General features: G+C 37.5%; 1 protein-coding gene across 3 annotated transcripts; it reads right to left on the bottom strand.

Annotated features, from left to right (window-relative positions):
* Positions 1-61,541: 61,541 nt before the first annotated feature.
* On the bottom strand, positions 61,542-134,751 carry NAMPT (nicotinamide phosphoribosyltransferase). 3 transcript variants are annotated; one of them, XM_037836406.1, is made up of 12 exons: positions 134,393-134,751; positions 133,673-133,776; positions 115,695-115,851; positions 113,648-113,751; positions 111,603-111,731; positions 95,791-95,949; positions 95,074-95,210; positions 82,828-83,053; positions 76,301-76,420; positions 71,801-71,941; positions 66,524-66,658; positions 61,542-64,402 (listed from the first exon to the last, which is right to left on the bottom strand). In XM_037836406.1, exons 2-12 carry the CDS (start codon positions 133,727-133,729, stop codon positions 64,292-64,294), a joined length of 1,476 nt encoding a protein of 491 aa, XP_037692334.1. In that variant the 5' UTR covers positions 133,730-133,776; positions 134,393-134,751; the 3' UTR covers positions 61,542-64,291. The 3 variants fall into 3 exon arrangements, with proteins under 3 accessions (XP_037692334.1, XP_037692333.1, XP_037692336.1); XM_037836405.1 differs by lacking the exon at positions 134,393-134,751 and having other exon boundaries at positions 133,673-134,006; XM_037836408.1 differs by lacking the exons at positions 133,673-133,776; positions 134,393-134,751 and adding an exon at positions 112,838-112,880 and having other exon boundaries at positions 115,695-115,834.
* Between the last annotated feature and the right edge of the window lie 9,428 nt (positions 134,752-144,179).

Genomic DNA, 144,179 nt, shown 5'->3' with positions numbered 1-144,179 from the left:
AGACAAGGACTTGTGTATAGGGAGTTTATTTGGAAAGTGATCTCAGGAGGCAGGAGAGAGTGAGTGGGGAAAGTAAGACAGGGAAGAAGAGAAAGTCAATATAAAGTTGAGTTGTAGAGGTTGCTGCTATGGACACTGTGGCCTCGATTCCTCTGGGACCTCTTGAGAAGGGTACAGAATGCCTCCTAGAATTATGTGCCTGAAGAATGGGAGGCTGAGGCATTTATCCATTGGTTCCCATCTCCCATTGAGTGAGGGTTGCCCCCTTGGAGGTTATCTCCTCTGCACCTCAGATCTGTACTTGCTTTCAGGCTGAGGGGCCCCCATGGTGTTGACAAAGGCTCTGAGACAGAAAGTGGAAAACTTGGTTGCTGCTTGAGGTGAGATGCAAGGTGAATCTGAGCTTGCACGTAACTGCCCACTGCAGCTGTGGCTGAAATCAGAGGTGGACTGAGGGATGTGAGGCATTTGCTACATCAGGCCTGCAGGATCTGGGGATTTGGTTGATGTGTGAGTTCAGGTCCTCCATGTCACAGATGCCAAGACAGGAATGCAAGCAAGAGAAATTGATTGGGAAATGTGTCTTGAGAAAAAATGGGGAGGAAGCTGGAGGCTGGGAGAATTGTCAGACTGATATGCAAGTCTGACTCCTGAGAAGGAGAGAGGGAAGGAAGAAATGTTGGATGCAGAGTATTAGACTGCAGTGCAGTTCTAACAAAGGTTCAGCCAGGCTGAAGGGAAGATGGTTTAGTTTCCTAGACTGCTCCAGCAAATGCCAGGAAATGTTTCAGGTTAAAAATTGGAATTTATTCACTTGCAGAGTCTGGGAAAATGTCTAAATCAAAGCATCATCAAGGTGATGCTTTCTTTCCAAAGACTGGATGTCCGGATCCTTGGCTTCTCTGTCACATGGCGGCATCTGCTGGTCTCTCCCTTCTCTTCTGGGGTTTGCTGATTTCAGCTTCTTGCTTATGTGGATTTTTCTCTCTGTGTTTGAGTTTCAGTCTCTTTGAAGGACTCCAGTAATAGGATTAAGACCCATCGTGAATGAAGTGAGTCACACCTAGACTGAAGTAGCCTCATCAAAAGGTCCCACTTATGGTGGGCTTACATCCACAGGAATGGATTAGATTTAAGAATGTGTTTTTCTAGGATACTGTCCTGGTTTGCTAAAGCTTCTGTTATGCAAAATACCAGAAATGGACTGGCTTTTATAAAGGGGATTTATTAGGTTACAAATTTATAGTTCTAGTGTCATGAAAGTGTCCAAACTAAGGCATCAACAAGAGAATACCTTCATCGAAGAAAGGCTGATGGCATCTGGAACACCTCTGTCAGCTGGGAAGGCATGTGGCTGGTGTCTGCTGGTCCTCTGCTCTTGGGTTCTGGTTTCAAAATGGCTTTCTCCAAAATGTCTCTGGGCTTCTGTCTCTTAACTTCTCTCTTTCAGTTCCTGTGCATCCTTGCTTGTTCTCCTGGTGCATTTCTCCCTAAGTATCTGGGGGTCCTCTCTTAGCTTCTCCAGGGTAAACTCTGGGCTTCATCTCTCAGCTTAGCACCTCCAAACATCTTTCTGTCTGCATCTCCAAGCATCTGGGTGGGTGTTGTCCCCCGAGCTCTCTTAAGGAGAGATTCAGTAAATGAATCAAGACACACCTTAAATGGATGGGGTCACAAGCTAATCAAAAGGTTTTACCTACAGTTGAGTGGGTCGCATCTCCATGGAAACAACCTAATCAAAAGATCCCACCCATAATAAGTCTACACCCACAAGGTTGGATTAATAGTACATGGCTTTTGTGGGGGACATAATAGATTCAAACCAGCACAGGTACGTATAACTTCAAGCCACCACAGAAGGCCTTGAGCCAAAATCTCCCATTCAAGGAGTCCTGAGTTTTACAGGAATGGGTTGTCTGAGGTCCATATTGCACTCAGCCATTGGCTGGAAGCTGCTGTGGGAAGTATGGTCACAGCGCAAATACAGTGGTGGATTTAGAACATTCACCTGGGCCATCAGTCAATTATGTCCCCTTGCAATTGCAGATCTGAAGGGCTCATTTTCATGACTGCCAGTTACTTTAGTGTGTGGACAGCCTAGATCATTGCAGCAAGTCTTGATTTTGGGGAGAACCAGATGGCCATTCACCCTGAGACATCTCCTTCCTCCCTCTGTCCACCACATTGTCTGATGTTCCACCATAACAGTGTAATCCCTCTGTTTGATTGTTGGCCTCTCTTCCAGGGCAACTCTGCAAGAAGTAACGCATTGAGTCACTGACACCTTAGTACTAACAAATTACCCAAATTCTTTTATTCCCTGATAGGAGAGGTCTGGGTCAAGATGAGGGCATGTGGATTTGGCTGAGTAGCATTAAAGGAAAGGGTACAGATACCATGGCCCACTTTCCAATTGTGCTTATTGTTCACTTCTACTAGAATTGAAACAAAATCAACATTCACGCTCTTTTTAGTGAAATAGCAAGAAAAGTGTGCTTTAAACAAGTGCCACTATTCTCAGTCCAATGGCAATTTTCCCCTACTTCTTGAATACTTTGAATGAGGGTTTATCTTTCTGGGTGGTTTGATAAATTAAGTAAATTTGTCCAGGTGGCTGGAATATTGAGTTGGGAAAAAGGAAAAGACTCCAAGATTTTTCAGAGGGTGATCCATGAGCCAACTAAATCAGAATTGCCAAAGCTTACAAATGTAAATTTCTGGCTCTCCCTTCCTCTCTAGGACTCTTCCTTGTAGACCAATTAAATCAGAACCTGTGGGGAGGGGGCCCAGTAATATATAATTTTATAAGCATTCTGGTGATTTTTGTGAACACTAAAATTTGAGACTCATGGGTTTAAGGTTAATTATGGTAGGACAAAGGACATAAAGACCATAGTTAAGGGAATTTAGTTCTCCCAACACAAGTTCTTCCAGTATCTTCTCTCCTGAATTTCAAACAACCAGCTGCCTCCAACTTCCAGCTGTGTCCTTGATATACTTTCTTGAGTGTGTAAAGAGCATCTCAAACTCAACATGTCCACAGTCAAATGCCTAATCACTCACCTGACCCTCACAGAACGCCTTCTCCACCAGTCTTCCCTGCCAGAGTTAGTGGCAACTCCATTCTTTCCATTTTCTCAGACCACGGGAATTCTGACTTTTCTCTTTCTCTCTCTCTTCATACCACCCTGTTAGCTCAGCTTTAAAATACAGCCAGAATCATTTTACCATTTCTTTCCACCTCCAGTGCTAACATCCTGTTCTGGTTGCCATCACTACTCATGTGACTTTCAACAATACCCTCCCAACAGGTTTACTACTTCTGCCTTTGCAACCTATTCCCTCTCCTCAGACTTCTCTAGCATTCAAAGTGACCCTCTGCTTAAAACCATCCAATGGCTCCCACCTCTTTTCAAATAGAAACCAAAGTCTTTCAGTGGCCTATGAGGACCTATGTGGTCAGGGCTCCAGCAGGCCCCTGACCTCATTTTCTGCCACTCTCTCCTTCATTTCCTCTGCTCCAGCCACACTGGCTTCCCTGCTGATCCTGGAACACATCAAGCACAATCCTGCCCCAGCACTTTTGCAACTGGACTGCTCTTCCCTCAGATCTCTGAATAGCTTGTTTCTCACCTCCTTCAGAGCCTTTGCTTAAATGTTGCCTTCTCAGTGAAGCCTGCCCTGACTACTCTGTTAAAATTGCAACCCCTCATACTCCGGACCGCCCATGCCTGGTTTGACTTTTTTTCATACCACTTATCATATTACAGTATACTATGTAATTTACTTATTCATTATGTTTATTGCTTATCTTTCCCCAAAAGAAGATAAGCTCTACACAGGGAAGGGTTTTTATGTTTGTTCACTGCTGTATCCCTAACATCTAGAACAGGGCCTGGCACATAAGAGACACTCAGTAAATATTTGTTATAGTGACCAGATTGCAAAGTACCTGTCTTTAAAGAATGATTTTACCATATCCATACTGAAATAAACCTACTAGTTTAGGCTATCCACAGAACCGTGCAAATGGTTTCAAAATAGTCAACAATAAAGTGTGTATTATGTGCTAGGAACCGTATTAAGCATTTTTTACAAGCATTATCTCTATATGATGCTGGTATAACTTATTTTACAAATGGGGAAGTTGAAGTCCAGAAAGTTTAAGGGACTTGCCCAAGCAGTTGAGTGACATAACCAGAATTTCAGCTAAAGCTATGTGAGTCTGAAGCTTTTGTGTTCAGACAGTATATGGATGCCTCAGAGCACGGCCCCTCCTAATGATTCTTAACTTCTGTTGTTTGCCTCTTTAAAAATCAAAGTTTACTAGCTTAAAGCTGTGGCTCATTGCTATTTGTTTTTAAAGTTCTATTTTGAGTGTACTAATATTACTTCATTGTTGATTTAGCTGAGGGTTTTTGTTGGCACTTGTAGGAGCATGTGCTCTTGTCCCTGCCCATTTCTGAGATTTTAGAATCTGTTGATCTGTTTGTTGGCTTTGCAAATTCTAAAGGCTGGTTGAAGAAACCCAGTAACTTGAAAGCCTCCCTCTCTCCTTCCGTTGGACTTTTAGAACTCTTTCCAGAGCTGCCTGAAGACATTAAACACAGGCTGCCTTATAATGTCCTATTTAATTCAAGTTGACAGACATTCCCTGAGCGTCTCCTGTGCTCCAGGCACTGCACTGGCTCTGAGGACATGGATGGTTCACATGTGGTCCTTGCCTCCGCGAGCTCTCGTAGGACCAGGGAGAATGACAGAAAATGGGAAGTAGCCATAAGGAAGGCAGACAACCTCTCCTCCCCACAAGAGCAAAGCCCTGAGGGGCTGCAGCAGGAGGTGGGATGAGTTTGCCCCACGTGAGGGGAAAAGGGATAGATTCCCAGAGAAAGAGAAGTCTGAGGTAGGGCTTGATGAAGTGCAGGGCTTGGAGGGTGGAGAAGCCTGGGGCCTTCTAGCTGGTAAGAGAGCAACGGGCAAGGATGGGAAGAACCACGTGGTGTATTTGGAAGACACTACAAGAACTTGGTGGTGGCAGGGAGTGCTGAGAGAAAAGGGTGGAAATGAAATTATTGGGTTCAAATTAGGAAGGGCCGAGGATGAAGTGGTGTGGAATCTATAATTTACTGAGTGGGGATCTGGAGGGTTTCGAGGGAAGGGAATGCATGCTTTGTTTTAGACTTTGTTCTGCAGTAGTGTGGAGGGTGGGTAGGTATCTGGCCCACTGTGCAGTCTAATCTTCCCTTGTAAAGGGAAACTTCTGGATGGTGTGGCCCATTTCTTACCTTCGTGTGCCTTGCTGTGCTTTAGTTAGATGAGACGCTCAGCAAATACATACTGAACTGACGTATATTCTCCTCTGTTTGGCAAATGCCCTTGTCACTGACAAGAAACTTTCCACCAGGGATTAAAGTTTCAGTGCAGAGTTAGTCAGCCTTGGTGAGAACCTGGTGTTCATGACATCCTTGCCAAATTCCAAGGAGAAAAACAAACAAAAGGTCATTTTCCAGGAAAACTGAGGCCGTGTTTCCAGTGCTCAGAATCACCATTCCTCTGCCAATTAAAGATGTTGCTCACTCCCTCCGCCCTGGAGATTTCCCTTGGGAGAGTCTGCTGGGTTGAGGCCAGCAGTGCTGCCTCTGATGGGGAACCTTGGAGAACCTGCATCTTGCCCACAACCGGTTATGAATCCTCCCCCCATTCCTGTAGAGACATTTACAAGGAGGGGTTGAGGCTGCCTTGGAGGAAAATCTCTTCCCAAACAGCCCCTATCCATGATCAAAGTGGATTTTAACTCTGTAACCAAAGTGGGACTGGGCATTTTGTGGTTCTAATGGTTGAGGTTTCTGTAAAGATCATTTCTCTATCAAGGGCATTTGGGTTATTTTTCTTTTCTGGTTATTTGTCTCTAATTTGGCAGCATATTACAGTGGATAAGAGTGTGGACTCTGCAGTCATATTGACCAGTTTCAAGTTCTGACTCCAACATTTATTAGCAAATTCTTTAAAACCTTGGGCAATATATTCAACTTTGCTAAATTTTAATATTTACCTGCAAAGTTATGACAGTCATCTCTATATTTATGAGGACCAGTTCAAACATCCTTTGTAAACATCTAGCACAGCACTTGGCACATAGGAGACACTGAGTGAATGTTAATTACTAATATTATTGTGAAACGTGTGTCTTTATATACTTATGCTTTTATTTCTGCCTTCTGGATGCCCTGAAATAGGATTCCTGGGTCCAACAGTGTCTGCATTATCAATTTTAATACATGGTGTCAGATTGTTATCTAAAAAGTTTATGGCAGTTTACAGTCCTACTATTAGTGAATGAGAGCAGCCATCTGCCCTAAACCTTACCAAAAAATAAAATCAGAAATCATTTTAATTTCAGCTATTACGATAGGTAGGAAGTGGTTTCTCATAATGTAAATTTGCCTTTCCCTGACCTCCAATGAGACTAAGTATCTATACATAGTTATTGTTCATTCACAAGTTCTCTTCTATGTATTGCCTTTTCATAGACTTTGTTTATGGGTTTTTATGAATATTGTTATCATTAATAGATATTGTTAACTTATAAGAGCTCTGTGAATTAAAGATATTAGTTATGTTAAAAATATTTTCTCTCACTTTGTTGTCTTCTGGTTTTCTTTTGTGATATTTGCTACTCACGTTTACATTTTTCATATAGACCAATGTAACAATTTTTTCCTTTGTGTCTTCTGGGTGTTCTGTTATTTATCAAACACTTTTGAGTGTCAAGTATGTGCGAGGAACTGTGCTGGAGACTAAGGTGAACCCGTCGTGCTTGTGCTCATTCTATCACAGCAGTGGCTCTCTTTTTTGTTGGCATCAGAATCTCTTGTGGAGCCTTTTACACCAGATTTTCTTAGGTCCTACCACAGAATTCCCAGAGATGGAGCTTAGACATATTTGTTTGAAAAAGAAGAGTCTCATTCTGAAATATGAGACCCTCTTAAAAGTAAGTTCTTTAATTGGCAAAATGTTGATAGTTGTTGGCACTGGATGATGGGCATAGGGAGATTCATTATACTATTCTCCCTACCTTTGAGTATGTTTGAAAATTTCCCTAAGTAGCTAAAAAAGAAAAAGTTCTGATAGCCTAAAAGGCTAACTAAGGTTGCTGCCCTAATCAGAGTTGGTTAAGAGGCAGAGACTGTTGCATGTTAAGTCGACCTGAGGTCAGCTAGGAAGGACATGGCCTCATCCTGTGTTGAGCAATAAGGCAGGTTCCCCAAAGGCAGCCAGCTGCAACTGGGCGAGACCCCTGGACCCTGAACAACAGGGCCAGTTCTCTCTCTAGTTGGTCCTGGGTTTTCTCTCAGTTCCACAGGATCCCATGGAGAGGAAGGAGCAGAGGTTTCTACTCCTTGAGGGAGGCAAGTCAAAAAAAGGAACGCAATCTTCAAGCCTCTGTCTGGGAAGACAGCACAGGTGGCAGTAGTGGTAGGATCTTTGCTGATTAGTAACTTAGAAGTGTTTCCATTTCCCACCATATGGGAGTATCTCCCCCTTTGTTAAAAATCCTTTGTCGATCATTTTCTTACACTTATCCTAAATCTTCCAATTTCCAATTTCATCTCTCTCTCTCTCTCTTTTTTTTTTTTTTTTGTAGCCCCAGTGTTGCACATTTCTTCTCATCATTCTAACTTCTTTACCTTGCATGTGATTTGCTTCTCACAAAACACTGTAGTCAACCTGGGATTACTAATCCTGGTTTTCCCAATCCCTTTCAAAATACTATTCAAAATGCAACTCAGAGGAAGTCCAGGGCAAACTGGCCCTCCATTTGTCAACATGAAAATATTATAAATGATTACCAGACCCTTAAGGAAAACTATCAGCCCCAAAGAAGAATCTAATGGTGAACAAACAGAACAACCTACCACTAAACAGATATACAACGGAGGAAGAGAACTTTTGAGAAGTTCTCATTAGAATCCTCAGAGAGATTCAAGAGGATTTTATAACCATAAATCAAAAGCAAATTGCCATTGAAAGGATTAATCAAAAAACAAGAGTTCTTGAAAATGGAATCCTGAAAATAAGATTAACAAAATTAATAAAAAATTCCACAGAAAGTTAAAAAAAAAAATAGATACAGCATAGGACTGAATTAATAATCTGGAAGATAAAGTTGGGGGAAAAAAAGCCTTCCAGAATTTAGATACATGACATAAAAAGATACGGAAAAGATGAGAATACATCTGGGTAGTCCAACCTCCAGCTCTTTCAATAGGAGCGTCAGAAGCACAGAACAAAGAACATGGAGAGAGGACATATTTTTTTTTCCAAAATAGAGAAATGACTTGAATCTTTAGATTGAAGAGTTCATACAGATACATGCTGGTGAAATTTCTGTATTGCAAACATAAAAGAAGATCGTTAAAGTTTTCAGAAAGAAAATATAAGGTAGCCTTTAAAGAGACCCAAATCAAACTGAATGTTTAAAGAAATGGAGTGGTGAGCTCAAGATTTGGAGGGAATGGTTTGAATGCAGAAATATAAGCCAGCTGGCCTAAAAATAAAGATGTCTTTGGACACATGCAAGGACTCACATTACCTTCTATATACTTTTTCTAGAGGAATTACTCAAAGATATTTTAGAGCTAAGCAGAAAAAGAATCTAAGAGAGAGAACAAAACAAAACAAACATGGGATCCAAGGGATTTCAAGGACAAGAAATCTCAGGTGACAGTCGCTCCACAGACCTAGACAGCAGTGAGTCCAAGTTAGAGCAGGAAGTCAGAGAGCTCCATGGAAACAGTATTCAGGAAGAAAGTGGGCAACGTCACACAAATGATGTGATTAGGATCCAGGAGTGTCCTTACAGCCTGCTACCAGTGAGATGGTGGCTTATGTCTCTTTTTGTCAACAGGAAAAAGAATGGCTACTAGATATTTTGGGAAATGAAATTAATCATTCAAAAGAACATCATGGTCCAAATATGAAACAAGTTAGTTTTGAGCAATTGATGATGTGGAAGACAGAATGACTGATTTTCTGAATTTAATAAAATCTATAAGGGGTACTCTGTGTTGAGTGTGTTTTTTATTCTTGAAAGTGGTTTGCCATTTTCATAGCATAATTTTTCTTTATAGATAAGTTTTCCTAATGATTTCTTTTGAAGAATCACCCAGAAAGTAAATTTAGGTATAAAACTTTGTTCTCATTCTTGTTTTCTCCCTCCAAAAGAAAAAAAGAAAAAAAAAACATTTTTATTGTTTTTTAACTTAACAATGGTGACTTCCAATTTTGATTAAATAGTGATCTAAGGCTCAGTGTCTGGAAACTTAAACTTATGGTCATTAAGAAACATAAACTTTAAAAAAAAATTCATTAACACAAACTCAAAGCCTCATGTTTTCATAATCAATTTGAAGTTTCTTAGTAACTAATACTCTTGTTTTAAAGAAATATTTTTAAAATTCAGCCATTCCTTCAGTGTCACACATTTTTTTGGTCAGATATGAGTGGAATTAAATGGAATATTTTTTATAGCAAATATTATGCCAGTTATCACTGGATGGTGGAATTGGGGTGATTTAAATATACATTATATATATGACTTTGCAAATTTTTAAACTTTTTGGTAAAAAATCTTTTGATGTATTGCTTTTATAATCAGAAATAAAACACTAAAAAGAAAAGTTATTTCTCCTGAAACTGCCTCACCAAGAAGTCTTTCTTGATCCCACACCATCCATTAATCATTCCCCTCACTTGCAAACAATTTTTTCTTTATTAGACAAGTTGTGGGTTTCCAGAACAATCATTATGCACCACCCACCACCAACAGCTTGCATTGGTGTGGAACATTTGTTACGACTGATGATAGCACATTTTTGTACTATTAAGTCCATAGTTTAACTTAGGGTTCAGTGCTTCTTAGTTTAGTTCCATGGATTTTTAAAAAATTTTTATTCTTTTACCATGTATGCAGTCTAACATTTCCCTCTTTTAATCACATTCAGATATATTTATTTCAGTCGTATTAAATGTGTTCACAGTGTTGTGCTACCATCACCACCATCCATTACGAAAACATTTCCATTATTCCAGATAGGAACCCTGTACATTTTCAGCCTTAACTTCCCATTCCCTATCCCTACCCGGTCCCCTGGTAACCTTTATTCTAGATTCTGACTCTATGAGTTTGCTTATCCTAATTGCTTCAAATCAGTGAGATCACACAATATTTGTCCTTTTGTGCCTGGCTTACTTAACTCAACGTAATGTCTTCAAGGTTCATCCATGTTGTCTCATTATCAGGACTTCATTCCTTTTTAAGGGTGAATAATATTCCATTGCGTGTATATACCACATTTTATTTATCCATTCATTGGTTGATGGTCACTTGGGTTGCTCCATCTTTTGGCAGTCGTGAAGAATGCCACTATGAACATTGGTGTGCAAATATCTGTTTGAGTCCTGGCTTTCAGTTCTTTTGGGTAGATACCTAGTAGTGGTGTTGCCAGGTCATATGGTAGTTCTATTCTTAGCTGTCTGAGGAACTGCCAAACTGCCTTCCATAGTGGCTGCACCGTTTTACATTGTCACTAGCAATGAATTTCTCCTCTTCAACCCTTATTTTCCATTAAAAAAAAAATAGCAGTCATTCTAATGGGTGTGAAATGGTATTTCATTGTGGTTTTGATTTGCATTTGCCTGATGGCTAGTGATGTTGAGCATCTTTTTATGTGCTTTCTGGTCATTTATACATCTTCTTTGGAGAGATGTCTATTCATGTTTTGTCCATTTTTTAATCGTGATGTTTGTCTTTTTGTTGTTACGTTGAAGGATTTCTTTATAGATATTGAATGTTAATCCCTTATTGAATATGAGGTTTCCAAATATTTTCTCCCATTGCATAGGTTGTCTTTTTACTTTCATGATAAAGTCCTTTGAGGAACAAAAGTTTTCAGTTTTGATGAGGTTCCATTTGTCTATTTCTTTTTGTTGCTTTTGCTAACACAAGTTCCTGGAGATGCTGCCTTATTTATTTATTTATTTTTTTAGTAGTTTAATAGTTCTAGCTCTTATATTTAGGGTTTGATCCATTTTAGTTGATTTTTGTACATAGTGTGAGGTAGGGGTTCTCCTTCTGTTTTTGCAAATGGAGATCCAGTTTTCCTGGCACCATTTGTTAAAGAGATTATTCTTTTCTAACTGAGTGGTCTTTGACCCCTTGTCAAAAATCAGTTGGCCAAAAATGTGAGGGTTGAATTTTGAACTCACAGTTCAGTTCCATTGGTCTATATGTTTGTCCTTGTACCATGTTGTTTGATTACTGTGACTTTGTAATAAGTTTTAAGATCCGGAAGTATGAGTCCTCCAACAACATACTTCTTTTTCCTGATGGCTTCAGCTATTTGGAAACCCTTACCTTTCCATATAAATTTGAAGTTCAGTTTTTCCATTTCTGCAAAGAAGGTTGTTAGAATTTTGATTGGGATTGCATTGAATCTATAAATTGTTTTGGGTAATATTGACATCTTTATGATATCAGTCTTCCAATCCTTGAATATGGAATGCCCTACCATTTGTTTAGGTCTTCTTTAATTTCTTTTAGCAATGTTTTTAGTTTTCTGAGTGCAAGTCCGTTACATCTTTGGCTAGATTTATTCCTAGATATTTGATTTTTTTTAGTTGCTATTATGAGTGGAAATCTTTTCTTGATTTCTTCTTCTGATTGTTCATTGCTTGTGTATAGAAACACAACTGATTTGAGGGAGTTGATCTTGTATCCTGCCACTTTGCTGAATTCTTTTATTAGCTCTAAAACCTTGTTATAGAATTTTTTCAGGATTTTCTGTGTATAGGATCATATCATCTGCCAAAAGGAAAATTTTACTTCTTCCTTTCCAATTTGGATGTTTTTTATTTCTTTTTCTTGCCTAATTTCTCTGGCTAGAGACTCCAGTACAATGCTGAATAACAGTGGTGACAATGAGCATCCTTGTCTTGTTCCTGATCTTAGAGGGAAAGCATTTAGACTTTCATCACTAAGTATGATGTTAGGTGTGGGCTTTTCATATATGCCCTTTAACATGTTAAGGAAGTTTCCTTCTATTCCTTGTGTTTTAAGTGTTTTTATCAAGAAGGGGTACTTAATTTTGTTAGATACATTTTCTTCATCAATTAAGATTATCATGTTTTTTTTTCCCCTTCACTGTGTTAATGTCGTGTGTCACATTAATTGATTTTTTATGTTGAACCAACCTTGCACACCAGGGATAAATCCCAATTGATCATGGTGTATAATTCTTTTAATATGCTATTGGATTCAGTTTGCTAGTATTTTTGTTGAGGATTTTTGCATCTATATTCATAAAAGACATTGCTCTGTAGATTCTTTTTCTTATGGTATCTTTATTTGGCTTTTGTGTGAGGGTGATGTTGGCTTGGTAGAATGAATTAGGGAGAGTTCCTGCTTTAATTTTTTGGAAGAGTTTGAGCAGAACTGGAGTTAAGTCTTCTTGGAATGTTGGTAAAATTTCCTTGTGAAGCCATCTGGACCTGGTCTTTTCTTTGTCAGGATGTTTTTAATTATTGAGTCAATCTCTTTACTAGTAACTGGGTTGTTGAGATCTTCTATTTCTTCTTGAATCAATTTAGGTAGTTTGTGTGTTTCTGAGAATTTGTCCATTTCATCTAGGTTAACTAATTTTTTGGTATGCAGTTGTTCGTAGTGTCCTCGTATAGTCCTTTTTATTTCATTGGGGTTGGTAGTAATATTCCCCTTTTCATTTCTGATTTTAATTATTTGTATCTTTTCCCTTTTTTTTTCTTTTTCAATCTAGCTAAATGTTTGTGAATTTTGTTGATCTTTTCAAAGAACCAACTTTAGGTTTTGTTGATTCTATTTTTTTTTTTTTTTTGGTTTTTTATTTCATTTATCTCTGCTCTAATCTTTATTTCCTTCCTTCTGCTCTTCTTTTTCTAGTTCTTCCAGTTTTTAGGTTAGGTCTCTGATTTGAGTCTTTCTTCTTTCTTCGTGCAAGCATTTAGAACTATAAATTTCCCCCTTAGCACTGCCTTTGCTGCATCCCATACATTTGGGTAAGTTGCATTTTCATTTTCATTTACCTCAAGATATATCCTAATTTAGCTTCTGATTTTCTCTTTAACCCATTGGTTGTTTAAGAGTATGTTGTTTAATTTCCACATAATTTGTGAGTTTTCCATTTCTCCTTCTGTTTTGATTTCTAGCTTCATTCTGCTGTGTCGGAGAATATATATTGTATGATTTCACTATTTTTTAATTTATTGAGACTTGTTTTGTGACCCAACATATGGGCTATCCTGGAGAATGATCCACATGCACTTGTGTGGTGAAGTGTTATATATATGTGTCTTAGGTCTAGTTGGTTTAGAGTATAATTCAACTCTTGTATTTCCTTATTGATTTCTGCATAGAGGTTTTATGCATTATTGAGAGTGGTGTATTAAAGTCTCACACTATTAATCTAGAACCATCAATTTCTCCCTTCAAATCTGCCAGTGTTTGCTTCATATATTTTGGGGCTCTGCTGTTGGGTGCATATATAACTGCACATCTTCCTGCTGAATTTTCCTCCCCCCCCATCAGTATATAATGACCATCTTTGTCCTTTGTAACTGTTTGACTTATAGTCTATTTTTTCCCCAATATTAATACAGCCAACCCACCTCTCTTTTAGTGACTACTTGTGTGGCTTATTTTTTTCATCCTTTCACCCTCAACCTACTTGTATCTTTGACTTTAAGGTGAGTCTCTGGCAGACAGCATATAGTTAGGTCATGCTTTTTTATCCATTCTGCCAATAGCTGCCTTTTGACTGGAGAGTTTAATCCATTTACATTTGAAGTTACTACTGATAATACATGACTATCTTCTGCCATTTTGCTATTTAGCCTTTGTAAGTCTTATATCTTTTTATCCCTTACTTCCATCAATGTCTACCTTTTAATTTATTTCCTTTTTTGTGTGTTGTATCATATTGGAGTGCCTTCTTTCTTCTATCTGGATATATTTTTCATATATTTTCCTTGTGGTTACCATGGGGTTAAAATTTAACATCCTAAATATATAACAATCATATATGGTATGATACCAACCTAACTTCATTAGCATGCACATATACTTTTCCTATGTTCCTCTGTCCCCTCACCTTTTTTGTACTTGTTACCACTTGTATCTTTGTACATTGTATGTCTAAAAACATAGATTTATCATTAATTTTATGCATTTGCATTTTAGCACCTGTAGGAATTAAGAAGTGGAGTTACAGAACAAACAATACACTACATTAATACAGGCATTTATAGTTATCCAAATGGTTACTGTTCTGGTTTGCTAGAGCTGTCATTATGCAAAATACCAGAAATGGATTGGCTTTTATAAAGGGAATTTATTTGGCTACAGATTTACAGTTCTACGGCCATAAAAGTGTTCAAACTTAGGCATCAACAAGATGATAACTTCACTGAAGAATGGCCAATGGCATCTGGAGAACACCTCTGTCAGCTGGGAAGGCACATGGCTGGAGTCTGCTGGTCCTTTGCTCTCAGGTTGTGTTTCAAAATGGCTTTCTCCAAATGTCTCCGGGCTCCTGTCTTTGCTTCTCTCTCTCAGCTCCTGTGTGTCCTTGCTTCTTTCTCCCAGGGTGTTTCTTTCTGAGCACCTGGGGGTCCTCTCTTACGTTCTCTGGGGCAAACTCTGGGGTTCAACTCTTAGTTTAGCATCTCCAAACATCCTTCTGTCTGCATCTCGAAGCGTTTCTCAGCAGCAGCAAGCATTTGGGTCAGCTCCTAGCTTCTCTCTTAAATACTCCAGTGAACAAATCAAGATCCACCCTGAATGAGTGGGGCCACACCTCCAAGGAAATAATCTAAAGTATCACCCATAGTTGGGTGAATCACATCTCCATGGAAACAACCTAATCAAAATATCCAACAAGATTGGATAAAAACATGACTTTTGTGGGGGACATGATATATCCAAACTGTTTATTTCTTTATATTGCTTTGAACCACTGCCTAGTGTCCTTTCCTTTGAGTCTGAAGTGCTCCTTTAGCAATGCTTATAGGGTAGGTGTAGTGGTGATGAACTCCCTCAATTTTTGTTTATCTGAGAATGTCTTAATCTCTCCCTCATTTTTGAAAGAAAATCCCACCAGATATAAAATTCTTGGTTGGCAGTTGTGTTCTTGCATCATTTTAAGTGTTCCAACCCACTGCCTTCTTTCCTCCTTGGTTTCTGATGAGTAATAGGCACTCAATCTAATTGGACCCCTTGTATGTAATATGTTGCTTTTCTCTTGCAGCTTTCAGAACTCTCTCCTTGTCCTCTGCATTTAGTGGTGTGATCAGTATATGATGGGGTGTATTTTTCTTCATGTTTTTCCTATTTGGTATTTTCTGATCTTGTTGGATGTGCATATTAACATCTTTTACTAAGTTTGGGAAGTTCTCTGTCTCTTTAAATATTTCTTCTGCCCCTTTCTCTCTTTCTTCTCCTTCTGGGACCACCATGATGTGTATGTTGGTGTGCTTGATGGTGTCCCAGGAGTGTATTAGGCTTTTTTCATTTTTAATAATTCTTTTTTTTTCTGCTCCTCAGCCTGGCTCATTTCAAGTGTCTTATCTGCAAGTTCACTGATTCTTTCTTCTGCTAGCTTCAATCTGGTCTTGAAACCCTCCTGGGCATTTTTCATTTCAATTGTTGTCTTCAACAGATCTCTTTGGTTCCATTAAAAAATTTCCTTTTCTTTGCTAAGACTCTCATATTGCTTATTCATTGTTTTTCTGATATCCTTCAGTTATTTCTCTGTATTTTCCTTCATTTCCTTGAGTATTTTTAAGATCATTTTTTAAAAAGGCTTTGTTCAGTATGTCTACATTCTTATCCTCTTCATTGGTGTTTTCTGTATTTTTATCCTCTTCCTTTGGATTGGCCATCATTTCCTGTTTCTTTGTTTGTCTTGTACTCATTGCACACTGTATATATTTTAGTATTTTAAAATATTAATTCTGGGATTTATTCCCTGGGATGTCTATTCTTGATCTTGTAACCAGCTGGTGATTAGACAGATTTCCGTGAGCTTCAGTTCTCCTATCAGGAAGGTCTACCCAAAGTGAATGCAGTGTGTGGGATTTTATCTGTCTTTCTGGGCCTCTATCTTGTCCTGGGCTTTTGTTTTTCGGTTGTTTTGGAGTTCTCCAGCTTACAGGAGTTTGGTTGTCCCCTCTGATTCCCAGAAGACAGATCTCCCTCTCCAGGATATTTGAACCTGGTTGGCCTTTGACCCAGACTGTTCACCTCTGTAGTTTCTTACACTCCTTTGTTGTCTCAAGCTGCTTTTTCCTGGAGGGCAAATTCTGGGAGGAGGGGACTTTCCCAAGTAAGTCTTTCCCAGACAAAACAGGTCCCAGGCACCCACAAAGCGGGTGCTGACCAGTTCCGAAGTGCCCTGGGGTGAGGATCAGGAAGGGTGAGTAGATCTCTGAGGGCTCCTCAAAGCTGAGCTTGCCCAGCCTGTCCAGCAAATGCAGCCCTTCTACTAACTGTACCCGCAGTCCTGAGGAAGTACTGTGTCATTAAGTCTTCACCAGCTTTGTCCAGGCAGGTTGAAACAATGGCTGCTGATGCTGTCTGTGGTGGATTGAAACAATGGCTGCCATCAGAGCTGAGCTCCCAGCGATCTGAATTCACTTATCAAAAGCCATGATCAGTGATTGTCCATGTCCACCCCTGGACTTGGGAAAGAGCATTGTTATGTCCCTTTCTGTCAGCAGCGAGCTAGTCAGGGGCTGGGTCTAGCTGTCAGAGTTGGGGATGGGTGCCAGTAGCTGCCATGGGGAAAGAGCAACTTATTGTTCTTTACTATGACTTATCAGCCCCTTCCTCCCGCTCTTCCTTGGATGCTGTAAGTGTTCTTTGGACTTCCAGAGTTTCAAAATAGTTGTTTCAGACAGTTCCTGCCTGTTTAATAGTTGTTTTGGTGGAAGGACTGAGTCCTGGAGTTCCCTGCTCTGCCATCTTCCCACAAGCCTCCCAAATTTATTTTTTAAAGAAAGATGCTGGTAATCCTCGTGGCTTTGCTTGTTGAGTGCTTCTGTCTACTAGCTTTGTAGTTGCTCAAGGGCCATTCCTCAGTCTACGCTGTCTGCGTCCTGGAGGGCCTCCTCAGCTGATGCCCCACCCCCTTTCTCCCCACACTTTCACAGATACCCTGCATGGAATGGGGAGGAAGGTAAAACCGGAGGTTTGGGCTTGGGTATCACAATCATGCGCATCCACATTGGGGAGCTTAAAGTTCTCTACGCTAATCATTAAAGACACTTTCAAAGTTGCCTAAAGTGTAAATTCATGCCCTAAGTGCCTCCTTATTGACAAATCAGCACAATAAACAAAGGTAACCAAAGGGTAGGAATAGACTGAATTCAGAGCCTCTTCCCAGAAAGTATTTTGGGGACAATATATTTTTTTTTTTTTTGTTAGAAGTGGGTCAGATAGTTCATTTGTAGATATTTGGGGCATTATCTCCAGAAACTGGAAGGATAACGAACATAGGAAAATGTTGGTCTTATCATGAAGAAGGCTTTCAGTGAAAGGGAGGAGAATTGCTCACAATTTCTTGTTTTCTCTCCTGAAAACCACAAACCCTTCTCCCTGATGTGCTTTCCTGCAGCAAAAGTCTAGAAGGGAAAGTAAGAGGACAGGGAACAAACAGAGAAAAGGGAGAGAGGACCTCAGTGCTTGAGAGGCAGAGGAGAACCTGAGAGACAAGAACTACTTTAAACTGGGCAATGAGTCATGTGGAGATGAATTAGGTCTATACTTCAGTTTCTTTCCTTTGTCCCCAAATCTTGGCATCATCTTGAATTTTGTCTCTAGGCTCTGCTTATAGCATCTTTATTCCAAATAGGCAAGGCCATTTTTAACATCTTGCTATTCCCTAGCATGCTTACCATCGGAGGGCAGACATATTAGTATGTACCTATGTCCCAAATTAAATATTATTTGGTAAATATTTTTGACAGGATATTGACATTGTGTTGAACCATATGAAATTTGTCAGTTTTTAAAAGGTAAAACATGGTTGCATGTTTTCAGTTTCATATAGGGTTCAATCTAATAATCTTGCTTTTGAAATTTTTTGCCTGTAAGTACTGCATTTAATTTGCAATTAGCTGTGGTTTCTCAGCAACCATTATGTGTAGGCTGGGATTTGCAGAAATGAGAAATTCTAACCTACAGATTGTTACTAGAGGTAATGGCATTTTAGATGTTTATGAATACTGAATTTAACAGTGAATGGAGTGGACACAATGTGGCAGTCTGCAAACATCCAGTTGAACATTTATTAACTAAAACCTCTGAATTGTTTATATTTCGGAGCCATTTCAGGTTGGGTTCCCATGAAGCAGTCTCTGAGACAGGGATTAGCATGTGGGAGGTTTATTAGGGAGCTATCTGGGTTAGTACCTGTGGGGGGAAGGGAAGGAAGCCAAATTGGGCAGAGAAGGAGAAATGAGGTGGAGCAGGCCTCAGCAACCCCATAGAGAACTTGGAGCCAGAAGAGCCCTTCAGAGTTGTCCAGTGTGGGGGTAAATATCTGGGCCTTTATATCCCCCACACTGACCAGTCATTGGGTACAGACTGCCCTGGGAAGGGGCTGTAATGTTAGTCAAGTTGACTGACTACAGGTGAGGGCAGTTCTCACAGCTCGGGGCTGTTAGGCAACAATATGCCCAGCAGCTGCAGGAAAGAAATCCCTCAGTCCTGGAATGGGATCTCGGTGGTAAAGCACCATGATGGTAGCCTTTTCTTTTTCTTTTTCTTTTTCTTTTTTTTCTTTTCTTTTCTTTTTTTTTTTTTTTAAGGTCTCAAGTTGCGTCCTCACACTGGGCCTAGAGAACCCAAGGGATCAAATGGCCCTGCTACAGAAGGGCTTGCTACAGAAGGTGACAGACTTGAAGCAGCAACCAGGAAGGGAAAGAATATATGTAAGAGGGGACAGGAAGGTATTGGGTGAGGCTTCTCAGCAGATCTCAAGATAGAGAGTGCTCCGGACAGGGGTCAGGAATCCTGTGTGGTTCCGGTCTCCACCACCTACCTGAAGGGCAAGTTACTTCTCTGAGTGGGGCCTTGATCCCTGAAATGACTCCTGGAAACGTGGGGCTCAACCTGATACCTCCTGTCTCTCCTCCCAGCCCTAGCACTTGGTGGCATTCTGAGTGTCACCTCAGCAGCCCCAAAGTGGAGCAAATCAGAGCCACTAACTCACCGCTGGATTGACTAAGAAACCTGAAGTCTTCAGATTTCAGTTAGGCCATGTGTGGGTTTTCTCCTGTGTCCTTTCTTGGACTCCTGGGTGTTGACAGGGGCAGAGAGCAAAGAAGAGATCGAAGCCAAGCCATTTATAAAGAATCATGTTTCTCTCCTTCTCTTTCTGGACTCTGAACAGGACTATGTACAATTAGGACACTACATTTCATTACTAGGCTAGTCAGCAGGTCACAGAAAGAAAGAAAGAAATGAAAAGGGGGGAAGCCCAAGAATAAGAAATACCTTGACTTAAAAAACTGACCATTAGGGGATGGAGGTTTAGATAAAAATGTAGTAATTAAAGAGCAGCAAGCTATGGAGTAAAAGTCATGCAATTACATTAATGAAACCAATCATAGCCCAAAGAAAAACAGCTCTAAAGACCAAATGCAACCACTAAGTCATTGTGCATACCATGGTGTAAGTACAGAGTAGTGGAAAGAGCAAATGTGGGTATCACCTGGTTCAAACCCCAACTCTGCCACTTACTAGGTGTGCAACCTTGGAGAAGGTGTCTAACCTCTCTGAGTCTGTTTCTTTATTTTTAAAATGAAAATAATGACTCCAGGTTCACAGATCTATTCAGAGAATTAAATAAGCTATTACAGGGAAGGCCCAGTAGTTGTAACTAAGAAATCCCAAATAAAATACCTTAAGCAAGATGGAATCTTATTTCCCTCTATAAAATCATCCAAAGGCAAGCTGTCCAAAGCTGGCATGGCAGATCTGCTCTTCTCAGCAGAGGTTTCCATCTCTGAGTCCAAAGTGTTGCTTCAAATCCTAAAAGAGTCAAGGGAGACATGTACATTTCTTTTAAGGGCATGATTTGGAAATGGCATACCTCATTTCCACCCATACTTCGTTGGTCAAATCCATGCTGTAAAGGATGTTAGGAGATTTAAACTCCATCTGGGTGACTATATTCTCAGCTAACACTCAGGAGTTCTATTATTGAAGCAGCAGGGAATGGATATTTTTGGACCCCTACCCATCTCAACCATACAATGTGCATCGTATCTTTTCTAGTCTATAGGCACAGGCTTTCAAAAAACTGACAATCCCCCAAATGGAACCACAATGTCTTGCTTATTAATTCATTTGATAAATATTTATAGACCACTTGTTATGTGCTAGGCACTGTTTGGAATATTGCAAATACAACAGACTGCAAAACAGATGAGGTTCTGGATCTCACAAAGCTAAATTAGATAGAGGGAAAAAGTAAAAAACTAAAACTGATAAAACAGATGCCAAAAAGTCAAAGGTGAAAATTAAGGTCATGAGGGAATAGATGACTAGGTGGCTCCTGAGACTGGGTGGTGAGGAAAGCCCTCCCTGAGTAAATGGCGTAGAAGTTGAGACCTGAATAAGAAGGCAGCTATTTGAAGAGCAGGAGAACAGAATGCCTGGAAGAGGGAACTGCAGGTGCAAAAGTCCTGAGGGGATAAAGATTGTGGAGGGTTTGTGGTACAGTGGCTGGATTCAGTGGGAGAGGAACAGAGGATACAAGATGTGATCAGAAAGGCAGCCAGTAGCAGGATCATGAGGGACACTGGAGGGCAGTTTGTTCTGTGGCATTTCCAGCACTGAGAACATTGTACACCAATAGACACACAAGAAGTGTTTGATGAATGAATAAATTAAAAGATAAAAACCCAAGGTTATTGACAGCCAGATCTGCTTTAGGCAAAGATTAGGATCACCCTCTTCCCACCTCTACAACCTATCAGCTCCTGTTTCCTCACCTCTTGTTCCTTGCGAGACTGGCCTGAGTGTCCTCCATAGCCTGTCCTCTTATTAAAAATGGTTGTAGAGCAGGAATTTGGGAAGGAGACAGATATCTGAAAAAGATGACCACATCTCCTCTTTGGCTTTCTCCGCTCTTTGTTAAATAGCTCCAATTCTTTTATTTTTTCTCCATGTGGTTTTCCAGATCTGGAACCAGCCTGATACCCTCTACTAGAGTCCAGTTGGAGAGGCAATGTAGTCATGGGTGGCAGGATAGGGTGGTAGTTAAGACTGTAACCCTTAGAACAAGAAGGCCTGGGTTTGAATTCCCATTTGGAGAATTGCTATCTGGGTCATCATGAGTAAGGTAATTAACTTTTCTCTTCATCCATCTGTATATCTGTTAAATGAAGGATAGGAATGCTCTGTGACCAAAATTCCAAAAGGTCTGAAACTAAAGTTTTTAGTAACTCACTTGAAAGCAAAACCTGACCTGAGCTTATCTAAACCCATTTGGTAGGGAAACTTGACCTGAATTGACATAAGGATGTTTCTAATCTTTATTTATCCCACTTAAAAAATTTTTTTTTGTACGTTTTGCTGCAGAAATAGTACTGTGTTTGAGTAGGGGGACAGCCCCAGATCCTGCTGGAGGAGTTACATAATTTATAATGTATGCACCACACTCTTTAAAATTTGAAAAATTCTGAATTCCAGAAACATTGGGTTCTGAGAATTTCAGATGAGGGACTGTGGATCATTACTGTCCTTAAAACGTGGCATCTAGAATTAATGCAAGACCAGTTGTGATCGATGTGTCCATCTTAGAATATAATAGGAGGTGGAGGAGTATCTGGATGCCACCAAACTGTCATTTCACCCTTGTGGGTTAGGTGGTGAAATGTGTCTTGAAAGATATGGTTAGGATCTAAATTTGCAAGGCTTTCTGGGAGGTGTTTTTCAGGGAATTCCCATGGGGCCCTGGCATTGGCCATTCTCCAACCAATGGTTCCATCTCAGATAAATAAGGAGATTATTGGCTGCAAGCAAAAGGAACCTACAGGAGCTAGCTCAAGCCAAAGGATTCTCAAGGAACCCAAGGTCAAGAGGCAGCTGGGCCTTAGGGTGTTCTGGAACCAGGAATGAAAGCACCATTGAAATATAAGGATTCCCTCATTCTTCTCTCTTCTCTGCAAGCTCGATTCATCCCTCTATTGCTACAGAAGAGCAGCTTTCTCTGCTTCCTAATCCACTTGACAGAAAATGGCCACTGCCAACAGCTTCTGAGTCACAGTGATGTTAATTTTATATGTCAAATTTTATATGAAAACAGGCCATATGCTTACCTTCACTGCCATGTCTATTTGTACCAAACTGAAAATGGTGATTAAAAAATAAATGAGAAGGTGAGAATCTGATCAACTCAGGAGGAATCTAATTATTGTTTGGGTAGGAGATAGATAGGGTGGGAGAAGGCACAAGAAGGAAGATAGATGCAGTTCTTAGTCAGATTCTCTAGGGAGTAAAATGATTCCCCCCCCCTCAATTGCCATGCCAGTAGGAATCTAATTAACTTAAAGTATCACTCTTAAGAGGCATGCAGCTAGCATGCAGTTATCTAAAGGACGACTTAGCAGTTTTTGCATAAATCAGGCCTTTGTAGAAAAAGCGGTGGGCTGGAAATCAGGACCCCTAAGCTTTAGTCATGGGTCTGCCACTGTGACAACTTGGGCAAGTCACTCACTCTTCCTGAACTTTGATTTTCTTGTCTGTAAAATAAGAGTTGTACTCAACAATCTCTAAGATTACTTTCAGCTATAAATTGTTATGACTCTCCTTTTCCCTCTTTTTTTAATGCAATTTTATTGAGATATATTCACACACCATATAATCCATCCGAAGAATACAATCTCAGTGGCTCACAGTATCATCATAGAGTTGTGCCTTCATCACCACAATAAATTTTAGAAGATTTTCAATACTCCAAAAAAAAAGAACACATAAAACATCCCCTATCCTCCCCTATCATCCATCCATCCATCCATCTATCTATCTATCTATCTAATCTTGATTTTATTATTCATCTGCCCATACACTGGATAAAGGGAGTGTCAGTCACAAGGTTTTCACAGTCACCCCACAAAAGCTATATACTTATACAATCATCATCAAGAATCAAGGTTACTGAATTACAGTTCAACAGTTTCAGGTATTTCATTCTATCGGATCTAGTACACTTGGAACTAAAAAGGAATATATTTATAATGCATAAGAATAACCTCCAAAATGACTTTTCAACTCTATTTGAAATCTCTTGGCCACTGAAACTTTATTTTATTCCATTTCTTTTCCCCCTTTTGGTCAAGAAGGCTTTCTCAATCCCATGATGCTAGGGCCAGGCTTATCCCTGGGAGTCATGTCCCAAGTTGCCAGGAAGACTTAAACCCCTGGGAATCATATCCTATGTAGTGGGGAGGGTGGTGAGTTTATTTGTAGAGTTGGCTTAGAGAGAGATGCCGCATCTGAGCCACAAAAGAGGTTCTCTGAGGGTGACTCTTAGGCAGAATTTTAAGTAGTCTTGGCTTTTCCTTTGCAGGAACAAGTTTCATAAAGGCAACCCCAAGATTGAGGGCTTAGCATATTAAATTGGCAGTCCCTAATGCTTGAGAGAATATCCAAAGTTTCCCAGGTGGCAAATAAGCATTTCTTCCTTTGGTCTCACACAGAAGTTGAAGTTTTAAAATTCAGTCAATATCATCCTTTACCCTGTATTCTGATTTACATTAGTCCTAACCAAGTCGGTTTCATTCATATTTCTAGTTGAAGTCTGATCTCTTTTTCAGCTTCTTTAGCAGTTGCTGTATGGAGTAATGCTGCCTTTCAGAGCTGCAGAACTCTATCTCTGGTTCTCAGGTGTCACTCAGATACCCAAAGTTCCAGGGAACTACCAGGCTATACTCAAAGAACCCAGCACCTCAGAATTTAGAAATAACCATTAAAACTCAGGAATAGATGTGACTGCTGCAAGAGCTTACAATCTAGGATCCTTTACGATAAGCCTTATTGAACATTCTGTATTTCTAAATCATTTATTGCCCACTGTCTTCCACATTCTATCCCCTGATGACTTATGCTCTCAAATTCAGTTCTTAGCATTTGCTAATTATAGTTAGTTTATATTAGTGAGATATACAATAGTTGTCCTTTTGTTTTTGGCTTATTTCACTCAGCATAATGTCCTCAAGGTTCATTCACCTAGTTGCACACCTCACAACGTTATTCCTTCTTGCAGCTGCTCAATATTCTGATATATGTATACACCACACTTTGCCCTTCTGTTCATCAGTCGATGTACACTTAGGTCACCTCTATCCATTGCAAACTGTGAATAATGCTGCCACAAACACCTATGTGAAAACATCTATTTGTGTCTCTGCTTTCAGTTCTTCCAAGTATATACCAAGTAACGGGGTTGCAGGAACATACAACAACCCAATACCAAGCCTCCCATGGAAACACCACACTTCCCTCCAGAGGGACTACACCTTTCTACCTCCCTACCAACAGTGAATGTGTATATATCTCTCTCCACATCTTCTCTGGCACTTGTATATCTGTTTATTTTTTAAACAGTTTTATTCACACCCCATACAGTCCATCCTAAGTGAACGATCAATGGCGTCTGGTAAAATCACATAATTTGCATTCCTCACCATAGTCTATATGAGCACATTTTCATTTTTTTTCTGCAAAGAAAGAAGAGGAAAAAGAATTTTAAAAAATCAAGATTAGAATTTAAAAAAGGAGAAACAACAACAAGAATCCCATATCCCTCCCTTATGTCCCCCTCTTATAGACATTTAGCTTTGTATATTGCCTTTGTTACAATTAATGGAAGAATATTACACTGTTACTGTTAACTATAGACCCTAGTTTGCATTGATTTTTTCCATATATCATCCCATTTTCAGCATCTTACAATGGTGACATTCATTTGTTCTCCCTCATGTAAAAACTTTCTTATATTTGTACATTTCATCACCATCATTGTTTACTCTAGGCTTTGCTAAGATATATAGTCCCAGTTTTTAGCATCTATTTTTCTTTCTGGTGTCATACTTGCCCCTAGCCTTCCTCTTTCAACCATATACCCATGCAGCTTTGTTCATTATACTTACAATATTGTGCTTTCACCACATAGTATTGTGCTACCCATTTCTGGACCTTTACAATCAAACTTGTTGAACATTATGTACTCCTTCAGCATCAAATGCCCAATATCTACACTCTTTCTATCTCCTGTGTTCTGAACTTTAACTCTCAGACTTTGCTCATTATAATTAGTTCATATTACTGAGACCATAGAGTATTTCCTTTTGTTTCTGGCTAATTTCACTCAACATAATGTCTTGATTTACATCCCATAAGTTTTGATATGTTGTGTTCTTATTTTCACTTGCCTCAAGATATTTACTGATTTCTCTTGTAATTTATTCCTTGAACCCACTGGTTGTTTAAGAGTGTGTTCTTTTGTCTCCATATATTTGTGAATTCTCTAGCCTTCCAACTATTATTGATTTCCACTTCATTCCATTATGATCCAAGAAAGTGTTTTGTATAATTTTGATCTTTTCAAATTTATTGAGAGCTGCTTTGTGACCCAACGTGTGTTCTGTCTTGGAGAATGATACATGAGCTCCTGAGAAAAATGTATATCCTTCTGTTGTGGACTGCAGTATTCTGTAACTGTCTGTTAAATCTAGTCCATTTATCACATTATTCAAAATCTCTGTTTCCTTTTTCATCCTTGTATTAGAGTTCTCTAGGGAAACAGAATCAATGAGAGGTGTCTATGACTATAAAATTTATAAAAGTGACTCACGCAACTGTGGGTATGCACAAGTCCAAATTCTGTAGAGCAGTCAGCAAACTGTCAACTCCAAGGAAGATGTCCAATGAACTCCTCAAGAAACAAACCGGCAACTTCGACGAACTCCTCAGGAAATGCTTCGCTGGGCAGCTGAAGAAGAAGTGAAGGTCATCTATCTGCCTCGCTTACAAGTCTTCAACTGATTAATTGGATTAAATCCAGCCAATTGCATTCTCTCATTGTGGAAGACATGCCGTTTGGTGAGTCATCAGCCACAGCTGCAGTCAATTGACTGATGTTTTAATAAACCAGCCTATTGGTTTATTAACCAGCCACAAACATCCTCACAGCAATTGTTAGGCCAGTGTTTGCTTGACCAGACAGCTGAGTACTGTCACCTGGCCAAGTTGACACATGAACCTAACCATCACAATCCTCTTCCTAGATGTTCTATCCATCGTTGAGAGTGGTGTATTGAAGTCTCCAGCTATTACTGTAGAGGTGTCTCCTTCTCACTTCAGTGTTGTCAGTCTTTGCCTCATATATTTTGGGGCACTCTGGCTCGGTGCATAAATATTTATGATTGTTATGTCTTCTTGATGAATTGTCCTTTTTAAAATACACAGTGTAGTTCTTTTTCTCTTTTAATTGTTTTACATTTGAAGTCTAATTTGTCTGATATTAGTATAGCTAGCCCACTCTTTTCTGGTCATTGTTTGCATGAAATATCTTTTTCCTACCTTTCACTTTCAACTTGTTCTTGGGTCTAAAGTGAGCATCTTGTAGACAGCATATATTTGGATCCTATTTTTTATCCATTCTGCCAGTCTATGCCTTTTGATTGGTGAGTTTAATCCATTAACATTTAATGTTATTATTGTAAATGCAGTACTTTCTTCGGCCATTTTGTCTTCTGGATTTTATATGTCCTATCTTATTTTTTTTCCTTTCTTTTTTACCCTTTTGGTTACTCTTACTGATAATTTTCATTTCTATACTCTTCTCCAAACCTCTTTCTCCTGTCTTTTCATATCTGCCTGTAGTGTCTTTAGTATTTCTTGTAGAGCAGGTCTCTTGTTCACAAACTCTCTGTATCTGTTTGTCTGAAAATATTTCAAATTCTCCCTCATTTTTGAAGGACAGTTTTGCTGGATGTAGAATTTTTAGTTGATAGTTTTTCTCTTTCAGTATTTTAAATATATCATATCACTGCTTTCTCACCTCCATGGTTTCTGCTGAGAAATCCACACTTAGTCTTATTGAGCTTCCCTTGTTTGTGATGGATCACTTTTCTCTTGCTGCTTTCAGAATTCTCTCTTTGTTTTTGAGATTTGACAGTCTGATTAGTAAGTGTCTTGGAGTAGGTCTTTTTGGATCTATTCTGTTTGGAGTATGATGCACTTCTTGGACCTGTAATTTTATGTCTTTTTTAAGAATTGGGAAATTTTCAGTGATATTTCCTCCATTATTCTTTCTGCCCCTTTTTCTTTCTCTTCTCCTTCTGGGACACCCATGACATGTATATTCATGTGCTTCATGTTGTTATTCAGTTCCCTGAGACTCTGCTCATATTTTTCCATTCTTTTCCCTATCTTTTCTTTTCTGTGTAAGATTTTGTATGTCCTGTCTTCTAGTTCACTAATACTTTCTTCTGCCTCTCTTTGAATCTGCTTTAGTATATCTCCATTGTGTTTTCCTTCTCTTCTATTATGCCTTTCATTCCTATAAGTCCTGTCATTTGTTTCTTCAAGCTTTCAAGATCTTCTGTATGGACACCCTGTGTCATCTTTACATCCTTCATCTCATTTGCCACATTTTCCTTCAACTCACTGATTTGATTTAGAAGATTTGTTTGAACATCTGTAAGTTAGTTGTTTCAACTCATGTGTCTCAGGTGAAGTGTTAGTTTGTTGCTTTGACTGGGCCATATCGTCATGCTTCCTAGTATGAATCATGATTTTTTGCTGTCCAGACATCTGATTTTCTTGATTAGTTTATTCTGGAGGTCATTTTCTCTCTTTTGCATAGAGGTTGTTTGTTGGTTACTTTGATCTTTATCTGTTCTTTGTCTTTCTTATCTGTCAGATGTCAGATTGGCTCTGGCCCCCTAGCTTCCCCCCAAATCAGGTGCCCACCGCAGCCTGCCTCAGGGATGGGGGTAGACACTGGGTACCACAGCAAGGTCTCTGTGTGTGGGTACAAGAAGTCTGCTGGCTCTCAGTGGTGCATTGTTTTTTGCCAGCCAGGAAGCCCTGGGTTTATTTTAGGACACTGCTTTAATCATTGGATTGTCCATATTTCTCAGCCAAACAGGGCCTGTTTCCTGCACAGGAGACATAGTCCGGGTCCAGTTGGCCTGGGATAGTGTCTGGAGAGGCTCTGAGAAGCCCTGCAGTTTCCTTGTATTTTGTGGTCTGCCCAACAGATGATGCTGTTCAATGACTTAAGCATCCTCAGAAGGTGTTTTCCTTCTGGAGCGCAGGTTGTCTGACTAGATGGGGCTGAATTTATCTCCTGGAACCCAGGTAGCTTCTGACAAGGTGGGGCTGATAGGTGGGATTCCTGTTCCCTCACTTTACCAGCCAAAATCTAACTCAATGTGGGACTGTGTCCCCCATTTTATTTATGGTGGAGGACTCTCCCAGCTGCCACCCCCAGGAACTGATCAGGCTGTCTGCTGCTGTTTCCCTAAGGGTGGGGGCAGGCTTTCAGATCCAGGGCTGGAAACTAAGTCTCTATCCATGTTCTCTCAGACTCTTCATCCCTCATTGTCCTGGGCCTTGAAATGTTCTCCCCTGTGCCCCAGGTCTCTAGATGGTGGGAATCTGTCTCACTGTTGTGAGAGATTTTATTGTCTGTGTCCTCACTGGGAGGTGGGAAGGATCCTGGCTGTTGTTTCTGTGCTCTTGCTGCACTGTGTGAGACCAAGTGAGGGGAGGGGTGAGGACTGGCTGGTCTAGGACAGGGTTTTCCTACCTAATATTTTTCTGTCTTCAATTCAGCATTTGTAGGGTCCTTCTCCAGTCTATACATTCTTCCTTCAGAGTTCTGAACAAGTCAGAATTGTCCGTTTTCCTGCTGAATCTCTGCAGAGAAGTTTTCAGTAACTGTTTACATCACCATGTTGATTACATCCTCTCCTTTTTTGAGCTTCACAGTTTAAGGGCACTGCAGACCATTTTCAAAAAGTATGTGTCCAGAAAATGTGAAACTTAGAATAGCCAGTCGTGCTGTTTGGTTAAATATTTCTTCAGAGCGAAGTGGAATAAATGGACTAATGTAGATTTTGAATTGTTTTAAATTTGGTAATACCTTTCTGTTATTGTTGTAGAAAACTCATGGTTGACTTTATCAGGTACTTTTGAATTTATCAGGTTTGAGATGCAGTTTGCAGTTTTCCTCCATATGATCTCTCTGATGGAACATAACTTGCTCCTTTTTCTTTCCTTCCCTACTTGTTTGTCCCCCACTCTTTTGTGTCTCCAAGTCCAATTGATTTAATTCTTAATCCATTTCCCTCTACTCTCCCTACCTGATCTTTAAAAATAAAGACAAATTTTACATAATGCAGACATCATCCTCAGTGAATCATCACTTCTACTTTCAAATCCTTTTTAATTCCTTTCCATTTATCCAGAGTATTAGGAATCATGGGGCTGGAATCATGGGGCTGGAATGGGGACCTGTGATGTTTTCTAAGCCTGCAAGTGGCTTGGGTTTCCTATACTATAACCTGCCATATTATCAGGTTATTGCTGCATGACCATTTCTCCACTTATGAGGTAAATGATGGGATAACTATAGGTATTAGATATATCTTTCTCATGTTAGGTTAAATTTCATTTCTCCATCCTTCCTCCAGTGAGCTCTCTGGAACATGACAAAGCAAACCTAGTCCATGTTCCAGGGGCAGCTCTTGAAAACAATGCTAGCTACTCAGGTCCAGGTCCAGAATCCTATTAACATTTGAGAGGCAGATTTCTCTGGTTCCACCGGCTATTAAATCAGTCAAATTCAGGGTCTGTAACCAACTGGTTGTGAGAACTTGGGTAGGGTGTATAACCTCTTTGAGCATCAGATTACACATCCTTAATTTGAGTTATAGCTAAAAGACTTGAATTTCAAGCACCTACTGTTTTACTGTCTTAACTTTTCTGAATCTCAGTGCTAATCCACAGAATGAAGTACTTGCCCTCCCTCCTTCCCAGGATTGCTATGAGATCAAATGTGACAATGTTTGTCAAAGTGATTTGTCATATAATCCTCCTCCTCCTCCTCCTCCTACTACTACTACTGCTACTACTACTACTACTAAGGGTCTTGACAGGATGTTCTCTTTCTAGACTGAGTCAAGATGGCAAGAAAAATAGAAAAACCTTTGCTAAAATTCACCTGAGCTTCCAGGAAGGGACAGGATGTATCAGAAAAGCCAGGAAGGGTCATTCAGAGAATTATTTTCCTAATATGTAACCCAAGTTTTGATTTTGGTTAGCTTCCAGAGCTGTCTGGAAAATGTCCAACTTCAGTTCTTAGACCAAACTAGGAGGAAGTGCATGTACTGTTTTGAAACAAATTAAGCAAAACGGAGGATGATAGCCACCATTTTGATCCCCTTCCTTATCCAAATCAATAACTAGCTCTCCTTTGATTACAGAGACTTTAAGAAAAAACAGACAGAAAAGGGTTCTTTTGTAAAGAATCACAAGAAAATAAAATGGCAGAGCTGGTTCTTTCCTGGCCTGCTCTCTTTCTCATGCATATCTTCTCCAGCAGTAAGTAGAACAACAGAACTCTGTGTGGAATAAATTACAGGTGAAACCATCAATAAAACTGGCATGGGCCTTTCCCTTAGAATTATGTACCTACAGCCCAGAGACTCCCATTTGAAAGTACTCAAAGTCTGTTGGATCCATTCCACAGAACCACAGAGGATTCCATTCCATTCTTGGAGTTCACAAGGTTTTTTGTATCAATGCTCTAGTATCAGAAAGAGCATTTGGTGGTCCTTTCAGTCATTCTAATGAAGAGCTGAAGGAGGTTGCTTTCAGGAGTCTGAGGACCTGGCATCTGTGGGGTTTATAGATGAATGATTTTGGTCTCCAGAGAATCACATCAGTAGCTAATTAAGGCCAATCCTAAATTATTTATCTGTGTTAGAGTTTTGTTCATTCACTTATTCAAGGTAAAGGGATGGTTGCTCTGATATTATCATAAAATATCTTAACGAATCCCAAATGTTTGCTTCTGTGACTTTCTGATATCCTGGTCTTTGTTAAATTTTGTTTTGGATCTGACCTTGATATAAAAGAGCTAAGAAATTTATACATGTCCTTGCTACCACTATGTGTAACCAAGTGAAAAAAATTGTAGCATCGATGAAACCATGTAACAGCTGTATGAACTTGTATTTAGAGATAACAGAGCTAAGGATTTTGCAACTATCACTTTAAAAATCCCACAGAAAAATACAAAATACACAAAAAAATTTTAATGGTTAAGGTGCACACATTAGAGTAGTACTCAATTTTTTCTCTTTATCAGGGTTAATCCAGTAGTCCTAGATATGGCCTTTCATAACTTGTGTTTGAAAAAGCTCCCTGCTGACTCTGACAGGACTCCACTCCATTACAACAGTAATTTATATTTTCTAATTCAAATTCTGCTAGCACTGGCCCATCAGAATATGATGTTAGTTGCTCTCACTAACCCAATTATTCCCTCCATTTTACTGGAAACCATAAACTGAATTTATTTAGTGCATGCCTTTTTAAAATTTAAACTAATTTATACATTCTTAGCTAAGGTTTTATCTTGCTCACAGGCAAAGTAATTTCTCTTATACTCCTTATTAAGCTTTTATTTCTTTTCTTAGTCTTTAATCTTCTTATAGCTAAAATAATGCTCTTAGAGGAAATGATTTTTTTTTTAATCTTCATTTTATTGAGATATATTCACAAACCACACAGTCACACAAAACAAATCGTACTTTCGATTGTTTACAGTACCATTACATAGTGGTACATTCATCACCCAAATCAATCCCTGACACCTTCATTAGCACACACACAAAAATAACAAGAATAATAATTAGAGTGAAAAAGAGCAATTGAAGTAAAAAAGAACACTGGGTACCTTTGTCTGTTTGTTTCCTTCCCCTATTTTTCTACTCATCCATCCATAAACTAGACAAAGTGGAGTGTGGTCCTTATGGCTTTCCCAATCCCATTGTCACCCCTCATAAGCCACATTTTTATACAACTGTCTTCGAGATTCATGGGTTCTGGGTTGTAGTTTGATAGTTTCAGGTATCCACCACCAGCTACCCCAATTCTTTAGAACCTAAAAAGGGTTGTCTAAAGTGTGCATAAGAGTGCCCACCAGAGTGACCTCTCGGCTCCTTTTGGATTCTCTCTGCCACTGAAGCTTATTTCATTTCCTTTCACATCCCCCTTTTGGTCAAGAAGATGTTCTCCGTCCCATGATGCCAGGTCTACATTCCTCCCCGGGAGTCATATTCCACGTTGCCAGGGAGATTCACTCCCCTGGGTGTCTGTTCCCACGTAGGGGGGAGGGCAGTGATTTCACCTTTCAAGTTGGCTTAGCCAGAGAGAGAGGGCCACATCTGAGCAACAAAGAGGCATTCGGGAGGAGGCTCTTAGGCACAATTACAGGGAGGCCTAGCCTCTCCTTTGCAGCAACCGTCTTCCCAAGGGTAAAACCTGTGGTAGAGGGCTCAACCCATCAAACCACCAGTCCCCTATGTCTGTGGTCATGTTAGCAACCATGGAGGTGGGGTAGGCGAATACCCCTGCATTTTAGAGGAAATGATTTTGAGAAAAATCCTTTAAGTGGCTGTGTAAATATATTTTCGCTGTATACAACTATGTCAGTTTGGAGTTCTGGGGTTGCAAGTATCTGACCCACCTCAAACCAACTTAAGAAAAAGAGTAAATTTATTGGCTCATTTAACTGCAGAGACCAAGAATGCAGCTGCTTCAGAATGCATCAAGAATGCTTGATCACTGCAACTTCTTTCAGAACCCCAGCCTCCTCTTTCCCCATTGCAAAAAGGCTTCCTGCATGTTGATAAGAGAAGTGACCAGCATCCTGGAATTCACAACCCCTCAGCTAACCATTACCAGTAGAAGGAACTTCTCTCTCCTAATATCTGTGTATCAGCTCCAGAAAAGATTCCACGTAATGTCCCCTGTTTGGGTCATATCTCACTCTTCTGTTGGTGTTCAGTGATTGAAAGCACCATCTACACAGCATGGAACAGGGAGGAGCTATCCAGAGGAAAGGTGGAACTGCCTCTAGAATAGAAGTGAACAAACTTGTTCTGTAAGGGGCCAGAGAGTAAATACTTTAGGCTTTTTTGGGCCACATATGACCTCTGTCACTGCTGCTGTTTTTTCTCCTCCTCCTCCTTCAATCAGAAGAAGAACTCAGAAACAAGATGATTGGAAAAAGAGAATGTTTGAAAGTAGAGGTGACAGAAACTAACTCAGAACAGAATTAGAAATTTTAGAAATTCACTTCAGTAATGAAGATGAAACTAGAAGCAGAATACAAGAGCAAATAAATACAAATAAACTTTAAAAGGAAAAACTAGGGAATAAGGTTTCCATAGGGAGCTTTCAAAAGTTCCAGCATATTCCTGGGAATTTAGAAGGCCATGTGCATGTACAAGGCTGTGAGCATCCCCAGGAAAAATCGGAGAAGGCCCTAATAGTTCGCCTTTGATTCTAATGCTCTGTGCAATCAGGAAAAGGTAGGCTAAATTAGAGTTGTACATAGCCTGATTAAGTATTGCAGAAGTGCCTCAACACAGAGCAAATTGTAAAGGACAGAAAATATATTTCTTTCCTTTCCTGCCCCCTTTCTTTCTTTTTCTCCAGGTGTTTAAGGAAATCTCTATGAAACCACTAGTTCACCACAAGCTAAAGGAACAGAGACTTCAGAAACTACACGTTTAGAAAAGTCACTAAAAAGCAGCAATAAGAACTGGGGAGCGGGAAGAATTTTATTTCCACAGTTACAACATTATAATATTCAAATTGTCCAGTTTTCAACAAAAAATTTTGAGACATGAAGAAAGAAAGTATGGTCCAGTCACAGGAAAAAAAAAAAAGAAAAGAAATTAACAGAAAATGTTCTTGAGGAACACAGACATTGAACATACTAGACAAAGTCTTTAAATTAAATGTCTCAAACATGTTCAAAGAGCTAAAGGAAACCATGGGCAAAGAGCTAAAGCAATCCAGGAAAAAAAAAGTCTCAACAAATGGAGACTATCATTAAAGTGATGGAAATTGTAAAAGGGAACCAAATAGAAATTCTGGAGTTGAAAAGTACCATAAATGAAATGAAAAACTTATTAAAGGGTTTCAACAGAAGAAGTGAACAGGCAGAAGAAAGAAATCAGTGAACCTGAAGATAGGTCTATTGAATTTATCCAGCCTAAGGACAGGCATTTTTTTAAAAAGTGAAGAAAAATAACAGAGCCTAAGAACTCTGTGAGATACTAGGAAGTGTATGAATAGAAACATAATAGGAGCCCCAAAAGGAGAGGAGAGAAAAAAAGGGCAGAAAGAATTTGAAGAAATAATGGCCCCAAACTTCCCAAATTTGATGAAAGACATGAAGCTATACTTCTAAGGAATTCAGTGAACTCTAAGTAGGTTAGATGCAAAGAGTTTCACATTGAAAAACATAATAAATTGTCAAAAGACAAAGACAAAGAGACTCTTGAAAGCAGCAAGAAAGTATGGTGGTCACTTACAAAACAATCCTCAATAAGATTAAAAGCCAGTTACTCATTAGAAACCATGGAGGTCAGAAGGCAGTGGGAAGACATGGGAAAATGCTCAAAGAAAAAACCCGTCAACCAAGAGTTCTATATCCAGCAAGACTTTGAAAAATGGAGAAATGAGGACATTCCAGAAAAATAACAGTTGAGATTTTTTTCTAAAAGAAATGCTAAAGGGAGTCCTTCAGTCTGAAATGAAAGGACACTAGACAGCAACTGGAAGCCAAATGAAGAAATGAATGCACTGGTAAAGGTAAACATGTAAACAGATTTTTATATTTGTACATTTATTTACCATCATTGACCACTCTAGGTTTCACCATGTTATAGAGTCCCAGTCTTTATCATCTATCTTTCATTCTGGTATCATACATGCCCCTAGCTTTCCTCTTTCAACTGTACTAACAGACATCTTTGTTCAGTGTACTTACAATATTGTGCTACCATCACACAGTATTGTGCTATCCATTTCTGGATCTAAACAATAAATCCAGTTGAACATTCTGTACTTCTTCAGCATCAAATGCCCAATCTCAACTTTTCAATCTCCTGATAAACTGTGTTCTCAGCTTTAACTCTCAGAGTTTGCTCATTAATGTTAGCTCATATTAGTGAGACCATACAGTATTTTTCCTTTTGTTTCTGGCTAACTTCACTCACCATAACATCCTCAAGGTTCATCAGTGTTGTTACATGTTCCATGACTTTGTTCTATCTTACAGCTGTGTAATATTCCATCAAATGTATATACCACAGTTTACCAACTTGGCTGTTAATGAATATTTGGGCTGTTTCCATCTCTTGGCAATCATGAATAAGGCCACTACAAACATTGGTTTACAAATGTCTATTTGTGTCTTAGCTTTCAGTTCCTCTGAGTATTTACCTAGTAATGGAATTGCTGGATCATATGGCAGTTCTCTACTTAGCTTCCTAAGGAACCACCACACTGCCTTCCAGCATGGCTGCACCATTCTACATTCTGACCAACAGTGACCAAGGGTGCCTCTTTCTCCACCTCCTCTCCAGCACTTGCAATTTTCTTCTTTTTTTTAATAATGGCCATTATAGTAGGTGTGAGATGATACCTCATTGTGGTTTTGATTCGCATTTCCCTAATAGCCATTGAAGTTGAGTATCTTTTCATATGTTTTTGAGCCCTTTGTATTTCCTCTTTAGAAAAGTGTCTGTCCATGTCATTTTCCCATTTTCTAATTGGGTTGTTTGTCTTTCTGTTGTTGAGTTCTAGGATCTCTTTATAGATTCTGGATATGAAACTCTTATCTGATATGTCATTTCCAAATATTGTCTCCATTGTGTAGGCTGCCTTTTTACTTTTCTGGAAAAGTCCTTTGATGTACAAAAGTGTTTAATTTTGAGGAGATCCCATTTATCAATTTCTTCTTTGATTGCTCATGCTTTACGTGTAAGTTCTAGGAAACTTCCTCCTATCACAAGATCTTTAAGATATTTCCCTACATTTTCTTCTAAAAGTCTTATGGTCTTAGCCTTAATGTTTAGGTCTTTGATCCACTTCCAGTTAATTTTTGTATAAGGCGTGAGATAGGAGTCCTCTTTCATTCTTTTCAGTATGGATATCCAGTTCTCCAAACAACATTTATTGAAGAGGCTGCTCATTCCCAGTTGCATTTTCTTGACTGCCTTATCAAAGATCAATTGCCCATAGATGACAGGGTCTATTTCTGAACACTCTATTCAATTCCATTGGACAATATATCTATCTTTATATAAGTGCCATGCTGTTTTGACCACTGTAGCTTTTTAGTATGCTTTAAAGACAGGTAGTGTGAGACCTTCCTCTTCATTCCTCTTTCTCAAGATATTTTTGGCTATTGGGGCACCTTGGTCTTCCAGATAAATTTGGTTACTGGTTTTTCTATTTCTGCAACCTAAGTTGTGGTATTTTAATTGGTATTGTATTGAATCTATAAATTATTTAGGTAGAATTGACATCTTCACTATATTTAGTTTTCCATCCATGAACACAGTATGTTTTTCCATTTTTTAGGTCCTGTTTAATTTCTTTTAGCAGTTTCTTGTTTTCTCTGTATAGGTCTTTTGTGGCGTTGGTTAAGTTTATACCTAAATACTTGATTATTTTGGTTGCTATTGTAAATGGGATTTTTTTCTTGATTTCCTCTCCTGTTGCTCATTACTTGTGTACAGTAACACTACTGATTTTTTCATGTTGATCTTGTATTCTGTCACTTTTCTCTATTCATTTATTAGCTCTAGTAGCTTTGCTGTAGATTTTTTCTGGGTTTTCTACATATAGGATCATTTCAGCTGCAAAAGTGAACGTTTTATATCTTCATCTCCAATTTGGATGCCTTTTATTTCTTTTTCTTGCCTAATTGCTCTAGCTAGAACTTCCAAACAATGTTGAATAACAATGGTGACAAGAGGCATCCCTGTCTTGTTTCTGATCTTGGAGGGAAAGCTTTCAGTCTTTCCCCAATGAGTATTATGTTAGCTGTGGGTTTTTAATATATTGCTTTTATCATCCAGAGAAAGTTCCCTTCTATTCCTATCCTCTTGAGTGTTTTCATCAAGAAAGGATGTTGAATTTTGTCAAATGCCTTTTCTGCATCAATCAAGATGATCTGTGGTTCTTCTGCTTTGATTCATTGATGTGGTGTATTACATTATTGATTTTCTTTTGTTGAACCAGCCTTGCATACCTGTAATAAATCCCACTTGGTCATGGTACACAATTCTTTTAATGTGCTGCTGGATTCAATTTGCAAGTATTTTGTTGAGGATTTTTGCATCTGTATTCATTAAAGAGGTTGGTTTAAAATTTTCTTAGATGTAGCATCTTTGTTTTGTTTTGGTATTAGGGTGATGGCTTCATAGAATGAGTTGGATAGCTTTCCCTCCTCTTCAAGTTTTTTGAAGAGTTTTAGCAGCAGTGGTACTAATTCTTTCTTGAGGGCTTGGTAGAATTCACATGTGAAGCCATCAGGTCCTGGGCTTTTCTTTTTTTGGGAGTTTTTTGATGACTGACTCAATCTCTTTACTTGTGATTGGTTTGTTGAGGTCATCTATTTCTTCTCGAGTCAATGTTGGTTGTTTATGCTTTTCTAGGAAGTTCATTTCATCTTAGCTATCTAGTTTATTAGCGTATAGTTCTCATAGTATCCTCTTATTATCTCCTTTATTTCTGTGGGATCAGTATTTATGTCCCCTTTCCCATTTCTGGTTGTATTTATTTGAATCCTCTTCCCCTCCTTTTTTCTTGTTAACCTAGCTAAGGGTCCATGGATTTTACTGATTTTCTCAAAGAACCAACTTCTGGTTTTGTTGATTCTCTCTATTGTTTTCCAGTTCTCAATGTCATTATTTCTGCTCTAATCTTTGTTATTTCTCTCCTTCTGTTTGCTTTGGGATTAGTTTGCTGTTCTTTCTATAGTTCCTCCTATAGAAAGTCACCAGTTAATTCCTCAATTTTTGCTCTTCTTTTTTAATATAGGTGTTAAGAGCAACAAATTTCCCTCTCGGCACCACCTTTGCTGCATTCCATAAATTTTGATATGTTGTGCTCTCATTTGCATTTATGTCAAGATATTTACTAATTTATCTTGTAATTTCTTCCTTTACCCATTGGTTAGTTGTGTTTTTAGCCTCCATATATTTGTGAATTTTCCAACCTTCTCCTTTTTATTGATTTCCAACTTTATTCCATTATGATCCAAGAAGGTGTTTTGTATAATATCAATATTTTTAAATTTGTTGAGACTTGCTTTGTGACCCAACATTGGTCTATCCTAGAGAATGATCCATGAGCACTTGAGAAAAATGTGTATCCTGCTATTGTGGGGTGTAGTGTTCTATAAATATCTGTCACGTCTAGTTCATTTATCATACAATTCAACATCTGTTTCCTTATCGGTCCTCTTTCTAGATATTCTCCATTGATGAGAGTAGTGTATTGAAGTCTCTGCCTATTATTATGGAGGTATCTACTTCTCCCTTCAGTATTGGCCTCATGTATTTTGGGGTACTCTGGCTCAGTGCATAAATATTTGGTAGTTATATCTTGATGAATTGTCTTTTTATTAATAGTGTCCTTCTTTGTCTCTTTTAATTATTTTACATTTGAAGTGTAATTTGTCTGGTATTAACATAGCTACCCCCACTCTTTTCTGGTTGTTGTTTGCATGAAGTATCTTTTTCCTACCTTTCACTTTCAACCTATTTTGTCCTTGTGTCTAAAGTGAGTGTCTTGTAGACAGCATATAGATGGGTCCTGTTTTTTTAATCCATTCTGCCAGTCTGCATCTTTTCATTGTGGGTTTAATCCATTAACATTTAGCGTTATTATGTAGGGACAATACTTTCTTCTACCATTTTGTCTTTTGTCTTTTGTCCTTTTACCCTTCTTGATAGTCTTCATTTCTACACTCTTCTCCAAACCTCTCCCTCTTGTCTTTTCCTATCTTCCTGTAGCACTCCCTTTAATATTTCTTGTAGCATAGTTCTCTTATTCACAGGCTCTCTTAGTGTCTCTGAAAATATTTTAATCTCTTCCTCATTTTTGAAAGACAGTTTTGCCAGATAGAGAATTCCTGGTGGGTGGTGGGCAGTTTTTCTCTTTCAGTATCTTAAATATATCATACCACTGCCTTCTTGCCTCCATAGTTTCCACAGAGACACCTGTACATAGTTTTATTGAGCTTCCCTTGTATGTGATGGATCACTTTTCTCTAGCTGTTTCAGAATTCTCTCTTTGATATTGGACAATCTGATTAGTCTAAAGTGTCTTTGAGTAGGTATATTCAGATCTGTTCTGTTTGGGGTATGCTGTGCTTCATGAATCTGTAATTTTATGTTTTTCATAAGAGTTGGGAAATTTTCAGTGACTATTTCTTCTATTCTTTCTACCCCCTTTCCCTTCTGGGTCACCCATAAAACATATATTCCTGCATTTCATGTTGTCATTGAGTTCCCTAAGACCCTGCTCATATTTTTCCATTCTTTTCCTTATCTGTTCTTTTGTGTGTATGATTTCAAATGTCCTGTCTTCTAGTTCACTGATCCTTTCTTCTGCCTCTTCAGATATACTGTTGCATGTCTCCATTGTTTTTCTTTTTTTCTACTGTGGCTTTCATTCCCTTAAATTCTGCCATTTGTTTTTTCAAGCTTACGAATTCTTTATGGTCATCCAGTGTCTTCTTTATATCCTTTATCTCTTTTGCCACATTTTCCTTCAGCTCATTGATTTGATTAGTAGATTTGTTTGAACATCTTTAGTTAGTTGTTTCAATTCCTGTATTTCAGTTGAAGTAGTTTATTCCTTTGGCTGGTCCACATTTTTGTGTTTCTCAGTATGGCTCATTATTTTTAGCTGTCTGGGCATCTGTTTTTCTTGATTATTTATTTTGGAACTTGGTTTCACTCTTGTGACAGGTTTTCTTGTTGATTGGCCTTGTTCTCTATCTGTTCTTTGGTGTTCAGTTCAACTTATTCTAGACATCTAACATAGCTTCTGTTTAGTTGATAAGAATTTTTTAGCTCCTGATTATCTGGTTCTAGCCCTGCATCTATGTAACCTTTTTGTGAGAGGGTCTCCCCAGATATTATCGACCCCAATCAGATTTTCCCAGTCCAGACAGGTTCAGGCCTCAGGAGGAGGGCTTATTCTGTATTAAGTTTCCCTGAGAATGAGACCCCATGGGTATATTTTTAGTTTGCTCTACAGTATCTTTCATTTCTGTAAGATCTGCTATTTTTCTATTCTTTCAAATTCTTCATTATGTTCTTCTAGTTTTCTTGATATCCTTTATCTCTTTAGACAACTCATTGAAGTTCTTTAGGAGATTTGTATGAACGTCTTTGATTAGTTGTTCCAAATTCTATGTCTCCTCCAGCTTTTTAACTTGGTCATTTGGCTTGGCCATGTCTTCTTGCTTCTTCATGTGTCTTGTGGTTATTTCTTGGTTTCTTGGCATTTGATTATCTTGACAAGGTTATTCTGAAAATTGATTTCCCTTGCTCATCTAAGATTTTGTAGTTGCCTGTGTTAGTATTGAATGTCTCCTATGGCATTTGACTATGTTATACCCAGCCAAACCAGTGCTGGGGCCTCACAGAGGAGGTGCAGCTCTTTTCAGAAGTCCATTATGGGCTTGTCAGAAAATCTGATTGCCACATGGTGCTCTTGGGCCACCTCCCCCTACAGCCCTGCCTCTCTTCAACTGTGGTAGCCTGCTGTGCAGGGACCTCACCAGGCAAGAATCCAGTCAAGGCTTCAGTTCTGTGTGCATTGGAAGCTGCTGACTCTGGGAGTAGGGGGTGGGCTAATCAAAGTGAACAAACCAAAGAAAAGATCTCCTTTTACTGTCTTGCAGATTGGCTCTGCTCTTGTTGGTGGTCTCCTTTAGAGCTTACTTCTATCAAGCAGACTATCTGAGGTAAATGGAAAGTTCAGGTTCCTCTCTGTCTTATCTGAGCCTGTGGAGAGCTGGAGCTGGGGAGCCTGCTTCTTCTCCTGGGCCTGTGTTCACTAGAGGCCCCATGAATTCCCCATTTAAAGTCCACAGTTTAAATGAATTCCCCCTTTACTCTCTTTGGAACACACTCCTACCTCTCCTGGGTGCTGTTTTAAGTGACTTAATGTAGGTAGCCCTTTACCCCAGGCTGTTTCACCTTAATTGTTCACACTGTTCTAGCTGTCTGCAAGCAACTTCTCTGTCCTCAGTACAAACTCCAGGAGTGAAAGCCTGAGACATGTTCCCTAGCTCAGTTCCTGTCTTCCCCTTGATAGCCTGGCAGTGACATACATTCAAATCAGTATGCACACAGGAGCCACTCTGCTCATTCTAGAAAAGGGCCAGGGACTCACAATGAGAATGAAAGCTGGCTCAACCCTGTGTTGTGTAGGGAGTTTAGGGTGGGGGCCAGCTCCAGGAGTTTCTTCTCTGCTTTTGAAGCTGTTTTCTTAATTCAGCACTTGCCCAGTTAATGAAACCATTTAACTGTTTTCCATAGTTTGGGAGGTTACTGTCTTAAAGATTCTTTTGCTGACTCTGCCCTAGGGGGATTGGAACATTGGTTACCCTCAGAGCAGGTCCCCAGCAATCTGAAATAGCTGATCAAAGGTAGAGATGGGGTAACACCACACATCCCCAGAGTTTGAAGGATTAGTTCTTTATGTCCAGTCCCTCCTGTGCTGGTTCCATGGCTGGAGGAAAGGGGCTGGTAGCTGCTGCAGAGAGGGTGAAATTCACCAGTTTTTATCAACTTCTTTCTCCCATTCCTTCCTGGATACTACACAGTGTTTCTCTAGAATCTGGACTTTCAAAGTGATTGATTCAGATAGTTCCTGTGAGTTCAAGTTATTTTGGAGGAAGGACTGATTCCTAGAGTTTCCTATTCTGCCATCTTCCTACAATTCCTAATTCAGGGCAAGGGGTCCTAACCAGCCAAAACATCCTGAAAAGAACAAAGTTGGAGGACACATACTCTCCAATTTCAAAACTCATTACAAAGCTACAGTACCCAAAATAGCATGGTACTGGCACAAGGACAGACATATATACCCATGTCAGATCATATGGTATTTCTACACTTAACTTTCTGAGGAACTGCCAAATTGTCTTCCAGAGTGGCTGTACCACTTTACAGTCCCACCAGCAATGAATGAGTGTTCCTATTTTTCCAAACTTGTAATTTTCTGTTTTATTACTAGTAGCCATTCTAGTGGACATGAAATGGTATCTCATCGTAGTTTTGATTTGCATTTCCCTGACGGCTAAAGATGTTAAACATCTTTTCATATGTATTTTGACCATTTGTATATCTTCTTTGGAGAAATGTCTATTCAAGTCTTTTGTCAATTTTTTTAAAAATTGGGTGTCTTTCTGTTAAATTGAAGGATTTCTTTATATATTCTTGATATTAAACCCTAATCAGATATGTGGTTTCCAAATATTATCTCCCATTATATAGGTTGTCATTTTACTTTGATGATAAAATCCTTTGAGGTGCAAAAATTTTTAATTTTGATGGGGTCCCACTTGTCTCTTTGTTGCTTGTGCTTTGGGGGTAAAGTCAAAGAAACTGTTGCCTAACACAAAGTCCTGAAGATTCTTCCCTGTTTTCTTCTAGGAGTTTTACAGTTCTGCCTCTTATGTTTAGGTCTTTCTCCATTTTAGTTGACTTTTTTATATGGTGTAAGGTAGTGATCCTCCTTCTTCCTTTTGGAAATGGAGATCCAGTTTTCCCAGCTGCATATGTATATTCTTTCCCAATGGGGTGGTCTTTGCTCCTTTGTCAAAAATCAGTTGGCCATAAATGTGGGAGTTGACTTATGCATCCTCAATTTGATTCCATTGGTCTAAATGTCTTCCCTTGTGCCAGTACCATAGTGTTTTGATGACAGTGGCTTTATAATAAGTTTTAAAATTGAGAAGTGTGAGTCCTCCAAATTCATTCTTTATCAAAATGGCTTTGGCTATTTGGGGCCCCTTACCCTTCCATATAAGTTTGATGATTGGCTTTTCCATTTCTACAAAGGTTGTTGGAATTTTGATTGGGATTGCATTGAACATGTAAGGTGCTGTGGGTAGAATTCACATCTTAACATATTTAGTCTTGCAATCCATGAACACAGTGTTTTTCCATTTATTTAGGTCTTCTTTGCTTTTTATGTTTTAAATAAAATAACATTTTGTGTTTTTTTTTTTTTTTTGCATACATGTCCTTTACATCTTTGATTAGCTTGATTCCTAGATATCTGATTCTTTTAGTTGCAATTGTAAATGGATTTTTTTGTCTTGATTTCTTCTTCCAGTTCATTACCAGTGTATAGAAATCCTACTGATTTTTGGATATTGGTATTGTTTCTTCCCTACTTTGATGAACTCATTTATTAGCTCTTTGACCATTGTTTTGGATTTTGTAGGGTTTTCTGTATCTAGGATCATGTCATCTGCAAAAAAAAAAAAAAAGTTTTGCTTCTTCCTTTCCATTTGGATGTCTTTTATTTTTCTTGCCTAATTTCCCTGGCAACAACTTCCATTACAATACTGAATAGCATTGGTGACAGTGGGCATCCTTGTCTTGCTCTTGATCTTAGAGGGAAGCTTTCAGTCTTTCACAGTGGAATATTATGTTAACTGTGGGGTTTCCATATAAGCTGTTTATCATGTTGAAACAAATGCTGGAATTTGTAAAATTCCTTCTCTTTATCAATTGAGATGATCATGTGGTTTTTCTTCATTCTGTCAATGAAGAATTAATTGATTTTCTTATGTTGCTACATTAATTGATTTTCTTATGTTGAACAACTCTTGCATACCAAAGATAAATCCCACTTGATCACAGTGTATAAATCTTTTTATGTGCTGATGGATTAGGTTTACTAGTATTTTGTTGAGGATTTTTACATCTATACTCATAATAGGTATTGGTCTGTAATCTTCCTTTTTATTGTAGCTTTATGTGGTTTTGGTATGATGGTGGTGATGTTGGTTTCATAGAATGAATTAGGAAGTGTCCCCTCCACTTTAATTTTCTGGAAGAGTTTGAGCAGAATTGGTGTTAAGTTTTCTTGGAATGTTTGGGAAAATTCTCTTGCAAAGCTATCTGGTCCTGCCTTTTTTTTTTCTTTCATTACTGATTCAATCTCTTTACTAGTAATTGATTTGTTGAGATATTCTGTTTCTTCTTGAGTCAGTGTAGGTAGTTTGTGTGGTTCTACAGTTTTTCCATTTCGTCTAGTTTATCTAATTTATTGATGTAGAGTTGTTCGTAGTATCTTCTTATAGTCCTTTTTGTTTCCATGAGATTAGTAGCAATGCCCCCTTTTCATTTCTGATTTTTAAAATTTGTGTTCTTTGTCAGTCTAGCTAAAGGTTTGTAAATTTTATTGATCTTCTCAAAGAACCAACTTTTATTTTTGTTGATTCACTCTCATTTTTTTATTCTCTATTTCATTTATCTCTGCTCTCATCTTTATTTCCTTTCTTCTCCTTGCATTGGGTTCAGTTTGATATTCTTTTCCTAGTTCTCCAGGTTTGAGGTTAAGTTTCTGACTTGTTCTCTTTCTTCTTTTTAACGTAAGCATTTAGTTATAAATTTCCCTCTCAGCACTGCCTTTGTAGCATCCCATAAGTTTTGGTAGGTTGTATTTTCATTTTCATTTTCCTCAACATATGTCCTAATTTGCTTCATGATTTCCTTTTTAACCCATTGGTTGCTTAAGAGTACATTAATTTCCACATATTTGTTAATTTTCCATTTCTCTCTGTTATTTATTTCCATTGTGGTCAGAGAAATACATTGTATGATTCTAGTATTTTAGGACTTGAAACCTGCCCAGCAAATGCAGCCCTGAGGAAAAATAGCATCTTTAAGTCTCATCAGCCACTTCTGTCCAGGGCTGGTTGCAACAATTACTGCTCTAAGAGCCCACCCCCAGTGATCCAAAGTTGCTAATCAAATACCTCGATCAGTGAGCAGCAGTGCCCACCATTGATCTTGGGGAAGATTTTTACATCCTTTGTCTTCAGTGAGCCGGCCAGGAGCAGTATTCCATGGCAGCCTGCTGTGAGAGTTGGGGTGCAGCTCCAGTAACTGCCACATGGAGAGAGCAATTTACTGGTCTTTACCAAAATTTACCAGCCTCTTCATCCTACTCTTCCCTGGATGTTGTATTGTCTTCTACTGTACTTGAGAGTTCTGAAATAGTTGTTTTAGATAGTTCCTGCCTGTTTAATAGTTCTGCTGTGAGGACTGTATCCTGGTACTTCCTACTCCACCTTCTTCCCACAGTCTTCTCCCTGCACCTGATTTTTGTGTGCTGATCTCATACCCTGCCATTTTGCTGAATTTGTTTACTAGTACTGGTAGCTTTGTTGTGGATTTTTTGCATTTTTTCTATATGGGATCATATTATCTGCAAATAGGGGAAGTTTTACTTCTTACTATCCAATTTGTATGCCTTTTACTTCCTTTTCTTGCCTAATTGCTGTGGCTTCAACTTCCAGTGCCATGTTGAATCACACTGGTGAAGGTGGGCATCCTTGTCTTGTTTCTAGACTTAAGGGGGAAGCTTTCAATTGTTCACCAGTGAATATGTTAGCTGTGGGTTTTTCATATATGCTCTTTATCATGTTGGGGAAGTTTCCTTCTATTCCTAGTTTTCTGAGTGTTTTTGTCAAGAAGTGGTGCTGAATTTTGTCAAATTCCTTCTCTTTATCAATTGAGATGATCATGTGGCTTTTCCATTCATTCTATTAATGTGGTATATGACATTAATTGATTTTCTTATGTTGAACTACCCTTGTATTCGTGGAATAAATCACATTTGATCATAGTGTATAGTTTTTGTGTTTTTTTTAATGTGCTGTTGAAATTGGTTTGCTACTATTTTGTTGACTTTTGCATCTATATTCATAAGAGATATTGGTTTTGAATTTTTATTTCTTGTTATTTCATTACCTGTCTTTATAATTAGGGTGATGCTGGCCTCATAGAATGAATTAGGGATTGTTCATCCTCTTCAGGTTTTTGGTAGAATTTGACCAAGATCAGTGTTAATTCTTTGAATGTTTGGTGAAATTCACCAGTGAAGTCATCTGGTCCTGGACTTGTCTTTGTTGAGATTTTTTTTTTTTTTTTGATCAGTGATTCAATCTCTTTACTTGCTAGTGCTCTGTTGATGTCTTCTTGAGTGAGTTTTTATAATTTGTGTTTCTAGGAATTTGTCCATTTCATCTATGTTATCTAATTTACAGGCATATAATTCAAAATATCCTCTTAGAGTCCTATTTCTGTGGGGTCAGTAGTAATGACCCCCTTTCACTTTTTTATTTGCATCCTTTCTTTCATTTCTTTGTCAGTCTAGCTCAAGGGGTCTCGATTTTTATTGAACTTTCCAAAGAACTTTTAGTTTTGTTGATTCTTTTTTCTATTTTCTAGTTCATTTGTCTTTCCGTCAATCTTTGTAATTTCCTTCCCTCCCTCCCCTTTGGGTTTAATTTTATCTGCTTTTCCTGATTCCCCCAGATATGATACTATGTCACTAACTTGAGGTTTTTCTTCTTTTTAAATGTAAGCATTCAGAGACATAATTTCCCTCTCAGCACTGCCTTTGCTGCATTCCATGTTTTGGTATGACATGTTTTTGTTTCATGTGCCTAATTTCCCTTGTGATTTCTTCTTTGATCCACTGGTTGCTTAAAAGTGCACTCTTTAATTTCTACATTTCTGTGAATTTTCCAATCTCCATTTATTGATTCCCAACTTCATTTAATTGTCTGCCCCCCTTTTCTTGAATTAAGTGATTTTTATTATTTCATTTTATGTCTACTAATGAATTATGTCTTTTTAATTTTATTTAGTGGTTGCTTTAGAACTTATCACTTACATCTTTAATTTCTCATGGTCTGCCTTCAAATAATATTATATTGCTTCTCACATACTGTAAAACCTAATAGTATACTTGTTTCCTTCCTACCATCTTTTGTGCTGTTACTGTCATACATTTTATGCCTACATATGTTGAAAACTCCACAAAATGCTGTTGCTTTTATTGCTTTAGACAGCTTCTGTTTTGCTTCATGTGAGAGAAGGGTCTGGGAAGCAGGCAGGATTCCATGCTTGTATGCCACTGGCATGGGCACTTTTAAACCTCCTGCCCAGCCCTCCCCCCTCATCTTAATCATGAGCACCCAGTGGAGGCATGTGGTAAAATGCTGCCTAATGACTGTGAACTCCACTTGTGTCTGGATCTCTCAGAGATTATAAACTGGTATGTTCACCCCACTTGTCCTTAAGAATATATCAACACTTCATGTTTTCTTCTTACCCATTATTATGGTTACTGCCTCTTTCTCCTGTACTTTGCCAAAGGTAAAACCGTTCATGTGTCCTAATTCTTCTCAGAAGGTCTTGTCACCCTTTCAAATTCAGTTCATCTTAGTTGCCTTGTAACCTCACTGATAATCTCATTTCATTGCCTTAAATCCTTCCTTGTCTGGTGGACTCAAGAAAAATTATGATTTTTAGAATATTCAGCTTTTTCTCATTGTTAGGGTGCAAATGAAAATCTCTTGTAGCTTCCCACATCCTAAGTGGAAGTGGAACTGCTGTTGTGCCCTTTTGATGACTCTGATCCTTTGGCCATTTCTCTCTTCAACTCTTCTGCATCAATACTCTTTCCTTTTCTAGCTCATTATTATTAGCACACAAACATCCTGAAATCATGAAATCAAATAAACTCTCTTCCTTTTATCCCACACCTCTTTCCATCTATCTTCCCATTTCTCTATTGCCTACCCAAAGCTAAATTCTAAAGCGTTATCTATACTCAATCTCCAATTCTTCATCACCTTATTATTTGATTCAATGCAACCTGGTTCTCCTTCCTACATTAAAAAAAGAAATTACCCACTCTCCCCAAAAAGATAGCTTTATGAGTTATGTTTTGCCTATCAATATTTAAAGCGACCCTGCCTTACCTGAGCATAATATGGATATGCCATAGGCTTTAAATTATTTGTGGTACTTATATTGATTACTTTGTTCTTTGCTAATTTCAAAACTAGACAAGAGGAATGAGGTATTTTTTTCTCTCCCCTCTTTCATCTATGTATGTATGTATAAGTGTGTGTGTGTGTGTGTGTGTGTGTGTGTGTGTGTGTGTGTGTATATGTATATCCACACAGATATACACATACACTCATACATATACATACACACACATATTCACAAGTTGTTCTTTAACTATATGACCCTCAGTGGGCCAATGGCCCTTGATAGACAAAGTTCTCTTCACTCACCTAAAGCAGTTGGACAAACTCATCATTCCCAGAGGAATCCTGGGCATCCTAACATGTGCTTGTTGCCATTTTTTTGATAATAAACTAGAACATATACATTGTAGAGAACAGAGATAATGTAGAAAAGTATAAACTAAGAACTCTTTCATACATGGAAGTTGTTGATGTAAACCTCTATAGAGGTTATGTTGATAGGTTATCATATGTGAAGGAGAGGAAGGAACATGTTTTGATATGTTAATAGATTTACATGGCCAAGAAATGGTATGAAATTTGTCCTTTTTCAAAGTCAAGTTCTCCTTTTTGTTCCATGTAAGAAAATTACAAAGACCTTTTCCTTCCACAGGCAGGCTAGTGATAAGTTGTCTAACCCTCACAGAAGCATTCTTGACTATTTTTTGCTGTGCCTTGCTCTCTAAACAGTGGGGAGAACGTTGCTAATGTAGGTTTAGAATGGAGGTAATATGGTTTATATATAAGAGTGATTCTCAACCCGAGATGATGGGTTTTTCAGGAATTTTTTTTGGGGGGGGGGGCGGGGAGCAGTTATCCGAAGTGCACTAGCCCTTTCCACTATCATATCCTGGAATGTAATGGATTTTCAGGAATAATTGCATGTGGTTTGGAAAAGCCCCACAGATAATTCTGACTGCCCCCACACCCCAACCCTTCTGTTCCTCCTACTGATAAAAGTAATGCAGCTAAACCCTGATAAAAAATACAAGGAGCAAATGTGAAAAAAACTGAAAGCAAGAGGTCCAGGAAAGTAATCAACAGCATGCATTGTTTCTCAGAATGTATCTTTTTCTGCATGCCTAAACTGTCCTCTCATATTTCTAAATGTGGCTTTCTGTGCATCAATAATTTGGAAAATGATAAGAGAATGCTTTGCCAGAGGCACACATTATCCTAGAAGCTTGATAAATAAAGCTACTAACACATTGCTGGAATGTTCTGTTCCCTTGTGAGTGCCATACTTTGTTGACAAATTGTTCTAGAACCCAGTGATGCAATGTGTTGTTTAAGCCTGCCTTGGTCAGAAACCCTGAGCAAACAAGTCATCAGATTTAAAATTTTAGCAATTGTTTTCAGAGTTAAATTGCTAATTTAAAAATATTTTCCACCTTTTTGCATCTTATGTTTCAAATATGTCTCTGAAGGTAGCAAATAGTTGGATTAAAAAATCATTTTATCTTTTAGCTGTAACATTTAGTCCATGTGATAACTGATTCTGTGTGTATAGGATATATATATGCATCACTTACTTATCTGTGTAGGATATATAGAACATTTACCTTACTATTCTTTTGCTTTCTGTTTGTCCCACATTTTTTGTCTCATTTTTGCTTTTGAAAAATTTGAATCCCTCCACCACCTTTTGCTGTTAGCTTGAAAGGAAACAACTTTATTCCTAGTATTTCAACAAACATACTTATCATAGTCCTATAATTTATCAGTAACTTTAACCTCCTCCAGATAATTCAAGTGCCTTACAACACTTTTAATTCCATTTACTCTGTTCCTGATTTATTCTATATTTGAATCTTAAATATACTTTAATTTAAATCTACAAGACATCATTATTGTTTTAGTCAATGTTTAGATATAGTCATTCATATTTATTATATTAATTGTTCTTCATTTCTTTATCACTTATAATTTCCTTTAGTGAAGGTATGCTGGTGGAAAACTTTGTTTTTGGTGGCTTAAAAATGTCTATTTTGTTCTCTTTCTTGAAAAATAGTTTTACTGGGAATGGGGTTCTATTGTGGCAGTTTATCCCTTTTTGGACATTGTCTTTTTGGTCATTCTCATGTGTTCTGGCTTCCATTGTTGCTGTTCAGTTGTCAGTCTATCTCTTTTTAAAGGCAATTCCCACCACCCCACCCCTGGCTGCTTTTTTTTTAAATTCAATTTTACTGAGTTTTATTCACATACCATACAGTCATCCAAAGTGCACAATCAGTTGTTTGCAGTATCATATAGTTATGTATTCATCACCCCAATCTATTCGTTGAACATTTTCCTTGTACAAGTAAAGATAAGAATAAAAAATAAAAATAAAAAAACACCCAAATCATCTCCCCCCTCCCACTGTATTTTTCATTTAGTTTTTGTCCCCATTTTCCTACTCATCCATCCATACACTGGATAAAGGGAATGGGATCCACAAGGCTTTCTCAATCACCGTGTCACCCCTTGTAAGCTAAATTGCTATACGATAGTCTTCAAGAGTCTAGGCTACGACACTGCAGTTTTATAGGTGTTTATTTCTAGCTATTCCAATACACTAAAACCTAAAAAGTGTTATCTATATAGTGTGTAAGAATGTCCACCAGAGTGACCTCTCGACTCCATTTGAAATCTCTCAGCCACTGAAGCTCTATTTTGCTTCATTTCACATCCCCCTTTTGGTCAAGAAGATGTTCTCAATCCCATGATGCTGGGTCCAGATTTATCCCCAGGAATCATATCCTGCGTTGCCAGGGAGGTTTACACCCCTGGGAGTCAGGTCCCACGTAGCGGGGAGGGCAGTGAGATCACCTGCCAGGATGGCTTAGTTAGAGAGGGCCACATCTGAGCAACAAAGAGGCACTTGGGGAGACTCTTAGGCACAGTTATAAGCAGGTTTAGCCTCTCCTTTGCAGTAACAAGCTTCATAAGGGCAAGCCCCAAGAAAAAGGGCTTGGCATACCAAGCCGTCAGTCCTCAATGTTTGTGAGAACATCAGCAACAATCCAGGTGAAGATTTTTATATTTGTACATTTAGTAACAGTCATTGGTCACTCCAGTTTTTGCCAAGTTTTACAGTCCCAGTCTTTATCAAACTATCTTTACCTTTGGTGTCATACATTCCCCTATCCTACCTCTTTCAGCTTTACTCACAGACATCTTTGTTCAGCGTACTTACAATATTGTGCTACCATCACACAGTATTATGCTATTTCTGGGTCTATGCAATCAAGCCTGCTGAACATTCTGTAGTCCTTTAGCATCAAATGCCCTAACTCTACCCTTTCTATCTCCTGGTAGCTTGTGTTATCAGCTTCTAACTCTCAAAGTTTGCTCATTAATGTTAGTTCATATTAGTGAGACCATATAGTATTTGTCCTTTTGTTTCTGAATAACTTTGCTCAACATAAGTCCTCAAGGTTCATCCACGTTATTAGATGTTCCATGTCTTTGTTCTTACAGCTGCGTAATATTCCAATGTGTTTATGTACCACAGTTTGTTTATTCACTCATCCGCTGATGGACATTTGGGCTGTTGCCATCTCTTGGCTTTCACGAATAATGCCACAATAAACATCAGTTTACAAATGTCTGTTCATGTCTTAACTTTCAGTTCCTCTGAATATATACCTAGTAGTGGAATAGCTGGGTCATATAGCAAATCTAGTTAGCTTCCTGAGGAACTGCCACACTGTCTTCCAGAGCGGTTGTACCATTCTACATTCCCACCAACAGTGCCTCTTTCGCCACATCCTCTCCAGCACTTGTAATTTTCTGTTTTTTGGATAATGGCCATTCTGGTAGGTGTTAGATGATATCTCATTGTGGTTTTGATTTGCATTTCCCTAATAGCCAGTTAAGTTGAGCATTTTTTCATGTTCTTGAGCCATTTGTATTTCCTCTTCAGAAAAGTGTCTGTCCATGTCTTTTGCCCATTTCTTAATTGGGCCGTTTGTCTTTCTGTTGTTGAGTTGTAGGATTGCTTTATATATTCAGGATATTAAACCCTTATCTGATATGTGGTTTCCAAATACTGTCTCCCATTGTGTAGGCTGCCTTTTTACTTTTCTGACAAAGTCCTTTGATGTAGAAAAATGTTTAATTTTGAGGCAATGAGGCAATCCCATTTGTCTATTTGTTCTTTGGTTGCTCATGCTTTGGGTGTAAGGTCTAGGAAACACCCTCCTATCACAAGATCTTTAAGATATTGCCCTACATTTTCTTCTAAGAGTCTTGTGGTCTTAGCACTAATGTTTAGGTCTTTGATCCATTTCGAGTAAATTTTTGTGTAAGGTGTGAGATAGGAGTCCTCTTTCATTCTTTTGGAAACGGATATCCAGTTCTCCAAGCACCATTTATTGAAGAGGCTGCTCTGTCCCAGTTGCTTTGGCTTGACTGCCTTATCAAAGATCAATTGTCTGTAGATGTGAGGGTCTATTTCTGAACACTGAATTCGATTCCATTGGTTAGTATATCTATCCTTATGTCAGTACCATGATGTTTTGAGCACTGTAGCTTTGTAATATGATCAGTCAGGTAGTGTGAGACCTCCCACTTCGTTCCTCTTTCTCAAGATATTTTTGGCTGTTCGGGGTAACTTGCCCTTCCAAATAAATTTGGTGATTGGTTTTTCTATTTCTGCAAAGTAAGTTGTTGGGATTTTGATTGGTATTGCATTGAATCTATAAATCAGTTTAAGTAGAATTGACATCTTAATTATATTTAGTCTTCCAATCCATGAGCATGGTATGTTCTTCCATTTTTTAAGGTTCTGTTTGATTTCTTTTAGTAGTTTCTTGTAGTTTTCTTTATATAGGTTTTTTGTGGCCTTTGTTAAGTTTATTCCTAAATACTTGATTCTTTTCGTTGCTATTGTAAATGGAATTTTTTTCTTGATTTCCTCCTCTTGTTGCTCATTATTTGTGTATGTACAGTAACACTACTTATTTTTTCATGTTGATCTTGTACCTTATCACCTTTCTCTATTCATTAGCTCGAGTAGCTTTGCTGCAGATTTTTCTGGATTTTCTACATTTAGAATCATGCTGTTTGCAAAGAGTGAAAGTTTTACTTCTTCCTTTCCAATTTGGATGCCTTTTATTTCTTTTTCTTGCCTGATTGCTCTAGCTAGAACTTCCAGCATGATGTTGAATAACAATGGTGAAAGTGGGCATCCCTGTCTTGCTCCTGATCTTAGAGGAAAAGCTTTCAGTCTTTCGCCATTGAGTATTATGTTAGCTGTGGGTTTTTCATATATTGCTTTTATCATATTGAGAAAATTCCCTTCTATTCCTATCCTTTGAAGTGTTTTCATCAAGAAAAGATGTTGAATTTTGTCAAATGCCTTTTCTGCATCAATCGAGATGATCATGTGGTTCTTCTGCTTTCATTTATTGATGTGGTGTTTTACATTAATTGATTTTCTTGTGTTGAAACAGCCTTGCATACCTGGAATAAACCCTACCTGGTCGTGGTCTGTAATTCTTTTAATATGCTCCTGGATTTGATTCATGAGTATTTTGTTGAGGATTTTTGCATCTGTATTCATTAAAGAGATTGGTCTATAATTTTCTGTTTTTTCTGTATTATCTTTTTCTGATTTTTGTATTAGGGTAATGTTGGCTTCATAGAATGAGTTGGGTAACTTTCCCTCCTCTTCAATTTTTTGGAAGCGTTTGAGCAGGAGTGGTACTAATTCCTTCTTGAATGCTTGGTAGAATTCACATGTGAAGCCATCTGGTCCTGGGCTTTTCTTTTTTTGGGAACTTTTTGATGACTGACTCAATCACTTTACTTCTGATTGGTTTGTTGAGGTCATCTGTTTCTTCTCAAGTCAATGTTCGTTGTTTTTGCTTTTCTAGGAAGTTGTCCATTTCATCTAAGTTGTCTAGTTTATTAGCATATAGTTGCTTGTAGTATCTTCTCATTATCTCCTTTATTTCTGCAGGGTCAGTAGTTATGTCTCCTTACCATTTCTGATTGCACTTATTTGCATCTGCTCTTTTTTGTTTTTGTTAGCCTACCTTGGGGTCCATAAATTTTGTTGATTTTCTCAAAGAACCAACTTTGGGTTTTGCTGATTCTCTCTTATTGTTTTCTTGTTCTTGATTTCATTAACTTCTGCCCTAATCTTTGTTATTTCTCTCCTTCTGTTTCCTTTGGGGTTAGTTTGCTGTTCTTTCTCTAGTTCCTCCAGGTGAACAGTTAATTCCTCAATTTTTGCTCTCTCTTCTCTTTTAATATAGGCGTTTAGGGCAATAAATTGCCCTCTCAGCAACACCTTTACTACATCCCATAAGTTTTCATATGTTGTGTTTTCACTGTCATTTAACTCGAGGTATTTACTGATTTCTCCTGTAATTTCTTCCCTTACCCACTGGATTTTTAAGAGTGTGTTGTTTAACTGCCATATATTTGTGAATTTTACAATTTTCTCCCCGCTATTTATTTCCAACTTCATTCCATTATGACCTGAGAAAGTGTTTTTTATAATATCAATATTTTAAAATTTGTCGAGACTTGCTTTGTGACCTAACGTGGTCTATCCTAGAGAATGTTCCTTGAGCATTTGAGAAAAATGTGTATCCTGCTGTTGTGGGGTGTAGTGTTCTATAAACGTCTGCCAAGTCTAGTTCATTTATCTTATAATTCAACATCTCCGTTTCCTTATTGATCTTCTGCCTAAATGTTCTATCCATTGATGAGAGCAGTGTATTGAAGTCTCTAACTATAACTGTAGAGCTTTCTACTTCTCCTTTCAGTGTTATCAGTGTTTCCTCATGAATTTTGGGGCACTCTGGCTTGATGCATAAATATTTATGTTTGTTATGTTTTCTTGATGAATTGACCCTTTTATTAATATAGTGTCCTTCTTTGTCACTTTTAGTTGTTTTACTTTTTGAAGTCTAATTTGTCTGATATTAATATAGCTACTCCTGGCTTTTCTTTGGTTGCTGTCTGCATGAAATAACTTTTTCCAATCTTTTACTTTCAGCCTGTTTTTGTCCTTGTGTCAAAAGTGTGTTTCTTGTAGACAGCATATGGATGGGTCCTGTTTTTTAATCCATTCTGCCAGTCTGTCTTTTTATTGGGGAGTTTAATCCATTAACATTTAGTGTTATTACTGTAAGGGCAGTACTTTCTTCAACTGTTTTGTCTTTTGGATTTTATATGTCATATCTTGTTTTTTCCTCTCTCTCCTTTTACCCTTCCTGATAATCTTCATTTCTACACTTTCCTCCAATCCTCTCATCTTTTCCTACCAGCCTGTAGCACCCCCTTTAGTATTTCTTGTAAGCCCTGGTCTCTTATTCACAAACTCTCTCAGTGTCTGTTTGTCTGAAAATATTTTAATCTCTCCCTCATTTTTGAGGGACAGTTCTGCTGGATATAGAATTCTTGGTTTGCAGTTCTTCTCCCTCAGCTCACTAAGACCCTGCTCGTATTTTTGCATCTTTTCACCATCTGTTCTTTGGATGTATGAATTCAAATGCCTGGTCTTCCAATTCACTGATCCTTTCTTCTGCCTGTTCAAATCTCCCGTTGTATCCCTCCATTGTCTTTTTCATCTCCTCCATTATGCCCTTCATCCCCATAGTTTCTGCCATTTGTTTTTTCAAGCTTATGAGTTCTTCTTTATGGTCATCCAGTGTCTTCCCTATATCCTTCATCTCTTTTGCTGTATCTTCCCTCAGTTCACTGACTTGATTTTTTTTTTTTTTTATTTAGAAGATTTGTTTGAATATCTGTAATTAGTTCTTCCCTCAGTTCATTGAATAGATTTAGCATTAGTTGTCTGAACTCCTGTATCTTGGTTGAACTATTAATTTTTTCCTTTGGCTGGTCCATATTTTTGTGTTTCCAGTATGGCTCATTATCTTAAGCTGTCCAGGCATCTGACTTTCTTGGTTAGTTTATTTGGGAGCTCATTTTCACTCTTTTACCTTTGGTTTTCTTGTTGGTTGGCTTTGTTCTCTAACCTTTGATGTTCAGCTCAGCTTATTCTAGACCTCTTACTTGGGTTTTATGTAGTTAGTTTTTTTACCTCTTGTTTTCCTGTCTTTTTCTTTGCCCTGCCTCTGTGTAGCCTTTTTGTGAGAGGGTCACCTCAGATATGGTCAACCCCAGTCTCGTTTTCCCAGTCCAGGGATGACCAGGTCTCAGGAGTATATGGAGTTTCCCTGAGAGTGAAACCCTCCTGTGAAGCCTTTAGACTCTATGCTTTTCCTGTCCTGTCCAGCAGGTGTCACTTGCCAGCCTGCAGCTCCCCCACCAGTGTAAGGAGGTGTGGAGCCTTTAGTTCTCCCAGTGACCCTGACCCTGTTGGGGCATGGCTGACCAAAGTTGGTTTCTGAATTCCAGCCCCTGGGGTCTGAGTTCCCTGAAGGAGGGCTGCCACTGGAGCTTGACCACACCCCCCCTTTCTTGGGTAAGTTATGCTCTTCAGGGAATTGTCTCCCTCACTAGACTTATTGTTTTGTCTCTCAGAGCTATCTTAGCTCTGCTCTTGCCTGGGCTCAAATTGTTAAGTCTTTGAGGCTTTCTATAATGGGCAACTTAGAAGTTATTAAAAAAGAAAAAAGAAAAAAGAGAAAGGCCCAGTATAGACTAAAGTGCTTTAGTCTTATTATCTCTTCCTATTGGATAGTTACTCAGAGACACTTTTAATTCCACCTGTGCAGTTCTGATGGGCTATTGAAATGCAAAAAGATAAGGAGTTGGACAGCAACCGGCTTTTCAGAGAAGGGCCTTGGCTTCCTGGGTTTGCATGTGTGCGTGATTCTGTTTGAGCCCAGCCCTTCTCCATATTATGTTCACCCCCAACTCCAAAAATCTGTTTTTGTTTTTTTGCTGTTTTTGCTAGCTTTGTCTCCTGACAGGCTGGCTGCTCTCAGATTCTGGTGTCTGGCCTCAGTTTATCTATGGTTGGAGTTTTTGTTCAGCAGTCTGAGTTTGTTAATCAGTTCTGCAAGTGGGGCCAGATTGAGCCTCCCTCCTGGTTTCCAGCACCAAGGGTCCCTCCTCCCTCAGGAAACCAACTGCAAAACAGTCCACTGTGCCTGGCAGGGAGGGGCACTGGCCCTGACTGCAAGAACTTACAGGTTTCGTTGATGTCAGCTGCTCCATGTGTTCGAGACTGTTGTATGATGTGTGACAGAATTCCCTCAGGTGTCTGTTCCACACGGTTCCTGGCTATCTACCAGCTGCCCCAGAGTAACTAAAACCCACACCTCATCACTCCACCATCTTTCCCTGCCTCCAAGACTCTCTGGCTGCTTTTAAGGTCCTTTCTTAGCTTTTGTTGACTTGCAGTTTCACTATAATGTATCTGGGTGTGGATTTCTTTTACTTATCTTGCTTGGGATTGACTGAAGTTCTTTAATCTTTGGATCATTGCTCTTCATCAGTTAAGGTAAATTCTCAGCCCTCATCTTTTGTGTATAGCCTCCACCCCATTTTTTCTTTCCTCTTTTATGTGCTAAATGCAGGGGATATATATAAATAAACAGACCACTCTACTTTTAGGGGTGCATTTTCAAGGAGACGACATAGATCTAAGTATTTCAAATGCTATTTCAGAAATACACTCCATACCTATTGAAGCCAAAGGAGGGGCACCTGGAATGGGGATGGTAAATGGTGAAAGTTGTTAAAAGCTTCCTGGAGGAGTTATCACTAAGATGAGTTAACCATGGGAAGGCACTCCTGAGAGTCAGAATAAGCAAAGGCAGAGAAACGAAGAACATGGTGGTGTATGCATGCCTGCACGTGAGTGAGTCAAGTAGAGCAAGCCACCAGTCATACTGGCACAGACAGTGAGGGGCAAGGCATGAGAGTGTACATGTACCATAGGCCAAAATCAAGGAGGGTTTTGTGGGTTAGGCTAGATTCTGAGGATTACTTTGTAGGCTAATGGGGGCATTATTATGCTTTAAGCAAGGGACTCACATTATTAAAAATTGTTTGAATAATCTGGAAGCAGAGTAAAGGAAAGATGGATTAAGGGTAGGAAAACTAGTTAATTTTGTATTATTTCAGGAAAAGATTTGAGTCTGAAATAAGAGTTGGAGAGGAACACATTATAACATTATTTAGTAGGTTAATCAATAGGACTAGGTAATGGAGAGAGAAGTCAAGGACTGCAACCCAGATTTCTCATTGGGTGGCTGGCTGAACCCCCAAATGTGGTAAGAATCTGGAGAAATATGACAAATGTGCAGGGAGTATGGTAAGTTTGGACTTGTTGCATTTGAGCAGGCATCTGGGCAGAAACGTACCATAGATAAGTAGAGAGATTTGGAGGTCTGGAACTGTAAATGTTTGGAGTCTCTTTTATATATAGGTATTGGCTGAGACCATTTCAATTGCTGAGATCAGCCAAGATGAATAAGGAGATAAATGGGACATGCCAACATTTAAAAGGCAAGTGTATAAATAGGCTCCCAAGAAAAAGAAGGGACAGTCACAGAGGGCAGTGTGAGCCCTGTACAGTGGTAAGAGACTCTGGAAGGGATATACCAACTGTCACTAAGAGGTGTGTAGGGGTTGATCAGTCCATGTGACAGCATGCAGGCAAAATTCCTGATTATAAGGACTCAACATTTTGATGAAGTTGACACTTACAATGATTGTAAAATTCCTTTCAAGAACATACTTCTTTTTGCTAGAAAACCCTGAAGAAATATTTTCATATACAAGTTTTAATGGAATGGAGAACTATGAACCAAATAGAGTTGTCACTGGGGAACAGTTAACAATTAGAACTTTTGCGTAAAAGAAAACAATTATTTAAAATGTAGTGGGAAAACCTGAATATGAGAAAGTGACTAATTTTAATTGGTTGTAAAATGCTTTGGTCGGTCTCTTTAGGAAGTAAACTAAATATATAAAGCTTAAAACATCCAAAACAAAAATTTAAAAACACATTTAAAGGCTTGAACACTTGTATATACGTGTTCCAGTGAAGGGTGTTTGCAGCAGCCAATAAAACCCAGCAGAAATTCCTAATCTAGATTATTGCTTCCCTTCATTCATTCATTCATTCAGCAAAAATTGCTTGCGTGCCTGGCAAAAAAACATCAAACCTTTGGCAATAAACAAAGCTCTTCTGAATAAGTTTTACTTGTCCATGTATGACTGGGCCCTTCCAAGAGGCTGGGCTATTCCTTTTGCAGGCTTGCCTCTTTTTCATCTAGTTTTCAGGATTGAGAGGTAAGGTTAGTGGTCTCTATTGCCACTTCCTGGCCAGTAATCCCCCAAGTTCTTAAAATAATCCCTGATCCCTTTGAGTCTCTCACTCCTTCTTGTTCCTGTTGTCTTCTGGCTTCCCTTCAGGCACTCAACACCGGCACTGATTTAGTTTTGTTCTCTACTCCAACTTCTGCCATATTCCTGGATGATTTCAGTGTCTACCTGTCCACCCACTAGTCCTTTCAGGTTTCTTGATTTTGTCTCCGGTGATCTTTACTTCATTTAACCACTGCATGGCTACACCTTGCATCTTATCACCCCATGAACTTTCTCCTCTCAGATCACTAATCTAAGCACTCTGGTCTCAAGCTACAGTTTCCTATCTTCCAAATCTGCTTGATTAAAATTTCCAATATATCAGTTGTCCATCAGAGTCTACTGCCTTCCCATCCATTAGCAAACTTTGTACTGCCTTTACTTCCCTTTCTTTCCAGTTTAGATTATTGTAGCACCATTATTTGATTAAGTCTTGCCAAGATATTGAGCTCCCTTACTCCTTTGTTGTTCTGTCAAACTTATCTGGCAAAACCCCAACTCCTGAATGAACTGAAGTACCCTCCTTTTCCCTATGCCTATTCCAAGGCAGCAGGGTGCTACTAGTGAGGAAAAAAATAACAAAAGGCAAATTTTTACTATAAATTCTCGATCACCAAACAGCTCGGTCCTCAACACTGTCCTGCAGTCCTACTGTATGTCTAGTCAATGTATTCTCCACTATGATTATTTTTAAACCTCCATTTTCAGCACTTCAACCTACTTCGCACTTCTTTTCAATTTTAAGTGATCTGGTGTCTGATTTCACGGAGAACCAGAGCCTGAATCTGCACCCATACTCTTCTTTCTTCTATAGTAGAAGCACCCCCTCCCATCTAAAGGTCCATACATACCTCTACTTGTGCTTTGGATACCATCTTCATCTACCTTCTCAGGAATCTAACACCATCACTGATCCCTTTTTGCTCTCTTATCTTCAGCATCTCCCTTTTTTCTGGATTCTTTTCAGAGACAAGGCAGTAGCTAGCAGGGGAAAGGAAGACACGCCACTGACTTGTCTCTTCCCTTTCACAGCCAAAATCAGAAAGTTGTGTAAAGTAGCCTTTTATTCTGGCATTTTTGCCTTAAGATCCTGGAAGGGTATGTGTATAAGGCTGCCAATTATTTCCTTGTAGCTAAATCGAATAGACGTTTGTAATTCCTCAATCTACTTCACCTCCCAGCAGCATTCAACACCTGAGCTGAGAAACTTCCTTTCTTTGGCATTCATGAACTTTACTTCTGGTTTTCCTTTCATCTCTTTAGCTATGGTTTGTCAGACTCCTTTGCCTGATTGTCCACTGCTACTTAATCTTCAGATGCTAGAGACCTTCATAGTTTTGTCCTGGATCCTCTCCTCTTTATATTCTATGCTATGAATTGGCACACTTTTCTCTGTAAAAGGCCAAATAGTAAACTATTTTAGGCTTTGTGGGCTATACTGTATTACAGCTACTCAACTCTGCCATTGTAGCAGGAAAGCAGCCAAAAACAACACTTGAATGAACGGGTGTGGCTGTGTTCCAATAAAACTTACAAAAACAGCTGGTGGGCTGGAATTGGTCTATGGCCTATGGTTTGCCAATCCCTGCTCTATGTTCTCCCTAGGAAAGCATCTTCTCCTGTGGCTCCAATGACCACACATACAGGGAATTCATACCTTGAGACCCATCAGTCCCCAGACCCATATATCCAGCTACCTACTTAACATCCCTATTATTTAAATGTCTCAAAGGCATCTCAAACCTTAACTTGGGAATCATGCTTTTTTTTGCCCAAATCTGGTCTCCCTCCAGTGTTCTCTCTCAGCAAGAGGCACTGCCATCCACATCTTTACACAAAGCTGAAAATAAGGAGTCATCTTTGACAACTTCCTCTCCCTCATCCTCTAATTCTTTGAGCTTAAGAAGTACTTTTAAAAAGGTAGGTCCATAGCAGTGTCATCACTTGAAGCACACAGTCAAATTTAATGTTTCACTAATAGAGCTAAAGTTTATTTTCATGTTTATTACATGTTAATCTTTGATGTTGAGTACATATTATAACTGATTTAACATATGACTTGGGAGAAAAACTGACATTCTCCAATGAGTGTATTAAAAAGGAATGTAAAACTACAAAATACTTCTTTAAGTGTGAGTTCTAAATTATGGCAAACATAACAATACATACCTTGCCATTTTCTTATTTTCCAAGATGGATTTCACTATGAAAAAATTTTTATGTAACAGTTTATTTCAAGTAAAGAAGGGAAAATCAATAGCAGCCATTTTATTTTAAGTATAGGGAAAAAATAAGAGTCTTAACACAGAACTCCTACCTTCAATTTAAAATACCAATATTTCATGATATAAACTGAGGGAGATTAATAAATATGTCAACTATAAATCTAATGACTTAAGCAAACCCATACATGCCATTTGCTTTTGTTTGGAAGAGTTAGGCTGATTTAAGGGAGACACACAGCAGAGACCTAGTTAACATCCATGCTACCATTTGGTACTCAGAAGGGGGGAGAGTCAAATACTAAGCACTTGGTGACAGAAATTCAGGATTAATCAGTTCTAAGTGGCTAAGAGCTAACAGGAATAATCATTCTACTGCCCCCCTGCTCCCAATCTATGGACATGAACAAATATATGGCTTTTAGCATTCACTGAAAGTTTCAAAATAAAACTTCCCTGGATAGTCCCAAACTCTGGAAACTCACAGAACACAAAGAACACTGTCTGTAGTAAAATTCTAATGTTGCAACAGAAAAAAAATTATGGGTGATTATAAAACTTGTTATTGGTAATAAACAGTTTAATTTTCCATAAGCCCCTTACCACATTTCTGTGAAGAAAGATGTGTTCTTAATATTAAATTTACTTAGATACAGTAAGAAAATCAGCTTCAATTACTTTCCATCTGGGGATTATAGAATGAAGACTCATTAAAAGTGAATAATGCTTATTGTTCTCACTAAACAAATATTTAGTATCATCTGCAAAAACCTATTTTTCTAGTGCCTCTTAAATAAAGACAATTCTAATTATTCTAGTGATATAACATTTTCTCATGTAACTTTAAGACATGATTTATGGCTTTTCCAATTTCTAAAATTTCACATTTAATGGTATGTTGTTCAAGCTTTTCTAAATCATTCTTCTAATATGAGATTCTTCAATGAAAAAAGAAAGAACAAAGGAGAGACAAACTCCATAGCCTCCTCCCCACCATTTCATTAAATCCAAAGCAAACTCCTTTCCTTACAACAGGGCTCAGTAAACTTTTTCTGTGATGGACCGGATAATAAATATGTTAGGCTTTGCAGGCCATACAGTCTCTGTTGCAACTACTCAAGCTTGCCACTTTAGAGGGAAAGCAGACATAGACAATATGTATTTACACAAGCAGAAGCTGAATTTGGCCTAAGGGCCCTGGTTTGTCAACCCCTGCCTCAGAAGAATAGACCTAAAGATAAAATAATCATCTGAAAAAAAACTGGTTTCTAGTTGGATGTGATCAATGTCTCAGAATCTAGCAATCACAATACCATATTCTGACGCTGAATTTAAGTTTAGCCAACTCTCTGCCTTTGGTTGATTCTTCTATTGCTATCATGGCTTTTTTGGAGGATAACTTATCTTCATGAGGACTTGCTTAAGTATTTACCTGTTCAGGGAGTGTTTAATAAATGATGTCCATACAAATTAATATTCAATTTAATATTTTAAAAACTTAATGAAAAATAATCAAAATATTTAAAATAAGTACACTCACTACCCACTCCAGTAATTCATTTAAGTCATAGCAACTATAGAATATGAAAAATAAATTCAGAAGTGTAATTACTTCAAAATATGCCACTTCCACTTCTGTGACTATTTTACATTTATGTATAGATTCTATAGTGGAAGCAGAAATTCTCTCTAAAAACATTATCTTCTTAAAATCTTGAGGTGCATATTACAGCCACAGGCAATATATGACATATAAAATTGCAATACAGGCCTTTCAAATTTGGCATTTTACTGGTACAATACAATGACCCAGGTATATAATCACTGTACAGTGCCTAAACATTCCAGTAAGAACAATTATTTTCTTAATGTAGAATGATTAATACATATTCTACAAGGGGCAGTGAGGTTAGTAATTCTACAGGGTATGTCCTGACATAATTTTCAAAATTGTACAATAACACAAACAACTTTGTTAAGGCCATGTTTTATTTGCTGATTAATGGACAAAAGGCAATGTATTTTCAAGTATTTTCTTGAAAGTCTGTGCTCATAAAAATCATGAAAAGTTGGAAAGACTGTTAAATCACGGAAACTTTAAATATATCTTACACAATCTTGTTTGTACAAAAATACAAGTTAAATATAAACATAAAGCAATCATGATAATTTTATGCAGATCTGTTTTATGTGATCTTTAGTTATATATAAAAGTTTCTTGGTTGTGAAAAGATCAATTCCAGATTGAATTGCTACCTATTGGCAAAGGGCCCTAAAAAGCTTACTTTAGCATTAATCTTTTACATGGTTGAGTTTCCTGATTTTAGATCACTTAAAAAAAGAAAAAAATTAAAGGGCAGTATGTCCATAAACCAACAAATAATTTGGCTGTAATGTATCATAAAACACAAAGAAACCCCACATATCTGTACAATAAACATTATCTATGTATACAAACACACACACACACGCACAGTCATAAAACAAAGCCTAATGAGGGGCTGCTTGCAGTTCGATATCCAGCTTTGCATTTTTTCTTACTTCATCAAATGAATAGATTTTTGTCACCTTCCCATTCTTGAAGACAGTATGTAGAAGATCCTGCACAAATATAATACTAAAATTTAATGATGATATTAGAGACTATCAAGCAAAATGCTTAAATTATGCTTTAATGAATTAGACTCTTAAATACAGAGATGCTGACAGTGTTCAAACTGTGAAATGATTAATACAGAAAGAATGCTAGAATGCACAACTATATAATGGTACTGTGAACAACTGTACACTTTGTATGATATGTGAATATATCTCAATAAAATTGAATAAAAAATATTAAGCACGCAGAGAGTGAGATATTACCTAAAAAGTAATTAGGTATTATCTAATTATCTAGTCAGCTATTATGGCCAATCACTGACTTGCTTGCCTGCTACGTAAAAATATTTAACTTCTATGAAAAGAAATTATCTAAATGTTACATTCTTAGACCAGTATTCCTTAAAGGGAAAAAAAACCAAACAGCTAGTTGACCAGTTCTTTCATATTTATTTTTTTTTTTTCAGGTGGAAGATGTTTAATTATTGGTTGTTCAGAAGAACTATGATTGAGACAGTTGCAGCAAGGAAAGCCTGCCAAACCTTCTGATACTTACTCCTAGCCAACGGATTTAATGCTAACTAAACTTAGTATCTTGGAAGTTTAATAAATTTTAGTCACTGAATTTTGGCCTTAAAAAAAATCAGCAAATCCCAAAACAAAAACAACCCCACACAGAGGTACTGATTTCTTGACTAATGTAGAATGAGTGAGTTAAAGGCACTCTGTGTATTACTCCAAAAGTCAATGTTGATCCATGTCCAGAGAATCACGACTAAATTCCTTTTTTGGGTCTAGTAAAGCCACGCTTGTCTCAGAAGTAATCTATGCCCAAATTTTCCATCTGATCTGAAGAGGTGCATATGGCATTATCTAATATTTTTATCATCAAAATCACACTGTTTTCCACAAATTTAAATATAATTTATTTGGGACTGCTTGTTCCTTTTAAATCAAAGTGCCTAGATAACTGTAAATTCACCATCACCATCACCTCAAATACTCTTAAAATTAATGATTTTTAAAAGTAACATGTTATGCTTTAACTCTTGAGCTAAAGTGACTTTAGTGCATCTGAGGAAAAGCATTTAAATTAAGCAAAATCCTGGCAGCTGCAAGAGTTAAGTGACAGATATGTGAAGAACTGCTTAACAAGGTATATAAAGGGATATAATACTAAAAGTTTGATTTTGGAACTTCCATATTTTCATTTAAAAAACTAGACAATTGTTATATTTCATTAATTCTAGCTCAATAAAACTATAAAAATATATAAAAAATGTTATAAGTTTCACGTGGTATAAATCATGTTTAGTGTAAAATTTCATTGAAAAGTTTTTTCATTTCAGTGGCTTAAAAATCAAATTCCACATCTGATGAATAAAAATATACTTTTGTATATTAAAAACCATTATAGACTACTTTAGCATATTATAATTTTTTCTAGTTTGGCTGACTTTAATCAAAACTTGGTTAAGTATAGGTGTCACCATTTATTAGTAATGTAATCTGAATAAAGTTACTTAATTTTTACATCTTATACTACTAAGATAATTTTCTGTGGCAATCAAATAAGAAGTTGCTAGCTCATAAATATGAGACTAAAGAAAGCCATCTGAGCTAGATACTATAAAGTTAAAAAAACTGCATTACCTTTAACAACAACCTGGAATTCGGACAGCCCTTCCTTTACCTAAATTTTTTGCTATAGTGAAACTCTGGTAATAAATATGAGGTCTTTCAGATGAGTATCTTTTTCCTTTAAGTATTCTTAATTATTCTTCTTGAGAAATAATTCACTGCTAATTGCTAGGCAGATTAAGCTCAAATTTTGGAGGGTCATCAGTCACTATTATGCTGGCCCCTATGTAGAAAACTAATTAAAAAAAAAAGTTATAAAAAATTTCACCCAATATATGTATAGGTCTCATTTATGATCTAGCAACTTCTTATTTTGGTAGGATAGGACAACTATTGTACATTTTACAATAAAACTACTTTGCCCTCGAAGAAAAATGGTTGGAAACAATCTAAAAACAAAAAACAACATAAAAATCTTCTTTCTTAATATGGAGAGTAAACCTACTACTGTTTAAGAAGAAAAAAATCAGCATAGACACATACATGACCATATTCCTCAAGATCTCCTTTTCCTTCCTCAAGTGTAACAAAGTTTCCTCCTGATGTCCTATGTAAAGATAATCGGCCTTTTTTGGACCTTTTGTTGGGATCAGCAACTGGGTCCTTGAAAACATTAACCTGGAATCCAAATTAAGAACATTAGAGAAACAGAAGACTAATCATCAGAAATTTTCACCTAACTCCTAAAAATATATGTATATAAATTTAAGGCACTTTATAGGTATAATTAAACAATTCCTATTTGGCTTTTAGAAACAAACGCTTTAGCCTGTTTTGGTTATGAGAAAAGGTATGAACAAAAAACAAATCTTGGATATCCTTATTACCACTGGAGAATATTCGAATACTCCATTTGTTTGAAGTCTAAAATTTCTACCATGTGACTCTTAAAGTAACTCCTTCTATACTGCAAATTGCCTTTACAGTGATATTAAGTGTAGCATATCACACATTTAAAAAAAAAAATCTGTGCTGATATTATACATATGAACCTGTGGACAGCTAACTAGGATTTATTGGTGTAAAGGCTTTCCTATTTCATAACCTTTCTCTTCTATTACTCTTCAGTCTGTTACCTTGTTATTAGAAGCAAAAAAGTCACAAAGAACTTCGAAAGAGTAGAATGTATGTTTGTTGCAGGATCAGAAAGTAGGAGGCAAAACATAACAGAAGCAATTAGTGGTGGCAGTAAAATGAAAAGCAGATGAATCAATCCCAGAACTCTTCAAAGCAAGATGGAAAACTAAAGCAGAGAGCCAACCCAGGTGGTTCTCAAGAAAGTTCTTAGCATCTCCTACTCTTGTTCCACAGAATTCCCAGCTCTCAAGAGCATATAAAATAAGAGTGATGCCAACAAGATGATGAATGAGATATTCCAGGGTTCCTTTACCCAACACAATTTTTAAAGTACAAGCAAAAACTGGCAGCAGAACAGAAAAGAGTTAAAGAGTTAGCAGTAATTGGTCAAGCACCACATGAAGAAAAAAGGCAACTTAAAAATAGTTGGAAAACCTTGTGGTGCCTTTGCTGGCACTTCCCCCACCCTCCTTCTGGCTCAGTGAGAAGCTGGCCCACACTGGTTCCTTAGGAAGGCAAATAACCCTTATGGTATACTGGGGTAAATACCAAACTGTCCAATGGCAGTCAGAAGAACTGAAGCAAGACACTTTTCTCTGGCTTGCCACCCCAGAACTTGCTCTGTAAGCCAAAGCAGCTCACGAGGCACTAAAACACTGTAAGAAACAATAAAAATGCAGCTGACTGGCACAATGTATAAACTGCTTTAAGACATAAAATATATCATCTGGTTTTGGAAAGAACTGTATAAACAGGGGAATTCCTAAGGCTACATGAGGATGCCCAAGACAGGACACATACTTAGGAAGGACAAGAGAGGACTCCATGCTTTTGCCTCAGGCTATTCAAGGCTCATTATTCAGCTGCCTAAGCTCTGAGGGAGAGCACAAGCCAGCACAGAACCTGTATGAAAAGACTGTAAAAGGTGTTTCCCCCACCACCCTTTTTTTGTTATTGTCAGCCCCTGGTATTCAAGGAAATCTGTCATAACAACAGCTGGATACTACTTAAGGAACACATACCTCATTGACTTGATTCCAGAGTTAACACATTAAAATATCAATATGGCCAGTATGCAACAAGATTACAAGGCATACAAAGAAACAGGAAACAACCCATCCAAAGGAGCAAGACAAAACAGAAGCTATCCATAAAGAAGGCCAGACTTTTTGAACATAACAAAAGCTTTAAAATAATTGTTTTAAATAAGCTCAAAGAGCTAAAGGAAAACAAGAAAACAATATATAAACAAAATGAGATTTTCAGTATATAAAGAGAGAACTTCAAAAGGGACCAAAGCTGAAGATGACAATAACTGAAATTTAAAATTCCCTAACTGGTTCATCAGCAGACTGGAGCTGAAAGAAGAATCAATGCAAATGAAGATAAGACAATCAAAGTTATTTAGACTGAGGAGCAGAAAGAAAATGAATGTAGAAAAGTGAATGGAGCCTGTAACTCCTGTGGGACACCATCAAGTGTACCAATAGATACAAATAGGAGTCCCAGAAGGAAAAGAGAGAATAATTAGAGAAAAAAATGGCTGAAAATTTCTCAAATTTAACAAAAGACATGTTTATACACATTCAAGGCACTCAAAGAATGCCAAAAAGGATAAACTCAAAAAGACTCAAAATGACACATTATAATCAAACTCACGAATGCCAAAGAAAATCCTGAAGGCCACAAACAGAAGCAAGGTGTCATATACAAGGGAGCCTCAATAAGATTAAGTTCCGATTTCTCACAAACAATGGAGGCAAGAAGGCAGTGGGATGACATATTTAGGTGCTGAAGGGAAAACACTGCCATCTAGAAATTTTATATGTAGCAAAACGTATTTCAAAAATGAGGGAGAGATTAAGACATTCCCAGATAAACAAAGCAGAAGGAGGTTGTCACCACTCGACCAGTCCTACGATAGATGATAATGACAATTCTTCTGGCTAAGTATAAATGCCAGTAGTATGTATGTATGTTTGGTTTGTGACTTATCCCAGGTATGCAAGGGTAGTTCAGTATAAGAAAATCAACTAATGTAATAAACCATATTAATAGAATGAAGGGGAAAACACTCACGATCACTAATTCTCACAGAAAAAGCATTTGACAAAATCTAGTACTCTTTCTTGATAAAAACACTCAGAAAACTGTCCACTTTCACCCCTGCTATTCAACATTGTATGGAAAGTTCTAGCTAGAGCAATTAAGCAAGAAAAAGAAATAAAAGATAACTAGATTGGAAAGGAAGTAAAACTATTCTTATGCACAGATGACATGATCCCTATAGGGAAATCCCAAAGAATTTACGAGAAAACTACTAGAGTTAAAAAATGATTTTGATAAAGTGGTGGGATACAAGATCAAAACACAAAAATCAGTTGTGGGTATTTCCACACATCAACAATGAACAATGTGAAAAGGACATCAAGAAAAGAATTCCATTTACAATAACTGAAAAAATACAATATCTTGGAATAAACTTAACCAAGGATGTAAAGGACTTGTACATGGCAAATTACAGAATATTGCTGTAAGAAATCAAAGACCTAAATAAATGGAAAGATATCCTGTGATCATGGATTAGAAGACTTAATATTGTTTAAGTGCCAATACAGCCCACAGACTCAATGCAATCCTAATCACCATTCCAACAGCCTTCTTTGCAGAAATGGAAAAGTCAATCATCAAATTCCTAGGAAGGACAAGAGGCCCAGAATAGCCAAAAACGCTTTGAAAAAGAACAAAGTTAGAAGACACACACTTCCAATTTCAAAATTATTACAAAGCTACAGTAATCAAAACAGCATGGTACTGAAACAAGGATAGACATATAGACCAAGGGAATAGAGTGTTCAGAAATAAGCCTACAAATTAGTGCCAACTGATATTTGACAAAGGTGCCAAGTCCATTCAATTGAGATGAGTAGTCTTTTCAACAAATATTATTGGGAAAACTAGACATCCACAGGCAAAAGAATGAAAGTGGACTCCTACCTCATACCATATACAAAAATTAACTCAAAATTGATCAACAACCTAAATGTAAGAACTTGTAGACCAGAACACAGGGAAATATCTTTGGGACCCTGCATCAGGCAATGGATTCTTAGACTTGACAACTAGAACATGAGCAACAAAACAAAAATTAGATCGACTGGAGTTCAAAATAAAAAAAACTTTTGTATCTCAAAGGACATCATCAAGAACATAAAAAGACAACCTATAGAATGGAAGAAAGAATGTGAAAACCATATATCCAATAAAGGTTTAATACCTCAAATATATAAAGAACTGCTACCACTCAACAATCCATTAAAACATGGGCAAAGTCTTGAACAGACTTTTCTCTGAAGATATACAAATGGCCAATAAGCACAGGAAAAGATGCCCAGCATCATTAGTCATTAAGAATATGCAAATCAAAACCACATTAAGATTATCACTTCACATCTGATAAAATGACTACTATTTTAAAAAATGGAAGATAAGTACTGGCAATGATGCAGAGAAACAGGAACCTATTACGTTGTTTTGGAAATAAAATAGTGCAGATGCTCTGACACAGTTTGGCAGTTCCTCAAAAAATTAAACATTATTATATGTCCCAGTATTCCCAATTCTAGATATATACCCAAAGAATTGACAGCATGGACTCAACAGATACTTGTACACCAATGTTCACAGAAATAATATTCACAGTAGCCAAAAGGTAGAAGCAATCAAAGTGTCCCATCAATGGATGAAAGGATAAAGAAAATATGGTATATACATACAATGGAATATTATTCAATAGTAAAAAGGAATGATGTTCTGATAAATGCTGTAACATGAAGATACCATGTTGAGTGAAATAAACCAGACACAAAAACAGAGATATTGTATGAATTCACTTAATATGAAATAACTAGAATATGCAAAGTTTTAGAAACAGAAAGTAGGTTACACGTTACTAGGGGCAGGAGGTGGAGGGGTATGGGAGTGGGCAATTCATGCTTAATGGGTAAAGAGTTTCTGTTTGGGGTGAGAGGTAAGTTTTGGTAATGGATGTTGGTGATGGTAACAACACTGGGAATGTAATTAATGACAGTGAATTGTATATTTGAAAGTGGTTAAAACGGGAAATTTTATGTTATATAAATGTTACCATGATATAAATAAAAAATAAAAGTAAAAAGAGCCTACAGAAAAGCCAGGGAGTTGTTGTTCAGCTGCCTAGCTTGGGACCCTGTCCTAAAGCTACTAGAACAAGATTTTGGTATTACAATCTGAACCTTATACTCCACTTTCCCAAAGCCATACTGTTTTGACAATGATTACATATTTGCTCAAGTTTAATACATAATGGTTAGGTTTGCTCAAACAAGACCTTTTTTTTTTATCCAAGGGAATATACTGAAAGCTCTGAGAAATGATTGATCTACATTATATCTCTTAAATAATTTCTCACCTATTTTTCTCCTTTTTCCAAGTCTCTCTCTCCCTTTTCTCTCCTTAGTCATGTCATTACCTAACGTCTCTTTTCTTTCCTTGTTTCTGAGCCCATGAGAGAGGTACTTGACAAACAACATATTAACAGTCTAGGACCACACTATCCTTTGAGATTGCACTCAATAACAACATTCTACTAATTACATAAAGACGGTACTAACACATAGAAGGAGTAAATGTTGAAGGACATACCCCAAGGCCATTGGTTACAACATAACTACACTTGAAGGAACAATTCAAGAGATCTCTTGTTAACTTCTGTAGCAAAGCTCCACCAGAACCGAAGGCAACATTTTCAATACTCCATTTTTTTTGCTTCATGCCTTCTACAATCTAGATTAAAAAAAAAAAAAAGAAAAAAAAGAAAAATAACAAAACAGAAATAAAACAAAAAAAAAAAAATGAATAATTCAGGAGAGGATGGAGGTAATTTTCCATGAGCAATATTGATGGATGAATCATCATCCTTGAGCTTTTATAACACAGTCAATAATTAGAAAAGAATAAAAGAAAAGAGAAAATATGGAATTCAACTTTGTCTCTTTTCTAAGACTCACCCACCCCAAAAAGGGCTGCCTGAGGGGTATGTATGCAAGGACGAGGGAAGGTTTCAGTCACATTTTATTTTGTGTTATTGTTATTACGGTTTGGAAAGTGAAGAAAATAAGACTGACTGAGAATATTTTGGATATAAATACCTACGGTTACTTGAGTCAACTCTCATCTGTCTCCTTGCTATTGCCCAGATGCCAGTACACAAGCAATGGAGCCCAGACATATAATCCAAATTGTTAGATCCTAGGAATGACTCTAACCATCACTAATAAATCACAATACATCACAATACATCATATTACATGTCATATTGCATGTCATATGCAATGAGACATGTAAAAGTCAATGGGATATTGGTGGTGAAACAGTGTAACATACTCTCTCCCACATAACAGTTGAGACACTGGCAGAGTCATTTTACTTAGGAGGGCTGGTGCTCCAGTGCCATAAGCAAAATTATGGAAAGATGTTCTTGTGTTAAGCCTTATCAGAAGATAATTTTGAGAAAATGATCACCTACAAGCCAGAGAGACATATTTATATGTTCAGTACTGGTAAATAAAATAGTTCTTTTAAGGGACATATACTCTAAAAGCTATGTTAAGGATTTTCTTATCGATGTTATTTGTATTTTTCCCTTATGTAGGACTTATTTACATAGCATCTGCCTTTTTATTTAACTTAATAATTCAATCCCTTTTATAATAGAAGGTGGCAAGTAAAATTTAGTAACCACTCTCTTTTATCATGAGAATAGGCAAAAAGAAGTAATTGGAAGGTCAGATTCCCTTTCATTTAAAGAGAACTTTCAGAAGTAGTTTGAAATACATAAGCAGGTTTAACAGCTTTATGTGAATCAATAACACAAATGCACCATATTCCCTCCAAATACCAAAAGCTGAAACTTATTCTCTAATCTTTATTTTCAACACTGCAAAGATAAAAATATATAAACCCCAAGAGTCATCATCTTTTAACCCAACATTTAGAAATGCAATTTTCTTTTTAACTCTCAACCGTAATTCTCCTGCTTTATGTACTTATTTTAATAGAATAATCAAGACAGAAACAATTTATTTTAAAGTGATTCCTTAAACTGTATATAAATCCAGTCTCATTTCTTTATTATTGTACCTGAACCCAAAGTGCATGAGGGCCCTGAATTGAGACTTATTTTTAATTGAAATGACTGTGAACAAAACATAAATTAAAAAAAAAAAAAAAGGTCTTATAAAATTAAGACCATTTCAAAAGAAGGAATTTCAATCTGGAAAAAATATAGAGTAGAACAGAAAAAGAGAGGGAGGAAAGGAAAGGGTAACATAGGTGGAGGGTAAGGTGGTTTGAGCAAAATATAAAGAAAGTACTTTCAGACCTGCTATCTGATTGCCCAAAAGCACAAAAAATGAAGAAATAATATAGTACAGAATCACTTAAATGTCATAGCACTGTACTTCAAGACCAGTTCCTTGAAGCTATTATGCCCAAAAAACTTCACCAAGTTAGAAAATTTACTGAATTTAGGTGTAAAGTTTAATTTTTCTGTTAACATTATTAGAAATGACAGAATTAGGGAAAATTACTATTTATAAACATCTACACATACAAATCAGTACAAAATCTGATTAGACATAACAAGTTGGTAACATATCACTGTACTCTCAGGCATACTCTACTGTTGAATAATACATTTTCATATTTCATACCCTAGGTATCTAATATAACTAAAATGAGAAAAATCAGATAATGGTATTAGTATTTAAGTAAAATTCATACATTTGAACCATGTTTTACAATCTACAAGTACTTCCACAATATATTGTCTATATATAGATAAAAATTAATTTGTTCCTAACATTAAGATTTAAGTAAAACCAATGTTGTCTATTAAGTCTCTGGACCAAAGTTGTGAAGCTCAGGGAAAATTTCCTAGAAAGGTAGAGAAAAGGGTTCTAGGAAAGCTACTGGAAAGCTAAAGTGGAAGGAAGGAAAAAATGCTGACCCATGCATAGGGTATGAAAATGTAATTGAGTCTGGGAAGACAAATGCAGGACTTCACTTGTAACGAAATCTTTTGTCCACTTTTAGAATTCAATACCATTTTAACGTCATGAATGTACCACTCCATTGGAGAGGTTTCAATAACAATCAAGAAGACCTGCATATCTGAGATACATTACGAGAAGGAAAAGATGGATACTTCCATGTTTTGTTCAACACAAAAAAGATTCTGCTTCTTCCTAAATAAACAGATTCTTTTTGGTACATAAGGGAACAAAAAAACCTAGCATAAGGTTAAACTGTCAACCTCATGGTTTATCACAGGGAAGACTGACAGAGAAAGCAAAGACTAAGAGTGAGGTTGACATTCAAGGAGAGAAGTTGATTGTTTCAAATTAAGCTGATTTTTCATTTTGTCAAAATTTAGGCATCTAATTTAGCATATGTACAAAGTAAAAGTGCTAAATGAATTTCTTTTCCTATGTCTAAAAACATATCTTGACTTATCTCCAATATGAGGCAGAAGAAAATAAGATATTATTACCCTTTGGGTAAACTGATGCAGCATGAGTGCATTTGCATTAATACGAACTATTCACTCTGATTGTTCTGTTTAAGGGTTCATCAATGCCAAAGTAACTTAACCATCAACAGTGTGTACTGATGTCTTGTTTCAATATTTGTCTCAATATCTAATTTCTGGTTCACAGAATTAAAAAAAAGGTTTTGTGCTGATTCTCAACTTTAAAAATGCACATATATTCTCAACGTTTATTTTAAAAAAAGAAAAAAGGAAAGCCAAAGAGGTTTGTTTTTAAAAGGAAGTTCAAATACATGATAGAACAACCCAACTTAAATAGGTGAACACTGGAACAAGGAAGGGGTAGCCAGAAGCAATGAGAAAAGCACCAGGCTAATGTACTTTCTGAAATTGGTACAGTGCACTGCCCATGTTTCTTCATCTGAAGGGGAGAACACTGTGTGTATGGGCATCCAATAGATTGTCTAAAATGTAGGTATGGGTAATAGTACTTAATTGAAAACAAGGTAAGAAAGTGTCAGCTGACCTAAGGAGACAACAGCAATCAAATACACCAGCTGAGATTTCTATACTCAAGTAACTCCCCTTGTCATTGCAGACTTTTCTTCTCTTTCTTCCTTCCTCTTCACATTAAAGTTGCTAACATCCAAATGTCTTAGAGGAGCTTAGGGAGTTTCCAGTTCTCTTAGGTAAGGCAGTTTGGGGGAGTTGGTAGAGGAAACTGAATTTCTGTTACTGCAAGAGAGATGTATTCTAAACACCTCATTTTGGAAGTCTAAAATGCACACCACCACAGAAATACTGTTTGTTATACACAACAGTTCTCAGCTTCAAATGAATCTATGGGAAACATACTACTTACAACTTGGGTACTGACCTTACTCTAATGGAATCAAATTCTTTCAAACAGAAAAATCCTTTAATAGCTTGTTTTATACAATGGATACCATACCATCTGAGACTAGGTACATTAAGATGTGAGTAGTTTACAATACTAGACAATCTACATTCTGTCAGTGATATTCTTCATTTTTATGGAGTATTTTATTTCGGTGCTAGTTAAAATTACAGCATTTTAGAGGTGACTGGAAAATAAAATAGGCAAAACTTTTAAATAATATAACACACTACTTGGCTAAATCTAATTGTGATGACAGTAAATACTTAATTTAGAAGAGGTGACAAACCATTCTATAATTTCTGAAAAAGCAGACATTAAAACCATTGAATTTCCTATTGTTAGAGTATGTGGACCTCCATTTTATTAAAACAGACCTATATGGGCAAAATCAAGACTTTTTTTTTTTATATACAAGGACTATTCTTTGTTATTTTTTTGTTTCATGGTGACATTTCTTTAGGCTTATCAGGGTAGTCAATAAAGACTGGGAGGAGAAAGATAGTGTTGTTTGGCTGGTACTTCTATATTTTAAGCTACTATTAGTGCTAAATTTTAAGCGATTAGTGGACAGACATATAACATCATAAACAGTTATGAAAAGACAACTGTACTTAATGTATTGTTTATTAAACTAATAAAAATGAACTTAATTATAAGGATTGCATTACTGGAATTTTTAATATAAAACACGTACCTCTTGTAAGGTATTAATATCTACTCCATCCCCTTGAATAACTCTCAGATAAGGTGGCAGCAACTTGTAGCCCTTTGAGTTCTCAGTAACTGGGAACTTCTTACCTAAGATATCCAAAACCTGTATAGAGAAATACACAATCAACACAAAATAACTAAAACTGAAAAGAAGTGTAAAAGCTTTCCAAAGCTAAAAAAAAAAAAAAAAAAAAAAAAAAAAAGACTGCTTAGCTAGGCAATTTTGAGAATATAAAAATTCATTAATTAAAAAATTTTAAAAACTATGTTATAAACCCTTTAAAATTAAGTGTCAAGCCCTTGTAATTATGTTAGATATATATATGCTATTTCCTTTCAAGTCAATTGCCAAACAAGTGACTCAAAATACAACTTTTTTTGGTCACATCTTCCAAATTATACAGATTCAGTTAAAAACAAATCCTTAACAATAGGAGATTAAAACAATCAATATATTTTAAAAGGTATATAAGCCATCATCTAACATATTCCTGATTATACTCTTGATCTGAATTTATTTTGTTTGGCTTAATCTTGTCTAGCGTAACATAAATGTAAATCCATTTGAATCACAAAGTTCAGAAATTGAGATATGAAGATAAAAGTTGGAAATGAACTATACATAACTCATAGTTTGAGTTCTCCTTCTCACTTAAAACGACACCATTTTTTAAGCCAAACTGGATAATAGGCAAATAATCCTCATTCATTCATCAACTACTCAAAGTATTACAGCAGCTGAAATACCTAAACACAGATTTAAAATCTCTCAGGAAGCTTGGTCAGAGACAAAAATACCATTCAGTCAGACATATCCCCTACCTCTACCCTCAACAATCATTCCCTTGCCCTAAACATATCATTAAAATACTCTAACAATGAGAAAATTTTATGTTGATGACTCGGTTCCTATAACTAGTGATATACATTTTTCTTATTAAAAGATTCGTGTTTACAGAATAATCATACATAAAATTCAGGATTCCCACACACCCCCTTGCACTGGTGTGGATCATTTGTTAAAACTGATGATAGCACATTTTTACAACTGTACTATTAATTAAAGTCCACCGTTTAACATAGGGCTCACTGTTTGTATAGTGCAGTTCCATGGATTAAAAGAAAAATTTTTTTATGGTTATCATATATGCAATCAAAGATTTCCCCTTTCAATCACATTAGCATATATATTTCAGTGCTATTAAGTGCATTCACAATGTTATGTTACCATCCCAACCATCCATTATCAAAATATTTCCATCATTCCAAACAGGAATCCTTTGCATTTTAAGCCTTAACTATCCATTCCCTACCCTCATTCTGCCCCCTGGTAACCTTTATTCTAGATTCTGATTAAGAGTTTGCTGATTACAATTGTTTCAAATCAGTGAGATCATACAATATATATCCTTTTGTGTCTGGCTTATTTCATTCATCATGATGTCTTCAAGGATCATCCATGTTATCGCATATATCAGACTTCATTCCTTTTTTATGGATGAATAATATTCCATTGTATGTATACACATTTTATTTATCCATACATTGGTTGGTGGGCACTTGGGTTGCTTCCATCTTTTGGCTATTGTGAATAATGCTGCAATGAAAATTAGTGTGAAAATGTCTGTTCGAGTCCCTGCTTTCAATTCTTTTGGGTACATACCTAGTAGTGGGATTGCTGGGTCATATGGTAGCACTATACTTAGCTGTCTGAGAAACCTCCAGACCGTCTTCCACAGTGGCTGCACCATTTTACGTTGCCACAGGCAATGAAAGAGTGTTCTTATTTCTCCACGTCCTCTCCAACACTTGTTATTTTTTGTTTTTTTAACAGCAGCCATTCTAATGGGTATGAGATGGTATCTCATGGTTCTGATTTGCATTTCCCTGATGGCTAATGATGTTGAGCATCTTTTCATGTGCTTTCTGGCCACTTGTATATCTTCTTTGGAGAGATGTCAGTTCAAGTCTTTTGCCCATGTTTTAACTGGATGTTTATCTTTTTGTTGTTAAGTTGAAGGATTTCTTCATATATTCTGGATATTAATACTTTATCAGATATCTGGCTTCCAAATATTTTCTCCCATTGTGTAGGCTGTTGTTTTACACGATGAAACAACATGATAAAGTTCATGATAAATTCCTTTGAGGAACAAAACTTTTTGATTTTGATGAGCTCCCATTTATCTATTTTTTCTTTTGTTGCTTTTGCTTTGGGTATAAAGTCTAAGAAACCATTGCCTAACACAAGGCCTGAAGATGCTTCCCTACATTTTCTTCTACGAGTTTGATAGTTCTAGCCTTTAGAACTCAAATGGTCATTGATCCATTTTGAGTTGACTTTTCTATATGGTATGAGGTAGGGGTCCTCTTCCTCTTTCATTTTTTGCAGATGGAGATCCAGTTTTCCCAGCACCATTTGTTGAAGAGACTATTCTTTCCCAGTTGAGTGGACTTGGAACACATTTTCAAAAATGAGTTGGCCATAATGTGACGATTGATTTCTGAGCTCTCAATTCTGTTCCACTAGTCTAAATGCCTGTCTTTGTGCCAGTACTACGTGGTATTGATTACTGTGGCTTTGTTATATGTTTTAAGATTGGGAAGTGTGAGTCCTCCAAATTCATTCCTTTTCAAGGTGGCTTTAGCTATTTGGGACCCCTTGCCCTTCCATATAAATTTGATGATCAGCTTTTCCATTTCTGTAAAGAAGGTTGTTGGAATTTTGATTGAGATTGCTTTCAGTAAGACTAAATAGTAACAATATTTAGTCTTCCAATCCATGGACACAGAATGTCTTTCTACTTAATTAGGTCTTCTCTGATTTCTTTTAGCAATGTTTTGTAAGTTTCTGTGTATGAATTCTTTACATCCTTGGTTACATTTATTCCTAGATATTTGATTGTTTTACTTGCTACTGTGAATAGTATTTTTTCTTGATTTCTTCTGATTGTTCATTGCCTATGTATACAGATACTACTGACTTCTGGGTGTTGATCTTGCACCCTGCCACATTGAGAATTCATTTATCAGCTCAAGGAATTTTATTGTGGACTTTTCAGGATTTTCTGTATATAGGATCATGCCACCTTCAAATCAAGTTTTACTTCTTCCTTTCCAAGTTGGATGTGTTTTCTTTCTTTTTCTTGCCTAATTGCTCTGGCTGGAACTGCCATTAGAATATTGATCAGCAGTGGTTACAGTGGGTATCCTTGTCTTGTTTCTGATCTTAGAGGGAAAGCTTTCAGTCTTTCACCATTAAGTAGGATACTAGCTATAGGTTTTTCATATATGCCCTTTATCATGTCAAGGAAGTTTCTTTCTATCCCTAGAGTTCCAAGTGTTTTTATCAGGAAATGGTGCTGTATTTTGTCAAATACCTTTTCTGTCTCAATTAAGATGATCATTTGGGCTTTCTTTCCTTCATTGTGTTAAAGTAGTATATTGCATTAATTCTTACACTGAACCTACCTTGTACACCAGGCATAAATCCCACTTTATCATTGTGCATAATTCTTTTAATATGCTATTGAATTTGTTTTGCTGGTATTTTGTTGAGGATTCCTTCATCTGTATTCATAAGAGGTACTCGTCTGTAGTTTCCTTTTCTTGTGGTATGTATCCAGCTTTGGTATAAGGGTAATGTTGGCCTCATAGATTAAGTTAGGACGAGTTCCCTCCTCTTCAATTTTTTGCAAGAGTTTGGCAGAAATGGGGTTAAGTCTTCTTGAAGTGTTTGGTAGACTTCCCCTGTGAAGCCATCTGGTCCTGGATTTTTCATTGTTCACTGATTCAGTCTCTTTACTTACAATTAGTTAGCTGAAATCTTCGATTTCTTCCTGAGTCAGTGTTGGTAGGTTGTGTCTTTCTAAGAATCTGTCTATTTCATCTAGGTTATTATGATTTATTGGCATACAGTTGTTCATAGTATCCTCTTATAGTCCTTTTTATTTCCATGGGGTCAGTAGTAATGTCCCCCCTTTTCATTTCTTTTAGTTATTTGTATCTTCTTTTTCCTTAGTCAGTCTAGTTAAAGGTCTGTCAATTTTATTGACCTTTTCAAAGAACTAACTTTTGGTTTTGTTGATTCTATTTTGTTGTTGTTGTTGTTTTCTATACTGTTTTTTTCCACTCTGATCTGCTATTTCCTTCCTTCTGCTTACTTTGCGCTTACATTGCTCCTCTTTTTCTAGTTCTTCCAGTTTTTAGGTTTGGTCTCTGATTTGAAGTCTTTCTTCTTTTTTTAATGTAAGCATTTAGAGCTGTAGATGTTCCTCTCAGCACTGCCTTCACTGCATCCTGTAAGTTTTGGTATGTTGCATTTTCATTTCCATTCACCTCAAAATATGTCATAATTTTGCTTCTGATTTTCTCTTTCATTAGTTGTTAAGAGTATGTTGTTTAATTTCCACATATTTGTGGATTTTCTATTTCATTATTGATTACTAGCTTTATTCCATGTGGTCATAAAATATACACCATATGATTTCACTATTTTTTAATTTATTGAGATTTGTTTTGTGACCCAACATATTGTCTATCCTGGGAGAATGATGCAAGTGCACTCCAGAAGAATGTGTATTCTGTTTTTTTTTTGGGTGCAGTCTTCTATACATGCTTGTTAGGCCTAGTTCATTTAGTACATCATTCAAGTCCTGTACTTCCTCATTAATCTACTGACTAGATTTTCTATCCACTGTTTGAGATTCATGTGTTACAGTGTCCTACTATTAATGTAAAACTACCAATTTTTCCCTTCAAATCTGTCAGTATTTGCTTAGTATATCTTGGAGCTCTGCTGTTAAGTGCATATATATTTATAATTGTTACATCTTCCTGTTGAACTGTCCCCTTTATCAATATATAATGACCATCTTTGTCCCCCATAACTGTTTTTGACTTAAAGTCTATTTTATCCAATGTTAATTAGTACAGCCACACCAGCCCTCTTTTGGTTACTACTAGCATGGTACATTTCTTTCCATTCTTTTCCTCTTATCCCCCTTATCCTACATTTCCCCCTTATTCTCCCCCTTATTCTACCTTTGACTTTAAGGTGAATCTCTCACAGACAGCATATAGTTGGGTCATGCTTAATCAATTCTGCCAATCTCTGTCTTTTCACTGGAGAGTTTAATCCATTTACATTTAAAGTAATTACTGATAATATAGGACTATCTTCTGCCATTTTGCTATTTGGCCTTTTTAGGTTGTATACGTGTTTTGTCCTCACTTCCATTAAAGCCTACTTTTATATTAATTTGCTTTTTTGTGTTGCACCATATTGAGTGCCTTCTAATTCTACCTGAATATATTCTCCATGTTTTCCTTGTGGTTAGCATGGGGTTAAAATGTAACATCTTAAATATATTAACAATCGTATTTGGTTTGATTACAACTTAACTTCAATAACATATACATATCCTTTTCCCATAGCCCTCTGTCCCCATCATTTTTTTTTTACTTGTTACCACTTATATCTTTGTACATTGCATGTCCAAAAAACCTAGATTTATCATTTCTTTTTATGCATTTGCATTTTTGCAACTGTAGGTAGCTGTATACATTTTTATTAGTTAACAGTAAAAACATGAAATATGTTAAGTGTGCTAAAACCAAATCTGTTAATATTTCAGGCTAAGACAAGAAATTCAGATTGGTCTGTAACTTAATAGTATTGGAAAAGCCATTCTTGGTTTTTTGTCCTCTTGTCTTAGATGATAAATAATTTATCGACAAGTCATTAGTTAGCAACCAGTGTGGTAAAGTGGGAAGGCTGCAGTCAAAAGGACCTGGTTTGGATACTTGGCTCTTTATTTTACATATTGTATGACTTTGGGTAAGTTACTTTAACCTCTCTAAGCCTGTGTTTCTTCTTGAATAGAGATAGTAATATTTATCATAGGGTTTTCGTGAACATTAAATAACACAGCTTATGTGAAGCATCTAAAATAGTATTTTTCTAAGAACAGGCATCAAATAACCCTTATTCTTACTGGTGCTTTCCAAGGAAGGCAAACCAAGTCCTAAACACTAAAAAAAATTCAACACTGCTATATTAAGAAGCAACTATTATAAAAGAACCATTACTTGAAAAGCATTTTCAAATTATTTTTATTCCATTACACCTGCACTTATTCCTTTTACATTAAAAACTTCAAAGGTATGACCTGTGACAAACAAGACACAAACTACAAATAAACTTGGAGACCAAATCACAGGAACGATTAAAATGATATCAATTAATTATGAAGTTAAGTGAGAAGAAAATATCTATTCAACAGAACATAATTGCCAATCTGACAGTATATAAATAACCCATAACTCTAGGTTCTACTCCTTTCTCTATCAATTAATATACAACCTTGGGCAAATCTACTACTCTCTCTGGGTCACAACTCTAAAATAAGGGGACTGGTCTAGATAGCTCTGAAATGGTGTGTCTAAATGAAATTAAAAGCAGTGTTGTTGCAATTGTTTTAAATAATCAAGTTATATATTAAAATTTACCTTTAATACAGTGTCAAGAGGATTTCCAGAATCAGGTCTGATTATCAGTGGTGCCTCTGTACTTCTTGATACTATTAAATGTCTTAGATCTTCACCCCATATTTTCTCACATGCATTATAAATGTCATAGCTATCGCTGACGACAGATACAGGCACTGATGAAAACTGTGTTACTATATGTTTGAAAGCATCTTTTTCATGGTCTTTACCCCAAGCTGTTATGGTACTAGAAAACAAAATGAAAATACAGATTTACTTAGGCAAACACATTATTTATTCCTGAATCACTTGTTAATCATTTCTCATTTTTAGTACACTACACCATCAACATCACAGAAAAGATGCATGATTTAGCTTAATGAACATAAATTAGAAATTGAATATTTGGGCCCAAGCACTCCTTGGCCAATTTTTTTAACAGTGTAAGTAACCTTATTCCTCCCCAATAGTATTAAATTAATAAGTTTTAATTCAAATTTAACCAATTACAAACTTTCTTCTTCTTCTTTTTTTTTTTTTTGGTATACCTGAACCTACCCATTTAAAATCAGCAACCTAAAGAGTACTTATAGAATGCCCTCTATACCCAAGATTTCAGAAAGAATAAATACATCCCCCCATTGTTTTGCTAGGAAATGCATTTGCTTGGCTCCCTTCTGCAAATTTTCAAAACAATATAATAATATAATGGTAGGGACATACATTTTGTCTTTTTAATCTTTCATAATCTTATACTTAGTCACTACGTAAGGCCAGTTGTTCAAGTTGGCAATGTAAAACCTTCCAGGGTGCCATTTTGCCACAGAATCTTTGAACAAATATCAAAATCTAGCAGACTCATTTTCTACAGAATTCTAGAAAACAATTAGAGGGATGCAGTAACCCAGGCCAAGTGCCAAATCAAAAACATGCAACTTAAAAAATAGTAGAGGACACACGTGGTACCCTCGCTGGCCTCTGCCCATGCAATCTGGAGCCTGTGCTCCCATTGTGGGTCCCTGGCTCTGTTCTGCAGGCAGCAGAATAAATCCCCTACGTGCAAAATAGTGTGCTTGTATGTCAATAGAATCAGGTAGTACCCCGAAAGACTGAACCGGAAAACTCATCTCAGCCCCATCCTTCCAGAACTTACCCTATAGGCAGAAGCAGTATGTCCACATTTAAAGCAGTGTTAGAAACATGAGGTCAACATGGTCTTTGGCAAAGGATTACCTGCTTTAAGTCATACAATAGAGCACCCAGGAGGAGGAAAAAGTCTATTACACTGGGAGTAAAGGAAGCATTCAGATTCCTATAAAAGGGGGATTTCCTAAGGCCAAGAACAAGCACAGTCCAGGACAACATCCAGGCGCAGAAAAGACAAGGAGGACACTGTATTTCACATTTGGCTCAGGCAGATTTATTTGACAGGAGGGCTAAACTCTGAAGAGGAATACCTGCAATTTGCAAAAATTGTGAAAGGAGTTTTTTGCATGGGTTTTTTTGCTTTTGTTAGCTCCTGGCACTCAAGGAAATCTCTGTCATATCACTAGCTGGATACAAACTTAAGGAACAGACAGCTCAGGGATTAAATCCTAGAATTAAAACTTTAAAAAATTAAAAAGTTAACCATGCACAAAAGATCATAAGAAAAAGAAACAGAAAGTGATGGCCCATTCAAAGGGCCAAGATAAAAATCCAGAAACCATCAATGAAGAAGACCAGACTTTGGACACATGGAACAAAGACCTTAAAAAAGTGATCCTCCAAATGCTCAAGAAGATAAAGGAAAAGACAGAGAAAGAACTAAAGGATATCAGAAGAAGACTTGAACAGATATCTCTCCAGATAAGATATACAAATGGCCAGAAAGCACATGAAAAGATGTTCAATATCATTAGCCATCAGGGACATGCAAATCAGAACCATGAGATATCATCTCATACCCATTAGAATGGCTGCTGTTAAAAAAACAAAAAAATAACAAGTGTTGGAGATGACATGGAGAAACAGGGACACTCTTTCATTGCCTGTGGCAACGTAAAGTGGTGCAGCCACTGTGGAAGATGGTCTGGAGGTTCCTCAGACAGCTAAGTATAGTACTACCATATGACCCAGCAATCCCACTACTAGGTATATACTCAAAAGAATTGAAAGCAGGGACTCGAACATTTTTCACACTAATTTTCACTGCAGCATTATTCATAATTGCCAAAAGATGGAAGGAACCCAAGAGTCCACCAACCAATGTACGGATAAAGAAAATTTGGTATCTACATAGAATGCCATTTTATTCAGTTGTAAAAAGGAATGACTCTGATAAATGCAACATGGATGAACACTGAAGACATCATGTTGAATGAAATAAATGAGACAAATAGGACAAATGTGTATGATTTGCTTGATAGGAAATAATTATAGTAAGCAAATTTTTAGAGGCAGAAATTAGAACACAGGTCACCAAGGGCCAGGGTGGGTGGGGTTAGGAATGGGAACTGAATGCTTAATTTGTGTAGAGTTTGTATTTGAGGTGATGTAAAAGTTCTGCTAACGAATAGTGCTGCTGGTGACACAACACTGTGAATAAAGTTAGCACCACTGAATTATATATAGTACTTGACTGTGGGTGTAGGGGAAATTTTAGGCTGTATACATGTTATTAGAATGAAAATTAAAATAGAAAAACATAGGACTGTACAACATGTACAGCAAACTATGGACTATAATTAATAGTATAATTATGATATTGTTTCATCGATTGTAATAAAAATTCCACAGTGATGCACAGTGTTATTAATAGGAAAACTATGTGTGTGAAGGGGTGTATGGGAGCTCTGTCTTTTCTCCATGATTTCTGTATACCTCCAGCTTCTCTCAAAAAAACAAAAAAGTATGTCACTAAGGACTTTAGTACTTCCTGCACAATTTTTCTGTAAACCTAAAATTGCCCTACTTAAAACTGCAAACTAAAAATACAATTAAAGAAAAAAAATTAAGTCGTACACTTGGAGTTAATTACTTAGGCAATTATTTAATACTATACCATACATACATTTAGTCAATGAACTCTTTTCCTGTTGTATCTTCAAATGGCCAGTAACAGGTAGTCATTTATCTCATTTATAGAACAGACTCTCTCTCTCTCTCTCTCTCTCTATATATATATATGGTGTGATTAAATATATTTATAATATATAATATATAGTGTGATTAAAACATAATTAGGATCAGAAATAAAGTGTGAGAATTTTTTCCCTAACTCCAATACAAAGATAAGAGCAGTCTGGACTATCCATTTCTAGCTGGCAAGAATGGCTAGAGCGATTTTTACAACATCCTCAATAATAGTTCTACTTACTGAATGGATTAATATTTAATATGTAATTAGAAGTACATGTTGGCTAATAAATATTTATTGTATGTAACTTTAAATTCTTAACAGGATTGAATAAAGAATTTGAAAATTGCTGCCATTTCCTCATGCCACACAACTGGTCTTTCCCCCTAATTTTTTAGTCTTTTTCCTTTACCCTGTTTTCCTGTGTAAAAATAATGGTAAGTAAGAAAATCCATTCATTTATTATTTAAGACCATGTAGGTATAAGTTTATCTCAAAAATGTATAAAAAGCCACAGTAATTCATGTTTTGTTTTTTTCTTTTAAAAGCTAGAGTGAACAACTTTCCCCATGGTGTCAATTGGAAATGTACACTTTGGTGACACAAAGACTTCGCTATCCAGCAACTATTCTTGTCTGAAATTGAGAGATGGTCTACTTACATAAATCTCATTCTTCTTACCAGCTATGGCGGTTGCCAATAGCCATGATGCCAACTTTCTACTCCATGCATGCATTTGTAGCTAAAGGGTAAAATTAACAAGTGGTTGAAGAGAAGCCTCTTCATATCTAGAATTGCTACTACCCTTTTAACAGGGAAAAGAATTAAACTCCATGAATACCAACACTGGAGAGCTTTATAATAAAAGAATGAACTCTTACATTAGAGGTTATTGATTATGAAGTTATTTTTACTACAGTTGTATCAATACAGTCGTCTTTGTGTGTATCATGTGGTGGGGACCCAGGGCCCAGACCCCCTCCCCTCTTTAATGAAATTAGTTAGTTTACATAGCTGCCTACTTGACTATGACAAACGTTAAAAGTCATCAAACCTCCCCAGGCAGAAAAGAATGTATCATAAACAAAGCACTGAAACTCCACTCCCCTGATCACTCTTGATTACAAATCTTCACACCCCTATGTCACAAGACCCTGCCAAAACTCTTTTCTCACATCTTATGGAATGTCCTTGTCCTAACCCTTATAAACCATCCTCTGGCACCCCCAGCTCTTTGTGGGGCACTAAGTTCCATCTTTTCTCAGCTGGTCACCACTGAGAAGAATGATCTCCTGTCAGTAAGTCCCATTTAAACTCACGTCTAACTCCGTGCCTGTTGTGTTCTTTGGTCTTGGGGTTAAGCTAGGTTAGAACACGTCTAGAAAGTTCAAATGGCAATTTTTAGTCCTTATCTTAATAGCTTTCTCTATGGCTTTTTGACTTTGTTGAAGCTTTCTCTCCTCCAACTTCAATAACATCTGCCACTTTTAGTTTTTTCTATTTCTATGACTCTCTTCAGTCTTCCCCAGGTACTAGGCCCTCCTTTTTCAACCTATCTATCAAATATTAATATTTCTCAGGGCTGTGACGTGGGCACTTGTCTTGCTCTATACACCTCCCTGTGTGAAACATAGGTAAAACTTTCTAAAAATACCTCGTGGTGAGAGTTTCCAAAATCTAGACCTTAGACCAGGTTTTTCTTATGAGTTCCAGATCCACTTTGTTAGGTAGGAATTTGAATATCTTCATCTCATCCTACTATAGACACTTTTCTATAGTACTCTCTCTACATAATTCCATTATAAAACCTATGCTGTATTTTATTTGGAAACTGTGGTTTACTTAACTGACCTCTTCATTAGACTTCTAATTTTTTTAGTACAGAATCTGGAATACAGAGATCATCAAATATTGGCTCAATGATTTCTACCCATGCTATTATCCCAATTTCAAACATCAAGTTAAATTTGACATCTTTCCAAAGTTCAAAGAAAAGTTGAACTTTCAGTTGCTTTAAGTCCAGATTCACATGGTCTTTAAGAAAATATAACTATAATGACTGTGCTCTAAATTTATAAAGTTCTCTTATTTTAAAGTTATTTTACATGTTCATTCACTTTATCCTCAATGATTTTCTGATGCTGGAGATGTAAATCAAGTTTCTCTTTTTGTTTGTCTGGATGGAGAAACTGAAGGACAGAGATAACTAACTTGCCCAAGGCTATCCAGTAAATCAGTTGTAAGGTCACTCACATTTCCTCAGTTTCAGTACAATGCTCTTTTCACTAACTATGCTGTTTAAAACATTTTTGTATTTAGGGGGGCATTTAAAATATTCTTACATATTAAAAGGATTTGGTGGATAAATATGGTAAATATAATGACATCATGAAAAATAAAAAGAATTTCCACCCAGGGTCCACATACAATGTCCGCTTGCTTTTAACATTAAATGATAATAAAAATATTATCTTTATTCCCATATTCACTATACTATATTCATGATGTTATTACTTTGAAACAAAACCACTGATGAAGAGTTTAACATATGCATACATTAACTTTTAAATTAAAATTCAAAATAAAAATACTCTAATCCTAAATACCCTTTTTCTGTTAAGGACACCCTCATTTTCCCTGTTGACCAGGCTTGAAATTTTATGTAAAAGTGTTCAATAAGGCCCTGCTACAGCAATGCTTATAAAAGTTAGCTGAGAACAACTAGAAAATAGCCTGGAACAACTGACGCGGGGACGTCCGTGACTGGACAATATCGTACACCAGTCAGAAATGGGTAGAATGGCTGAGTTCACACCACAGAACTGTAAGTAAAGCTCTGCAAACTGCAGAGCTGGTGCCCCTCCCCAACCGGCACAGCAGGATGGGTTGCAAAACTTCACCATACATAAAAGCAGCAGTCCCTGCCAGGAGCAAGGGAATGCAGCTCAGCCAAGCTCCAATTGTGGTTTAATTAACAAATCTGGACTACTGAATATATGCTATGAGCACAGATAAACCTGGAGCAAGCAGGAAAGGAACCCGGAGGTTTATCCTGCCAAAGAGGAGGCAGGGCTGATGGAAAAAAAAAAAAAAAACCCATAAATAAATAAAAACAGAGGCTTCTGGAGACTACTGGAAATACTGGAAAAGGGCTGTGTCCCAAGAAAAGGAGCACACAGAACTGGGTACCAAATCTGGTTCTTGCCTGGTGAAATGGAGGGCTGGGGACTGGTTCTGAAAAGGGGACTTCTTGCTATTTTCCTTTTTGTCTCTCTCAGTCTAAGTAGACAGTTAGAGAAAGCCTCAGATAGCTTCAATTGTCAGCCTTGACCCAGGCAAGGGTGGAGTTAAGAGAAAGAGTCAAAGGAAAAACTCAAGTCTAAGAGACAATTCCCTAAAGGGCTTATCTTCCCTAAGGAAAGAAGGGGGCAGGGCCAAGCTCAAGTGGCGGCCCTCCCCCAGAGAACTCAGACCCCAGGGCCTGACGGAAAACAAAACAAAACAAAACAAAACAGAAACAGCCTAAGCTTGGCTTCTGACACTCTTGGTCCCTGGCCCATGAGAATTAAATACACCGCACCTCTGCCGGTGGGGAGCTGCAGGCTGACAAGCACCACCTGCTGGACAGGACAGGAAAAGCAGAGTCTAGAGGCCCCAAAGGAAAGTCTGACAATCTGCTGGTTCTCATCCTCAGGGAAACCTGATACTGAATAAAGCTTCATCCTGAGACCTGGGCCTCTCTGGTCTGGGAAAATCTGATTGAGGTAATCAAGGAAACCAGTTGCCTAGACAATAAAAAATTACAAATCATACTAGGGTCAAAAGAACAAACTTACACTTCAACTGAGATACAGGAATTCAAACAACTAATTATTAATGAAACAAATCACCTAAATCAATTAAAAAATCAAATCAATGAGTTGAGGGAAGATATGACAAAAGAGATACAGGATATTAGGAAGACATTAGGCAAACATAAGGAAGAAATCAAAAGTTTGAAAAAAACAATTGGCAGAACTTATGGGAATGAAAGGCACAATAGAAGAGGTGAAAAACACAATGGAGACATACAACAAGAAATTTGAAGAGGCAGAAGAAAGGATTCAAGAACTGGAGGACAGGACAGCTGAATTCCTACACACAAAAGAACAGATAGGGAAAAGAATGAAAAATATAAGCAGGGTCTCAGGGAACTGAAAGACAACATGAAGCACATGAATATACGTGCCATGGGTGTCCCAGAAGGAAAAGACAAGAGAAAAGTGGCAGAAAGAATAATGGAGGAAATAATCACTGAAAATTTCCCAAATTCTTATGTAAGACATAAAATTACAGGTCCAAGAAGTGCACCGTACCCCAAACAGAATAGATCAGAGTAGACCAACTCCAAGACACTTAATAATCAGACTATCAAATGTAAAGACAAAGAGAGAATTCTACAAGCAGCAAGAAAAAAGTGATCCATCACACACAAAGAAAGTTCAATAACATTATGCATGGATTTCTCAATAGAAACCATGGAGACAAGAAGGCAATGGTATGATATATTTATGGTATCATATAATTATCATATATGAAAGACAAAAACTGTCAACCAAGAATTATATATCTGGCAAAACTGTCCTTCAAAAATGAGAAAGAGTTTAAAATATTTTCAGACAGATACAGTTTGTGAACAAGATACCTGCTCTACAAGAAATACTAAAGGGAACACTACAAGCAGATAGGAAAAGACAGGAGAGAGGTTTGCAGAAGAGTGTAGAAATGAAGATTATCAGTAAGGGTAAAAAAAGAGAGAGGGAGGAAAAAATAAAAATAAGCTATGACCTATAAAATCCAGAAGACAAAATGGTGGACAGTAGACTTTGCATTGAGTGAAATTAGCCAGAAGCAAAAGGACAGATACTGTATGGTCTCACTAATACGGAATAACATTGATAAGCAAAATTTGAGAGCTGAGAGCACAGTTTATCAGGAGATAGAAAGAGGTTGGAGATAAGGAATCTGACGCTGAAGGAGTACAGACAGTTCAACATGATTGACTGTATAAATCCAAAAATGAAATGGATAGCATAATAGTGTATGATGGTAACACAATATTCTAAGTACTCTGAACAAAGATGAGTGTGAGTATGGTTGAAAGAGGAAGGCTAACGGCAGGTATGAAACCAGATGGAAAGACAGAAGATAAAGACTGGGACTGTATAACGTAGTGAAATCTAGAGTGGTCAACGATGGTGATTAAGTGTACAAATATAAAAATTCTTAAATGAGGGAGAACAAATGAATGTCAATGTTGCGAGGTGTTGAAAATTGGATGGTACGGGGGAAAAATACAATCAGTGCAAACTAGAGTCTATAGTTAATGGTAACATTGTAAGATGCTTCCATTAATTGTTAACAAAGGCAACATACCAAAGCTAAATGTCTATAAGAGGGGAAGATAAGGGAGTGATATGGGATTCTTGGTGGTGGTGGTGTTGTCTGATCTTTTCATTCTATTTTATTTTTATTTTTCTTCTATCTTTTGTATCTTATTTTTCATTTTTTTCCCTCCTTTTCCTCTTTCTTTGGGGAAGAGATGGAAATGTCTTTATACAGATTGCAGTGGTGAACACATAATTATGTGATTATACTTGGAATCCTTGATTGTTTACTTAGGGTGGATTGTTTGGTGTGTTAATAAAACTGTTAAAAAATAAACAGAACGATGGAAGTCCTGGAGAAAACATGGAGCGAGGGATGTACCTATTCCCTGTTGGTCGGGAAGTAGAATGGTACAGCCCAGCTGGAGGGCAGTGTGGTGGTTCCGAAGGAAGCTAACTATGGGGTTGCCATATGGTCCTGCAATCCTGTTACTGGGTATATACTTAGAAGAACTGAGGGCAGGAACATGAGTGGACATTGCACACTGGTGTTTATGGCAGCCATATTCACGATTTGCAATGGATGGAGGTAGCCTAAGGGTACATCAACTGATAAATAGAATGGTGAATTGTGGTGTATACATACAAGGGAATACCAAGTGGTGGCAAGAAGGAATGAAGTTGTGAGGTATACACCTATGTGAATGGACTTAGAAGGCAGTATGTCGAGTGAAATAAGCCAGAATCGAAAAGACAAACATTATAACGCCTCACTAATATGTACAAACTATAATGTGCATACTCTGAGAATTGAATCTGAGAGGACAGGTTATTAGGGGAAGGTTATGGCAAATATTCCTAGATTATAAGCTTTTACAGCAGTCACATCTATTCATGAATTGTTAACAGGTGTCTCTAAATTCTGAGATGTCCTTGATCTTGGGGCTTTCCCTTATGAAACTTGTTACTGCAAAGGAGAGGCTAAGCCTACTTATAATGGTGCCTAAGAGTCACCCCCAGAGAACCTCTTTTGTTCCTCAGATGTGGCCTGTCTCTCTCTAAACCCAATTGGCTGGTAAACTTACTGTCCTCCTCTCTACATGGGACATGACTCCCAGGAGTGTAAATCTCCCTGGCAACGTGGGACATGACTCCCAGGGATGAGCCTGGACCTGGCAGCGCAGGATCGAGAAAACCTTCCTGACCAAAAGAGGGGAGAGAAATGAAAAAATAAAGTTTCAGTGGCTGAGATATCTCAAGTGGAGTAGAGCGGTCATTCTGGAGGTTATTCTTATGTATTATATAGATACCCCTTTTTAGTGTACTAGAATAGGTAGAAGGAAATACCTGAAGCTATTGAACTGTAATCCAGTATCCTTGATTCTTGAAGATGACTGTGTAACTACATAGCTTATACAGTGTGACATGATTGTGAAAACCTTGTGGCCCACACTCCCTTTATCCTGTGTATGGACAAATGAGTAGAAAAAAAGGGTAACAGAGTTAATGAATAATAGGGGGTGTGTCGGTTTCGCTATATTATGTCCCCCAGAAACCGCCATGTTCTTTGATAAAATCTTGTGGGGGCAGACATATTAGTGTTGATTAGATTGGAATTCTTTGAATGTTTCCATGGAGATGTAACTCAATCAACTATGAATGAAACATCTGATTGGATAATAAAACCCCACCCATTCAGGGTGGGTGTTAATTGGATCACTGGAGTCATATAAAGGAGTTCACAGACAGAAGGACCTCAGAGCAACTGAGAGTGACATTTTGAAGAGGAGCTGTAGTTAAGAGAGGACAAAATGCCTCAAGAGCAACATTTTGGAGAACGCCATTTTGGAATCGCAACCTGGGATCAAGCAGGCAGATGCCAGTCACCTGCTTCCCAGCTAACAGAGGTCTTCCGGATGCCAATGGCCTTTCTCCAGTGAAGGTACCCTTTTGTTGATGCCTTACCTTGGACACTTCATGGCCTCAAGACCGTAACTTAGTAACCAAATAAACCCCCTTTATAAAAGCCAATCCATTTCTAGTATTTTGCATTCCAGCAGCATCAGCAAACTGGAACAGGAGGGAAAAAAGGAATATGAAATGTTTTGGGTGTTCTTCCTTTCTTTTATTTTTATTTTTATTCTTATTTTTTGAAGTAATGGAAACGTCCAAAAAATTGACTGTGGTGATTAATGCACAATTATGTGATGATACTGTGAACAATTGACTGTACTTCTGGATGACTGTATGGTATGTGAGTATATCTCAATAAAATTGCTTTTAAAAAAAAGTTAGCTGAATCTTCTGTCTACTGTGCTCCAATTCAAATCACCAAGTTCTAGCAATTTTATCTCCGAAGCCACTGCTTATGTTTATTCACTTTCCATTCACTCACTTGGTTCTGAACCCCAACACCTCTCTCAAGACTGTTGCAATATCTTCCTATAAAGTCTAACTTCTGATTTCTCCTTTTTCCCAATCCGCAGGATATCCCACTATTAGAGTAATATTCCTAAAATATTTCTCTCATAACATCACTTTTTTGCTCAGAAACTTCAATGCCCACTACCATTTCAAATTGACTAATTAAGATTAACCTAGCATGACGTGCACATGGTCAACACTGAGTATCAAAATGAATTTGAAGGCCCTCACTATCTTCCCAGTTTACCTATGTTTCCTAAAAAAATCATATTTTTCAGATCTTATTCCCCAAACACATTTACATTCTCCTCTTTCATTCTTGCTCTTTTGGCTCAATGCCTGACAATGTTAAGTATGCAATAAAGTGTTTACTCAGAGAATGAATTATCCCCCAATGTCTGCCACTAAATTTTAATATTATGTTAAGAACTAAAGATTTCACATACTATTTCTATACAAGATGATCCTAATAGTGGAAGGGGACCCTTTCCTTTCTTTGCACCACTACAGTACTTTAGTTGTGCCTCCTTAAAAGTACTTCAGCAACAGAGCAGAATGTTAGGGGTGTACTATTTTTATCCTAAGGTAGGATCAAGATTACTTACACAAGAAAGCCAGGCAATTAATAATAGCATCAAATAATAAGAGGAAACTTCAGCTTTAGCACCCTGCATATTTTTCAAGTATGAACAGAACTTAATAAACAGCTCCAAATTGATTACAGTAAATAACTTGTTATAAGGACCAGAAATAAGGATAAAAGGCATTAATGACATACATTTAATCGCACTGACTTTCAATAAAGTTAACTTTAGACCAGAGCAGATGCAGCTTGAATTATAATTTCCTTTTAGTTTAACCTGAGATGGTTTAGCAAGAACAGATAAGGAAGCATTAGAAGAATTTGAACACTCTTTCATCAAAAAGGCTTAGTAAGGGCTACTAGTTCATCTACAATGGGGGATACTTGGTCAGATGACAATTTCCAGGGCAGAGACAGGCGAAGTCATACAGAAGTTGGGGAAGGAAAAAAGTGGCCAGTTTCTACAGTGAGTGTTTCTAAACTTAATTAAATGAGGAATAAATTTTTCTGCATATGGTGATATAGCAGTTGAAAAAAGCCCATAAGACGTTTCTATTAGGATGGTTTAACATTTTTCACCTCACTGGTAACTAATTTTCATATAGAGTATTAATTCTAAATTTGTACTGCTTAAGTTTATGAAGTTTTATTGTAGTACTTTGTTCTGTAATTAAGCAAAATATCACTGAGTTATGAATGTAAGAATGAAAAAAAAATCATCATTTTAGAAAACCAATACTTAAATAATTGGAGGATGAAAACAAACAGAATTTTACCTGTGTTCTGCCGCTGGAACAGAATAGCCTGGGACAGGATCTTTTGTTCCATAGTATTTTTTAATTAAAGCAATTCCTGCTACTGTGTCTGTTCCTTTGAAGTTAACCAAATGAGCAGATGCTCCTATGCCAGCAGTCTGGAAAATAAACCATAAACCAAAATCCAAGAAAAGGAAAAGAAAAATCCATGCTGGAGTATATAGCATAGCTCCCAGAGAAATTATTTTCTTTAGTTATTCCTAGAGATAATAGTTCTTTATGGTAAAGATTCAGTTTCTTCCTAAATATTTAAGGATTCAAATATTATCTTCTCAAAGACACCTATTTAACAGTGTCCCATCCCACTTCCCATCATCCTCTATTCCCTTACCTTGCCTTTTATGCTTCTCTGTAGCATTACCTGGCATCTGATAAATCTGTTATGTAGTTTATCTATCTACCTACCTACCTACCTACCTACCTACCTACCTACCTACCTAATATATAAAGGACAAGAGCTTTATCTTGTTGAAGGCTATATCCTATGTACCTTCAACGGAGGCTGGCACACAGTCTAGTTGCTTACTAAATACATGTTCACTGAGCCTCTGGAATTTCAGAAATATCATTTACTTAGAACCAAGACCAATCCCAATAGCTTCCCAAAAAGTTTATAGTGGTAATCTAACCCACAGTCCATATTTTATTAAATGAGGTTCATATTTCACGGTCTCTTACCTCTTGGGAAGAGACTCCTCTGTAGCCAAAATCATGTAACTTGTATTCCAGACCATCTAAGTTACCAGAAGTTTCTAACAAATATTTGGCCAATATTTTCTTCTGCTCTCTAGAATTTGTGGCCACTGTGATTGGATACCAGGACTGAACAAGAATAGTCTGTAGGAACAAAATTAACCACAAATATTAATACATACAATATTGAGTTCTTTCTGAGGAAAATCTTAGCTTTCTCTGTAGGTATATCCTGGATTTTCATACTACTAGAAAAAATTAAGACATTTTGCCTCTAGAGTAGGATGCCTACTATGTGCATTCCAGACATTTTGTAACTCAACTCTCTCAAATCAAGCAACACAGAAGATAAGCACACTGGGTGGTTACCAAAAGAGAACTTCAATTTGTCTGTTACCTGGTTTCTATCCAAAGCTCCAAAGAAGCAAATAATATTTTCAAAGACTACCTGTGATGAAGGACCAATTTTAAAAATTTATTTTCAGTCTTTCACAGACCAGTGGTTTTATAAAATGAATTCACACTTGAATGTTGAGGCAATGCCAAATTGCTATAAAAATTTCTAAATGCTGACCCCAACTTCTGTACCTAACTCAAATGCAGACCTCTAACAATGAGTTCATAGACCAACAGTGGTATGTGAACTAGAACTGGAGTTGTAAGGCCCTAAACAAATTATTCATTTACTCCTCTAGTAAGTTTCTATTTTCCCTGGATCTAATATGACTATTGGTAGGTTCTATTCTTCAGACACCTTAAGCTTTGCACTAGAAAATTCTATTCATTGAGTATATTTTGATTTATGCCCTCAGCTTTTATCCAAGATCATTATGAAAAGCCACATAAACATTTCTGCATTTACTATGAAACTGCAAGGTCACTGTCCATTTTGTTACTTAGTGCCTATTACGTAAGTTCCCAAATGAGAAAATGAAGAATTGCTAGGTTCCTATTTTCTAATAAAAACTATCTCTTGGTTTCCCTTTTCCTTTCCTGCCGGGAAAGTCCAAAGCAAATGTGATGCTTAACCACAGCAATCATAATAAGTTATTATGCCTTGAGACTTCACTTTCTTCTACATTCTAGAATCATAATTTTCTATTTTTATTTTGTCAATCAGATCACCTGTTATTAAAAATGGATTCAAATCTGTTTTAGAAAGAGTTGCTAGACAGCAACAATGTCTGAGCTGACCAAAGAGATATTTAATTTCTTAATTCAATTTTATAAAACAAGCTTTTACTGAATGCCAACTAAGTGATCAATAAGTAAAACACGTAAAAAGAATAAAAAGATTATTTAACCTTAGAATTCCCAATTTGGTCACCTAAAAAAAACCTGAAGCATTAGACTCCTGTGGTTGATTAAATATGGCCCCAAATTCTTTGCAGTTTGGTGGTTCCTAAGGAAGCTAAGTACAGAATTACCATATGTTCCTGCTACTAGGTACATACTCAGAAAAACTGAAAGCAGACATTTGCATACTGATGTTCACAGTGGCATTATTTACAATTGCCAGAAGATGAAAACAAATGAAGTGTCCATCAACATATGAATGGCTAAACAAAACGAAGTATATACATATGATGGAATATTATTCAGTTGTATGAAGAAATGAAGGCCTGATGCATGTGACAACACAGATCAACCTTGAGGACATTATGTTGAGTAAAATAAGCCAGACACAAAAGGACAAATATTGTATAGTCTCACTAACATGAACTAATTATAATAAGTAAACTCTTGAGTTAAAATCTAGAGTAGAGGTTACTTACCAAGAGGTAGAAGGAGGGTAAAGAATGAGGAGCTGATGTTTAATTTGTACAGCATTTTAATAAGGTTGACTGTAAACGTTTGGAATTGGAAAGAGGTGATGGTAGCACATTACTGTAAGTATAATTAACAGTGCTGAGTTATGGGTGTGACTGTGGTTGGAAGTGGAAGTTCAGGGTCGTGGATGTCACTGGAAGGAAAGCTGGAAGATAAAACATGGGACTATATACCACAGCAAACCCTGTTGTGGACAATGACTGTGGTTAACTGTACAAATACAAGAATGTTCTTACATGAACTAGAACAAATATACGTCATTACTACAAGATGTTGATAATAGGGTGGTATATGGGAATAAATACAGCTAATGCAAACTATGGACTACAGTTAACAGTAATATTATAATATTCTTTCATCAATTGTAACAAAGGTACTACACCAATGCTAAGGGTCAGTAATAGAGGGGTATCAGGGGTATGTGATCTTTTTGGAGCAATCATAATGTTCTCAAATTGACTGTGGTGATGAATGCACAACTCTGTGATGATACCAAGAGTCACTGACTGTATACTTTGGATAGATGGTATGGTGTGTGAATAAAACTATTTTAAAAAAAGAGAGAGAGCAGGAGTCTATTTTCTCATCTTTGAATCTGGGGTGTCCTTATGACTTGCTTTTTTTTTTTTTTTAATTCATTTTATTGAGATATATTCACATACCATGCAGTCATACAAAACAAAACGTACATTCAATTATTCATAGTACCATTACACAGTTGTGCATTTATCCCTGAAATCAATCCCTGACACCTTCATTACCACACATGCAAAAATAACAAGAATAATAATTAAAGTGAAAAAGGGCAATTAAAGTAAAAAAGAACACTGCATGCCTTTGTTTGTGTGTTTGTTTTTCTCCTTCCCCCATTTTTCTACTCATCCATCTATAAACTAGACAAGGGGGAGTGTGGTCCATATGGCTTTCCCTATCACACTGTCACCCCTCATAAGCTACATTTCTATACAATCGTATTCAAGATTCATGGGTTCTGGGTTGTAGTTTGATAGTTTTAGGTCTCTACTGCCAGCTACCTCAATTCATTAGAACCTAAAAAGGGTTGTATAACTTGCTTTTGACCAACAGAATATTACAGAAGTGACAATGCGTGATTTCCAAGCATCTTTAAGAAGCACTGCTGCTTCTACTCTCATCCTCTTAGAACCCAGAGACTACCAGGCTATGAAGAAGCCAAAGTTATGGAAAGAGGCCCAGAAGTCCCAGCTATCTGAGTCAAGACCCCAGACATGGAGTGAGGCCATTTTAGACTATCCAGCTCCAGCTGAGCCCTCAGCTGAATGCAGCTGCAAAGTCCAAGCGAACCCAGCACAGAACCACTAAGTTTTAAGCAACTAAGTTTTGGGGAAGTTTGTTATATAACAATAGAAAACTGATGCAACTCCTGACAAACCCTACAACCAATCACTTCCAATCTTTGATCATTCAGTTTCTGAAATTACTCTTTTGATCCCATTGCCAATGCCCCATGATTATCCTACCTCTAATCTTTAGCCTCTTCAACTTACACGTCAAACTGCCACTGGCTATCTTTGTTCAATAAGAGCTTTACTTAGGTTACTTCACACCTTAAAGATCTTTAATGGCATGGGGGAAAACAAATTCATATCGAATTTGAGTCATTCCCTAATCCTTTCCCATCTACCATCTAAAGGTTTATCTCCAGCTATATTTTCACCTATATTCTGCAGTCTCCATTGGGCTACTTGCCATTAAAGAACACTGTATCATTTCCTCAAATCTTTCTTGCCTTTAGTAAAAGCTTTTGTATTTTTCACTTCATGATTCCTTACATAGAATTAGCTATTTTTCTGCCACAAACTCAACACTACTTCTTACTTTTACTGTGGGAAGTTAAGAATGAATTGTCCCTCACCCCCAGTTAGAGATCTTTAATTAAGACATATCTTACTCTATTTACTGAAAACTTGGAGTGGGATGGACAAAGGAGAACTGCAGATTCTTGGCCTGGCCCAGCTCCTTCCTGCCCAAGGTAGCAGAGCTGATCAAGAACTGGTCACTAGCAGGCTATGGCATGAAGTCTGGCCCTCAGCAAACTGTCTTCACTTATTATACTTTCTTCTCACTCCCAACCTCCTGGCTTCCCCATCCCGGAATATTCCAGTGTGGTACTCAAACAATATTCATTTGTTAAATTTAAAGCAATCAACTCTCACATTTTAATTCAACTCAGATATTATCTAGGAGAAAGAAATGAAACAAAACATGAAGAACTCCAGTTGAGTTGTAAGGGTTCAAGATTGACCTTACCTCTCAAAAAATGCCAAGGAAGGAGAGAGATAACTATCAGACACAGTGATCCTTTACATCACCATTTCCTTTCCATAGTCCAACAAAATGAGTTTAAATTATATTCTTTAAAAAAAAAATCATTCCCCTTCCAAAAAGATTGCTATAGGTATACGCAAGCAAGAAAAAAAAAGGGGGGGCAAGTTAGTCTGGGTTAATTCAAGGTCTAATAAAGCAGGCCTCGTTGGAAACTTTTCCAGAACAGCAATCTGCTTGCGCAAATTAAGACAGAATTTTTAGCTGAAAACTATGACTACAGTAAATGAACCAACAAATTTCATGTAATAAGTGTTTATTACAAGGTGCAGGATACAGAATTTTAAAGAATGAGAAACGGTATGATATAGTAGAAACAACACAGAACTTAGTCTGTTAGCTAGTCTGTTCACCTCTCAGGGTTCAATATCCCCGTCTCCGAATGAGGCAATTTGATTAATAGAGCAGTTTTTAAAATCATCATTTCTTTTCAACAACAGAAAGGTCTTGTTTTGTTTTGGAGTGGGAGAAAGGGGTAAGTTTAGCCCAATATGCCCACTCCTCAGCCCCCCTGGTGAAGTGAGACACCTTTGCAGAATCCCTAGGGTCTCTTGACATGTTTTGAAATCTGCTTAGGGACTGTAACTTTATTCTAGCACCAACAATGAAATTAATAGAGCAATTCAATTTTTTTAGTGGGTGTTAAAATTCAGTATACTACTCAATGAATAATCATCAAAGAATATTTAGTAATAACTTTGAATGTACATAGGGAGAGGGAATACATGTTTGAAGAAGAAACAGATACTATTTAGTACTATTATTTAAAATGTTTGAAATCAGAGACTGCCTAAAGAACATTTTCAAGTTTGTAAATAAAAAGTTTGTTGGGTTTGGTAACAGAATTCAAATACAAGGTGGTAAACTTGGGGTTGGGAATTGATAAGAGTAGGATGAAGCTACTCTATTCCCACCAAAAAATCTCACAGAGGATGCAAAGTGATTATGAAGAAGTCTTCTCAGAGTTTTAAAAAAAAAAAGGCTCTGTCAGAAACCACAACATGGGACAGTGGCTGACCCTAAATCTCTTGCCTTAGATAAAAATACTTAACTGGGACAGATATTATTTAAAATATTATATATTAGAAGAATAGAAGTTCTGTTTCAGATTATAAGCAACTAAAAATAAGGATCTAGGTAACATTCTTTGTACAAATGCTAACCATTTCATATTAGATTTTATGTTTAATAATTTCTTTTAATAAAAATGTTTTAGTGGTAAGGCAAACTCACTTCAGGTATAAAAGCTGGACAAAACTGAAGAATATCTCTCTTTATGGATCAGAAACTGGAGGCCCAGAGAGGACTGGAAAGAACTAAAGAAGCTGAAGTTATAAGTTAAATGGACAAGTACTGGTCCCCCCTTCTTATACCTTTCTCATGCAGTAAGGCTGTTTTCCTTTTGTAATGAAAGTGTTTAACCTGACAGATCTCACTGCCACCAGGCTAACTTACCATGGAGCCAGGATCAAATTGCTGTTGAAAAGCAAAGGAAAGACAAGTGACATCATCAAGATGGTGGAGTTAGGCATCCAGGGTTTAGTCCCCATAGAAATTTTAAACAAGCAAAAATAGGCAAAACCATCTTTCTGAGAACTCAGTAAAAGAGTTCAAAGGTTGCAGAAACTGGGCAAGTGCCAAAATAAGAAAAAGGCAACTTAAAAATGGTAGGAAAACGGAGTAACACCTTTGCTAGCCCTTTTACCAGCTGTGCTGGTTTGAAGCTGTTATGTATCTCAGAAAAGGTCATGTTCTTTTAATCCATTCCTGTGGAGGAAGACTTATTGTGGATGGGAACTTCTGATTAGACTGTTTCACCTGAGCTGTTACCCACCCAATTCAAGGTGGGTCTCAATCCTTTACTGGAGTCCTTTATGAAAGGATAAAGGACAGAAAAAGAGAGGGCTCAGAGAGAAATGCTCAGAGAGAAACACTCAGAGAGAGCTAAAAGAGAAAAGCCCGGAGAAGCAAGCAAGGACACATGGAAGCTGAAAGCAAAGAAACCTGGGAGAGAAGGACCAGCAGATGCCAGCCATGTGCCTTGCTATCTGACAGCAAAGCCCCAGATGCCAGTGGCCTTCCTTCAGAGAAGGTATCATCCTGTTGATGCCTTAATTTGGACATTTGCATGGCCTTAGAACTGTAAATTTATAAACTAATAAATCCTCAATGTAAAAGCCAATCCATTTCTGGCATATTGCATTCCAGCAGCTTTAGCACACCGAAACACCACCCCAACCCCAGCTAAGTGAGGAGATGTCCGCACTCCCAATGTGGATCCCTGGTCCCAGTTCCAAAGGGAGTAGAATAACACTTACGTACATGCCAGGGTGTATGTATGTGTGTAACAATCTGTCTGGCAGCAGGCTGAGGACCAAAAAAGGATACTCTTGCAGGCTCACTGTCCCAAAACTTGCCCAGCATGTTAGAAGTGGCCCAAAGGGCCACTAATATACAATAACAAGCATCAAATCAGTTATTTGGAGCAAAGGATTATTGGCAGTAAGATATAAAACACAGCACCCAGAACTGGGAGGAAGGATTATTTCCTGAGAGAAAAGGGAACATTTGGATTCTGTTAAACGGGGAAATTTCTGAGGTCACATGTTCATGTCCACAACAAGATGCATGCTCAGAAAAGACTGGAAGAACCCTACACTTTAGCCTTGGCAAGTTCTTTATATCCACTGTTAGGCTGGCTAAACTTTAAAGGAGAACACTTATACAGGTTAATCTGCAAAGACTGGAAAAGGTGTTTTCTTTTCTTTTTTGTTGGCTCCTGGTACTCAAAGGAATCTCACTTATAACACTAGCTGGGTACAAGCTTAAGGAACAGATGCCTCAGTGAGTAAATTCCAGAGATAATACATTAAAATATTAAAATGTCCATGGGGCAGCAAAAAATTACGAGGTATATAAAGAAACAGGAAATGATGGCTCATGCAAAGGTGTAAGAGAAAGTATTAGAAACAAGTGAAGAAGACCAGACTTTGTACATAACAAAGACATTAAAGAATTGTCTTAAATATACTCAAAGAGCTAAATGAAAATATGGATAAAGAACTAAAGGAAATCAGGAAAATGACAGATGAACAAAAAGAGAATTTCAATAAAGTGATAGAAGTAATAAGGAACCATACTAATAAAAGGGGCAATTCAACAAGAAGAAATAACAATCATAAATGTCTATGCACCCAATCAAGGTGCCACAAAATACATTACACAAACACTGGCAAAACTAAAAGAAGCAACTGATGTTTCCACAATAATTGTGGGAGACTTCAACACATCACTCTCTCCTGTAGATAGATCAACCAGACAGAAGACCAATAAGGAAATTGAAAACCTAAACAATCTGATAAATGAACTGGATTTAACAGACATATATAGAACATCACATCCCAAATCACCAGGATACACATTCTTTTCTAGTGATCATGGAACTTTCTCCAGAATAGACCATATGCTGGGACATAAAACAAGCCTCAATAAATTTAAAAAATTGAAATTATTCAAAGCACGTTCTCTGACCACAATGGAATACAATTATAAGTCAATAACCATCAGAGACTTAGAAAACTCACAAACACCTGGAGGTTAAACAACACACTCCTAAAATAAATGGTTTATAATGTAGAATGTAGGGGAACTAGCAATAGAGAACAATTAATGAAGGGGGAATGATAACCCAATAAGAACAAATAAGCTATCGTGGGTAAATTTAACATTCTGGGAATGCCCAGGAATGACTATGGTTTGTTAATTTCTGATGGGTATGGTAGGAACAAGTTCACAGAAATGTTGCTATATTAGGTTATTTTCTTGGGGTAGAGTAGAAACATGTTGGAAGTTCAGTAGTTATTTTAAGTTAGTTGTCTTTTTCTTACTCCCTTGTTATGGTTTGTTTGAAATGTTTTTTTATTGTATATCTTTAAAAAAAATTTTTTTTATATAGTTAATTTAAAAAAAGGTTAAGAGTTAATGACAATCAATGCAATATATGATACTGGAGTGGATTCTAAGAATGGAGGAGAAAAGCTCAAAGGGGGCATAAGGAAAAACTGGAACATAGAATTTAAGCTTTATATCCATATTAATTTTCCTGAATTAACTGCAGTTAAGTTAATTACATAAGTGAATATCCTTGTTCATAAGAAATGTACATGGAAGTGTTATGAGTTCAAGGAGTATGATATATGCAACCTGCTCTCAAATGTTCAGAAGATGATAAAAGGGTAGATAGATAACTGACAGAAAGATAACAGATATAGTTGAAAGAAAGAGGGGGGAGGGAGGGAGAGAGGAAGGGAGGAAGGAAGGAGAAAGAAAGGTACTGCAAAAAGGTAGCAAAATGTAAAATTGGTAGATACAGATATCTGGGAGTGGGTGGGTGTTGGAGTTCTCTGTATGGGGTTTGTATTGTATTTGCAACTGTCCTACATGTTTGAAATTATTTCAAAATAAAAATTAAAAAAAAAAAAAAAGAAAGAAGGAACCAAAGATAACGATTGGAGCTGAAGACTACAATAACTAAAATAAAAGATTCCCTCGAGGGTTTCAACAGCAGGTTGAAGATGGCAGAAAGAATCAATGAACTTGGAGATAAGACTATTGAAATTATTCAGTCTGAGGACTACAAAGAAAAATAATGACAACAGTGAACACAGCCTAGGAGTCCTGTGGGCTAACACTAGCAACCACACCAATATATGCATTATGGGAGTCCCAGAAAGAGAAAAAAGTGAGAAGGGGACAGAAAAAATAGTTGAAGAAATAATGTCTGAAAACTACCCAAATTTAACAAAAGACATGAATACACACATCCAAGAAGCTCAACAAACTCCAAACAGGATAAACTCTAAAAAAGACCCATATCATATTATAATAAAACTGTCAAAAGACAAAATCAGAGACTCCTGAGAGCCGCAGAGGGAAGCAAGGTGTCCCGTACAAAAGAGCCACAATAAGATTAAGTACAGATTTCTCATCAGAAACCATGATGCAAGAAGACAGTGAGATGACTGAAAGAAAAAATTGCCAGCAAAGAATTCTATATCTGGCAAAAGCGTCCTTAAAAGTAAGAGAGAAATTAAGACACTCCCAGATAAATAAAAGCTGAGGGAGTTTGTCACCACTAAACCAGCCTTTTAAGAAACGATAATGGTAGTTTTTAGGTTAAAAGACAAAGATACCACATAGAAGACTGAAATGGCCCAAAGGAAAAAAGATCTCTAATAAAGGTAACTACATGGGTATGAAATATTCAGGAATGACTATGGTTCATTAATTTTTTTGTGGTATGGTAGGAGCATATTGGAAGCAATGAAGTTATTTCAGGATATTTCATATTCCTTTGCTTTGTTTTGTTAGGAAATTTTTTTTTTTGATAAATAAAGCTAATTAAAAAATTGATAAGTCTATGGTCTTGGACAGATGTGGCAAGTTGTAAATTGTGACAAGAACAACATAAAGATGGGGGATGGAAGGCTATAGGAACATAGTTTGTATATGCCACCGTAGTTAAGGTGATATATCAAACAAGATATAGGATGTTAAATTTAAGCCTAATGGTTACCAAAAAGAAAATGTCTGAAAAACATACACAAAAGGAAGTGAGAAGGAATTCTAAAAGGTTAATTATAAATGATCAGCTAAACACAAAGGAAAGAAGTAATGGAAAAACTGAGGGATACAAAAGGTATAAGACAAAAACAAATAGCAGCATGGACCAATGTGGCAGCATGATCCATTAGCCAAAACTAGCAGTACTATCTTCCTCACAGCTCCAGTAAACAATTAAAGGGATGCAGTAACTGAGATAACACAGAATCAAGAAAATGCAACTTAAAAACAGTAAGAAAAGTACATGACACCTTTGCTGGTCCTTCCCCAACTTGGTATGGAAATGGCCTGTACTCTCAGTGCAGGACCCTGGTCCAGTTCCAGAAGGAACAGAAGAACCCCTATGCACAGAGTGGGGTGCATGTACGTCTGAGCCAGTCTGGGCCTGAAGGACTGAATCAGGACCCTCATCTCTAGCTTGCCATCCCAGAACTTGCCATGCAAGCAGAAGCAGCTTGCGAACAGCTAAATCCAATGCAAGAAGCAATCAAATCGCCAGCAATGAACAATCCAAAAAGGAAATCAAGATAACAATTCTATTTACAATAGCCTCTAAAAGAATCAAATAGCATCTAGGAATAAATTTAACCAAGGATGAAAAGGACTTGCACACACAAAAGCTGCAAAACCTTTCTGAAAGAAATTAAAGAACAAAATAAACGCAAAGATAAGCCATGTTCATGGATTGGAAGACGATATCCTTAAGATGTTGTTAATACCCAAAGTAATTTATAGATTCACTGTATTTCTAGTCAATCTTCCAACAGCCTTTTTTGCAGAAATGGAAAAGCCAATCATCAAATTCATCTGGAAGGGCAAGGGCCAAAACCATCTTGAAATAGAACAAAGTTGGGAGGATTCACACTTTGAAAATTCTGATTTCAAAACTTATTATGAAGGTACAGTAATCAAAACAGTGTACTACTAGCACAAGGACAGAAATATAGATCAATGGAATGGAATTAAGAGTTCAGGAGTAAGCTCTGACCATCATGCCAATAGATATTTGACAAGAATGCCAAGTCCACTCAATGGGGAAGAATAATTGTCAACAAATGGTGCAGGAAAACTGCACCTCCATTGCAAAAGAATGAAAGTTGACCCTTATCTTGGACTATATACAAAAAACATTACGCTTCAAAACGGATCAACAACCTAAATATGAGAGATAAAATATAAAATGTATAGTAGGAACTTAGGGAAACATCTTTAAGATTGTATTAGGGCATGGATTCTAAGACATTTACCCAAAAAAGCCCGAGCACAAAAGAAAAAAAAAAAAAAAACAGGTTAAATTGACTTCATCAATTTTTGTATCCAAAGGACAGTATCAAGAAAGTAAAAGACAAACTACAGATATGAGAAAGTAGAAGAAAGTATTGAAAAACCATATATCTAATAAGGGACTAAAATCCAGATATATAGAGAACCGCTACAATCAAAAACAAAAAGACAAACTACTCAATTAAAATATGGGCAAGAACTTGAACAAGACTTTCCCAAAGATGATATACAAATGGCCAATAAGCACATGAAAAGATGCTCAATCATTTAACCATCAAGGAAACAAAATCAAAACCACAAGTGCCACTTCATAAAATTTAGCATGGCTGTTTAGTAAAAAATGGAAAATAAGTGTTGGTTGAGGATGTAGAGAATAAGATCTCCATAGTGCACTGTTTGAGAACATTAAAATGGTACAGCTGCTGTGGAAAACAATTTGATAGTCCCTCAATGTTAAATTTCTTGAACTTGATAACTGTACTTAACGTGGTTACATAGGTGTAAGTGGTTACATAGGTGAATTTTTGTTCTTAGGAATAACACGGAAGTATTAGTGGTAAAGGGTCATGATGTATGTTAACCTACTCTCAAAATGTTTAGGAAACAGAAAGACAGATAGAATGATATAACAAATGTGGTTAAAATGTAAATGTTAAAGTTGTAAATTAGGGTACATTTTGCATTATGTTTGTGACTTTCTTTTAGTTTGAAATTAAAATTTCAACACAAAAAGTTGAAAAAACCAACCAACCAAATGGGAACAAACTCATAGACAGAAAGTAGATTAGAGCTTACTAAGAGATAGCGAGGAAAAAGAGAAGAGAAAAAGGGGATGTTAGCGTTTAATGGATACAGTTTCTGTTAACGTAATTAGTGCTACTGAATTGTACATTTAAAAACAGTTAAAAAGGCAAGTTTCATGTAATATGTATTTCACCACAATTACATCTTCAAAAATATTTATTTTAAATTTGCTAACAAACTACTTCTCTAAAATGTTCAACATAAAATTTTTTACTTGATGGTTCCTTAGTGAAACAGACCAAAAATAATAATGGTTATTAAAACAGGCTGAAATATTTTGTAAAGGCTAGTGGTTTTCCCACTTTCAGAGAGGATAAAGGAAAACATCCTTGAAACTAGGTGGAATGGCAACTAATTCTCTATTTTTGTAAACGTCTGCTTTAGGGAAATTCAGTAAGACACAAATTAGAGCACTTACTGACTACATCCTAAGTCAGAAAACTAAGAAAAAGAAATGAAAAAAGGTTATCTGTAGATGACAATTTTCAAAATGAAATTTCTGTTTGAGATCTTTTGGCATTTTAAGGTAAAAAATTAGACTAGATGATGTGGTTAAGAACTATTCTAACTCATGTACTTTTATAATAGTCACTCAAATTCAAATATTTGCCAGTACAAATCCTACAACAACTGTGTAAAAACTAATATTACACATTCTCCTTTAAGGTTCACAGTTAATTCAGAGTTCTTAATACCACATCTGCAGACTATTAAAAACCTTTATTTTAGTTAACTTACATTTTTAATGTAGCTCTTATTAGTCTATTTTTAGTTGATGACCCATCAAGAGTCTAATGAGAGCAAATGCTGAGAACTGATCCGGGGATAGAATGGGGGCAGAGATTGGGCAATCAATGATTAAGGAGCACAGACTGTTCAATAAGGCTTATTGTAAAGGTTCCTGGATTGTAGGATCTTACAACAGTCAAATTTTTCTTGAGTTTTAACTGTTATTTCTAAATTCTGAGATGCTGTACTCTTTGTGGATAACCTGGTAGTTCCTGGAAATTTGAGTGTGGACACCTGAGACTCAAAAGTTAAGAGTTCTGCAGCTCTGTAAATCAGCATTACTCCATACAGCAACTGTTACAGAAGCTGAAATAGAGATCAGACTACAAATAGAGATATGAATGAAATGGACTTGATTAGGACTAAGGTAAATTACAATACAGGGTAAAGGATGATATTGACTATATTTTAAAACTCCAACTTCTGTGGGAGACCAAAGGAAAAGAGGTTTATTTGGTACAAAATTTATATTTTCTGCAGCACACTATCTAATTTAACAAGTCTGGTCAGTATAAACACTGTAATTACATGGAACCTAGACTAGGGAGTTCTTGTTATTCTGTACAGGCTAACGTAATACCCCAAAACATCCCAGAATATTTTCGGCAGAAAATAAAAGTATTTGCAAAGTCCCTTTGAGGGACTGGCGGAAAATGTGGAACTATTGAACTTCCCCATCTGGGGAATCCCTGCTATTCTCTTAAGCAGTAAAGGCTCCCAGAGAACCTCTTTTGTTGCTTAGATGTGGCCCCTCTCTCTCAGCCAACTCTGCAAATTAACTCACTACCCTCACCCCTCGTGGGACATGACTCTCAGGGATGAGCCTGAATGCCTTCTTAATCAAAAGGGGGAAATAAAATGGAACAAAACAGAGTTTCAGTGGCTAAGAGATTTCAAATAGAGTCGAGAAGTTATTCTGGAGGTTATTGTTACACATTATATAGATACTCCTTTTTAGTTTCCAGTGTATTAGAATAGCTAGAAGGAAATACCTGAAACCACTGAACAGCAATGCAGTAGCCTTTATTTTCGATGATGACTGTATAAGTATATAGCTTTTATTGTGTGACCATGTGATTGTGAAAACCTTGTGACTGACAGTCCCTTTATCCAGCGTATGGGCAGATGAGTAATAAAACAAAAATATATATATAAATAATAGGCAGGGACAAGGGGGATGGGATGTTTGGATTTTTTTTTTTAAGTTTTGTTTTTTTAAATTTTTATTTCGGGGGGAGTGATGAAAAATTCTAAAATTGATCGTGGTGATGAATATACTGAATATACAACTATATGATGACAATGTGAAACATTGACTATATACTCTGAATGGATTATATGGTACATGAATATATCTCAGTAAAATTGTATTTTAAAAAGTCTAATGAGAAAGTTTTTAATTTCCTGTCAACTTAGCAAAATGTATTTCAAACATGTTCTTGGACCTCTTTTTTTTTTTTTTAAATATTCATTTTATTGAGTTGTATTCACATACCACGCAGTCATACAAAACAAACTGTACATTTGATTGTTCACAGTACCATTACATAGTTGTACATTCATCACCAAAATCAATCCCTGACACCTTCATTACCACACACACAAAAATAACAAGAATAATAATTAAAGCGAAAAAGAGTAATTAAAGTAAAAAAGAACACTGGGTGCCTTTGTTTGTTTGTTTCCTTCCCCTATTTTTTTACTCGTCCATCCATAAACTAGACCAAGGGGAGAGTGGCCCTTATGGTTTTCCCAATCCCATTGTCTCCCCTCATAAGCTACATTTTAATACAATTGTCTTCAAGATTCATGGGTTCTGGGTTGTAGTTTGATAGTTTCAGGTATCCACCACCAGCTACTCCAATTCATTAGAACCTAAAAAAGGTTGTCTATATTGTGCGTAAGAGTGCCCACCACAGTGACCTCTCGGCTCCTTTAGGAATCTCTCCGCCAGTGAAGTTTATTTCATTTCCATTCACATCCCCCTTTTGGTCAAGCAGATGTTCTCCATCCCACAATGCTGGGTCTACATTCCTCCCCGGGAGTCATATTCCACGTTGCCAGGGAGATTCACTCCCCTGGGTGTCTGATCCCACGTAGCGGGGAGGGCAGTGAGTTCACCTTTCAAGTTGGCTTAGCTAGAGAAAGAGGGCCACATCTGAGCAACAAAGAGGCATTTGGGAGGAGGCTCTTAGGCACAATTATAGGGAGGCCTAGCCTCTCCTTTGCAGCAACATGGACCTCTTACTTTTACAAGTCTTTTTGAGTTTTTACAAGCGAACATCAAATATATTATTTTACAATAATTAACAGCAAAATTAATTTAACCAACAATCTAATCAGACAAAAATTCAGTTGTAAGCACTAAGTAAACAACTCTCAGACAATAAGGTGGTATTTCTATACTCACTCTTCCTTATAGACAAAATCTAAATCTTTTGAGAAAGTGTAGATTATTAGCATCAAAATGTGATTGTGCGAAAAAATATGACCGCTTAGGTATAGATGCAAGGAAAATAAAAAGATGTTTCCAAAATAAAGATGAAGTCCATAATGTACCCTCCTTTTAGGTTTAGAAATTAAAACTATATGAACAGTGACTCTTGAATGCATTTGGATCAGAGGCTCTAAAATACCAGGTAACATGGTCCTTGATCTACACTGATTACATAAGACTGAAGAAAGTAGTTATTAAACATTAGGGAAAAAAATCCCTTTAACTCCAACAGAATATTGGTAAATGCCCTAAATTACTAAAAACTTAACTGTGCTGTTTTTCTAGTTTTGCTCTGAGACAAAAACAAAACAAAGCAAAACAAAAAACACTCTGGGAACTACAACAAATAAGATGGAAGTCATTGAACTTTAAAAGTAATTATTTCCAATAACTTGATTTAGATAAAACTCAGAACATTAGATATCACTGGGAGGAACCTAGACTCTTAAAGATTATTTAGTCTAACTGTCACTTCATAGATGAGGAAATTGAGGCCTGGAAAAATTGAGTAAATTGTAGGATATTAGTAGCAAATTCTAAACTAGAATCTCAGTTCAATGGTCTTTACATTTTGAATTACAGTTACATAAGATTTTAAAAAAATCACCTCAATCCAATTCGTAAGCCAGTAACACTCTGGATCTGTGTTTTCCACTGTGAAGAGAACATTTCCTCTGGGAATGACAGAGCCCTCAGGAACAGCTTTTACTTCTATTGGAAGATGCCCATCATACTTCTGGTAAGAGAAAAGAATGACTTTATTCACTCAAAAGATAATACTCAATTACCTGATTAAGATATTTTAATAAGAACTTTCTATTTCAATAAATACAAACAAGCTAACTTTACTATTACAGAAACTTTTCTGTCATAGAAACTGTATTACAGATGTGTTTATATTGTTAGTAATCTAGTCTGAATATATCCTTGTCCTCCAAAAATAAAATTAGCTAAAATTATTAACAACTTAGGCAGTGATAACAGATTTTTAAATCTTATGCTTTTAAAGTGCTTCTGTTAAGAACATCTGTCACTAGAAGAGGTAATTTCAAACTGATCAAACCAAAATTTTTCCTTTTTCTTCTCTCAGAAAGAGAAAGGATGAGTTTATTCCAACATATTCCAAAAGTATTCCAAGCACACTATCTTTTTACTAAATAGGTCATTTTCATAAAAGAAAGGCTAACTGGAAGATAAGAGAAGGGAATGATATTAAAATTTTATTAAAGAGCAAAATGTAAAAGAAAAGAATCCTTACCACTTTTTTAAATTGATGTTTTAATTAATCCACAATCCCCTCCAAAACTAGGCTGTGTGCATGTGCTACATGGTATGTTACCAGATATTTAACTATGTCTCCCCCTCTTCTTCCCTCTCTTTTTAAATCTAAAAACTAGAGGTAACTTTTAATTAAAGGAAGACAAGTTGTTTTAAATTGTTTCAGGAATATTAATAGTTTATTTATATGGCTTGGGACAAAATAATTAAATAAAAGAAAAATATGTTTAATGTGAGGCACTAGATGCATCATGATACAGGTAGAAAAAACACTGCCTTAGAAGTCCTGGCTCAGACTCAAAAGCAGCCAAGAAACCTTGGGCAAGTCATTTAATATCTGGGTCTCAGAGTCTATGTTTGTAAAATGGGGTTAGAAAAGATTGTCTCTAGAGAAACTATAAATCTTTGAACATACAATCAAAAGATTTAACATCCTGGCCACTGGGGATTATATTAATAAGCAAAGCACTTAAGTTAATTATTACTGTATTCTATCCTCACCAAAAAACTCACAAAAAAGGAAAAGGGGACAAATACAGGAGTTAGCCAACAAATTTTACTGACCTTAAATATAGGAAAACTGCAACACAGAGTGTTTATCCAACTTCTTCAAAGGCCATAATTAGCAAATAATAAAACTCAATATTATAATATAATCACGAAGTTTAAAGTTTTAAATTATTTTGTGTTTGATAGTCTATACAACGAAAAATATTTTCGGTTTTAAGACATAAATTGATTAATACTTAACATTGTGAGATGCAAACTGATACCATTCTCTACCTAAAGAAAACCACCAGAGGACATTCAACTCTTACAGTTCAATTTCCAGTCTTTGATGTCCAGTTCAAGCAATGCATTTAAATACACTACATGTGAATATTCCAGTGAAACAAAGAATAAAAATAAACTTCATGGGTCTGCATTAAACCATTCTGACTACTCAGTGAGGAAAACTTTCCAGAATTACTGTGTAGTGATAGATTTGCAGTACCTATTTCTTAGATACAGTCAGGAAATAGACCTAAATTTTGAAATAGTCAAATAACTATCCCTTTTCTTCATTATAGTATATTTTCCAAGAAAGGATTAAATCACCTTTCTGAAATATACTACTTAAATTTTGATTTATTTACCTGATAACAAATTACATAGACCTATTTTAGATTCTATATGTTAATGATTTGCCACAGGACAAAATATGTTAAATGTTACCTTTAACTTTTCACAAGAATGTCTAAAATAGCTATTACATTCAGGTAGCAGAGAGAAAAGAGTTGAGATTATAGTCTAATCTTCTATACAAATTCCTATGAAAGAAATTCTGAACTAAAAGCAAAAATAAAACACACATACTTGAAACCATTTTTTTACCTCAAGAATGTAGTTCCACCCCTTTTCATTAAAGACATCATCTTGGAAATGCTCTTTGTAGACCTCTTTGGCTTCCTGGATTTTTTCTTTGGTCACTACTTTACCTGAAATGATAAACATCTCCTGTTCACATTTCTAAAGGAATTCTGTGTGCTGCTGAACAGTAAATGGGATTCAAGTCCCTAGCTACTTCCCCCATTCTACAACTGACAGGTTAAAGGACTCACTCTAAGTCAATAGAAAAGTAATAAAAGGAATCAGCACTTCAACTTCTAATCACTCTCATCATAAATGTTAATTTTGTTACTTTAAAAGCAGATGCGCACCAGAAAAATTTTTTACTGAATGCTTATTTTAAAAAAAATCACAATAATTAACTTACAAGAAGATACCTTTTCTATCTACTAATTTATATACTCTTCAAATGTGTGTGTAAGCTTTTGATAAAGATTCAAAAGCTTCATACATTTTCCCAGGTAATCCTTCTTAGCCTATTCATGTAACACTCATACTACAAGAAGACTGAACTTAAAGCAAAGTTTGGTTAAATAAACAAACAACATTAGAGTTTTGGACCTGGAATTAAATAGAGGGCCAATTCTTTAACACCTCATCTTTAATATCAAGATAAGTACATGTATTTCACAGATATGCTGAGGGAACTAAATTAGACAGTGCATTAAAAAGATGCATAACCATACATAAATTCATGTTCATTCTTCATTTCATGCACCTCTGATAACATGTGGCAAACTATTAAAAGGTAACTATTGGATTCAGTCCTGTTTTTGAGAGACAGATGTTCATAAAAGCTAAACAACTTCTACCCTCAATAGGCAGGTGGCAGAGAAATCAAATGCTGACGGTGGCCCTTTCAAAAACTGAAGAGGTGGAACAGCAGGGCTAAATGGTTAAAGACTGTACTCCTTCGTGATTAAAATAAAGCACGTCTTCAAGGCTGGTAAGTCAGTAATTTTCACAATTACTAAAATGTTACCCCCCAAATTTCCTTATCTGTAAAATGAGGATAGAGTATCAACTTACAGGGTGGTTGTGAGGACTAAATGCATTAAGACATGAAGCACTCAGAATAATGCAGGCTTATAGTAGGCAATCAATTAATTTTAGCTGTAATTAATAATAAATAATATTTTAGAAAGTTTTTAAGCTGCAGAAGTGAATTAAAGTGTGCCTTCAGTCTCTGGTAACTTTTTTAGTACAAGATAAATAGCGAACACATTTAAAGTATCTTGGGGAGTCTTCCTGCAAAGTACTTCTGATTTCTAACGAGGTTTACAATAGTATAACATATCTGAAATGCATGATCTTAAAAATGCAAGATTATGGAAAAGGGCCATTATTTGCAAAAAAATCAACTTAATCTGTATTCAATTCTGAGATTTTCTTTATATAAAAATATTAGAGATAAAATTTTCAGAGATGTATAAAAACCTTGGGAACTGTTTTTCCCCTAGAAATATCATTACACAATACTAGGAATGGCCTTTCAAATAATAAAGCACAGAAATTATTCAGGGGATTTTTCTGCTTTAAAATATTTATGGGACTAAGTTCACAGTGATGTGTAGCTTTGAAAAAAAAAGTCTTAAAGGTAAAACAGACTAGAACAATAATAATGCTAATTATAATTGTTACCATAATTCAGAATGAGTTCCCAGGTCAGTAACAAATCCTTTACTTTGAATTAATAACTAGAAGCTATTAGCAAAGCAGATTAGTCTCAGAAAATTACTGGCTTTTCTAAATTTATTTCAAAACTTAACAGTTTCAGAAAACCTTCATGATATTTAGAACATCAAGCAAACACACTGAATTTATAAGATTCAATACAATCAAATTAACAGATCAAAAAAATTTTCAGAATATTTATTTAAAATAATTAAATGAATATTTAAAGTAATTCAATAAATAGCAAAATTAGATTATTCAAAAAGTTACTTCAAACAGTGGAATATAACAATATAGGGGGAAATTATGAAGAGTTATATAAAAGCAGTGCTTTTAAATGTACTAGGAAAAGTAATACCTTTTAAGTACTTATTAAGAATGTACTGCAACCCATAAAATACTGTTTCCTCGTATTTCACCTTCCCTACTTTGGAGTTTTCTGTCTTCTTTTCACGGCATTCAAAGTAGGAATAAACTTTGCTTGTGTTGGGTGGATACTGTTTATAGTGAGTAACCTATATGAAGAGAAATACTTTAATCAGAAAATACCAAAAGAATAGACAATAAATCACAACAGGAAAGGCTTGAAATTATTTCAAAACCAGAGAACCACTTCTTACAAGCTACTGATCAACTTATCTTCCTGGCTATACAGAACAACAACAACAACAAAATACACAGCTTACTTATTATGGTAAGTTCAATAGCTTAGTATCTTAAAATCAAAACCACAGGAGTATATTAAGTTTTATGAACTAACAGACTGATCTTAAAGAAGTACAAGGTCTCTTAACTGGACACTTGGAATAAAAATACAAGGAACAGTGTCTCATTTAGTCTTGGGGAACAGACCATTGCTGAAGAGAAGAGCAGCAGCAGCTCTAGGCACACAACTGATACAAAAAATGAACAGAGACTTCTCATGACTCCCCTTTTAGCCTTCATAGTGATGTTATGGAAATGTGGGTGAAAACAACAGCAGCAGCCGCAGCAGAAAAAAAAAAAAAACCGTTTTGCAATTCTTTTTCTCAATTGCCTCCTAAATTAGGAAAAAAGTACGAACACAATGCAACATCAAATCCTTATGAGTTTAAAAACACGAAAAGGTATCATAGATTTCTTTTCCATGAACTTGGGTGAGAGCCGCTCTTTAAAATTATCTACTTTTGTTTCAAGGAAAAAAAAAATAAGAACTGAGTGCTCGTTATAAATTGAATTTTATTTCAATGTTTTATCTATATTAAAACATTTAACGAATAAATAACTGAAGAATAATGTGTATTTGCCAGTGGAAAGAGTAGGCATAATAATGCCTTAAATTTTAAGGGATAGGGTGAATCAGGACAAAGGTGGACTATTCCTTTATAGACAAAGTTTTGGGGATGATCACTGTGAACATAAACCATTTTTCCTGATGAACTCTGATCTCAAGCCTATCAAAATCAGTTTTTTTCTTTTGTTTGGCTACACAAACTCAGTTCCAGTAAAACTTGGCTTTAACCTAAAGAAACTTTGTAGCTTACTTACAAACATTCTAAAACAAATATATTTCCATTGGCACTTCTGAATAAATGCCTCTACAAATAGAGGGGAAATGCATAAACATTTAAAATATGTAGTTCCTCTATAATGGAAGCACACTTCCAAACCTATAAAAAAATAGCACCCTTATTCTGCTTAAAAGGCAATGCTTTATGCTAATCTTTTTAATACATGGTCTGATATCTTAAGTAGGGCAGGAGAGCTGGAGCTTTCAGTTCTGCCCCAGGTACATGGGGTATATAGCCACGAACCTAAAACAGGGAAACCTTATCAAAACGTCTAAGTTATATGTCAAGCTTTAAGTTAGACCCAGGGACTGATAACCACTGTAAGTTTAAGATTTAAGAAACAACTAAATGGAAGAGCTTATACAGAACCCAGAGCAATTAAATCTATTAGCCAATATACTAAAATGCAAAAATACTATAAATATAAATAGACACATGAAAGATACCCTTGTAATAAATACCAAATGATCACTACTTCAACTATTTAAAAAACTGATTAGAGGGAGAGAACCTAAGATGGCGGCTAGGTGAGACAGGGCAAAAAAAACACCTCCAAGAAAAATACTAGATAAAAACCAGAAAGTGACCCAGAACACCACTGTCAGCAATGCACCAGCCAGACAAAGTCTGCTAAATCCACAGGGAATGTGCATTTGGTGAAACCAGGAGCCTGCATTCTGAAACGAGTGAGTGAGTCGGCTGAAAGTCCCACGGTCACGCTGCGATGTGGGGAAACGGTGGGCTGGCATTTGGAGACAGACTAGTTCCTTAAAGAAAAAAGCCGGGGAGTGGCTGCAGATACCACGGGGAGAGCCACGCAGTGAAGCACGGTGGGAACAGGCTGGGCTAACGCCTCAGTGTCTGGAGTGGAGGATAGCCCTTCCCACGCCTGCTGCTGATTGTCTTGAGACCAGAGGAACAGAGGGAAGCCGAAAGGAGGAAAAAAACCGCATTACTTGCAGCCATCTCCCCAGTGGGCAGGGGACACTCCTGCCCAGGGCCAGACCCACAGCCCAGAGCTGCACCAAGAAACCCAGTGTGACATGGAATCTTTCCCGCAGCACTACACAAAAGCCACAATATCGGCCATGGACAGTGGCCTTTAATATACCCACAGCTGATTGTTCTGGAGCTGGGAGGGCAGAGCTGTGTGAAAAGGGGGAAGTTAACGCGTCCCATTCAACCATCTTGAAGCGGTGGCTGGGGATCACCCTGCATGGCCCAGCGACCCAGGGCTTCCCTGGAGAGCAGGCATGCACTAGTGACATGGCGCAGCCCTCCCTCAGCAGAGGTCCTGGAAGAGCACAGCTGGGAAGGGGGAACCGCTTGGAAACCCCAGGGACCCTACGTGAATACCAAGGACTTGTGGGTCAGCGGCAGAGACAATTGGTGGAAAGACTGAAATGAAGGCTTAGGCTCCTGGAACAGCCTTAAATCTCTGGGAACACCTGGGAGGTTTGATTATTAAAGCTGCCCTGCCTCCCTAACCACCCAGACACACGCCCCACATTCAGGGCAGATAGCACCAGCAACACACCCGAACTTAGTGCACCAACTGGACCCTACAAGAATCAGACCCCCACACACCACACAGACAAAGTAGGGGAGAACTGACTTGAGGGGAATAGGTGACTCATGGACACCATCTGCTGGTTAGTTAGAGAAAGTGTATGCCACCAAGCTGCAGTACTGTCAAATTAAGGATCAAGTAAAGCAAACGCCAAGAGGCCAAAAACAACAGAATATCTTAAAGCATACCAGACGATATTGAGAACCCAAACCAAAACACCCTAATCAAAAGATCAGAAGACATACAGTACTTGGCATAGTTAATCAAAGAATTACAAACAGGCAACAAGAGCATGGCTCAGGATATAAAGGACATGAAGAAGAGCATGGCACAGGATATAAAGAACATAAAGAAGACCCTAGAAGAGCACAAAGAAGAAATTACAAGAGTAAATAGAAAAATAGAACATCTTATGGAAATAAAAGAAACTGTTGGCCAAATTAAAAAGACTCTGGATACTCATAATACAAGATTAGAGGAAGTTGAACAACAACTCAGCCTCCTTGAGGACCACAGAACAGAAAATGAAAGAACAAAAGAAAGAATGGGGAAAAAAATCGAAAAAATCGAAATGGATCTCAGGGATATGATAGATAAAATAAAACGTCCAAATTTAAGACTCATTGGTGTCCCAGAAGGGGAAGAGAAGGGTAAAGGTCTAGAAAGAGTATTCAAAGAAATTGTTGGGGAAAACTTCCCAAACCTTCTACACAATATAAATATACAAAGCATAAATGCCCAGTGAACTCCAAATAAAATAAATCCAAATAAACTCACTCCAAGACATATTCTGATCAGACTGTCAAATACTGAAGAAAAGGAGCAAGTTCTGAAAGCAGCAAGAGAAAAGCAATTCACCACATACAAAGGAAACAACATAAGACTAAGTAGTGACTACTCAGCGGACACCATGGAGATGAGACGGCAGTAGCATGACATATTTAAAACTCTGAGAGAGAAAAATTTCCAACCAAGAATACTTTATCCAGCAAAACTCTCCTTCAAATTTGAGGGAGAGCTTAAATTTTTCACAGACAAACAAATGCTGAGAGACTTTGCTAATAAAAGACCTGCCCTACTTCAGATACTAAAGGGAGCCCTACTGACAGAGAAAAAAGCTGAGGGACTTCACCACCAGTAGATCAGTCCTATAAGAAATGCTAAAGGGAGGTGAGCAGGCTAAAAGGAAGAGACACCAAACAATTGACTGAAACTACATGAAGAAATAAAGGGTACCACTAAAGATCACATGGTAAATATAAATACCAATACTACTGTATTTTTGATTTGTAACTCCACTATTTACTTCCTACAGGATCTAAAATACATAAACTGTAATGATAAATCAGTGGTTTTGGACTCAATGTAAAATAACGTAATTTTTGACAAGAACTACATAGAAGTGGGGGAATGAGGGAGTATAGGAACATAGTTTATGTGTCATATCGAAGATAAGTTAGTATCAAAGAAAAACAAGATTGTTATAGATTTAAGATGTTAAATTTAAGCCCCACGGTAAACACAAAGAAAGTGTCAGAGAATATGACCATAGAGATGAAAAGTAGAGTACAGGTTACGAGAAGTGGGGGAAGGGGCAATGGGGAATTAAGAAATGAGTGTAGGTTTGCTGTCTGAGGTGAAGGGAAATTTCTAGCAATGAATGGTGGGAAGGTGATGGCATTACAACGTTCTAAATGTGATTAATCCCACTAATGGAATGCTAGGGAGGGGGTGGAATGGGAAGATTTAGGCTGTATACATGCTTCCACAATTGAAAAAAAAAAAAAAAAAAAAAAAAGACAGCTTCAATAGATGACAACTGAATGCCAAGGATGATTCTGGATGGGATCTGAGGATGGAGGAGAGGAGGCTTAAACGGACACAGGTAGGATTTAAGTGAGGGGAAAAAAAAAAAAAAAAAGGAAATATAGAATGTAAGCTTTGTATCAAGGTTGAATTTCTTGAACTTCTTAGCTACGCTTAATGGGATTGCATAAAAGAATGTTCTTGTTCATGGGAAATGTACATGTGAATTATATTGTTTTTTCAAGAATGTGTGCAGCTTCCTCTCATGTTCAGAAGACAGAGCTATAGATGATGGATGATAGGGAGGGAGAGAGGAAGGGAGGGAAAGAAAGAAAGAAATGGTGGTGTGACAGGATGTTAAAGGTGGTGGATTGGGGTATCAGGGGAAGGGGGTTGGGATATGCTGGAGTTCTATGTATGGGGTTTGTACTGTTTCTGCAACTGTTCCTGTAAGTTTGAATTTATCTCAAAATAAAATTTCTTATTAAAAAAAAAACTGAATAGAAAAAAGACACCACCACTAAAAATGCACCCAAGATTAGGCAAAAATGAAAATGTCCACTTTACAATCTAAATAACTCAAACTTCACTCATGAGAATAAAAGTAAGGTAAAAGAAAAGCTACCCGCAAAAAAGTAAAATCTGAAAAAAGGACACATCATGCAGTGCAAGTTATAAAAGTGAAAGTCATGGTTATGTCTCTCAATAGTTAGTTCAACCTTCTTCACAGTTCAGATACTTAATAGTATAGCTTTATAAATTTACTTATTCTGTATCAGATTTAAAACTATTAGGAGGAGGCGGGGCAAGATGGTGGACTGGTGAGCTGTATGTTTTAGTTACTCCTCCAGGAAAGTAGGTAGAAAGCCAGGAACTGCGTGGACTGGACACCACAGAGCAATCTGACTTTGGGCATACTACATACAACACTCATGAAAACGTGGAACTGCTGAGATCAGCGAAATCTGTAAGTTTTTGTGGCCAGGGGACCCGCACCCCTCCCTGCCAGGCTCAGTCCCGTGGGAGGAGGGGCTGTCAGCTCCGGGAAGGAGAAGGGAGAACTGCAGTGGCAGCCCTTATCGGAAACTCATTCTACTGATCCAAACTCCAACCATAGATAGACTGAGACCAGACACCAGAGAATCTGAGAGCAGCCAGCCCAGCAGAGAGGAGACAGGCATAGAAAAAAACAGCACGAAAAACTCCAAAATAAAAGCGGAGGATTTTTGGAGTTCTGGTGAACATAGAAAGGGGAAGGGCAGAGCTCAGGCCCTGAGGCGCATATGCAAATCCCAAAGAAAAGCTGATCTCTCTGCCCTGTGGACTTTTCCTTAATGGCCCTAATTGCTTTCTCTCTTAGCATTTCAATAACACATTAGATCTCTGAGGAGGGCCCCCCCTTTTTTTTTTTAATCCTTTTTTCTTTTCTAAAACAATTACTCTAAGAAGCCCAATACAGAAAGCTTCAAAGACTTGCAATTTGGGCAGGTCAAGACAAGAGCAGAACTAAAAGAGCTCTGAGACAAAAGGCAATAATACAGTGGCTGAGAAAATTCACTAAACACCACAACTTCCTAAGAAAAGGGGGGTGTCCGCTCACAGCCATCATCCTGGTGGACAGGAAACACTCGTGCCCGTCGCCAGCCCCATAGCCCAGAGCTGCCCCAGACAACCCAGTGTGACGGAAGTGCTTCAAATAACAGGCACACACCACAAAACTGGGCGTGGACATTAGCCTTTCCTGCAACCTCAGCTGCTTGTCCCAGAGTTGGGAAGGTGGAGCAGTGTGAATTAACAAAGCCCCATTCAGCCACCATTTCAGCAGACTGGGAGCCTCCCTACACAGCCCAGCAGCCCAGAACTGCCCTGGGGGGACGGCACTCACCTATGACATAGCACGGCCACCCCTCAACAGAGGACCAGGGGGTGCACAGCCTGGAAGAGGGACCCACTTGCAAGTCTCAGGAGCCATACGCCAATACCAAGGACTTGTGGGTCAGTGGCAGAGACAAACTGTGGCAGGACTGAACTGAAGGATCAGACTATTGCAGCAGCTTTAAAACTCCAGGATCACCAGGGAGATTTGATTGTTAGAGCCACCCCCCCTCCCTGACTGCCCAGAAACACGCCCCATATACAGGGTGGGCAACACCAACTACAGACGCAAGCTTGGTACACCAATTGGATCCCACAAGACTCACTCCCCCACTCACCACAAAGGCAAAGCAGGGGAGAACTGGCTTGTGGAGAACAGGTGGCTCATGGACGCTGCCTGCTGGTTAGTTAGAGAAAGTGTACTCCACGAAGCTGTAGATCGGATAAATTAGAGATAAGGATTTCAATTGGTTTACAAATCCTAAAAGAACCCTATCAAGTTCAGCAAATGCCAAGAGGCCAAAAACAACAGAAAATTATAAAGCATATGAAAAAACCAGACGATATGGGTAACCCAAGCCCAAGCACCCAAATCAAAAGACCAGAAGAGACACAGCACCTAGAGCAGCTACTCAAAGAACTAAAGATGAACAATGAGACCATAGTACGGGATACAAAGGATATCAAGAAGACCCTAGAAGAGCATAAAGAAGACATTGCAAGACTAAATGAAAAAATAGATGATCTAATGGAAATTAAAGAAACTGTTGACCAAATTAAAAAGATTCTGGATACTCATAGTACAAGACTAGAGGAAGTCGAACAATGAATCAGTTACCTGGAAGATGACAGAATGGAAAATGAAAGCACAAAAGAAAGAATGGGGAAAAAAATAAAAAAAAATTGAAATGGACCTCAGGGATATGATAGATGATATAAAACGTCCGAATATAAGACTCATTGGTGTTCCAGAAGGGGAACAAAAGGGTAAAGGTCTAGGAAGAGTATTCAAAGAAATTGTTGGGGAAAACTTCCCAAATCTTCTAAACACGATAAATACACAAATCATAAATGCCCAGTGAACTCCAAATAGAATAAACCCAAATTAACCCACTCCGAGACATATTCTGATCACACTGTCAAACACGGAAGAGAAGGAGCAAGTTCTGAAAGCAGCAAGAGAAAAGCAATTCACCACATACAAAGGAAACAGCATAAGACAACTAAGTAGTGACTACTCAACAGCCACCATGGAGGCAAGAAGGCAGTGGCATAACATATTTAAAATTCTGAGTGAGAAAAATTTCCAACCAAGAATACTTTATCCAGCAAAGCTCTCCTTCAAATTTGAGGGAGAGCTTAAATTTTCACAGACAAACAAATGCTGAGAGAATTTGCTAACAAGAGACCTGCCCTACTGGAGATACTAAAGGGAGCCCTACAGACAGAGAAACAAAGGAAGGACAGACAGACTTGGAGAAAGGTTCAGCACTAAAGAGATTCGGTATGGGTACGATAAAGGATATTAATAGAGAGAGGGGAAAAATATATATGACAAACATAAACCAAAGGATAAGATGGCTGATTCAAGAAATGCCTTCACGGTTATAACGTTGAATGTAAATGGATTAAACTCCCCAATTAAAAGATATAGATTCGCAGAATGGATTAAAAAAAATGAACCATCAATATGTTGCATACAAGAGACTCATCTTAGACACAGGGACACAAAGAAACTGAAAGTGAAAGGATGGAAAAAAATATTTCATGCAAGCTACAGCCAAAAGAAAGCAGGTGTACCAATATTAATCTCAGATAAAATAGACTTTAAATGCAGGGATGTTTTGAGAGACAAAGAAGGCCACTACATACTAATAAAAGGGGCAATTCAGCAAGAAGAAATAACAATCATAAATGTCTATGCACCCAATCAAGCTGCCACAAAATACATGAGAGAAACACTGGCAAAACTAAAGGAAGCAATTGATGTTTCCACAATAATTGTGGGAGACTTCAACACATCACTCTCTCCTATAGATAGATCAACCAGACAGAAGACCAATAACGAAATTGAAAACCTAAACAATCTGATAAATGAATTAGATTTAACAGACATATACAGGACATTACATCCCAAATCACCAGGATACACATACTTTTCTACTGCTCATGGAACTTTCTCCAGAATAGATCATATGCTGGGACATAAAACAAGCCTCAATAAATTTAAAAAGATTGAAATTATTCAAAGCACATTCTCTGACCACAATGGAATACAATTAGAAGTCAATAACCATCAGAGACTTAGAAAATTCACAAATACCTGGAGGTTAAACAACATGCTCCTAAACAATCAGTGGGTTAAAGAAGAAATAGCAAGAGAAATTGCTAAATATATAGAGACGAATGAAAATGAGAACACAACATACCAAAACCTATGGGATGCAGCAAAAGCAGTGCTGAAGGGGGAATTTATAGCACTAAACGCATATATTAAAAAGGAAGAAAGAGCCAAAATCAAAGAACTAATGGATCAACTGAAGAAGCTAGAAAATGAACAGGAAACCAATCCTAAACCACGTAGAAAAAAAGAAATAACAAGGATCAAAGCAGAAATAAATGACATAGAGAACAAAAAAACAATAGAGGGGATAAATATCACCAAAAGTTGGTTCTTTGAGAAGATCAACAAGATTGACAAGCCCCTAGCTAGACTGACAAAATCAAAAAGAGAGAAGACCCACATAAACAAAATAATGAATGAAAAAAGTGATATAACTGCAGATCCTGAAGAAATCAAAAAAATTATAAGAGAATACTATGAACAACTGTATGGCAACAAACTGGATAATGTAGAGGAAATGGACAATTTCCTGGAAACATATGAACAACCTAGACTGACCAGAGAAGAAAAAGAAGACCTCAACCAACCCATCACAAGCAAAGAGATCCAATCAGTCATCAAAAATCTTCCCACAAATAAATGCCCAGGGCCAGATGGCTTCACAGGGGAATTCTACCAAACTTTCCAGAAAGAACTGACACCAATCTTACTCAAACTCTTTCAAAACATTGAAGAAAATGGAACACTACCTAACTCATTTTATGATGCTAACATCAATCTAATACCAAAACCAGGCAAAGATGCTACAAAAAAGGAAAACTACCGGCCAATCTCCCTAATGAATATAGATGCAAAAATCCTCAACAAAATACTTGCAAAATTGAATCCAAAGACACATTAAAAAAATCATACACCATGACCAAGTGGGGTTCATTCCAGGCATGCAAGGATGGTTCAAGATAAGAAAATCAATCAATGTATTACAAGACATTAAAAATTACAAAGGGAAAATCAAATGATCATCTCAATAGATGCTGAAAAAGCATTTGGCAAAATCCAACATCCGTTTTTGATAAAAACCCTTCAAAAGGTAGGAATTGAAGGAAACTTCCTCAATATGATAAAGAGCACATATGAAAACCCACAGCCAGCATAGTACTTAATGGTGAGAGACTGAAAGCTTTCCCTCTAAGATCAGGAACAAGACAAAGATGCCTGCTGTCACCACTGTTATTCAACATTGTGCTGGAAGTGCTAGCCAGGGCAATCCGGCAAGACAAAGAAATAAAAGGCATCCAAATTGGAAAAGAAGAAGTAAAACTGTCATTGTTTGCAGATGATATGATCTTATATCTGGAAAACCCTGAGAAATCGACGATACAGCTACTAGAGCTAATAAACAAATTTAGCAAAGTAGCGGGATACAAGATTAATGCACATAAGTCAGTAATGTTTCTATATGCTAGAAATGAACAAACTGAAGAGACACTCAAGAAAAAGATGCCATTTTCAATAGCAACTAAAAAAATCAAGTACCTAGGAATAAACTTAACCAAAGATGCAAAGACCTATACAAAGAAAACTACATAACTCTACTAAAAGAAATAGAAGGGGACCTTAAAAGATGGAAAAATATTCCATGTTCATGGATAGGAAGGCTAAATGTCATTAAGATGTCAATTCTACCCAAACTCATCTACAAATTCAACACAATCCCAATCAAAATTCCAACAACCTACTTTGCAGACTTGGAAAAGCTAGTTATCAAATTTATTTGGAAAGGGAAGATGCCTCGAATTGCTAAAGACACTCTAAAAAAGAAAAACGAAGTGGGAGGACTTACACTCCCTGACTTTGAAGCTTATTATAAAGCCACAGTTGTCAAAACAGCATGGTACTGGCACAAAGACAGACATATAGATCAATGGAATCGAATTGAGAATTCAGAGATAGACCCTCAGATCTATGGCCGACTGATCTTTGACAAGGCCCCCAAAGTCACTGAACTGAGTCATAATGGTCTTTTCAACAAATGGGGCTGGGAGAGTTGGATATCCATATCCAAAAGAATGAAAAAGGACCCCTACCTCACCCCCTACACAAAAATTAACTCAAAATGGACAAAAGATCTCAATATAAAAGAAAGTACCATAAAACTCCTAGAAGATAATGTAGGAAAACATCTTCAAGACCTTGTATTAGGCAGCCACTTCCTAGACTTTATACCCAAAGCACAAGCAACAAAAGAAAAAATAGATAAATGGGAACTCCTCAAGCTTAGAAGTTTCTGCACCTCAAAGGAATTTCTCAAAAAGGTAAAGAGGCAGCCAACTCAATGGGAAAAAAATTTTGGAAACCATGTATCTGACAAAAGACTGATATCTTGCATATACAAAGAAATCCTACAACTCAATGACAGTAGTACAGACAGCCCAATTATAAAATGGGCAAAAGATATGAAAAGACAGTTCTCTGAAGAGGAAATACAAATGGCCAAGAAACACATGAAAAAATGTTCAGCTTCACTAGCTATTAGAGAGATGCAAATTACAACCACAATGAGATACCATCTAACACCGATTAGAGTGGCTGCCATTAAACAAACAGGAAACTACAAATGCTGGAGGGGATGAGGAGAAATTGGAACTCTTATTCATTGTTGGTGGGACTGTATAATGGTTCACCAACTCTGGAAGTCAGTCTGGCAGTTCCTTAGAAAACTAGATATAGAGCAACCATTCGATCCAGGGATTGCACTTCTCAGTATATACCTGGAAGATCGGAAAGCAGTGACACGAACAGATATCTGCAGGCCAATGTTCATAGCAGCATTATTCACAATTGCCAAGAGATGGAAACAACCCAAATATCCTTCAACAGATGAGTGGATAAATAAAATGTGGTATATACACACGATGGAATACTACACGGCAGTAAGAAGGAACGATCTTGTGAAACATATGACAACATGGATGAACCCTGAAGACATAATGCTGAGCGAAATAAGCCAGGCACAAAAAGAGAAATATTTTATGCTACCACTAATGTGAACTTTGAAAAATGTAAAACAAATGGTTTATAATGTAGAATGTAGGGGAACTAGCAATAGAGAGCAATTAAGGAAGGGGGAACAATAATCCAAGAAGAACAGATAAGCTATTTAACGTTCTGGGGATGCCCAGGAATGACTACGGTCTGTTAATTTCTGATGGATATAGTAGGAACAAGTTCACAGAAATGTTGCTATATTAGGTAACTTTCTTGGGGTAAAGTAGGAACATGTTGGAAGTTAAGCAGTTAGGTTAGTTGTCTTTTTCTTACTCCCTTGTTATGGTCTCTTTGAAATGTTCTTTTATTGTATGTTTTTTTTTTTTTTAAATTTTTTTTTCATACAGTTGATTTAAAAAAGAAAAAAAGTTAAAAAAAAAAAAAAAAAAAAAGGAAAAAAATATGTAGTGCCCCCTTGAGGAGCCTGTGGAGAATGCAGGGGTATTTGCCTACCCCACCTCGATGGTTGCTAACATGACCACAGACATAGGGGACTGGTGGTTTGATGGGTTGAGCCCTCTACCACAGGTTTTACCCTTGGGAAGACGGTTGCTGTAAAGGAGAGGCTAGGCCTCCCTATAATTGTGCCTAAGAGCCTCCTCCCGAATGCCTCTTTGTTGCTCAGATGTGGCCCTCTCTCTCTAGCTAAGCCAACTTGAAAGGTGAAATCACTGCCCTCCCTGCTACGTGGGATCAGACACCCAGGGGAGTGAATCTCCTTGGCAACGTGGAATATGACTCCCGGGTGGGAATGTAGACCTGGCATCGTGGGACAGAGAACATCTTCTTGAACAAAAGGGGGATGTAAAAGGAAATGAAATAAGCTTCAGTGGCAGAGAGATTCCTAAAGGAGCCGAGAGGTCACTCTGTTGGGCACTCTTACGCACAATTTAGACAACCCTTTTTAGGTTCTAAAGAATTGGGGTAGCTGGTGGTGGATACCTGAAACTATCAAAATACAACCCAGAACCCATGAATCTCGAAGACAATTGTATAAAAATGTAGCTTATGTGGGGTGACAATGGGATTGGGAAAGCCATAAGGACCACACTCCACTTTGTCTGGTTTATGGATGGATGAGTGGAAAAATAGGGGAAGGAAACAAACAAAGAAACAGACAAAGGTACCCAGTGTTCTTTTTTACTTCAATTGCTCTTTTTCACTTTAATCATTATTCTTGTTATTTTTGTGTGTGTGCTAATGAAGGTGTCAGGGATTGATTTAGGTGATGAATGTACAACTATGTAATGGTACTGTGAACAATCGAATGTACGATTTGTTTTGTATGACTCCGTGGTATGTGAATATATTTCAATAAAATGAAGATTAAAAAAAAAAAAGAAGAGTCAGACAACATCACCAATGCCAGGAGTCTCATACACTTCCCCTATTCCCCACCCCCCCCATATGCATTTAGCTTTGGTATATTGCCTTTGTTATATTAAAGGAAGCATAATACAATGTTTCTGTAAAACAAACAAAACAAACAAACAAACAAAACTATTAGAAGGGAAATTCACTATTTTCCTCTTCTAAGACCAAGTAGTCAAAAGCTGAATAGAATTGTCCCTAAACTATGTAACTCCAACTTTGTCTAAAAGAACATGAAAATTTTCCATCACACAAATACAGTTCCAGTTCTGGACAATAATTACATGTTTATAATTTCAAAGCTTTACTTCAGGCTCTGTTCTTTAATTATGGCACCTTATAACCTACCTTTGCATATATATATTCAGAATGCCTCCGCTGGAAAACAAAATGTCATTGAAAACACAAAATTGTGTAGTCTGCTAAATAAGATTGAACCATGAGTTCTAAAATCATCTCTGGAGGAACATAACAAAACGGTTTCATAATTCAGCTGAAGAATCTAAGTCGTCAATATACTAGGCAAACTTTCAGGAAATTAACCATGAAACATAATTTACTATTAACCACCTACTAACACCCAGAAGTTTATAGGAGAATAAATTAGCATATTCAGATCTATTGGTTCGGATGGGAAAAAAATTTAAGCAGAGCTTTTTAGCAACTAGTAACTAATCTTTATTTTAACAACTAGAACAAAAAAGTTCTGGCTCCACATTTGTTTAAAAAAAGGGTAGCTTTTCCTATTATGGAATGTTGGCCAAGCAACTGCATTAAAAATATTGCATTCCCCAAAATAAATATCACTGTCCCAAGTATGACAGTTAAAAAAACTTGAGAAATATTTAAATTATATAGAATCTTTCTGTGAGACCAAAGTTTAATTTTCTCCTGAGCTTCTCTAGATTTCCCATAAGGTTGATTTGACGTCTTTCCAAGAGCTTTTCTCCCACACTGGGATCACATGACTAGGTAACTACTACTAACCTAGTTTTCCAGTTTTAATTATTTTATTTTTAACCATTAATAAATAATCACAAACCAATCTTTTAACAATAAGATGGGTTATGAGAGGACGTGGGTTAACATACACAAGGTCACAGAGCAGGTTATGTTATCTATATAAAATCTAAGGGCAAACAGACGAGGATCCATTCAGCCCTATGTTGGATAAAACTTTCTGCCTTTTCAAACCTAATATGCTACAAATGTCAGAAAATGTAACTGATTCTTTCATCTTTCCAGTATTTAAGATTTCTCAAAGTCCTCGGAAATTCTTCTGTGTTCCATGGAATAATTCATTGCAACTTGGTTTTGTAAAGCAATAATCACTTCATAAATACTGCTTAAGGATTTTTATATTACATAATTTTGGAGAAGGGAAGAAATTGCAAAACCAGCTAGTTATTATACTGCCTCTTTCCTTAAACCTCCTTGCAGGGAGTTTCTGACCACTTGCACCTCTTATGCCACACCTTCAAATGAGATTGAAAGAGGACACCAGCCTCTGGTACTTTTGTTATGCAAAATACTATAAATTATTACTGACCTAAATTAATCATCCTGTGATATATATTCATGACTTATGTATATGATTTTATTTCTATTGATCAAGCTTTTCCTATAGTTTGTAACAAAAAAGTTACTGGAAAATATATATATATAGTCTCTGCCTTACAAACTGTGGCAATACTCCACTCCTCACAAAGCTCAGGCTGCCATGGGAGCCACTATGACAATACTTCAGTGTTAGTTCAGAAGCAGTGAAAGAGAAGTAGGAAAAACAGAAACAGCTCAGAGAAAGTGACACTAGGAACAGCTGGAGTCCCAGGCAACACTAACTTGCCTGTATAATATTTCTCATCTATCTGTAAATCTCTTCCTCAAAAGAGTCCAAACATCTAAAATTTGCTATTCTGTCATTTATGAGGAAGCAAAATCTTTTTTTAAAAAAGCTGCGCTGGATGTCTAATCATCATATATAAAATGTATAGCTCTTTCTAACTTCTCTGAAATTAATTTTTCCCCATAGTGGATTATAATATAGTACCCATATCTGTCATCTTTTACCTTACCCAAGAGATCTCCAAAATTTATTAAATGAATGGATGAAATGTGCTGAGTTCTAGATAAACAGTTTACAATCTTTTGAGAAACAAATTATACCAGACAACACATTTAAAAAACTAAGGAGTGATGTGGTTTAAACTGAAAATTGCCTAAGGGATTACTTTTATGCACTATACAGCATTTTCTCCAACTACAGCATAATTAGCATAAAATTCAAATAAATCTGTTCTGACAATATTTTCCATTAATTTGCTATAGGTAAATCATACAGAAATTCAAAAATTATTCTCTGCTGCATTTTGTTACAAACAATACACAGAGGCAAGGGAAAGGAAGGAGAGAACAAAAAAGCATCTTTTAATGATCCACTGGCTATCCAGAGACAGGTGAAAAAATGAACTTATCTCCTTCATTAAAAAGTTCCAAATGCTATTTCAGCATTGCAATGGCTAACACTAACTCAAATCACCTTTCCCTAGCTGGCTTACCACACTGTGCTAAATACAAGCAAACAGGTAATTTTGCATTAAATGAAAACATAAATGTTAACACAATTAACGTTCTTTTTATTTTTAACAAGAACCCAGGATGAAAATGGAAGAAACAACCACAATCACCTGGTGTGAAATTAGAGTATCTTAATTCCTTATTACATATTGTATGAGGTTATAGAAATGAATATATAGTTCAAATGTTCCCCCTTTGGTCTAAATTGTACTGAATCCTCTTGAGGCTATGAGGAAAAATAAAACTCCCACATGCTGTCCCACCACCTCATCTACTTGTTTAAAAAAATATTTTGTAGTGCTTTGACAATTAATTATTCCTTCTTCAGTTTTAGAAAGAAGAAATCAATAAAATGCTATATTTTAGGACCACATCTAAAGCTACCAGTCCCCTACTTTAATTGGCGCTGATAAGGACAGGTAACATCTTCATATATTTCCAATTAAAAGTTTGATTACTTCCAGCCTCAAGATTGTCATTTTAGTCTCTTCCCCGTATGAGATAAAAAGGCAAAACTAGAAAGCAGCTAATAGGTACCACTAGAAATAAAAGGAAAATGAAACTTAAAGACTAAAATCCGACTATGTAATACAACTTACTGCTGTAAGCCACTGATAAAAAAACATATTAACCTGACTGAATCCTCTTGAGGGGATTTTTTTGGGCAAAAATGAAAATCTGAAAACTTTTCGTATCAAAAAGCAGAAAGAATATAACCACCTGACTTGAAAATAGACTGGAATAAACTTCATTACATATGTGTAAACCTCTAATAGTGCAGTTAAGTCTACCTTGCTAGGTGATTAGAAAAATTTAAGATAATTCACTATTCTAACTAAAAGCACCTCAGAAACCGGAAGTTAAAGCTATTTTACATTTCACATAAATAATGGCTAAAGAAACTGCAAACTAAATAAACTAGCACTCCATTTTGTTTTTAAAAGCTAGACTAATCAATCTCCTGTTCACATTTCTTATTTGCAATTCAATCATTTCCTAAGTTACCATGTTAAAAAAAAATCTCAAAGTTATTTTAAAGATTTAGTTAAGCAAAAAACCTCTACAGAACCATGAGTTCAAGACAGTACTATGCTTTAATACTATATTCCAACCTACAGTCTTTCTTAAGTAAAAGACTAAAATTCATTCTGCCCAATTGGGGTTTCTGGTCTGACTTTCATGTTTTAACTCTTCACTAACAAAGCTAAACAAAGTATATTTCATATTATTTGGAAACTAGGGGAAAGAACACTTGCTAGATTTTTTTCTAAGTATTCTTCCCTTTACTAATGTGTGTGAGTTTCAAATAAAATCAATGGGAGTAGCCAGACGTGCAAGTGTCAATGCTGTGCCATTTCCCTCTCCATAAGTTCTTCGGGTTAAATCTACAGTTCCTTTTACTTTCCGTGTTTCACTTTCCGTTTCACAGAAATCCTGTTGTGAATCCCAACGGAATAAGAGCAGATCAGCCTTCACAACAAGGGATAAAGGGCATGAGTGATCACTAGGAGTAAAGTTAAGGACTCTTGAAACGGAGACCAGTGACGAGAGAATCCAGCACTGCTACCGCGCACAGACGTGTGTCCTCTCCGCCGGGGCCACAATATAGTAGGAACGTGGCTGTTTTGGCGCCCCCACCATGACCTCGCCCATGCTTTCCTCGGGAAGGGACGTACCTGCCAGCGGCCGGGCGCCCAAGGCGAGCGGACCGGACCCAACTCAGCGGGGAAACCCCAATTCTCAAACCCCGCTCCCACTCTCCAGTAGCGAGCCCCATGCGCCGTTATCTAACTGACCGGCTCCTCGGGCAGTCCTCGCCCAGGCCAGGCCAGCCCAGCCCGATACGGTCCGGGGCCAAAACAGCACTCCCGGGGAGGGTGTGGGCTTGGCCGGTAACACCCGACCATCCCCGGTCCCAGCACCCGCCCGAGCGCCTAGGCCGGCGGGCAAACCGGTGGGCGAGCGGCGCCTGCTCCGGTCCGCCTGAGCCCCTCGCCGCGCCGCCGCACCGTGCACCCCCAGGCCCCGCCCCCCGCCGTCCATCCCTCCATCCCTCTCCATCCACCTCCTTCCCACTGCGGCGCCTGCTTCACCTGCCCCATCTCGGCTGCTGCCGTCCCCCGCCCCCCAGCCTCGCGCTAGACTCCGACGCGCCCTCTCCTCTTCCGCCACCTGTCCTCTGCCCCGAGACATACCTTGTAGGAATCGGTGGCCAGAAGGATGTTGAACTCGGCTTCCGCGGCAGCATTCATCTCGTGCCAGTGTATGGGGGCCGCACACCACCGACACCACGGCGCGGCTGCGAGGAAGGAGAAAAATGGACTTCACCGCGCTCCGTTGCTTAAATCACCGCTCGGTCGAAGGGGGAGCGGGAGTCGAGGGGGAAACGGAGCAGGGAGGAGGTGCCAGGGGAAGGCGGGTCTGGGAGCCGTGACGCGGCGGGGGTGGCAGTGGCGGTGGCGGCTAGCGTGCTAGCAGGCCAGGAGCCCGGACGGCCTCCCCACTTCGGCTCCCCCTCCCCCAACCTATCGACCCGGCGGTGGACGAAGAGGGGGCGGGACGGATCCGCGCGTGCGCACCGCACAGGGGGCGTGGCTGGATGGGGAGGACGTGTGGCACGCGCTCTCCGTTGGAGATGCTGGCCCCGGGAGGCCAGAGGCAGCCTGGCCTCCCCGGCGCGTGACCCGGGCGCTGGCCTCGGTTTCATTTCTCCGCACGGCGGGGCGGGGCTGGGAGGAGGCGTGTCCAGCCTCGCCCCTCCTGTGATTAGCCCCCTCGCCCGCCGCGGCTTGGACCTTCCTGCCCTACCCAGTCCTGGCCTGGTTTCTGGGTCTTCCTGAAGTCACGCCACCTGGCTGGCGGCCAAGGAGCCTCCCACTACCCGTTTCTCCGGCTCCCCACGCGCAGCCACTCACCTTTGTCTCCGGCTTGGATTAAGGATAAAGCCTCTTGCCTCCATTCTTTTGGCTACTGTCTTTCCTCCTAGCCTTCCGTTTAAAATCAGTAAGAGCTGCGGTGAGGAATAGTCTGAGAGTACCCTTTCATCTGTCGCATCGACTCGTCCGGCTCTGTCTATGGCTGAGCTCTTTGATCCTTCGAGGGATGTTTTGACTTTCCTTCAGAGAAAATAGCCTGCGCGGAGAGGGACTGAATTCAGTCCCCGTAAATGATGGGGCAAGACAGACCTAATTGAATCTGATATTGCCGGGAAGTAAAAGGCAATGGGCCAAGTCTTTGACAGGGTGCGAAACTGACTTTTCTTATAATCGTTAAATCTTGGGAAACGGTTTGGCAAACCCTGCAAATAAGAAAGCAACTGAAAACAACGTCAGGTGATTTCTTCCAAATACAAATCATCCACTTGCGCAAGTTCTCATTTTACATAGCCTTTTTTTTTTTTTTTCCTTTCAGATTAGGTCATACAGGATACAAGTAGGTAGGGGAAAAAAACGGAACTGGTACGGAAACTATGAACGGTCCTTCAAGTAGGTGGAAGTCTCATTTTATCCTGGAGAAGGGGTTTTGAATTAAGAGTCATCACAAAAAACCTGGAAATAGGACGGGGACTTGGAAGTAGTGAGATGTCTACAGGGCAGTCACCAAGATAGCAAACAATCCTAACACATTTAGTATTATTTTCAGCAGCAAGGTGTGAAACCAAAGAGGATTTTTGTATTTTTTTTTAAGCTGCACCATGTGTACTATAAAAAATTATTTTATAAAAATATTTCAGTGATTATTTCAGAAATGTATTCTGGGAGATTTTGTTACATTAGTTCAAGGAGCACAGTTCAAAAAAGGAAAAAAAGATCATTTTCACCCCTCTTAATTTGGTGCTTTTATTCTCCAGTCATTTTAAATTTACATACTCTACTCGAATGACAAATTCTTACTTGTTTAGCTTCCTGGAATCCATGTATCTATAATTGACCATTGTTCTATTCTGCTTTATGCAGGAAAAAAAATAGGATTCTGATTACAACGTGGGCTTTGTTTATGGTGGCATTAAAAAAATAAAATAAAATTTGATCTTACAGTCTTTGAGTTGAATTTGCAGTTTTAAAATGAAAAAATTTAATTCTAGTGCAAGTGAAGAATGTTACTATCATGTTGCTATTGCTTGTTATATGCAGGAACGGTTATAAGGCCTGCACAGGTATTACCACCTTTAGCCCACACAGCAATCCCTGGAGAAAAAGATGACAAAGAAGTCATGTTACCCATAGAAAATCACCATTTGCCTAAAATAGAATTACACACATTTTCTATGCTTAATCAGAACCAATTTTGAATTAATCAGGGTGTAGAGCTATGAAATATCACCAAATACAAAGTCATTTTGAACTGGTCTCCCCTGAAAGATGATTTAATAGCAAGCATTTAGTATGGTTGTCTAGTAGCATATAAAAGATCTGAGTAACTTTTCTAATGGGTCTCCACAACATGACAAGTATGACTGCTACATCTACTCAAATGGGCCTTCCTCACTGTATTCAAAGCCCGTAGATTAATCTACCATTCCTACCAACTAACCAAGCAAACACTGCTATTTGGGTGCTGGGCTCCTTGTTGGTATGTGCTATGAAAGACCTGTGATTCATACATTTGATCAGTCATAGTCACCTATTTCCACACACCCTTCCTAATAGCCTCTGGTACACTCTTGTTTTTTTTTTTCAAAGTTGCGTCAAAATTTTTTTCAAGGTTGTCCTAGTTTTACCTCAGTAAAAAACACTGGAGAAATAAGTGTGGAATGGACTCTGCAACTTCTGACAATGGCCCTATCCCTCACCCTTCAAAACCTCCTCTAAACTTACTTATTAGCAACAATTGTCACAAAGACAAATACAGACAGGAACTTAAAAAAAAAAAAAAAATTAAATTCAGACCTTTTCTTATTCAAACTTTCTAGGCCCTCTAGGGGGCCTTCCAGAATTCTAATTTCCTAAGGTAAAGGCCTCATCTACTAAAAGAGTAAGTGTTCCCTGGACCTGATTATTTATCATGCTATCTACCCCTAGAGCAGTCTCAGTGGTTTTAACCCTCTACAACCACACAAGAAAAACACAGACAACTACCCATTACTGATTCTCAGTGCACACACATAGATTATCTGCAGACATTGCATTGTAAAATTTTCTTGAACAACTTGTGGAGTGTCCTGGCTATGAGGCTGTGCTACTCTCTTAATGGACTATTTGCCTGAGCAATGCTGGGCTGACCGCCTCTCTGATGTTAAACTCGCTTCAAATCTCATATCCTGCAGGAAGTCTTTCAAATCTATATACTACATGGCAGATCTCAATTTTCCCATCTCTGTTCACTGTGGTTTTGTTTCCCATTGTATCCAAGCATAAATTTTTCTAATTCCAACCACATAAAATGGGAAATAAGGGTAGAAAGCAAAAAGAAAATAATTGAATTCATCTTTAAAAGTGAGGTAAATGTGCATGCGAGATGATGCTGTGTGTGGGGATTTGGATGTCATAAATATAGCTGATATCCATTTGTTTAAGACTCAATGGTAAAAATCAATGACTGAGAGAAGAGACTGTCAGAGCTATAAAAGAATGTCAAGATCCTTTAATCTAATGTGTTCCTAAGTGAGGTTTCTTATCACTGATAGTATATGAGATAAGTATTGATAGTACCCAGGCATTTAAAAAATTAGTAATTATGTATTTTCCAATGAATTTTCTCAGGCATTATTACTTAGGATGAGAACAAATTAGTAGGGCACTTGAACTGGTGAACTTACGTTTTCTTATCCTCAATATAAGACTTGTTCTCTTGAAGAAGAAAGACAGAAGGCTTCATACTACATGATTCCATTTATATGAAAATCTAGAAAAGACAAAACTATAGTGACAGAAAGCGGAGCAGTGGTTGCTAGAGGCTGGGTTAAGGGAAGCAGATTGACTGCAAAGGGGCATGAGGAAATATTTTGGGATGATGGACATGTTCTATATGTGGTGGTGGTTATACAGCTGTACACATTTGTCGAAATTCATTCAATTCTACATTTAAAATTGGCGAATTTTATTGTATGTAAGTTATACCTTAATAAAGATGAATAGAACGACTGGTTTTCTTTAAATCATTTAAAATATCCCACCCCCTTGCCAATTATATTTTATGTTTCCTTTCTAGCTTTTATTGTTCCCATTTTACTTTACATGATTTGGTGATAGCACCATTTTACCCTCCTCAGAGAAATGACAGTTCTTGAAGTTCCTGAACTCTATTAAACTGTGGATGCCAAAAAGAGAGTGAAAATTCCTGCCATTGAGTGGGAAACAGGAAAAGGAATCAACCACAATTTAACAAGAATGTATTAAACACCCACTATACACATAATACTGTAGGATGAAGCATCAGAAGACTTTTAAAAGAAATATATTTATCCTTGGTTGTTTTCCAATCAGGGGATCTAGAGTGAGGAGAGAGAGAATAATATAGGCAGTTAATTCATCATCCCAGTAAACTCAGCATTTGATTGTAAGATCAATATAAGGTTGCAAGTGGGTGCAACTCTTAACTCCAGGGTCAATTTCTGAGGAGCAATGAAGGACTGGATAAAGATCAATGAACCCTCACCCAGTATCTACACCCTGAACTTTTTCCATACCAAGAACTGCTCCACCTGTAAAACCTTATATCGCAAACTTGCATTCTTTAATCCTGGCTTTCTAGTTCACTCAATCCCCTCTCAATACACCCAGTGTTAGCTCTCAAGACCTTTGTTCTTGCCCACTGTCTGCCCATATGACTTTGCTTTCTTCTTTATCTAGACTTAGACTCCATTCTTTTATATTGTAAACCTCTTTTTTGGTCTTCTTTGTCTCTTAGCTCCCCATTTCTCACATTCCTATCTTTTTGCTCTTAGAGTGCCCAGGCTACTGAGCACTCATAGAGAACATCATGTAGCCATGAGTCTGCTATCTGTGGCAGAACTTGTAATCCTGCCTGGCAGTCCTTTTATTCCCTCCATTTAGCACTTTCTCCCCTTTTGCTCAGCAGTTTATTTGAAATGTTTTTCTCTCTCCTCAAACCCCTTACCTCCAACCATCTCCGTCACTCAGCAGATGAGGTAGTCCCTTATGCCAGTAAGAAACAACAAGGCCATCAGGTGGGAACTCCCTAAACTGTGATATATATATGTTAGAGCACAGGCCACATCTATTTTAATTAGAGGTCTGTCCTATAGAGCCAAGTTTAGTTCCAGACACATAGTCAGTGCTTAGTAAATATTTGTTGGATGATTGAAGTTGTAAAATTCCAAACCTATCACCTACAAAAGCAAAATGGACATTATGGTACATTGTAGTATGTTCACCCATGTTCAAAACCCTCTCCATGATTCGCCTCCCTGAGGGAAAATTCTATATCCCTGTTATATTGAGCTCAAATATCATAATGTGAGGTGCTTCTGCCATGAAATGTTCATCATTTCTCAGCAGAAGCTTTAAGAGCTGGTTTTTGGTTTGCCATTCTCTCTTTTCCCTATGCCAGTTACGGTTTGTTTTACTAGACTAGATCCTGAAAAGTAGACTATATGGAACTCAGCTAAAGCCAACTTGCCCTGGACATGTTCTGTGAGTGAGAAATAAACCTATCTTGTTGTTAACCATGGAAAATTAGGAGGTTATTATCAGAGCATAACCAGGTTTATCCTCACCAATGCAGTCCTCCACACATGCTGTTTTCTCTTTTCTCCAGGCTCACGGGAATAGGTGTTCTTTCTGCTGCCTCCAGTTAATCTCTACCACCTGTGCTCTGCATCCATCCTCATCATCTCCAGTATCCACAGTGATCCCATTCCATCAGTCATCATCCCTTCTCTCCTCTGAACACTCCCTTTCAATTGATTTCTCTTTGATATTATTATCATATATGGATCTCTGCCATCTTAAAAAACTTGGATCAAGTGGCAGTGTAAGATGGATCCATGGCACAATTCCCCCATAAAATTTTTGAAAAACTAGCAAAGCCTGACTAAGCTATCTTACTCAAAACTCCGAAAACTGTTAAAGGGTTGCAGTAACTTGGCAAGTGCTAAATCAAGAAAACACAGCTTTAAAAACAGGAGAAGCTTGTGGCATCCTTGCTGTCCTTTCCCCCATCCTCCCCACCATGGTGTGTGACCAGTCAGCACCCCCATTGTGGGTCCCTGACACTGATCCTGAGTGAGAAGAGTAACCCCTAAGGACATACTTGGGTGCCTATATGTCAGTGCTAGTCTATCAGGTAGCAGCCTGAAAGACTGAATCAGGAAATTCATCTCAGTCTTGCCTTCAGAGAACTTGTCCTGTAGGCAGAAGCAACTTGTAGACAGCTAGAGCTGTATAAGCAGTATAAGAAACAATTAAGTCAAAGTGGCCTGGGGCAAAGGATTACCTGCTTTAAGTCATGCAATAGAGCACCCTGCAGGGAGAGAAAGTAGATGTCATAGAGAATAGAGAGTATATTCAAATTCCTGTAGAAAGGGAAATTTCTAGGATTACAAGTAATCACAAGTCCAGGACAAGATTCAGGCAGAAAAGACAGAGAGCACACTACACTTCACATTCACCTCAGGCTGATCTTCTTGATAGGAGGGCTAAACTCTGAAGGAGAATGTGAAGGTTGTGTTCATGTGTCAACTTGGCCAGGTGATGGTGCTTAGTTGTCTGGTCAAGCAAGCACTGGCCTAGCTGTTAATACGAGGACATTTTGTGGATGTAAATCATCAGTAAATTGATTGCATTTATGGCTGATTACATCTACAATCAACTAAGGAGAGTTATCAGCAATGAAATACATTTATTCAATCAGCTGAAGGCTTTAAAAGGAGAAGGGACTTCAGCCATCAGAAGAGAGAAGAGAGAATTTTCATCTCTAAATCAGCCAGCCAGCTTCTCCTAGGGAATTAATCAAAAACCTTCACTGGAGTTGCCAGCTTGCAGCCTACCCTATGGAATTTGGACTTGTGCATCCCCTCAGTTTGTGAGACACTCTTATAAAATCTCATAATATTTACAGACATCTCCTGTTGGTTCTGTTTCCCCAGAGAACACTGACTAATACCGCTTTGGTACCAGGAGTGGTTCTTGAGAAACAGAATCTTAAAAATATTTTTTTTCCTGGAGTAATGAAAATGTTCTAAAATTGATCAAGGGGATGTATGCACAACTATGTGATGATACTATGAGTCAGTAATTGTATACTTCAGATGGTCTGTATGGTATGTGAATATATCTCAATAAAAACATCTTTTTTTAAAAAAAAATGGGTTTTTGCAATTGGCTCTCTACCCTGATTAGATTCAAAGGCACTAATGACTCTATTTCCAATAATCACAATGGTACTGACAGTCCATGGCATGAGTTGCCAATAGGTATACAAAAAATATCATCATTGGATACTTTAATTCATATGCTTATAAGAGGCAAGGCTCTGGGTGAGAGTGTTTTTGATACCTTACAGAGTTTTGTGGAGTTAAAAGTTATAATGATGTTGGCTGGTTTTCCTAAATACGCTGTATGCAGTTATAAAAGAAAGGGATGAGCTGAAGGCTTCAAATTGCAACTTAAACACTTCATGAAAGATGTAAAAAATTCTGTTTGTGCCCTGAAAGAAAGTTTTATTTCCTGCAGCCACAGACTTGAGATATCTGAAAACCAGACCCAGAGTCTCATTGTGCAAGTGGCAGAGTTACAATGTAAACTAAATTCTCAACATTGCAGGGTGTCTGCTGTTAAAGTGAGGGCTTTGATTGGGAAGGAATAGGATCCTAAAAATTGGAATGGGAACATATGTGTTGATACTGATGGCAGTGAGGACATTGAAACTCTAGATTCTGCTTGTCCTTGTTAGATAAACCTGTAATGGTCTGCCCTGAGGAAAGACCCACCCAATCTCCAGCCTGTCCTGAAGAGACAGCCACCTGACCTCCACCTTGCCTTGAGGAAACAGCTTCCTGACCTGCAACCTGCCCGGAGGAATCTGCTATCCAAATTCCATCTGAAGAGATTAACCCTTCAGTACCTGATAAACCTGTAACCACCTCCCCTAAGAGCCCTCACTCCTCTGTATGGAGAGATTATTCCTGTTTCACCAAATGAAACCGCAATGGAATGCCCTGAGGTAATTGGCTTGAAAGACACTTCTAATTCTTCTCCTCACTTACCCCAACCGCTCCTCTTTTCTTCCAGACCTGTAACAAGACTGAAGTCCCAACAGACCCCAAAAAATGAGGTAGAAAGTGTGACCCATGAAGGTCCAAAAGAACTACATGAGTTTAAAATTTATAGAGACAGAAATCAGGGGAATGTGTGTGGGAATGGATATTAAATGTGTGGCACAATGAAAGAAGGATTATACAGTTGGGTCAGGCTGAATTTATTGATTTGGGCCCACTAAACAGAGATTCTGGATTCAATGTTGTAGCTTGAGGGGTTAAAGCAGTATAACTGCTTTAACAGTTTGGGTGGCTGGCTGAAACATGGATCAAAAGTGGCCAGCATAAATGTATATGAGAGGGGGATATAGGGGAGGAATATGGGATTCTTGGTGGTGGTGTTATATGCTGTCCTTACTAGTATATTGTATTGTATGACATGTTATTTTTCTTTTTATCATTTTTTTTCTTATTGCTAAAAAAAAAAACAAACAATTTTTCTTGTAGTAATCAATATGTTCAAGTGCTGATTGTGGTGATAAATGTACAACTTTATGATGATACCATGAACAACTGATTGTACACTGTAGATAAATGTATGGTATGTGAATATAACTCTATAAAATTGTAGGAAAAAATATATATATAGGAGTAAAAGTGTTGGAGAAAACATGATGAGAGGGATGTACCTATCTACTGTTGATGAGCAGGTAGAATGATGTAGCCTTTCTGAAGGTCAGTGTGGTTGTTCCACAAAAAGTTAAGTATGCGGGGACCAAAAGGTCCTGCAACCTCATTATGGGGTATGTCATTTGAAGATCTGAGAGCAGAGACATGAATGAACATTTGCAAACTGGTGTTCATGGAGGCAGTAATCATGATTTGCAAAGGGTGCAGATGACGTAAGGGTACATTGACTGAAGAAAGGAATGCTGTACTGTGGTGTATGCATACAGTGGAACATTGAGCAACTACAAGGAGTGAAGCTGTGAGACACACAACGAGGTGAATGGATCCTGTACACAGTTTTTGAGTGAAGTACACCAGAAATAAAGGCAAACACTTTAATGCCTCACCAATATGAGCTAACTACAATGTGTAAACTCAGAATTGAATCATAGAACATAGCCTAACATGGACATAATTATTGTAATAGTCCCTAGATTGTAAGCTCTTACAGCAGTTAACTCTATCCCTGAATTGTAATGCCTATCTCTAAACTTTGAGATGCTGATCCCTTAGCGTATAACCTGACTGGTCTCTGGAACAATGCGTATCTCTGAGACACCTGAAACTCAGAGCTAGAGCTTGGCAGATATGAATGTCAGTATTAGTGCATACAGCCACTGTTAAAAAAAAAAAAAAAAAAAAAAGCTGAAAAAAAATAAAAATAAATAAAAAACAGGAAAAAAAAAAAAAAAGTGGCCAGCATTACCTGAGGTCAAAATGCCAGAACTGCCATGCTATAATATAGATGAGAGGATCCAAAGGCTTAGAGAGATTGGAATGTTAGAATGGATTTACCAGGTAAGACCTGCTCACCCAACCCAGGAATGTCCAGAGGACATAAATTGTGAGACTAGCTCCATTTATCTCTGAAGAGCTCTGCAGTCACCATTCTCTGTAACAGTCAGATATTACTGTGGAAATTGCTACCACTGAACTGGAATCCTTAAACACAATGGGGATGATTGGATCCCAAGTTGGCAGAGTTATGTGGCAGCACTTAATCACCAACCAAAGACAAGATGGGCATGGCTACCATAATGGATGGCAGACTCAAAGCAGCAATCAAAATAATATGACTCATAGAGATTTATGGCATTGGCTAGTAGATCATAGCATACCTAGAAGTAAAATAGATGGGCAGTCTACTAAATTCTTACTTGATCTGTATAAGCAGAAAAGTTCTAAGTCAAGTGAACAAAAGTCTAATTTGAATTACCAAAACATGAATTAAGAGTCATGGCCCCTTAATCAATTCCCAGAATTGAGATAGTTTACAGACCAAGAGTCCTTTGAATGAGGGGAAGGACAGGTCCCCATGGGGAAGGACCCTGTTACACTGCCAAAAATTTACACTGTTAATCTTCCTCCCAGCCTTCCTCAAAGAGACTTACGGCCTTTTACCAGCATAACAGTGCACTGGGGATAAGAAATGATCAGACATTTGGGGAATTATTAGACATTAGCTCAGAACTGACATTAATTCCAGGAGACCCAAAGATCCCTGTGGTCCAGCAGTCAGAGTTGGGGCTTATAGAGGTCAGAAGATTGATGGAGTTTTAGTTCAGGTCCATCTCACAGTGGGTCCAGTGGGTCCCTGGACCCATTCTGTGGTTATTTTCCCAGTTCAGGAATGCATCATTGGAACAGACATACTCAGCAATGGGCAGAATCCCCACATTGGTTCCCTGACTTGTGGAGTGAGGGCTACTATGATAGAAAAGGCCAAGTGGAAGCCACTAGAACTGCCTCTACCTAGATAAATAGTAAATCAGAAGGAATATTGGATTCCTGGAGGCATTTCAGAGATTAGTGCC

The sequence above is a fragment of the Choloepus didactylus genome, chromosome 5, assembly GCF_015220235.1.
Source record: "Choloepus didactylus isolate mChoDid1 chromosome 5, mChoDid1.pri, whole genome shotgun sequence".
NCBI lineage: Eukaryota > Metazoa > Chordata > Mammalia > Pilosa > Megalonychidae > Choloepus > Choloepus didactylus.
This window is presented reverse-complemented; position numbering and strand designations above follow the sequence as displayed.

Coding starts and splice junctions, on each gene's coding strand:
- NAMPT (XM_037836406.1), bottom strand. CDS start 133,729: ATGAATGCTGCCGCGGAAGCCGAGTTCAACATCCTTCTGGCCACCGAT. Junction 113,752..115,694: donor TCTTAATAAGTACTTAAAAG/GTATTACTTTTC, acceptor TTATCATTTCAG/GTAAAGTAGTGACCAAAGAA. Junction 111,732..113,647: donor GGTGGAACTACATTCTTGAG/GTAAAAAAATGG, acceptor TTCTCTTACCAG/AAGTATGATGGGCATCTTCC.